The sequence below is a fragment of the Perca fluviatilis genome, chromosome 6, assembly GCF_010015445.1.
Source record: "Perca fluviatilis chromosome 6, GENO_Pfluv_1.0, whole genome shotgun sequence".
Lineage (NCBI taxonomy): Eukaryota > Metazoa > Chordata > Actinopteri > Perciformes > Percidae > Perca > Perca fluviatilis.
In genome coordinates this window covers 43,459,244-43,561,743 of record NC_053117.1, presented here as the reverse complement: position 1 = coordinate 43,561,743, position 102,500 = coordinate 43,459,244, and the positions used below count along the sequence as shown (strand labels likewise).

The 102,500-nt window shown below is 42.2% G+C and overlaps 3 protein-coding genes and 2 long non-coding RNA genes across 26 annotated transcripts in view; all 5 read left to right on the top strand.

Annotated features, from left to right (window-relative positions):
* Positions 1 to 3,366, top strand: part of LOC120560250 — a 4,222-nt gene extending 856 nt beyond the window's left edge. The window contains exons 2-5 of one of the 17 annotated variants that reach the window (XR_005639455.1): positions 1,032 to 2,496; positions 2,739 to 2,769; positions 2,826 to 2,884; positions 2,941 to 3,366. This is a non-coding gene — a long non-coding RNA (uncharacterized LOC120560250). Of the gene's footprint in view, positions 1 to 1,031 lie in introns of all 17 variants that reach the window. The other 16 variants (XR_005639451.1, XR_005639454.1, XR_005639450.1 and 13 more) reach the window with 16 other exon arrangements.
* fibcd1a (fibrinogen C domain containing 1a) overlaps positions 1 to 4,027 on the top strand; it is a 24,596-nt gene extending 20,569 nt beyond the window's left edge. For 2 of the 3 annotated variants that reach the window (XM_039802483.1, XM_039802481.1), the window contains exon 9: positions 3,373 to 4,027. In XM_039802483.1, coding sequence (XP_039658417.1) covers positions 3,373 to 3,629 — 257 coding nt within the window. In that variant the 3' untranslated portion in view covers positions 3,630 to 4,027. The remainder of the gene's footprint in view (positions 1 to 3,372) is intronic. The other variant, XM_039802482.1, reaches the window with a different exon arrangement.
* A 5,728-nt stretch (positions 4,028 to 9,755) lies between these two features.
* phf19 (PHD finger protein 19) lies at positions 9,756 to 30,511 on the top strand. Its single transcript, XM_039802526.1, has 15 exons — positions 9,756 to 10,080; positions 15,070 to 15,289; positions 15,534 to 15,615; positions 18,364 to 18,477; positions 18,641 to 18,735; positions 19,116 to 19,264; positions 20,404 to 20,499; positions 21,134 to 21,187; positions 22,084 to 22,231; positions 22,403 to 22,470; positions 24,139 to 24,285; positions 27,268 to 27,328; positions 27,830 to 27,915; positions 28,283 to 28,372; positions 29,848 to 30,511. Exons 2-15 carry the CDS (start codon positions 15,071 to 15,073, stop codon positions 30,128 to 30,130), a joined length of 1,692 nt encoding a protein of 563 aa, XP_039658460.1. The 5' UTR covers positions 9,756 to 10,080; position 15,070; the 3' UTR covers positions 30,131 to 30,511.
* Positions 30,512 to 31,666: 1,155 nt separating this feature from the next.
* Positions 31,667 to 33,439, top strand: LOC120560252. Its single transcript, XR_005639457.1, has 2 exons — positions 31,667 to 32,321; positions 32,442 to 33,439. It is a non-coding gene; the product is annotated as an uncharacterized LOC120560252 (long non-coding RNA).
* A 186-nt stretch (positions 33,440 to 33,625) lies between these two features.
* LOC120560199 (disabled homolog 2-interacting protein-like) lies at positions 33,626 to 80,783 on the top strand. 4 transcript variants are annotated; one of them, XM_039802458.1, is made up of 23 exons: positions 33,626 to 33,870; positions 34,182 to 34,254; positions 34,592 to 34,710; positions 35,170 to 35,272; positions 43,358 to 43,440; positions 44,394 to 44,503; positions 55,909 to 56,053; positions 56,131 to 56,303; positions 56,551 to 56,822; positions 59,886 to 60,094; positions 60,173 to 60,317; positions 62,984 to 63,128; positions 63,443 to 63,679; positions 64,537 to 64,726; positions 68,788 to 69,041; positions 69,733 to 69,824; positions 71,083 to 71,514; positions 72,906 to 73,174; positions 74,605 to 74,718; positions 75,275 to 75,397; positions 75,833 to 75,912; positions 79,765 to 79,852; positions 80,569 to 80,783. In XM_039802458.1, the coding sequence occupies exons 2-23, from the start codon at positions 34,194 to 34,196 to the stop codon at positions 80,740 to 80,742; spliced, it is 3,618 nt and encodes a 1,205-aa protein (XP_039658392.1). In that variant the 5' UTR covers positions 33,626 to 33,870; positions 34,182 to 34,193; the 3' UTR covers positions 80,743 to 80,783. The 4 variants fall into 4 exon arrangements, with proteins under 4 accessions (XP_039658392.1, XP_039658394.1, XP_039658393.1 ...); XM_039802460.1 differs by lacking the exon at positions 33,626 to 33,870 and having other exon boundaries at positions 34,536 to 34,710; XM_039802459.1 differs by lacking the exon at positions 33,626 to 33,870 and having other exon boundaries at positions 34,182 to 34,279.
* The last annotated feature ends 21,717 nt before the right edge of the window (positions 80,784 to 102,500 follow it).

Sequence of the window (102,500 nt, the reverse complement as noted above, 5' to 3'; positions counted from 1 at the left end):
CAGCACTGGAGAATATACAGCATTGGCTGCTTGAATCGGGCCTGTTATTGAACAAAAAGAAAACTGTTGCTATGATGTTCACAAAAAAAACCATAAAACTGGAGCGGTCAAATGTGTTCCTGGGGGGAATGGAACTTGACATTGTTGAGGAGTTCTCGCTACTCGCCACATGGGACCCAACACTTTCATTTAAAAAACACATCAAACTTACAGCGAACAGAATAAAATTCAATTTACAAAACTTTAAACAAATAAGACCATCAATGACAATTACTTCTGCTAAAATGTTCCTACATTCAATGATATTTTCACATATAGATTACTGCATCACAACCTGGTCACTCGCTAGAAATACAATTTTAAAACCCATAGAAATGTTATTCAAACAATCTATAAAAAATACTGGATCAAAAACCTCTGTCATACCATCAGTGTAATATTTTTGGAAAATACAATATGCTCAATTTTGGAAATTTTATTCATTTTAAAAACTGTTGTCTAATTTATAAAGTTTTTCATGGACTTGCTCCACCTTCGCTTTCTACATTCATTAAACCTAGGTCTGACAGAGGATATTGTACCAGAGCCTCATTTAGAGGAGATTTAGAGATCCCGCTTAGAAAAACTAACTTTGGACAAACTGTTCTGTCTATCAGAGGAGGTCACTTTTGGAACAGCATCCCAACAAACATTAGAGAATGTCCAACTTATTGCACATTTAAAAAGCACTTTAAACTATTTCTTAAGAGTTCCCAGTTATGTCATCACTTTGACTAATTTTATGGATGTAATGTAATCTGTCTGAATTTGTGCTAATGTGTTCCTTGTTTGATATTGTATATTGTCATATTCTCACCTATGTATTATCTGCATGTTGTTGTTTTCCTGCCTCGGGACTACAGGTGAAAATTAGCATTTATGCTATAACCTGGCTCATTTACAGTCTTTACAGAAATGTTAGATTGTTCATTAATGTGCATTGTCCCGAATAAATAAATAAAAAAAATAAATAAATAAATAAATAAAGATAGGTACCAGAACCACCCTAACAACAGAAAGGTACCAGAACCACCCTAACAACAGAAAGGTACCAGAACCACCCTAACAACAGAAAGGTACCAGCAGAACCACCCTAACAACAGACAGGTACCAGAACCACCCTAACAACAGAAAGGTACCAGCAGAACCACTCTAACAACAGACAGGTACCAGAACCACCCTAACAACAGAAAGGTACCATCAGAACCACACTAACAACAGACAGGTACCAGAACCACTCTAACAACAGACAGGTACCACCAGAACCACACTAACAACAGACAGGTACCAGCAGAACCACCCTAACAACAAAAGGTACCAGAACAACCCTAACAACAGATAGGTACCAGAACCACCCTAACAACAGAAAGGTACCAGCAGAACCACCCTAACAACAGACAGGTACCAGAACCACCCTAACAACAGACAGGTACCATCAGAACCACCCTAACAACAGAAAGGTACCAGAACCACTCTAACAACAGACAGGTACCATCAGAACCACCCTAACAACAGAGAGGTACCATCAGAACCACCCTATCAACAGACAGGCACCAACAGAACCACCCTAACAACAGAAAGGTACCAGAACCACCCTAACAACAGATAGGTACCAGAACCACCCTAACAACAGACAGGTACCAGCAGAACCACACTAACAACAGACAGGTACCAGAACCACCCTAACAACAGACAGGTACCAGCAGAACCACCCTAACAACAGACAGGTACCAGAACCACCCTAACAACAGAAAGGTACCATCAGAACCACACTAACAACAGACAGGTACCAGAACCACTCTAACAACAGACAGGTACCATCAGAACCACCCTAACAACAGGAAAGTACCAGAACCACCCTAACAACAGAAAGGTACCAGAACCACCCTAACAACAGAAAGGTACCATCAGAACCACTCTAACAACAGACAGGTACCAGAACCACCCTAACAACAGATAGGTACCAGAACCACCCTAACAACAGAAAGGTACCAGAACCACCCTAACAACAGAAAGGTACCAGCAGAACCACCCTAACAACAGACAGGTACCAGAACCACCCTAACAACAGAAAGGTACCAGCAGAACCACTCTAACAACAGACAGGTACCAGAACCACCCTAACAAGAGAAAGGTACCATCAGAACCACACTAACAACAGACAGGTACCATAACCACTCTAACAACAGACAGGTACCACCAGAACCACACTAACAACAGACAGGTACCAGCAGAACCACCCTAACAACAGAAAGGTACCAGAACCACCCTAACAACAGATAGGTACCAGAACCACCCTAACAACAGACAGGTACCAGAACCACCATAACAACAGAAAGGTAACAGAACCACCCTAACAACAGACAGGTACCATCAGAACCACTCTAACAACAGACAGGTACCATCAGAACCACCCTAACAACAGGAAGGTACCAGAACCACCCTAACAACACAAAGGTACCATCAGAACCACTCTAACAACAGACAGGTACCATCAGAACCACCCTAACAACAGACAGGTACCATCAGAACCACTCTAACAACAGACAGGTACCATCAGAACCACCCTAACAACAGGAAGGTACCATAACCACCCTAACAACACAAAGGTACCATCAGAACCACCCTAACAACAGGAAGGTACCAGAACCACCCTAACAACAGACAGGTACCATCAGAACCACCCTAACAACAGACAGGTACCATCAGAACCACTCTAACAACAGACAGGTACCAGAACCACCCTAACAACAGACAGGTACCAGAACCACTCTAACAACAGACAGGTACCATCAGAACCACCCTAACAACAGAAAGGTACCAGAACCACCCTAACAACAGACAGGTACCAGAACCACTCTAACAACAGACAGGTACCAGAACCACTCTAACAACAGACAGGTACCATCAGAACCACCCTAACAACAGACAGGTACCAGCAGAACCACCCTAACAACAGACAGGTACCAGAACCACTCTAACAACAGACAGGTACCATCAGAACCTCCCTAACAACAGACAGGTACCAGCAGAACCACCCTAACAACAGAAAGGTACCAGAACCACTCTAACAACAGACAGGTACCAGAACCACCCTAACAACAGACAGTTACCATCAGAACCACCCTAACAACAGAAAGGTACCAGAACCACCCTAACAACAGACAGTTACCATCAGAACCACCCTAACAACAGAAAGGTACCAGAACCACCCTAACAACAGACAGGTACCAGAACCACTCTAACAACAGACCAGAACCTCCCTAACAACAGAAAGGTACCATCAGAACCTCCCTAACAACAGATATAGTTTAACATGTCTCTGTCCTTTAGGCGACTCCCTCCTGAAGCATTCTGGGATGCAGTTCACCACCAAAGACCGAGACCAGGACCAGTCGGAGAACAACTGCGCGGCGTACTACCAGGGCGCCTGGTGGTACCGGAACTGCCACACCTCTAACCTGAACGGGCAGTACCTGAAGGGAGGCCACGCCTCCTACGCTGATGGGGTGGAGTGGTCCAGTTGGACCGGCTGGCAGTACTCGCTGCGCTTCACCGAGATGAAGATACGACCCAAACAAGGCTCCTGATTGGCTGAGAGGAAGATACGACCCAAACAAGGCTCCTGATTGGCTGAGAGGAAGATACGACCCAGACAAGACTCCTGATTGGCTGAGAGGAAGATACAACCCAAACAAGGCTCCTGATTGGGTGAGAGGAAGATACGACCCAGACAAGACTCGTGATTGGCTGAGAAGAAAATACGACCCAAACAAGGCTCTTGATTGGCTGACAGGAAGATACGACCCAGACAAGACTCCTGATTGGCTGAGAGGAAGATACGACCCAGACAAGACTCCTGATTGGCTGAGAGAAAGATACGACCCAAACAAGACTCCTGATTGACTGAGAGTAATGGTGCGTTCTTTTTGTCCACCGAAGTCGTTTTACGAGTTGTTTTCCGGAGTTACGACCCGGAAGTTGCAAAAAGAACGCCCCCGAGGTCGTATTTACAACTCGTCAAGTCGTCTGAACTCAGAGGACCCCGAGCTCACTTTCAAAGATGGCTACGTCGTGCATCACACGTAGTAAACATTGTGGTTTTCTACAGTTTTAAGCACTTTTGTCTTTGTTGTAACCAAATGAAGAAGTCGTACACACAGCTGTATACTGCTACCTATAGGCATGTCGCTACAGTCTTATTAGGAGTTAAATACCGCCTGATTAGTTATTTTGTAGCTTGTGCAGCTGAGACGCCGCGTTGCTATATGACAACAACGGCTTTAAGCCGAGCCTTGAGCAGAAAGCAGAGCAGTAGCCTAACGTTAACGTTAATCAAAACGTAATTTTCATGTATCAAACTGTGAAATATAGTTGTGTAATATGTCAATAACTGGGTGAATAGAATCCTAAATGTTACTAAAAATGTTACAAAAATCCATCTTTTCTCCAACTCGTAGTATTGTGTGACAAAAAGAATGCAACAACCCACGGTAACTCGTTTTCCGACATGGATGTGACGTCACACTCGAGCTACTAGTTGCGATTACAAGACAAAAAGAACGCACCATAAGATATGACCCAAACAACACTTGTGATTGGCTGAGAGGAAGATACGACAAAAACAAGACTCGTGATTGGCTGAGAGGAAGATACGACCAAAACAAGACTCCTGATTGGCTGAGAGGAAGATACGACCCGACACTAACCCTAAACTCTGACTCTTTTATCCTCTTTTTCTCTATCAGCTGTTAATTTAATTTGTTGTTTTCCGTTGTTTAAATCTTCTATATGTTCTGTATTTATGTGTGTTTGTGCTTTTGTCTCTTCTGTTAAAGCACTTTGTAAACTATTGATTTAAAAGGTGCTAAACTAATAAGGTTACCAGCTGGTAGCGCTGGAGATTTAACTTTAATCAGCAGTTACAGCTGTTAGAGACAGCCTACCTGCCAACACTCCTGTTTTCACGGGTTTCTCCCGTTTTTTAGCCCCATCTCCCGGTTTGTTATTTCACCCATGAAGCTGCCGTAATGTGCAGCATGGTCCAAACTCCTTTATCAATAATCAGACCAATATATATATATATATATATATATATATATATATATATATATATATATATATATATATATATATAATGTATGTATATATACAGATTACAATAATGTTTGTAATGGAGTGGAATGGACATTTCTAAGTGACCCCAAACTTTTGACCGGTAGTGTAAATATTAAAGAAATCTCTTATTGTGTTCTTTTTCCAGCTTGTTGTGTGTTGTCTGATCCATAACATTTAATATTAAAGATGTCACGGTTGATTTATTAACGAGTCCCTCTGCTGCTGCTGTAACAATCAGATCAATAATCTCTGATTGGATGATATCTGATGATTAAAGGGAAATGTTGGACTGAAGAGAACAGATAAAAGTAAAATTCCCTCACACAGTTTAACAGAGCTAACAAGGCAAGGCAGCTCCCCACCAGACTCCATGTAAATAAACAGGGATTTTATCAGGGTAAAACATACGACAAAAATGCCAAAAACTTAGAAAAATATATATTATATATAGGGCTGTCAATTGATTAAAAAAAATTAACTAATTAATCGCACAATTTGCTGTGATTAATCGCGATTAATCGCTTTTTTAAATTAAGACTGAAGCTTGTAATAATGGATATTTAAATGCTAAATCACTTAACTTTGCAAATATGAAGAAGAAAAAAAAACAAGGAAAGATTCTGCTAAGTTCAGAATGTTTAATATCTTTCAGAACAACAGCAGCAACAATTTGGCTTAGTCCTGCTTAGTACAGACTAATCTGGCAGAACATGCAACCATCTTCCAGGAACCCCAACCAGCAATTTCAAACACAGAATATACTTCACTCCCCACACATTGCATGAAAGAAAACTTTACCATCACGCCTTATGCACTCAAAATGTGTTGGGCACATTTTTTACTATGGTGGAAGTGCTTGAGGGTTACAGAGAGTTTCAGAAATCTTATCAAACCTACTGTCCAACACAATTCCTTACTTGCCAGAAGTCCTGTCTCATTCTGTCTCTCTATTTTCTAAATGAAAGACTCAATAACATTATCAGCTAAACACAACAACTACAATGTTTACATATGTAGTAAAAACTGCAACTCAATGGCATTTTTTAAAGTCTCTTTTGAACTACAAAGGACAGTATGAGTAAGATTTGCCACACATTTTCTGACTGTAAGACTGCAGACTTGAAGTATAAATGGTTAAGAAAGCTTCAAAATAGTAATATGTAGCCTTATGAAGTGCTTGAACCCCAAATTTGAATGTTGAAAAAAAAAAAAATCTTGCTTTTCTTAAACTACTAAGAGGACATTGTGAGTAAGATATTCCATAACAGTGCCAAGTGTAAAATGTTACAAACAACGGCAATAACTGGCTTAGTCCTGCTTTACTTCAGCCAGTTACTGAGACAGACCAGTCGGTTTACATTATCAGGGGACAAAGCTGCTCTCTTCTTTTGGATGATGTGGCCTGAGAGTGAGAACTACCTCTCACAAGGCACTGTGGTTGCAGGGGTTGACAGGTACTTGCGTGCAATGCGTGCCAGCCTGGCATGTGCTCCTTCTCTCTTTGACCACCACTGTAGTGGACACCCCTCCATGTCCATTTTGGGCTCTGCTTTGTAGCGGTCCACACATTGTTCTGTGGACTCTTCCTCTTCATCTGTATCCGTATCTGAAGAACCCATCAAGAAGACGGACATCCTTCTCTTCTTTGGTGGCTGTTTCTCGGTTGTCTCTGAAGGTGGTTGTTGTCTAGGCCTCTCTCCCACCACCAGGTTGCTTATTGAAGCCCACACCTCACTCCTTTCAGCTTTGGGAAGACACTTAAGGTCCTTGAACCTGGGGTCAAGTGCAGTAGCGATCTTTAGCCATGTGAGGTTTGTGCTGTCCTTGCGTTTAGCTAGGTCTGTGGTAAAGAATGTCTTAAACCTCACTACATAGACTGGATCATTGTCTGAGGGCTCCATAACTCTGAATAAGTGGCACAGGGCTGGCAACACCACAGAACAGGAGACATACAGCTCTCCCCCCAGCAGTTCAGTCACATATCTGCAATGGAAATCACAGGATGTTTTAAACACCTCAGTAAATTGTTATTTATTACACAGAGAAAGACACTCACTACCTTCCTGTCAATATGCTACACATGCAGGCACACGAGAGAGAGAGAGAGAGAGACACACACAGACACACACAGACACACACAGACACACACACAGACAGACACACAGACAGACACACACACACACAGACACACACACAGACACACACACAGACACACACAGACACACACACAGATACACACACAGACACACAGACAGACAGACACACACACCGACAGACACAGACACACACACCGACAGACACAGACACACACACAGACAGACACAGACACACAGACAGACAGACACACAGACAGACAGACAGACAGACACACACAAAAAAAGAAAAGATAAACGTACCTGCAAGGTTCAAGTAGTTCCTCCAGCAGTTGCAGTTTGGCAAGCTCCTGTGCAGTCAACATGGCAATATTGCTGTTTTGCTGAGCCAGCGTAGTGGTCAGCGGAGATTGGTTTCGCTGGATTCGCTTGACCATCTCTATGATAGAATTCCATCTTGTTGGAACGTCCTGAACGAGTGATTCTTCCATCTGTCCAAGTGCAACTTGCTGTTCTCTTAATTCCTGAGCGTTTGATGGACTATGCTTAAAGTGCCCGACAATCTTGCGACATTTGGCCAGAACACTTTGGAATCCACTGTCGTGAAGGGAAACCGTGACCGTTCTTTGCAGACTGTGAGCCGTGCAGGGCAGGTGTTCAAATGGAAGTTGTCTTGCGGCTGCAACCATGTTACGAGCAACGTCAGTGCCAAGTGTGGTTAACTTTTCCTTGATTTTCCATTCTTTTACGACATCCAGAAAATGATCAGCACATGCATCAGCATAGTGTCGCTCTTCTGTTTTACTTACAGTTAGTGCGAACGATTGAAGATTCCATTCATTATTAATGAAGTGCGCTGTGACGCCTAAGTAGTTGTCATTGTTTACAGAGGTCCAATGGTCACCTGTAAGAGCGACATTTTTTGCTTGCTCAAGCATGTTCATCTTCCGTGCCCTCTCGCTTTCATACAAAGTGTGTATTCTTGACACGATGGTTCCTCTCGAGGGGAGATTATAAGAGGCGTCTCCCGATGCAATTTGAATGACTTCTCTCAGTCCATCGTCTTCTACTATGCTAATTGGGCGGCAGTTTTTAGCTATCCAGTTAGCCAAAACATTAGTTAGCTTCTCACTTACAGGCTTCGTTATTCGGCCGCGAGTACCACACTCCTGTAATGTAGATTCCCGAAACCCTGTAGATTTAGTTAGGGTAGGGTGTTTTGCTTTGAGGTGATATTTCAAAGACGAAGTACTTCTGTGGTAATTAAATTTGGCCTTGCAAACTGCGCAGATTACTTTTGTTCTATCCAAAGATCCGTCGGGTAACTTTTTAAAGTGAAATTGTCCATCCAAAAATCCCTCCCTATCCATCTTGATCCAGGATGGCTAGCTAACGTTTTAGCGCCACACGTCGTCTACGGTTTGGTGGGTGGCACCATGTCATACGTCAGGTCATAGGTCAGCCGTCACATGAAGTAAACAAACACAGCTTCGTTAATTCCGTTAATTTTTTTTAACGAGTTAAATATTTAAAAGTTAACGCAAAAATTAACGCGTTAATTTTGACAGCCCTAATTATATATTATTGTTGCATATCAAATATTATTCGAATATCATTGAATGTCATTTTTAGAAATTGACATTTAAGGATCACATGAGATTCTGTTGTTTCAGTCACTTTCAAAAGAAAAGCTAAAACCGGTAAACAAGTGAATGAAGTTCTGAATGGAGAGATTTAGTTTGTCTGTATTGTACAAACGTTTGTAAGATAACATAAGATCAAGAGACTTTATCGTCATTATATCACAACAAATATACAGAAATAGTGAGTGCCCCCCGCCCCCTCCCCCCCCAACGGTGCTTACAGTAAAAATCTAAACATTCGCTCAAAATGAATCTTAAAACATTGTCCACATGATCCTGCAGTTAGGTCACTTTCAAAATAAAAACTTAAATCGGTGAAAAAGTGAATGGAGTTCTGAATGGGGCGATTTTTTTTTCTCTTTTTTGTACAAAAGTTCACTTACAGATGAACAAACAAACACATAGACAACAGAATATAGGAACAATACCAGACAAAAATACATTTACATGTTATAAATATGTAATATAAAATGTTTATTAATTCTACAGAAATTACACATACAATCAATATCCAGTTTGAATCTTTGTTCCACAAGTTTAACCTTAAATTCTATGTAATATCTTTAAAAATACAATTTATTAAGCTTGTAATTGATACAATTATGTTATTAACAACAACAACAAATAATGTAAAAAATAATATAAAATATACAATAAATACATGATTCTCCTAAAAGTTCCCCGTGCAGTACGACAGCTTTGTTACTTTGTGTCTATACGTTTGAGAGACTAAATAAATTCCTTAAATTCAAATTAAAAAAACAAGCAGTGAAACTATCTTTAAATCTGATTAGTTCCCGGTGGGTCGACGTGATGACGTCACCGACGACGGCGTGCTGAAGACGCTTATGTAAATGACAGGAAACCTCCTCCTCCTCCTGTGATTCGCGGGAAAAGTGAAAAATGGCGGCGGTTGAAGTTTGAAGTTTAGCGCCACGAAAACAGACAGGAGACAGAGAGAGAGAGAGACTGGCAGAGAGAGAGACAGACAGAGAGATAGAGAGACGGAGACAACGGGGCAGAGGCCCGGAGAGAGAGAGACAGTTAAAAGACGCTACAGCCCCGGACTGTGTGTCCCGGTGGAGTCCAACCTGTCGGTCGGAGCAGCACCAGCCTGTCTGTGGCTCAGAGGACCAGAGCACCGGAGACAGGTGGACACAGAGCGAACCGGAGGACGTGCCGTTGAGGTAAGACGTGTGTTTTCTGTGTTTGAGGCCGTTTGTGGTGATAAAGTGCTCGGTATGAGAGCGGGTCGTTGGCCGTTTCTCTGCCCGGTGTTGTGCTGAGTTTGGGCATCTCACCCCCCCCTCACAAGCTACTACTGAGTCTCATTCAACATTAATAACCCTAAACTTTACAGTTATAGACTACAGATCATTTAACATCCGTATGGAGCCTGAGCAAGAAGATTATATGGGTTATAAAGACTGCGCTACTTTCTCTTAAAAGTCATATTCATTTCCGTTATGGATGCAAAACTCTGCACAACACCGGACCGAAACACGTTATTACAGCCGAGTTACCCCGCAGGTGTGTGTGTGTGCTTGTGTGTGTGTGTGTGTGCGCTTGTGTGTGTGTGTGTGTGTGTGTGCGTGTGTGCGCGCGCGTGTGTGTGTGTCTCTGTCTGTGTGTGGTTCTGATGAGAGGATGAACTGCGCATGCTCTGACATGTCAAAATCCCCCTGACAGTTCAGGAATGAATCACAGACACAACCTGTGTAACTGACAACCTGTCTGTCTGCCTGCCTGTCTGTTTGTGTAACTATCTCTGGTAGTAGTAGTAGTGAGAGAGAGATTCAGTTTTTCTCTCTAACTGTCTTTCTGCCTGTCTGTCTTTCTCTCTGTCTGCCTGCCTTTCTGCCTGTCTGCCTGTCTGTCTCGAGCGTAGGTATATGTAAGGAGATAACATAGGCACAGGCTAATTACTGATCACTAACATGCTAGTTAACATTAGTCATTAAACCTAAACAGATAATGGAAGTCCAAACTGCCTGTGAGCTTCTCCTGTACTATACGGTAATTCCTCTACTGTGTGACAGTAAGTCTCGTGGTTATGACCCAATCGTTAGCCTATTGTTATAAAAGCGTCTGCTACGGAGCCATAACGTGAGGTACAAGGTAATGGAGCCTTTTATACATTGTCGTGTTTCTTTAGAAATAAACAACGGACAAATAGAGTCTTTAAACGCTTCAGATGTAAAGTTATTCTCTGTCAGAGTGGCGTCAGAATGAATGGGAGTCAATGGGATGCTAACGGGAGGTGATGTCTCGGTAGCATCAGAAATAACTCTGTTACACAGAGACTCTCACACAGTCGCAGCTGGGACATTAACACTTAGATTAGTGCTGTAATGTCATTTCTTTTTGATAAAATGGATGTAGTGATTGTGTGAGTGAAGTAACCACAGACAGTTGTCCTACCGTAGCAGTAGGGCTGTCAAAATTACTCAAAAATGACGTTTGAATATTCCCTCTAAACAAACACCGAATATTCGAACATCTGGTTGCGCATGCATGCCCATTTTGTCAATGAGCGCATTACGTCAATAACAGAACAAATGAATACAGAGAGACATAAATACTTGTATAGGTAGTCTATTTAAGTTCAAACATATTTGACAAAGTATTACCTACACAAAAACAAGACGGTGCAAGATGCCTGTTGTCCTCCAGCAACGCTGGAAGAGGACCCGATGCGGACAGCGGCACTTTACGCGTTACCGGTTAGTTGAGCGGCAGCAGCAGCGTGAAGGCGCTCTCAAGCAGCCCTCAGCCCGCTACAGCGCTAGCCAGCCGGAGCTTCAACAGTTCGCAAAAGGGCCGACGAAACCTCTCAGGAACTATATGTTGTGTTTAATGTCGTTCAAGAGGATGGCAACGTAGCACGCAAACCCGATCAGATGAAAGGTAGACAGCCTTTAGAGTGCTCTAACGTTACAGCCAGTCCCCGCGGCTCAGTGGAGGAGGCTAACAGCTGGAAGCTAATCACAGCTTCACAGCATATTCATCTGGATACAAGCGTTACATTATGGAAGATAGAAGGGATTCTGAACAGCGATGCCCACACACACACACTCACACACACACCCGCACACACGCACACAGAGACACACACACATGCACACCGCGCACGCACACTCACACTCCACACACACTCACACACAACACACACACCCGCACACACACACATTCACTCACACACACTACACACACCACGCTTTACGCACACTTACACACACACACACACACACAACATACGCGCTACACACACACACACACCATACTTACACGCTTATACACACACACACACACACACACACACACCTGCAGCATAACGCACACACACACACTCACACACACCACACACACACCCGCACCACACACACACACACACACACACACACCCGCACGCGTACCCGCAACACACACACTCACACACACACACCCGCCACACAACACACACACGCTTACACACGCCACGCGCACGCACGCACACACACGCACAAAGCACACACACGCAACACACACTCACACACACACGCACCGCAAACGCACTCACACACACACGCACTACACACACACACACACTCACACACACACACGCACTCACACACACTCACACACATGCACACACACTCACATGCACACACACACACAACTACACACACACACACACACATGACACACACACACATGCACACACACACAATACACTAACACACACACACATGCACACTCTCACACTCTCACACACTCTCTCACACCCACACACACACACACGCACAGAGACACACACACACTCTCTCACACACACACACACACACACATGCACACACACAATACAGTACATACTCACATGCACACACACACACACACTCACACACACATGCACTCTCACACACTCACACACCTGCACACACACACACACACACACACACGCCACAGCGAAACAAGCGCCGATGTTATTGTCGTTACTACCGCCGCAGCACATGTAACTAATTAGAAACGATTACAGTACAATTATAATTACCGCTGGCGAAGAAAAACTAACGCTACCCTCGTTACTGTAGGTAGCCTACAATACACCCTCCATGATGAGCTAACTAGTTAATAAACGCTCCATGATGAGCTAACTAGTTAATAAACCCTCCATGATGAGCTAACTAGTTAATAAACCCTCCATGATGAGCTAACTAGTCAATACACCCTCCATGATGAGCTAACTAGTTAATACACCCTCCATGATGAGCTAACTAGTCAATACACCTCCATGATGAGCTAACTAGTTAATAAACGCCCATGATGAGCTAACTAGTCAATACACCTCCATGATGAGCTAACTAGTCAATACACCCTCCATGATGAGCTAACTAGTCAATACACCCTCCATGATGAGCTAACTAGTTAATAAACGCTCCATGATGAGCTAACTAGTCAATACACCCTCCATGATGAGCTAACTAGTTAATACACCCTCCATGATGAGCTAACTAGTCAATACACCCTCCATGATGAGCTAACTAGTCAATACACCCTCCATGATGAGCTAACTAGTTAATACACCCTCCATGATGAGCTAACTAGTCAATACACCCTCCATGATGAGCTAACTAGTTAATACACCCTCCATGATGAGCTAACTAGTCAATACACCCTCCATGATGGCTATAGTAATACACCTCCATGATGAGCTAACTAGTCAATACACCCTCCATGATGAGCTAACTAGTCAATACACCCTCCATGATGAGCTAACTAGTCAATACACCCTCCATGATGAGCTAACTAGTCAATACACCCTCCATGATGAGCTAACTAGTTAATAAACGCTCCATGATGAGCTAACTAGTCAATACACCCTCCATGATGAGCTAACTAGTCAATACACCCTCCATGATGAGCTAACTAGTCAATACACCCTCCATGATGAGCTAACTAGTCAATACACCCTCCATGATGAGCTAACTAGTTAATACACCCTCCATGATGAGCTAACTAGTTAATAAACCCTCCATGATGAGCTAACTAGTTAATACACCCTCCATGATGGGCTAACTAGTTAATACACCCTCCATGATGAGCTAACTAGTTAATAAACCCTCCATGATGAGCTAACTAGTCAATACTGATCAGTATACCCACCTACCTGTTGTACAGGCAGAAACATGTAGAAATCCAGATTTCAGTCTGCTCTGTCCACTCGCAAAGCAGACAGCCCGACAGACAGACTGCCCGACAGACAGACTGCCAGACAGACAGACTGCCCGACAGACAGACTGCCAGACAGACAGACAGCCCGACAGACAGACAGACAGACAGACAGACAGACAGACAGACAGCCCGACAGACAGCCCGACAGACAGCCCGACAGACAGACAGACAGACAGCCAGACAGACAGACAGCCCGACAGACAGACAGCCCGACAGACAGACAGCCCGACAGACAGACAGCCCGACAGACAGACAGACAGACAGCCTGAGCTACCGCGAGCATTTTTTTCCACTTTTTTTTTTTTATTCGAATATTAATTTTCACCTTCGAAATTCGTTTTTTAAAAACTATTCGAATATATATTCAAATTTAGACTATTCGTTGACAGCCCTACGTAGCAGTGATCAGTAATTAGCCTGTGCCTATGTTATCTCCTTACATATACCTACGCTCTCCGTCTCTGTAAGATTGGGAATGATTGAGATTTCTCTCGGCACAGCTACCAGAAGACTTCACACTTTCAGACAGGTTGCTCACGTCACATCTACGTCTTCAAGCTCAGTTGGAGGCTGCTCAGTAACGCTCAGCCAGCACCGGGAAAGAGACTTCTGACATCCTTCACTGGTCTCAGACCAGAGACACGGGGTCTGGGGGTCCAGTGTGTGTGTGTGTGTGTATATATATATATACTGTCTCTGGTTGTAATGTCAGACAGCCAATCACAGACATGATTAGATCTTGGTAGAAGCATGCTGCGTGCTGATTGGCTCACTGAAGCAGATTCCGTGTTGTTATAACACAGATCGTGATGCTGTCCTGCCCTCGTTGTTCTCCGTGAAGTTAACAGGAAGTGATGTCATGTAGCGTTTTATAACATTGCGTCACTCTGTTTAAAGAACCAGCTGTTTCAACGCTCCGCTGCTTGTCAGGAAGTACGGACACTGACGTGATCGTCTCTCTGCAGGATGTTCGAGGATCTGAGAAGCTTCTGTAGTCTGGAGCCACCGGTGTCTCCGGGGGGCGCAGCCTGTCGCAGGGGGCGGAGCCTGTCTCCTGGAGGCGGAGCCTGTCACAGGGGGCGGGGCTTGGATGATGGAGAGGGGGCGGAGTCCAGTCTAAGTGTTGGACAGTTCGTCCTCTGTCATTGGTCGGATGGACTCTACTACCTGGGCAAGATACAGAGGGTAACACACACACACACACACAGAGATACACACACACATACACACACACACACACACACACACACACACACACAGAGATACACATACACATAAACACACACATACACACAGACAGACAGACAGACAGACAGACAGACAGATATATATACACAGACACACACACACACACATACATACACATAGACTAAAATAGTGTCTCTTGTGATTGGTGGGTGTAAATCTCTGTGCTGTGATTGGTGGACAGGTGAGCCCTCCCAGGCAGAGCTGCTTCGTTACGTTTGAGGACAACTCCAAGTTCTGGGTCCTCTGGAAGGACATCCAACACGGTGAGAGACAGACAGGCAGAGAGACAGACAGACCGAGAGAGAGAGACAGGCAGGCAGACAGAGAGACAGGCAGGCAGACAGAGAGACAGGCAGGCAGAGAGACAGACCGAGAGACAGGCAGGCAGAGATTAGATTAGATTGAACTTTATTGTCCAGTGTAGACAGGACCAGAGATGTAGTACAGTGTAGACAGTAGAATACAGGTGGTTAACAGGAGGTGGTTCAGAGCACAGGTGTCAAACTCAAGGCTCGTGGGCCAAATCCGGCCCATTGCAGATTTATATCCGGCCCGTATATCAATTTGGGTTCATAATACATTTTGCCCCTCCTAGTTGTGCTCCAAACCAAAAACACAGGAAAGTGTTTTTTAAACTACAATATCTTGAAATTCAAAACAGACATCTGACAGATTTGCTGAATCTGAGACTCAGACATTCTCCCAGAAGCAGAGAGAGAGTTTAATATTCAGGCTGAGAAACTGGTTGTTGTTAAAAAAAAATTATAATTGTTTTTGCTTGATTTGTTAAATTCTGTGATGGGAGGAACTCTTTAGATGACTTCTGTAGGGCTTCATGTCAACAAAAATGACGGAAAAAGCAACAAATTTACAAAACGGTGACAAATGTCTGAGAAGGCCACAAAAACGTTGGAACAAAAATGAGGAAAAAAGTTACAAAATGTTAAAAAAAGAAGAAGTGACATGCAGTAACAAACGCACATCAAACTCTCCATGTCTGTCCCTCGGTGTGATTCTCTTCTTCCAGTGAAGAGGAGTTTGACTCCCTGGTTTAGAGTCATATCAATTACATGTTAATGTGTGCAGTGTATTAGAAGTTACCTTATGAGAGCTGAGTAAATATGTAGTATGAACAACATGTACAGATATGTGCTATGTAGCATCAGGGACATTATAATAGTAGTAAGAATAATATAGATATATGCAGTGTGACAAAGAGACAGACAGGCAGAGAGACAGACAGGCTGTTGAGGGTAGATGTCGAAGAGTAGTCTTGAGCAGATGTAAACACTCAGGATGAGTCAAAGATGATGTTGAAATGATGGGCTTTTATTATTATCACAATTAAGGCCCACAGGCAAAATCGTGAAATAAAAATTAACAAAACAATTAAGGAAAACAGAAAAATATATACTTTCAAGGAAATAAAATAACTTGACTTGAGAGTCAAAACAATCAGATAATATACATAAACAGCTGTTCACAAATTGGACCTTAAATCAAGTCACCACACTGAGGAAATCTACCAGACTTACATCCTACTCCTTCAGGTTTTCCTCACGCTCTGTTCCCTACAAGTACTACTGCTAGGCTATATAGCCTGAAGCCCCGCCCCTCTAATTGGACCATACCAACACAACACAATGCAGGGGTGGCTCAGGTGAATAGACCGTAACGGCTCCATACAGCCAACATTAATAAGTCGAGGATGCTAGACAGTAACAGCATATCATTTATATAATTGACATTCCAATTAGCCACAGCCACAAGACATCTTGTTGGCTGTAAAATGTAATTCTTAAAATGCCGGTTAACTTCCTGTTACCCCGTAAGTCATTGACCCATTTAAACTCAAGGATCGCGGCAAACTTTCCCTTATAACAAAGAGAGCCCATGCTGGTAGGACAAAAGATCATGTTGCCCTCCTCTAGCTTTTAAACTCAATAAAACAAACATTAGTTAAGAAAGACACAAGTGTTGCGTGATTAATATAACTGGTGATGTCTGTGACAGTCTGTACGGTTTTAAACAATAGACAATGATGTAGCTACAGCATATAAATCACCGTAGTATAAGATAAGTTAAATGTGTACACAAGAAAGCTACGGGATTATGTGATGAATGACTATGTTAACAGATGGTTTGACCACCGTGTGTGGAAATTAACAGAACATATTAACAGCTGAACAAACCCATACAGGCAACGTTGACACTCAGTGCTGGAGATACACAATAGGTAGGTCACTCAGGCAAAGAGACAGACAAAGAGACAGACAGGCAGACAGACGGGCAGACGGGCAGAGAGACAGACCCCAACAACAACAAATACTCAGACTTTTTCTGAACTATATGTAATAACTTTTTTGTAAATATTGGACTTTTTTTCTCTGTAAATATTGAGACTTTCTCACATCCAGGCAGAGATCTAAATGAGCATTAAGGTGTCAGACAGACAGACAGACAGACAGGCAGGCAGGCAGGCAGGCAGGCAGACAGGCAGGCAGGCAGGCAGACAGACAGGCAGAGATCTAAATGAGCATTAAGGTATCAGGCAGGCAGAGACAGACAGACAGACAGACAGAGAGACAGACAGACAGAGATCTAAATGAGCATTAAGGTGTCAGGCAGGCACAGACAGACAGACAGACAGACAGACAGACAGACAGACAGACAGAGATCTAAATGAGCATTAAGGTGTCAGGCAGGCACAGACAGACAGACAGACAGACAGACAAAGATCTAAATGAGCATTAAGGTGTCAGGCAGGCACAGACAGACAGACAGACAGACAGACAGACAGACAGACAGAGATCTAAATGAGCATTAAGGTGTCAGGCAGGCAGAGACAGACAGACAGACAGACAGAGATCTAAATGAGCATTAAGGTATCAGGAGGCAGAGACAGACAGACAGACAGACAGACAGACAGACAGACAGACAGACAGAGATCTAAATGAGCATTAAGGTGTCCTTCTCACTGCTTCTGTCTCAATCATCCAATCACATTGCAGCTGGTGTGCCGGGGGAGGAGCCTCGCTGCTCTGTCTGCCGGGAGGCGGAGCCAGACTCTGACAGCCAATCAAACCACAACAACCAGATCCTCATCTGCGGCAAGTGTGGCATCGGTAAGTGAGACAGGCAGACAGACAGGCAATTTTAAATATTATTCTAACATTTTACAGATTGTAAAAGCAACTGTCTGTCTGTCTGTCTGTCTCTCTGCCTGTCTCTCTCTCTCTCTCTCTCTCTCTCTCTCTCTGCCTGTCTCTCTACCTGTCTGTCCTGCAGGTTTTCACCAGCAGTGCCATGTTCCTGCTGTAGAGGGCAGCGTCAGTCTCAGTCCCTGGTTCTGTAGACGTTGTGTCTTTGCTCTAGCTGTCCGGGTACACACACACACACACACACACACACACACACACACACACTGACACAGACACACACACACACACACACACACACTGACACAGACACACACACACACAGACACACACACACACACAGACACACACACACACACACACACACACACACACACACACACACACACACACAGACACAGACAGACACACACAGACACACACACACTGACATCCCAGAGGATGGGAGGTCCTCAGCTCCGTATAACCACTCTCTCTCTCTCTCTCTGTCTCTCTCCCTGTCTGTCTGTCTCCCTCTCTCTCTCCCTGTCTCTCTCTCTCTCCCTGTCTGTCTGTCTTTCTCTCTCCCTGTCTGTCTCCCTGTCTGTCTGTCTCTCTCCTGACAGAAAGGCGGTGCTCTGAAGAAAGGTCTGATAGCCAAAGCTCTGACCTCCATGAAGCAGGTCCTGCTCTACGATCTGGACTCTCTGGACTGGGACTCTCAGCACCGGACCAATCAGCAGCAGTGTTACTGTTACTGTGGCGGCCCCGGAGAGTAAGCCCCGCCCCCCATTAGATAGATAGATAGATAGATAGATAGATAGATAGATAGATAGATAGATAGATAGATAGATTGATTTTTATTGATCCCAAAAAAATGGGAAATAACGGTGTTGCAGCAGCAAAATATCAGACACACAGCACACATACAGAGTATACATTAAATAATAGGAAACTATATACATGAAATAATAATTGAATACTACACGAGCAATATTTAAAATATATACAATTTGGAAATAAAATGTTAAACTGTTTCAATAGATATAGATAAACTTAATGTACAAGTTGGGGAGTAAACATGTACAACTGTTTCCCTAGTAATGATAGGATGTAGATAAGGTGCATTCAGTGCAGTTGTGATGTATATGAGTCTTATCTCCCACTCAGTGATGAAGTGTTAAAAAGTTTGATTGCCTGTGGTAGGAATGATTTCCTGTAGCGGTCCGTGTGACATCGAAGCTGTCGGAGCCTCTTAGAGAAGCTGCTCCTCTGTTGAGCCAGTGTGGGGGGGGGAGAGGGTGGTCGGGGTTATCCATGATAGATAACAGTTTGTTCAGTGACCTCCTCTCCACCACAGCTTCAGATGTGTCCTGTTTGCAGCCAATAATAGTTACTGTTACTGTGGTGACCCTGGAGAGTAAGCCCCGCCCCCTTATTACTGTTACTGTGGTGACCCTGGAGAGTAAGACCCCCCCCTTATTACTGTTACTGTGGTGACCCTGGAGAGTAAGAGTAGTGTATAATAGTTTAGTGATGTAATATATACGATCGACAGTCGGACTGACCAGATGTTGTAGCCGTTCCACTTCCTGCCCGGCTCCGTCAGACAGGGACCTGGAGCGTGGACCTAGCCTGGTGGGATCTAGGCCCGACCAATCAGAGACAGACCTGGAGCGTAGACCTAGCCTGGTGGGATCTAGGCCCGACCAATCAGAGACAGCCACACTGTGGCTCCCTGCTCCCTGCTCTGTCAGACATGCTGTGTCTAACGTGTAATAACGTGTAATAACGTGTAATAATGTGTAATAACATGTAATAATGTGTAATAACATGTAATAACATGTAATAATGTGTAATAACATGTAATAATGTGTTATTACGTGTAATAATGTGTAATAACATGTGTTGTAGGTGGTACCTGAAGATGCTGCAGTGTTTCCGGTGTCAGCAGTGGTTCCATGAAGCCTGCACGCAGTGTCTGCAGGAGGCCATGCTGTTCGGAGACAGGTGGGACTCAAATACCTCTTACAATACTCTTAAATACCTCTTACAATACTCTTTAAAAATACTCTCAAATACCTCTTACAATACTGTCAAATACCTCTTACAATACTGTCAAATACCTCTTACAATACTCTCAAATACTCTCAAAATATTCTCTAGTTTTCTCTGAAGGTATCTGACGTGTTTCACCGAGCAACGTTAAATTCTTACCTTTCATAGACACTCTCGTCTGGTTTACATATGAAGGAGGTGACCAGAGTTGCTTTTTTCCATCTTAGAAACCTCTCCAGGATCAGATCACTACTGTCGTTTAAGGACTCTGAGGTCCTCATTCATGCCTTTGTGTCCTCCAGGCTAGATTATTGTAGTGTTCTTCTGTCGGGTCTTTGAGTCTGCAGATGGTTCAGGATGCTGCAGCTCGTGTTCTGACCTCCAGATATGAACACATTACACCAGACCCTCTCTCCTCTGGCTCCCTGGTCATGCCACCGCAGACTTTAAGGTGTTGCTGCTAACCTCTAGCAGCATCGCTAACCTTCTCTCTCTCTCTCTCTCTCTCTCTCTCTCTCTCTCTTTCTTCAGGTTCTATCTCTTCCTGTGTGCAGCGTGTAATAAAGGTCTCTCTCTCTTTCTTCAGGTTCTATCTCTTCCTGTGTGCAGCGTGTAATAAAGGTCTCTCTCTCTTCTTCAGGTTCTATCTCTTCCTGTGTGCAGCGTGTAATAAGCTCGTCTCTCTCTCTTCTTCAGGTTCTATCTCTTCCTGTGTGCAGCGTGTAATAAAGGTCTCTCTCTCTCTCTCTTCAGGTTCTATCTCTTCCTGTGTGCAGCGTGTAATAAAGGTCTCTCTCTCTTTCTTCAGGTTCTATCTCTTCCTGTGTGCAGCGTGTAATAAAGGTCTCTCTCTCTTTCTTCAGGTTCTATCTCTTCCTGTGTGCAGCGTGTAATAAAGGTCTCTCTCTCTTTCTTCAGGTTCTATCTCTTCCTGTGTGCAGTGTGTAATAACGGTCTCTCTCTCTCTTTCTTCAGGTTCTATCTCTTCCTGTGTGCTGTGTGTAATAGTCTCTCTCTCTCTTTCTTCAGGTTCTATCTCTTCCTGTGTGCAGCGTGTAATAAAGGTCTCTCTCTCTCTTTCTTCAGGTTCTATCTCTTCCTGTGTGCGCGTGTAATAAAGGTCTCTCTCTCTTTCTTCAGGTTCTATCTCTTCCTGTGTGCGGCGTGTAATAAAGGCCTCTCTCTTTCTTCAGGTTCTATCTCTTCCTGTGTGCAGCGTGTAATAAAGGTCTCTCTCTCTTTCTTCAGGTTCTATCTCTTCCTGTGTGCAGCGTGTAATAAAGGTCTCTCTCTCTTTCTTCAGGTTCTATCTCTTCCTGTGTGCAGCGTGTAATAAAGGTCTCTCTCTCTCTTTCTTCAGGTTCTATCTCTTCCTGTGTGCAGCGTGTAATAAAGGTCTCTCTCTCTCTCTCTTCAGGTTCTATCTCTTCCTGTGTGCAGCGTGTAATAAACAGTGTGTCTCTTTTTTTTTTTTTTTTTTTTTTTTAAAAAAAAGTTGGATTTTTTTTTTTTTTTTTTTTTAAACTTTTAAAAAAGTAATGCGGCGGCGCTGTCTCTGCGCTGGGTGGACGTGGTTCATCTCGTTCTCTATAATCTGTCCGTCAGCAGCAAGAAGAAATACTTTGAGCTGGATGAGATCCTCGCCTTCGTCTCCGCTAACTGGGACCACCTGCAGCTCGGGAAGGTACTGGGCCAAACTGGGCCAGGTTAAACCAAACCCCATTTTCCTTTTTGGTTGTTTACAACTTTTCTCTCAAAATATTTGACTTTATTTCTTCAAATATTGGCCTTTTCTCTGAGGATATTGTGATGTTTGTGTGAGAGTTTTGAGCTCTGTTTTCTGTTTGTTGTCTAGCTGTCTAACACTCCTCCATCAGAGAGGGGGCAGCACCTGCTGGACGCTCTCAATAAATACAAGAGCAAGTACGAATCACACACACACACACACACACACACACACACACACACACACACACACACACACACACATACATACACATTATAAACTAACTCATTCTATTATTACACACTATAAACTAACTCATTCTATTATTATTACACACATTATAAACTAACTCATTCTATTATTACACACACTATAAACTAACTCATTCTATTATTACACACATTATAAACTAACTCATTCTATTATTACACATTATAAATAACTCATTCTATTATTACACAATTAAACTAATCTTTTTTATAACTAACTCATTCTATTATACACACTATAAACTAACTCATTCTATTATTACACACTATAAACTAACTCATTCTATTATTACACATTATAAACTAACTCATTCTATTATTACACACATTATAAACTAACTCATTCTATTATTACACATTATAAACTAACTCATTCTATTATTACACATTATAAACTAACTCATTCTATTATTACACACTATAAACTAACTCATTCTATTATTATTACACACACATTATAAACTAACTCATTCTATTATTATTACACACACATTATAAACTAACTCATTCTATTATTACACACACACATTATAAACTAACTCATTCTATTATTACACACTATAAACTAACTTAAAATTATAACTAACTATTCATTATTACACATTATAAACTAACTCATTCTATTTTATTACAACACATTATAAACTAACTCTCTATTATTATTACACACACATTATAAACTAACTCCATCTCATTCTATTATTACACACACATTATAAACTAACTCATTCTATTATTACACATTATAAACTAACTCATTCTATTATTACACATTATAAACTAACTCATTCTATTATTATTACACACACATTATAAACTAACTCATTCTATTATTATTACACACACATTATAAACTAACTCATTCTATTATTACACACTATAAACTAACTCATTCTATTATTATTACACACATTATAAACTAACTCATTCTATTATTACACACTATAAACTAACTCATTCTATTATTATTACACACACATTATAAACTAACTCATTCTATTATTATTACACACACATTATAAACTAACTCATTCTATTATTATTACACACACATTATAAACTAACTCATTCTATTATTACACACACATTATAAACTAACTCATTCTATTATTACACACTATAAACTAACTCATTCTATTATTATTACACACACATTATAAACTAACTCATTCTATTATTATTACACACACATTATAAACTAACTCATTCTATTATTACACATTATAAACTAACTCATTCTATTATTATTACACACACATTATAAACTAACTCATTCTATTATTATTACACACACATTATAAACTAACTCATTCTATTATTACACATTATAAACTAACTCATTCTATTATTATTACACACACATTATAAACTAACTCATTCTATTATTATTATTATTAGACACTATAAACTAACTCATTCTATTATTACACATTATAAACTAACTCATATTATTATTACACACGCATTGTAAACTAACTCATATTATTAGACTGGGTATATAACTCGTATCTGTGTGTGATCGTCTGTGTTAATGACTGTAATGTGTGTGTGTGTGTGTGTGTGTGTGTGTGTGTGTGTGTGTGTGTGTGTGTTCAGGTTTCTGTGTGGGAAGGAGATAAAGAAAAGGAAGTGCATCTTTCGTCTGCGGACCAGAGTCCCCCCCAACCCCCCCTCCAAACTCTTTCCTGAGCGCGCTCAGAGCGACGGAGGCCAGGGCCGCAAGACCCCCGCCGCCAGGAACAGGTGGGCTGCATCTGGAACCCACACTAACATGTTATTAAGTAGTTATAACTAAGGGTTATTAAGTAGTTATAACTAAGATGTTATTAAGTAGTTATAACTAACATGTTATTAAGTAGTTATAACTAAGGGTTATTAAGTAGTTATAACTAAGATGTTATTAAGTAGTTATAACTAAGATGTTATTAAGTAGTTATAACTAAGATGTTATTAAGTAGTTATAACTAAGGGTTATTAAGTAGTTATAACTAAGGGTTATTAAGTAGTTATAACTAAGATGTTATTAAGTAGTTATAACTAAGGGTTTATTAAGTAGTTATAACTAAGATGTTATTAAGTAGTTATAACTAAGGGTTATTAAGTAGTTATAACTAAGATGTTATTAAGTAGTTATAACTAAGGGTTATTAAGTAGTTATAACTAAGGGTTATTAAGTAGTTATAACTAAGATGTTATTAAGTAGTTATAACTAACATGTTATTAAGTAGTTATAACTAAGGGTTATTAAGTAGTTATAACTAAGATGTTATTAAGTAGTTATAACTAAGATGTTATTAAGTAGTTATAACTAAGATGTTATTAAGTAGTTATAACTAAGATGTTATTAAGTAGTTATAACTAAGATGTTATTAAGTAGTTATAACTAAGATGTTATTAAGTAGTTATAACTAAGGGTTATTAAGTAGTTATAACTAAGATGTTATTAAGTAGTTATAACTAAGGGTTATTAAGTAGTTATAACTAAGATGTTATTAAGTAGTTATAACTAAGGGTTATTAAGTAGTTATAACTAAGGGTTATTAAGTAGTTATAACTAAGGGTTATTAAGTAGTTATAACTAAGATGTTATTAAGTAGTTATAACTAACATGTTATTAAGTAGTTATAACTAAGATGTTATTAAGTAGTTATAACTAAGGGTTATTAAGTAGTTATAGCTAAGATGTTATTAAGTAGTTATAACTAACATGTTATCAAGTAGTTATAACTAAGATGTTATTAAGTAGTTATAACTAAGATGTTATTAAGTAGTTATAACTAAGAGTTATTAAGTAGTTATAACTAAGATGTTATTAAGTAGTTATAACTAAGATGTTATTAAGTAGTTATAACTAAGATGTTTATTAAGTAGTTATAACTAAGTGTTATTAAGTAGTTATACCTAAGATGTTATTAAGTAGTTATAACGGTTATTAAGTAGTTATAACTAAGGGTTATTAAATAGTTATAACTAAGATGTTATTAAGTAGTTATAACTAAGATGTTATTAAGTAGTTATAACTAAGATGTTATTAAGTAGTTATAACTAAGATGTTATTAAGTAGTTATACCTAAGATGTTATTAAGTAGTTATAAGGGTTATTAAGTAGTTATAACTAAGGGTTATTAAGTAGTTATAGCTAAGATGTTATTAAGTAGTTATAACTAACATGTTATCAAGTAGTTATAACTAAGATGTTATCAAGTAGTTATAACTAACATGTTATCAAGTAGTTATAACTAAGATGTTATCAAGTAGTTATAACTAAGATGTTATCAAGTAGTTATAACTAACATGTTATCAAGTAGTTATAACTAAGATGTTATCAAGTAGTTATAACTAAGATGTTATTAAGTAGTTATAACTAAGATGTTATTAAGTAGTTATAACTAAGATGTTATCAAGTAGTTATAACTAAGATGTTATTAAGTAGTTATAACTAAGATGTTATTAAGTAGTTATAACTAAGATGTTATTAAGTAGTTATAACTAAGATGTTATTAAGTAGTTATAACTAAAGGCGCTCACACACCATGCCGATAATCGGATGTCTGACAGTCTGGTGAGGTCGGTGACTCGAGTCTGTTCGGTGTGTTCTGTGCCGTCGTCAGTCTGAGGAGCCGTCGGCCTTCATTTGGGCCGATTTGACTTGTATAATCGGGGGGGGGGCGGGCACTGCCGGCAGTCAGACTCAATGACCAATCTGATTGGTGGAGAGCTAACCAGGAAACGGGGAGCGGGATGAGCGTGACTAGAGTCCCTCAAAATCTGATGAAAATCTTTTAAACTGACCTTTGTTGATCTGAAATGAAGACAGATTCAGCAACTATACACACACAGACACACACAGACACAGACACACGGCCCATTTCTCTCTTAAACTGTTTTCAGAAACACGTTTCAGTGAACTATTTTAGTACAATATGAGATCGGATTCTGAACGAGACGCCATGACGAGAAACCGGACCCACGTGACGTGTTCGTCCAATCAGCTGCCGGTTTTCATTTTTTGGGAACGACAGTACAGATTAGCTCCGCCTGCTGCCAATGGAGACGTATTGGGTCTCGTCTCTTCGGTGTGTTCTGAGGAACTTTCTGGACCAACTCGGGGAGGCTGATCAGTCCGACTGGCTCTACTGCCGACGGTCGGCCGTCTGTGTAAGCAGCTTAAGATGTTATCCATCCATCCATCTTCGTCCGCTTATCCGGTGTCGGATCGCGGGGGGAGCAGCTCCAGCAGGGGACCCCAAACTTCCCTTTCCCGAGCAACATTAACCAGCTCCGACTGGGGGATCCCGAGGCGTTCCCAGGCCAGGTTGGAGATATAATCCCTCCACCTAGTCCTGGGTCTTCCCCGAGTCCTCCTCCCAGCTTAAGATGTTATGAAGTAGTTATAACCAACATGTTAAGTTGTTATAACAAAGATGTTATTAAGTAGTTATAACTAACATGTTATGTGTGTGTTTGTGTGTCTCTGTGTGTCTCTGTGTGTGTGTGTGTGTGTGTGTGTGTGTGTGTGTGTGTGTGTGTGTGTCTCTGTGTGTCTGTGTGTGTCTCTGTGTGTGTATGTGTGTGTTGTTGTGTGTGTGTTTTTGTGTGTTTGTTCTGTGTGTGTGTGTGTGTGTGTGTGTGTGTGTGTGTGTGTGTGTCTGTGTGTCTGTGTGTCTGTGTGTGTCTCTGTGTGTCTGTGTGTGTCTCTGTGTGTGTATGTGTGTGTGTCAGCAGTGCTTCAGCTGAGAGGAGGAAGAGGAAGTCCAAGTGGCTGCTAGAAGACGCCATCCCTAATGTAAGTCTTCCTACTTCTATTCTGTGTATAGAAATGAACCCAAAACATCCCAAAACTTTTTTCTCTTGTAATAATTAGATTTAGTTTTTCTAAAAAATAGGAAACCGTCCGATCAGTAGTGCGGAGACTCTGGCTGCAGAGTTACCAGATGGCATCGGGAGGTTTTGGCTTCACTTTAGCTTCCTCATTCACTCACTCACTGTGTATATAGTGTTTATTAAATAGTGAACTATATAGGGAACGACCAGACCAGATTTCGGACACTCACTGATAACACATGTTTGCGTGACTTGCGTCAGGAGTCTTTGTGTCTTTTCACACAAAGACTAGGCGAGCGGCGCCCAGCGTCTTCTAATACGTCCCTGAAACAAACCGAGCTCTCAGGAGGTTTTATATTATATATGTTACATTGTCTGTGTGTGTGTGTGTGTGTGTGTGTGTGTGTGTGTGTGTGTGTGTGTGTGTGTGTGTGTGTGTGTGTGTGTGTGTGTGTGTGTGTAGAACGAGCTGTCCTGCAGTTGGACGTCCAACCACCACATGGCCAACATCTTTGACTTCACGCTGGACGAGCTGCAGAGCCTCAAGAGGTGAGACACTGATTCATTCAGCACAGCGATGCGTTTAAGGGACGTTAAATAAAAGAGATGCAAAGGAAACCCCTCAGGGAATAACCTGTGTGCAGATATACAGCCTTATGATATGCAGTAGATTAATAACCATGTGTGTGCAGATATACAGCCTTATGATATGCAGTAGATTAATAACCATGTGTGCAGATATACAGCCTTATGATATGCAGTAGATTAATAACCTGTGTGTGCAGATATACAGCCTTATGATATGCAGTAGATTAATAACCTGTGTGTGCAGATATACAGCCTTATGATATGTAGGAGATTAATCCTGGTGGCAGTGATAAGGTCAGGAGGATAACGTGCTGGTGGTGTTTTCCAGCAGCTCCAGTAGGACGGTCAGTATCGATCAGGACTCTACCGATGCTTCAACTTCAGGGTCTGCTACAACCAGTGCCTCCTATCACTTCAGGTAACCTGCAGCTAACTAGCATACAGCTAACTAGCATACATCTACCATACAGCTAACTAACATACAGCTACCATACAGCTAACTACCATACAGCACTACGCTAATCTTACCTACATACTACCATACACTACCTACATCCTACACTAACTACCATACAGCTACCATACAGCTAACTACCATACAGCTACCATACAGCTAACTACCATACAGCTACCATACAGCTAACTACCATACAGCTAACTACCATACAGCTAACTACCATACAGCTAACTACCATACAGCTAACTACCATACAGCTAACTACCATACAGCTACCATACAGCTAACTACCATACAGCTACCATACAGCTAACTACCATACAGCTACCATACAGCTACCATACAGCTACCTACCATACAGCTAACTACCATACAGCTAACTACCATACAGCTAACTACCATACAGCTACCATACAGCTAACTACCATACAGCTACCATACAGCTAACTACCATACAGCTAACTACCATACAGCTACCTACCATACAGCTAACTACCATACATCTAATACCATAACAGCTACCATACAGCTAACCAATACACTACCATACAGCTAACTACCATACAGCTACCATACAGCTAACTACCATACAGCTAACTACCATACATCTACATAACCATACAGCTACCTACCATACAGCTAACTACCATACATCTACCATACAGCTACCTACCATACAGCTAACTACCATACATACCATACAGCTAACTACCATACAGCTAACTACCATACAGCTAACTACCATACAGCTAACTACCATACATCTACCATACAGCTACCTACCATACAGCTAACTACCATACAGCTAACTACCATACATCTACCATACAGCTAACTACCATACATCTACCATACAGCTAACTACCATACAGCTAACTACCATACAGCTACCATACAGCTAACTACCATACAGCTACCATACAGCTAACTACCATACAGCTAACTACCATACAGCTACCATACAGCTAACTACCATACAGCTAACTACCATACATCTACCATACAGCTACCATACAGCTACCTACCATACAGCTAACTACCATACAGCTAACTACCATACATCTACCATACAGCTACTACCATACAAATACAGCTAACTACCATACAGCTAACTACCATACATCAACCATACAGCTAACTACCATACAGCTAACTACCATACAGCTAACTACCATACATCTACCATACAGCTACCTACCATACAGCTAACTACCATACAGCTAACTACCATACATCTACCATACAGCTAACTACCATACATCTACCATACAGCTAACTACCATACATCTACCATACAGCTAACTACCATACATCTACCATACAGCTAACTACCATACAGCTACCATACGTTTTCACGTGTAGTAGAGAACCCTTAATGTGGCGAGGTGTTGACAGGAAGTGTCTCTGACCCCTGACCTCTGTCTGTGTGTCGCCAGGAGGAGGGTGGGCAGCAGGAAGAGGAAGTTGCCTAGCAACAGCTACAGCCAGTGGGCCAATCGCAGCGAGGCTGGCTCCGAGCCTCCTGGGATGCTGGAGGACGCAGAAGAAGAAGCGTCAGACTCCTCCCACTTCCTGTCGGACCCCACCCAGATCCCGTCTGACTCCTCCCTCTCCTCCATCTTCGGCGTGGGCGAGCGGTACCAGGTGCTGGCGCGCCGCGTCACGCCGCAAGGCGCCGTGCAGTACCTGCTGGAGTGGGAGGGGCCAACGCCTTATTAGGAAGCGTTACATCACCGGTGTATTCCTCCGCTCTCTTGTCCAATCGGAGCTCAGCAACGTCAGGAAGGTTTTAGTCCACGTTAATGTTTTTAAATCATGTCCGTTACCTCCGTCAGACTGTCGCTAACCTCATGTAAAGTTTTTAAACTTTATTTTGTTACAAACATGACAACACACAATGTCTCCTGGTTCAACATGTTGGGACGTCTGCTGAGGAGAGGAGGAGGAGGAGTCACAGCTGGTCATCAGTCTGGAGACACAAGTTAACTTAATATAGCCAAAGACACGCACACAGATATATACACACACAGACACACACACACGTACATACATATACACACACACACACGCACACAGATATACACACACAGACACACACACAGATATACACACAGACACACACACACGTACATACATATACACACAGACATACACACACGTACATACATATACACACACACGCACAGATATACACACACAGACACACACACACAGACACACACACGTACATACATATACACGCACACAGATATACAGACACACACACACGTACATACATATACACACACACGACAGATATACACACACAGACACACACACACAGACACACACACGTACATACATATACACGCACACAGATATACAGACACACACACACGTACATACATATACACACACACAGACACACGTACATACATACACACGCACACAGATATACAGACACACACACACACGTACATACATATACACACACACAGACACACACACATACATACATATACACACACACACGGACATACATATACACGCACAGATATACACACACAGACACACACACACAGACACACACACACACACACACGCACATACATATACACACACACAGACAGACACACACACACACACACGCATATACATATACACACAGACAGACACACACACACGCATACATATACACACACACAGACAGACACACACACAGACACACACGCATACATATACACACACACAGACAGACACACACACACACACATACATATACACACACACAGACAGACACACACACAGACACACACGTACATACATATACACACACACAGACAGACACACACACACACACACGTACATACATATACACACACACAGACAGACACACACACAGACACACACGCACATACATATACACACACAGACAGACACACACACACACACACACGTACATACATATACACACACACACAGATATACACACACAGACACACACATACCCCAGCCAGTAGGTTTATATGAATGTGTAGTATTATGGTCTGTATTTTCTGTTCTGATGTGTTAAACAGTCAGAGCGCCCCCCAGCTGTCAAACAGCACGCTGCACCTGCAACATATAGAAACATATAGAAATATAAAGAAATATATAAATATTAGAGCTGCAACTATAGCAATTATTATCCCCTGGTTGAATGGATGACATCTCTAAATCCTTCTTCTGTGATTGGTGTTAAGTTAATGTGAGACTTCAGTCTGAGTATATCCCCCCATCCCAAACTAAGCCCCTCCCTGATGGTTTCTGTCCACTAGTCCAGACCTCGGAGCTTTATGTTTTTAAAATGTTTGCAGAAGAAGTTAGTTTTTAATTTTCTCCTGAACATAAACACAAAAAAATATATCCTGATTTTCAGAGGCAAGGCTTCTTTTATCATGTCAGTTGCCTAGCAACAATCCTCTCAGGATCATCGTGGGTGTTAAGGCTGTTTTATGCTTCTGCGTCAACTTCACGCCGTAGCTACGCCGTGGCTCCTACGGCATCGCGAGGCAGCGGGGTCTGAGGGGGGACCGTCGATTTGACACAGAAGCATATATCAGCCTTTAGACCCCAAACACAAAGGCCCAAACCTCCATACTTCATCCTTTATGATTCCTAATATTCAGAATCATTCATTCATAAACAGAATCATTCATCATTCATGAACAGAAAAGGCCAAAACTGGAAGATGTCAACAAATGCAGAAAGAAATGCCAAAAACGTGGAAAAAAGCCACAAACCTTTTCCTACCTGCTGTTGTTTCCGTCTGTCTGACAGTAACCTGGTAAACCGTGTCCAGGTAAACCGTGACCAGGTAAACCATGACCAGGTAAACCATGACCAGGTAAACCGTGACCAGGTAAACCATGTTCAGGTAAACCCTGACCAGGTAAACCCTGACCAGGTAAACCGTGGCCAGGTAAACCATGTTCAGGTAAACCCTGACCAGGTAAACCATGACCAGGTAAACCGTGGCCAGGTAAACCGTGGCCAGGTAAACCATGTTCAGGTAAACCCTGACCAGGTAAACCGTGGCCAGGTAAACCATGTTCAGGTAAACCCTGACCAGGTAAACCCTGACCAGGTAAACCGCGACTAGGTAAACCATGACCAGGTGAACCGTGACCAGGTGAACCGTGACCAGGTGAACCATGTTCAGGTAAACCCTGACCAGGTAAACCCTGACCAGGTAAACCGTGACCAGGTAAACCATGTTCAGGTAAACCCTGACCAGGTAAACCCTGACCAGGTAAACCGTGACTAGGTAAACCATGACCAGGTGAACCGTGACCAGGTAAACCGTGTCCAGGTAAACCGTGACTAGGTAAACTGTGACCAGGTAAACCCTGACCAGGTGAACTGTGTCCAGGTGATTTTCGTTAAACGGTTCTGTCTTCATTAGATCTCAGCCTGAAGCTTCACATTAACTTCCTCTGAGTTCACTGTTCTGTATTTTCTTTCTTGCACTATTGTCCCGTTCAGTATATCTATGCAAACATCAACGGCCAATCGGCACACAGAAACAAACATCAACAGCAAATTAGCACGCAGAAACAAACTGATAATCGGCAGAGTGACAGATGTTTTCATATTCTGCTTTTTAGTTTTGTTTTTGATTTAAAATTCTGGGCAAAATTCTTCTATTTTACTTTTATTTTGTGTAAATCTGCGTGTGCAGATTGCGTGTGTCCTCTGGTGATGAGGAGTTAACATGTTTAAAACTAAAATAATAAAATGTATAAATGTTCAAATGTTAATGACATCAGAGTTAGCTTGAAGCTAACCCAGCCCATTGGTTTGAATGAGGAATGAGTGCAAAAGGTCTCGGAGATGTTAAATTGTCACTCTGTCACTTTAAACCTCACTGCCATGGTAACCACGCTCCCCTCCCATTGGCCTGTTGCTGACGGTTGTTTTGATGATGTCACTGTTTGTTTGCCTTTTTTCTGTTTAGCTGAACCAATCAGCTGCCAGCTTTCTCTGGAATAAAAAAAAACTGTTGTTCAACCGTGTGTGTGTGTGTGTGTGTGTGTGTGTGTGTGTGTGTGTGTGTGTGTGTGTGTGTGTGTGTGTGTGTGTGTGTGTGTGTGTGTGTGTGTGTGTGTGTGTGTGTGTGTGTGTGAGTGTGTGTGTGTGTGAGTGAGTGTGTGTGTGTGAGAGAGAGTCAGTGAGAGTGCGACAGGTGATAATCTGTTAATTCAATTAAGGTGTTAAACAACACAGAAGAAACAGAACGAGCATTAAGAGTCAGACGGACGGTTCAGACCGGTCGTCCTGAAATAAGAGAAAGAAAGAAGCAAAGACAGACCTGTAGACAGACAGACAGACCTGTAGACAGACTGACAGACCTGTAGACAGACAGACAGAGAAATTAAGACGTTTGTTGTCATAATTTGTCTCAGCATGAGAAGTACCCGACCTACAACAGAAGTCTCCCTGTGAGTCTCCCTGTCTCGCTGTTTACCTGTCTGTCTCTATCTCTGTCTGTCTGTTTACCTGTCTATCTCTCTCTCTCTGTCAGTCTGTTTACCTGTCTATCTCTCTCTCTGTCTGTCTGTTTACCTGTCTGTCTCTCTCTCTGTCTGTCTGTGTCTCTTTTATGTCCCGATGGTAAAATCTTGAGTATTTGTATCAGTCAGTGTGTTTACATGCAGTTTAAAAAAAAAACGATTATATTCGGGTTAAGGCTTCTGTCTGTCTGTCTTCCTGTCTATCTCTCTGTCTGTCTGTCTCTCGTCTCTACCTGTAGTCTCTCTGTGTGATGGAAGAGCTGGTGAAACATCTGTCCAGATGTCAACACATGGGATGGATGAATGTGATTGGTGAGTTGATGGATGAGCGTGATTGGTGAGTTGAAGGATGCATGTGATTGGTGAGTTGATGGATGCATGTGATTGGTGAGTTGATGGATGCATGTGATTGGTGAGTTGATGGATGCATGTGATTGGTTAGTTGATAAGAAAGTGATTGGTGAGTTGAAGGATGAATGTGATTGGTTAATTGATGGATGCATGTGATTGGTGAGTTGATGGATGCATGTGATTGGTTAGTTGATATGACCGTGAACTGCAGTGTATTGTTGACTTCACGGTGAAATGTTCAGCCGTCTTTCCTCCTGAAACGTCTGTGGGATATGATGACGTTGTGATGATGTCACAGAGCTGAAGAGCAACTCCATCCATTGGCTGTCATGTGGTCGGAGGGCGGAGCCTGATGTCTGGACTCAAATGTTCTGCATCCTGTCTGATGCTAAGTTACTGATGCTCAACAACCTAGAGGTATGCACACACACACACAGACAGACACAAAAATACACAGACACACACACACAGACAGACACACAAAAACACAGACAGACAGAGACACACACACATACAGACAGAGAGACACACACACACACACAGACACACACACACAGACACACACATGCACACACAGACAGAGACACAGACACACACTCACAAACACATGCACACACACAGACACACACACACAGACACACCCACACCCCTCCACCCTTTAACTGGAGGTATTGGAGAACAACAGATGTGATTGTAACAGATAAACATCAGATGTTCCTGTCAGCCTGTTTGATCTTAAAGACCAAACAGTAATCAGAGGAACTCCATAAACAGAGAGGAATGTCTCCAGAGGAATGTCCTAAGAAGACGTGTCAGTAGACCTAAGGAGATTAAAACCATCTTCCAGATTATTACGTTACATTTCTTCTGCTTCAGGTTCATCCTCTGCTTCTGGCCGAGAGGGCGGAGACCTGTGCCGTCTGGTTGCTAAGATACAGCCTCCATGTGACCTCATCACTTCCTGGCCCCGCCCACAAAGGTAAGGAGGACGAGACGGCTTTAACAGCTGCAGAAGAAGAGCTGACAGGCAGACAGACAGACAGGCAGGCAGACAGACAGGCAGGCAGGCACACAGAAAAAAAGAAAGACAGACAGACAGGCAGGCACACAGACAGACAGATAGGCAGGCAGACAGACAGGCAGGCAGGCACAGAGACAGGCACACAGACAGACAGACAGACAGACGATGGACTTTGACGCTAAATTTGAAGACGGTAAGAAAAATATGTTTTCTGTTGAAGTCTGTGTGTGTGTGTGTGTGTGTGTGTGTGTGTGTGTGTGTGTGTTAGCTGTTCTGCTTAATCTTAAAAACAACATGTCACAATAATAATCTCATAATCTGATATCTGAGGTCGGTTACCGTGGCAATATGACTTACTGTTACAAACACACACAGACAGACAGACAGACAGACAGACACACTAACAGAAACACCGAATACACGTGGATCCACAAACGGAACATGGACGAGAGGTTGATTTGGGCCGTCAGCGATCTCCCAGAGCTGGACGACACAGCTCGAGGTCGTACAGAGACCTCGGTGGTGCATATTTCACCATAACAGGCATGCCAGATGTGTAGCGTATTGTAGCCTCCTAATTTAAATCATTCAGGTTGGTTTTAGCTCTGTGAAAACAACATGGACATGTCTCCACTGAAATACAATCATAACTATAGTAAATTTTTTCTCAGATACTTTGCTGCATTTGTTAAATAATAATTTGCATTTGCACAACAGTGAGTGCATTTCTTTAAACAATTGGTGTAAACTGCACCGCATAGTGACTGACCTGCAGAAGTGTGTATTTTGATTGAAATCTTTTGTTTACATGTCCGAAGCAAGTATTTCTACCAATGACCCAATCAAACTGACCAGTCCTTACGCCATCATTTATACCAAGATAGTCAATCTGCTTTGTGTTGTTGTCCATATTTAACAGTTCACTCTGGAAGTATAGTGTAATGAACACTGCACATGAAAGGGAGCACTAGTCCCTATGGGACACATTATTGTCATCTCTGATCTGAGAATAGGGCCAAAGCAACTGAGAAGAAGTGTAGCTACTGTTGTGAGCTGTGAAAACCAAATACCAAGTTGATATACAGCTCCATACAGGTATTTGTAGGATATATTTGTATTTGTATGTTTATATAAAGTAAAATATGTTTGGACTGATTGACACAAGTCATGTTCGTTTTCATTGAAGTTCATATATAGGTAGTTAGGTATGTGGCCGTGTGTAAGCTCCAGTTTTGGAGGAATTAATTGCACATATGCATTAAACAAAGTGTTTTACAGAGTATGAATGAATGGTGATGAATGTATGAATTCAGGCTCATAGCTTAGCTTTATTATACCCAACTGCAATAACTGCAGACATCTTACTTACGTATGTAAACATGCAATGACACATCGTGTTGAAATGCAACATTTTATTTAGAAATGAAAACCCATTCATAACCCATCCGCGAAATCGTAGGCCCGACTCTCATCAGCAGACTGTCTGCTCCCTGTTGAGCCCAAATTACCCCTGGAACCGGTCACAGTGAAAGCAGAGCTCCTGCAGCCGGAATTCCCCCAACTGCTCTCTGGACCTGAGGGTCTCGCGCACCCACACCTCTCTGGACCTGAGGGTCTCTTGCTCCCACACCTCTCTGGACCTGAGGGTCTCACGCACCCACACCTCTCTGGACCTGAGGGTCTCGCGCACCCACACCTCTCTGGACCTGAGGGTCTCTTGCTCCCACACCTTTCTTGCTGCTGCTGCGGGTGCCTTCCTCCGTCTTCTCCTCACAACCAGGGAGAGTGCCAAGGCTTTCTTTTGGTTCAAAGACAGAAACATCTTTGCCACCAAATCACTACTGTGTATCCTACATAATGAATATAATAAATATATATAATAAACACCGGACGCAGGCGTGATGTGCATTCAAATATTGGCGCATGTATGACGTAACTTTTCGCTGAGCCCGGCGGCGAGCACAACAAATATATTTGGGAATAGGACAACCTAGCGGCGAGCGCAGTGCATGCAGCGTACAATGTGAACCGGCCCTGAGTGTAAGTAAGTAAGTAAGTAAAATTTATTTGTATAGCACATTTCACAGATAAAAATCACAAAGTGCTTCACAACAAATGGAAGGATACACAACATTTATACATTACAGTACATAAACAAACTAAGCAGAAAACAACATAAAACCGGCATAACCACACTATAGTTTAATTAAACGCCTCTTTGAAAAGAAGAGTTTTCAACTCAGTTTTAAAATTTGTAACTGAGTCCAAACAACGTACAGAAGGAGGCAATGCGTTCCACAGCCTAGGTGCCACAGCTTGAAACGAACGGTCCCCTCTAGTTTTAAAATGTGTACGGGGGGCAACTAAAAATCTCTGACCTGTAGATCTCAGACTACGTGAGGACGTACGCAGCTGTATCAGGTCAGAGATGTATGGGGGTGCCTGACCTTGTAAGGCTCTAAATGTTAGAACCAAAATTTTGAAATGTATTCTAAATTTCACTGGTAACCAATGAAGTGAAGCTAAAACCGGAGTGATGTGTGCCCTTTTTCTAGTGTGGGTTAAGAGCCTAGCAGCGGAATTTTGGACCGTCTGGAGGCGACAAAGATCTTTCTTATCAAGACAAGTAAAAAGACTGTTACAATAGACTAAACGAGACAAAATAAATGCATGAATAATCATCTCCAATTCAGCCTTTGACACCAAGGCTCTTATCTTAGAAATGTTCCTTAATTGAAAGAAACAGTTTTTAATAAGTTGCTTTGAGTGTTTCTCCAGAGACATGGCAGCATCAAAAACAACGCCTAAGCTCCTGAGACTTGGCTGAACAGACGAGCCTAAGGTACCAAGATGCTTTTTTATCTGAGAAATGCTCTGCTCAGGCGCAATGATTAGTGTTTCCGTCTTAGCTGAGTTCAGCAGTAAAAAGTTATCGTTTAACCACTGCTTAATCCCACTCAGACAGTTGAGTAAGGATGACAGTTTATATAACTCAGTAGGCTTAAAAGAGCAGTATAACTGAATGTCATCTGCATTCAGGTGATAAGAAACATCCTTAAACTGGCCGATTATATGTCCTAGAGGGATTATATACAAAAGGAAAAGAATCGGTCCCAGGACAGAACCCTGAGGAACACCACTCGATAGACCTGCAGTGTCTGACATGATCTGATTTATAAAAACACAAAAACTTCTACCAGTAAGGTAAGACGAAAACCATTTTAAAGCTGATCCAGATATCCCTAATAGATCCTGAAGTCTATTAATCAAAATATTGTGATCAATAGTGTCGAAGGCAGATGTAAGGTCCAATAAAACTAACACTGTATGCTTTCCACAATCTGCTGACATCAAAATATCACTCGAAACTTTAACTAGTGCAGTTTCCGTAGAATGTTTTTTCTGGAAACCTGACTGATATTTATCAAAAATATTGTTTATCTCTAAGAAAGTAGTAAGCTGCTCTGCTACCACTTTCTCTAGAATCTTAGCCATAAAAGGGAGTTTTGATATAGGCCTATAATTCATAGGTTGCAATGGGTCTAAACTGGGTTTTTTAAGAACAGGTTCAACAATAGCATGTTTAAAAAAGTCAGGAACCACACCAGTTAAAAGTGAAGTATTGAACAGGGGCCAATACTGTCAAAAACCTGCTTAAACAACATAGTTGGGAGAACATCACTGTGACAGCAAGAGGGTTTCAACTTATCTAGCAGAGTGGCGACCTCATGTAATGTCACCAGTTCAAAGGAGAAACATGGATGAGAAAGCGCCAAAGTACAAGCTTTGATACAAGCAGGAGAAAGTAAAATACTAGATCTGATATCTTTAATCTTCTCAACAAAGAAGTTAAGGAATACATTACTGTTTGACAAAGAAAGCACCACAATTGGAGAGACAGATGGCGAAACAATTGAGTTAATGGTGTCAAACAAGAATTTGGGGTTTTTCTTATTTGAGGATATTAGCTGAGAGAAGTATTTAGTTCTAGCACTTTTCAGAAGTTCATTTAGGGAAGTAGTTAATTCTCTAAGATAAAGCCTGTGAACTTCAAGTTTAGTTGTTTTCCATAAGCGCTCTATTTTCCGACGTTTACTTCTACAGCTCTGAATAGATGTGTTTATCCAGGGGCAGGGCTTTTTAAGAGAGACCATGTTTTTCATAGGAGCCACTTCATCTAAAATTGCTAAACATTGGCTATTAAAAGACTCAGCATACACATTTGCATCACTGCAACCTTTTAGCCGGCATCGATCAAACAACATAGAAAAACTTCCCAGCAACATCCTGGTTAATAACTCTCCTTTGAGCCTTCATTCTCAGAGGCGGGGGGTCCCGAGGTAAGTTCAGGTTAAAGAAAACACAACTATGATCACTCACATGTACATCCTCCACACACACATTTACTATCTCCAGACCTAATGAGAAAACAAGGTCCAGGGTGTGCCCCTTTAAGTGTGTAGGTCCTGAGACATGTTGTGTAAAATTAAAAGAGTCAGTAATGGATATGAGATCTGTAGCTGCAATGCATGACGTATCGTCAATATGAAGATTAAAATCTCCAATAATTAAAACTTTCTCCAGCTTAATTATAGAGGTTAAAAAATCAGTAAAATCAGTAAGAAAGATGCCTGCAGGACCAGGAGGGCGGTAAATTAGCACACAATAAAAAAATGTTACCAGAACCGACCTTAATCATCTGTGATTCAAAAGAGGTGAAAGTTTCAGAGTGGATTACTCTGCATAAGAATCTGTCACGATACACAACAGCAAGGCCGCCGCCTCGGCGTGCCGTTCGAGGTGTCCCAATCACAGAGCAACCTGCAGGGCACAGCTCATTTAAATGTACAGCTTCCTTATCCCTCTGCCACGTTTCTGTGAGGAACATAAAATCCATCTTTTCCTTAATGAAAAGATTGTTGATGGCATGCGCCTTATTAGTGATGGAACGAGCATTAAGCAGCGCTAAACGGAGCAATGATAGCAGGCCGGTCTCCTTAATGGCAAGTTGTAGTGGCTGCAAATACCTGGTACAGTCACGAGGTTTCCAGCGGTGCCGTGCGGTCAATCGCTGGTCAGACAGGTCGGCCACAAACTGCAGTTTCCTAACAGCGTCTCCACCACCGTCCCACGATGAACAAAGGGGATCTTGTCGAATGGGCAGGGCGAACTGAGGGCGCCCACGCAAGGGAGCGCCCCCAGCACCTGCATCCCGGGGAAAAACCGGCAGCAACCACCGCGGCCGCCGGCCGCAAAGAAGCTTGGGCACACCCATCCACGATCACAGCCTCATCCCGACCTGAACGCCAGCTCTGCAACCCCTTCTCCTTCGTCTCTTCTTGGGATTTCCACGGCCCCGAAACAAAAATCGGTAATCAAATAGACTGGGTACACACACCAACGGGGGTGGAAAAGTTTGACTATAAGTCTCCCAGCTGTTACAGAGTCCTTCCATATACACTCCAATGTTCATCAGGGTGACACGATCGTATGTCTGCGCAGCGGTGACACAATAATTTAAAGGCAGGGTTAATGTGACCATAAAAGAGACAAAAACAAACAAATAAAAACGACACAAATGTGACGTAGCAGCGGCCATGCCGGACAAAGGCGCCATCTTGTAACCCTGATGTCTGAGTTGATTTACCCTGAGATGGAAACTCTGAGTTTTCGGTTCCAGAACAGCTGATTTGATTTGGTTCAATCAACTCGGAGTATGTTCACTCAGGGTTACGCGCATGCACAAAAGGCAGCATGAATGGAGCCATGATTCTACGATTCACCATGGTAACAACCACAAACAAACTGGTGGGAGGAAATACTCACGTATAGCGAGTTTGAACGTGCATTTCGTTAAAAAAGCAAGACAGCGGCTGCTGCTGCAACAGAGAGATAATTGGTGCGGGAGAAAATTGCTGCTCGAGTCAATGCGTACGCATTAACAGTATATTAATTTCATATTTAATCACAGTTAACTTATAATATTACTGGTGACAACTGGAATTGTATTACACCTATAATTTCATTTCGGTGCAATCCTGCGGGCGAAAAAGTAAGCTATACTAATCCCATTCTGAGGCTGCAGCACCATGATCATTACCAGAACTATAATTTATAATTAATTAGTTTGTGTCCAGGGAACACTACAAAAACGTTTAAAAAACGTTTCTGAGCGAGTCACACTTTTCTGACGGCTCTACATACAGTGGCTTTACTATTACAGTATGATCCGTATACACACCAATAAAGGAAACTGCCGTTTGCTAAAAACGTAATGCGACAGGCAGAATGTGCTGGGATGTTAAAGCCTGTCCACGAGACTCCCTGAGAGGTAATACAGCTTCTTCATCAGCGGGATGGTCGACACAAGGAGCCTTTAATCTACAACGTTACCTAACTGAGTTAATAAAATAAAACCATTTTATTCATGCCGATAACAAACCGGTCTAAAATACGCCTGGTCCAGACTGAATGACTGAATGAATGAATGAATGAATGAGGAGATGAGAGAGGGCTGTGTCAGAGGGAGGAGACAGAGAGAAGAAAACCTGCTCCTGACCAGGTTAGGTTCACAGGCTCAGTTACCATAGTAACTGACTCTGGGGTGAAGTTACCATAGTAACTGACACTACTAGTACTCTACTGGATGGTTTTATACCAGTCTGTAACATTACTACTAGTACTCTACTAGATGGTTTATACCAGTCTGTAACATTACTACTAGTACTCTACTGGATGGTTTATACCAGTCTGTAACATTACTACTAGTACTCTACTGGATGGTTTATACCAGTCTGTAACATTACTACTAGTACTCTACTGGATGGTTTATACCAGTCTGTAACATTACTACTAGTACTCTACTGGATGGTTTATACCAGTCTGTAACATTACTACTAGTACTCTACTGGATGGTTTATACCAGTCTGTAACATTACTACTAGTACTCTACTGGATGGTTTATACCAGCCCGTAACATTACTACTAGTACTCTACTGGATGGTTTATACCAGTCCGTAACATTACTACTAGTACTCTACTGAATGGTTTATACCAGTCTGTAACATTACTACTAGTACTCTACTGGATGGTTTATACAAGCCTGTAACATTACTACTAGTACTCTACTGGATGGTTTATACCAGCCTGTAACATTACTACTAGTACTCTACTGGATGCTTTATACCAGTCCGTAACATTACTACTAGTACTCTACTGGATGGTTTATACAAGCCTGTAACATTACTACTAGTACTCTACTGGATGCTTTATACCAGCCTGTAACATTACTACTAGTACTTTACTGGATGATGAAGAGGATGAAGATGATGAAGAGGCGTTGACCTAGAATCTGCTGCATTGACAGATAGAAATCTCTCTCTCTTTTATGAGACTATTGTCCATAGAATGGATACAGGATGGTATCCAGAGTTCAAAATGAATGTTTTCGTTGACCAGCCTAGTGAATGTTCAAATTTCAGCAGCTATTCAGTGCATTACCATTGGTTTTTACCATTGGTTTTTACCATTGGTTTTTACCATTGGTTTTTTGGCCGGTGAGTGAAGCTAATATACCAGCCACCTGCAGGTTTACAAGCATTTGGCTGGTAGATGGTGCTAAATTTGAACCCTGATGGTATCGTGATGAACTACTAATGTAATTACTTAGATTGTTGTGGTGACGTTAGCTGACCGGATAGCCGGCAAGCTAACGTTAGCCAGCAAGCTAACGGTAGCCAGCAGCTGAAACTGCAATATCACAATATTAGGCCATGTTTGGGGGGGAAACTGTTCTAATATATATCACATATATAATATATATTTTAGTCTTTTTTTAGACATTTTATTGCAGAAATGAAGTTTCCTCCTCATCATCTCCCCACATTTTTATATTTAATATTTAATGATCATGTTTGATTACAGGCTGCTGCTGGTCTCTATGGTAACCCCGTCAGTACCAGTCACCATGGCAACAGCTGTGGAGCCAACAGGGCTCACTACGACTACAAACTCTCCCATGATGCACTTTGTTTTTGTTTCCAGATGTTCCAGAGAGAGGGAGCCGCCGACAGAGCATGCCCAGTAGCTCCGCCGCCACTGTGGACACGCCCGGCACCAGAGTCACGGTATACACACACGCACACACACACACAGACACAGACACACACACACACACACATAATATATGATATAATAATAAATATACATACAGAATATATGATATATAATACTACATATACATACAAAATATATGATATATAATACTACATATACATACAGAATATATGATATATAATACTACATATACATACAAAATATGATATATAATACTACATATACATACAGAATATATGATATATAATACTACATATACATACAGAATATATGATATATAATACTACATATACATACAAAATATGATATATAATACTACATATACATACAGAATATATGATATATAATACTACATATACATACAGAATATATGATATATACAGGAAGTATTTAGAGTTGAGTGTGTGGTGGAATAATAACCAGCCTCGGCTTCGTTCCGCACATTTTCAGACATATTGGACATATTGTTTGTAACTCTATAAATATTGTTTTTCCTTTTGTTTGTTGCAACACACTTATTGTGTTTTTATATTTTACTTTATTGTTATATTTGTTCGTAAGAAAAGAAAGAAGAACTAAGCAAGTACCAGTTCAGTGCAAACTACTGCTAACCTCTGAACAAATAAAAATACAGTTAAATAAAATGAAAGGCTTATTAATGCGTTGTATTTTCTGTTCAGTTTGGTTGCTAATCTTTCTGCCTCTGTTGTCTTTTTGTCTTGTTTCTTTGTATTTTAAAATATCTTTTTAACACCGTGGTCAGGGGACTACCGATGGCTAACTCTGGCATGTTTAACCCGTGTTTAGTCATTACTTTTATTGTTCTGCACTGTCCCCTTCTTATATAGACTGAATGTGATTGGATATTAACATCTGATGATCCATAATCAATGAAGACTTTGACTGTAGAACCTCAGAAACCTTCAGAGGATAGAGAGATGTCTGACTTCCTGTTCCTCTTCAGGGTTTTCTCTCCCGGAGGTTGAAGCAGTCTCTTCGCCGGACTCGCTCTCAGCCCAAATTGTGTCGCCCGAGCAGCGTGAAGTCCGACCTGACCCACACCGCTGACAGCAGGTCAGAACCTTTACATTAGACGGGTCATAGAGTCCAATGGCAGAACCTTTACATTAGACGGGTGATAGAGTCCAATGGTAGAACCTTTACATTAGACGGGTCATAGAGTCCATTGGTAGAACCTTTACATTAGACGGACCATAGAGACCAATGACAGAACCTTTACATTAGACGGACCATAGAGTCCAATGGCAGAACCTTTACATTAGACGGACCATAGAGTCCAATGGTAGAACCTTTACATTAGACAGACCATAGAGTCCAATGGCAGAACCTTTACATTAGACGGACCATAGAGCCCAATGGCAGAACCTTTAAATTTGACGGACCATAGAGTCCAATGGCAGAACCTTTACATTAGACGGACCATAGAGTCCAATGGCAGAACCTTTACATTAGACGGACCATAGAGTCCAATGGTAGAACCTTTACATTAGACGGGTCATAGAGTCCAATGGCAGAACCTTTACATTAGACGGACCATAGAGTCCAATGGCAGAACCTTTACATTAGACGGACCATAGAGTCCAATGGTAGAACCTTTACATTAGACGGGTCATAGAGTCCAATGGCAGAACCTTTACATTAGACGGGTCATAGAGTCCAATGGCAGAACCTTTACATTAGACTGGTCATAGAGTCCAATGGCAGAACCTTTATATTAGACTGGTCATAGAGTCCAATGGCAGAACCTTTACATTAGACAGACCATAGAGTCCAATGGTAGAACCTTTACATTAGACGGGTCATAGAGTCCAATGGCAGAACCTTTACATTAGACGGACCATAGAGTCCAATGGTAGAACCTTTACATTAGACGGGTCATAGAGTCCAATGGCAGAACCTTTACATTAGACGGACCATAGATTCCAATGGTAGAACCTTTACATTAGACGGACCATAGAGTCCAATGGCAGAACCTTTACATTAGACGCGTCAGATAGTCCAATGGTAGAACCTTTACATTAGACGGGTCATAGAGTCCAATGGCAGAACCTTTACATTAGACGGACCATAGAGTCCAATGGCAGAACCTTTACATTAGACGGGTCATACAGTCCAATGGTAGAACCTTTACATTAGACGGACCATAGAGTCCAATGGCAGAACCTTTACATTAGACGGACCATAGAGTCCAATGGCAGAACCTTTACATTAGACGGACCATAGAGTCCAATGGCAGAACCTTTACATTAGACGGACCATAGAGTCCAATGGCAGAACCTTTACATTAGACGGGTCATAGAGTCCAATGGCAGAACCTTTACATTAGACGGACCATAGAGTCCAATGGCAGAACCTTTACATTAGGCGCGCATCATACAGTCCAATGGCAGAACCTTTACATTAGACGGACTATAGAGTCCAATGGCAGAACCTTTACATTAGACGACGTCATACAGTCCAATGGCAGAACCTTTACATTAGACGGACTATAGAGTCCAATTTCAGAACCTTTACATTAGATGGGTCATAGAGTCCAATGGCAGAACCTTTACATTAGACGGACTATAGAGTCCAATTTCAGAACCTTTACATTAGATGGGTCATAGAGTCCAATGGCAGAACCTTTACATTAGACGGGGTCATAGAGTCCATTGGTAGAACCTTTACATTGGCGGACGACATAGAGTCCAATGGCAGAACCTTTACATTAGACGGACTATAGAGTCCAATGGCAGAACCTTTACATTAGACGGGTCATAGAGTCCAATGGTAGAACCTTTACATTAGACGGGTCATAGAGTCCAATGGCAGAACCTTTACATTAGACAGGTCATAGAGTCCAATGGTAGAACCTTTACATTAGACGGGTCATAGAGTCCAATGGCAGAACCTTTACATTAGACGGACCATAGAGACCAATGGCAGAACCTTTACATTAGACGGACCATAAAGACCAATGACAGAACCTTTACATTAGACGGACCATAGAGTCCAATGGCAGAACCTTTACATTAGACGGACCATAGTGTCCAATGGCAGAACCTTTACATTAGACGGACCATAGTGTCCAATGGCAGAACCTTTACATTAGACGGGTTATACAGTCCAATGGCAGAACCTTTCCATTAGACGGACCATAGAGTCCAATGGTAGAACCTTTACATTAGACGGGTCATAGAGTCCAATGGCAGAACCTTTCCATTAGACGGACCATAGAGTCCAATGGCAGAACCTTTACATTAGACAGACCATAGATTCCAATGGTAGAACCTTTACATTAGACGGACCATAGAGTCCAATGGCAGAACCTTTACATTAGACGGGTCATAGAGTCCAATGGCAGAACCTTTACATTAGACGGGTCATAGAGTCCAATGGCAGAACCTTTACATTAGACGGACCATAGAGTCCAATGGCAGAACCTTTACATTAGACAGGGTCATACAGTCCAATGGCAGAACCTTTACATTAGACGGGTCATAGAGTCCAATGGCAGAACCTTTACATTAGACGGACCATAGAGTCCAATGGCAGAACCTTTACATTAGACGGGTCATACAGTCCAATGGTAGAACCTTTACATTAGACGGACCATAGTGTCCAATGGCAGAACCTTTACATTAGACAGACCATAGAGTCCAATGGCAGAACCTTTACATTAGACGGGTCATAGAGTCCAATGGCAGAACCTTTACATTAGACGGACCATAGAGTCCAATGGCAGAACCTTTACATTAGACGGGTCATACAGTCCAATGGCAGAACCTTTACATTAGACGGGTCATAGAGTCCAATGGCAGAACCTTTACATTAGACGGACCATAGAGTCCAATGGCAGAACCTTTACATTAGACGGGTCATACAGTCCAATGGTAGAACCTTTACATTAGACGGACCATAGTGTCCAATGGCAGAACCTTTACATTAGACAGACCATAGAGTCCAATGGCAGAACCTTTACATTAGACGGACCATAGAGCCCAATTGCAGAACCTTTAAATTTGACGGACCATAGAGTCCAATGGCAGAACCAGCACAGTACCGCCCATAGTGTCCAATGGCAGAACCTTTTACATTAGACGGACCATAGAGTCCAATGGTAGAACCTTTACATTAGACGGGTCATAGAGTCCAATGGCAGAACCTTTACATTAGACGGACCATAGAGTCCAATGGCAGAACCTTTACATTAGACGGACCATAGAGTCCAATGGTAGAACCTTTACATTAGACGGGTCATAGAGTCCAATGGCAGAACCTTTACATTAGACGGGTCATAGAGTCCAATGGCAGAACCTTTACATTAGACTGGTCATAGAGTCCAATGGCAGAACCTTTATATTAGACTGGTCATAGAGTCCAATGGCAGAACCTTTACATTAGACAGACCATAGAGTCCAATGGTAGAACCTTTACATTAGACGGGTCATAGAGTCCAATGGCAGAACCTTTACATTAGACGGACCATAGAGTCCAATGGTAGAACCTTTACATTAGACGGACCATAGAGTCCAATGGCAGAACCTTTACATTAGGCAGGACCACCATAGATTCCAATGGTAGAACCTTTACATTAGACGGACCATAGAGTCCAATGGCAGAACCTTTACATTAGACGCGTCAGATAGTCCAATGGTAGAACCTTTACATTAGACGGGTCATAGAGTCCAATGGCAGAACCTTTACATTAGACGGACCATAGAGTCCAATGGCAGAACCTTTACATTAGACGGGTCATACAGTCCAATGGTAGAACCTTTACATTAGACGGACCATAGAGTCCAATGGCAGAACCTTTACATTAGACTATAGAGTCCAATGGCAGAACCTTTACATTAGACGGACCATAGAGTCCAATGGCAGAACCTTTACATTAGACGGACTATAGAGTCCAATGGCAGAACCTTTACATTAGACGGGTCATAGAGTCCAATGGCAGAACCTTTACATTAGACGGACCATAGAGTCCAATGGCAGAACCTTTACATTAGACGGGTCATACAGTCCAATGGCAGAACCTTTACATTAGACGGACTATAGAGTCCAATGGCAGAACCTTTACATTAGACGGGTCATACAGTCCAATGGCAGAACCTTTACATTAGACGGACTATAGAGTCCAATTTCAGAACCTTTACATTAGATGGGTCATAGAGTCCAATGGCAGAACCTTTACATTAGATGGGTCATAGAGTCCAATGGCAGAACCTTTACATTAGACCATAGAGGTAAATGTAAAAGCTCTTTGAGTAAGAGTTAAGATTTTATTAAATTTTATTAAATTTACATTTAAAAAAAAATGTTTTGTGACAAAAGTGTTTGAGGCTTCGCTTTCGCTCCTAGTCTCTCTGGGTCCATCTCTCTCTGGGTCTGTCTCTCTCTGGGTCTGTCTCTCTCTGGGTCTGACTCTCTCTGGGTCTGTCTCTCTCTGGGTCTGTCTCTCTCTCTCTCTCTCTGGGTCTGTCTCTCTCTGGGTCTGACTCTCTCTGGGTCTGACTCTCTCTGGGTCTGTCTCTCTCCCTCTCTCTCTCTGGGTCTGTCTCTCTCTGGGTCTGTCTCTCTCTGGGTCTGACTCTCTCTGGGTCTGTCTCTCTCTGGGTCTGTCTCTCTCTGGGTCTGTCTCTCTCTGGGTCTGTCTCTCTCTGGGTCTGACTCTCTCTGGGTCTGACTCTCTCTGGGTCTGTCTCTCTCCCTCTCTCTCTCTGGGTCTGTCTCTTTCACACTCTCTCTCTCTGGGTCTGTCTCTCTCCCTCTCTCTCTCTGGGTCTGTCTCTTTCCCTCTCTCTCTCTCTGGGTCTGTCTCTCTCCCTCTCTCTCTCTGGGTCTGTCTCTTTCCCTCTCTCTCTCTCTGGGTCTGTCTCTCTCTCTCTCTCTCTGGGTCTCTCTCTCTCTCTCTCTCTCTCTGGGTCTGTCTCTCTCTCTCTCTCTCTCTCTGGGTCTGTCTCTCTCCCTCTCTCTCTCTCTGGGTCTGTCTCTCTCCCTCTCTCTCTCTGGGTCTGTCTCTTTCCCTCTCTCTCTCTCTGGGTCTGTCTCTCTACCTCTCTCTCTCTGGGTCTGTCTCTCTCTGTCTCTGTCTCTGGGTCTGTCTCTCTCTGGGGTCTGTCTCTCTACCTCTCTCTCTCTGGGTCTGTCTCTTTCCCTCTCTCTCTCTCTGGGTCTGTCTCTCTCCCTCTCTCTCTCTGGGTCTGTCTCTCTCTGTCTCTGTCTCTGGGTCTGTCTCTCTCTGGGTCTGTCTCTCTATAGGGCCCACGAGGGCCCCCAAAAGGGAAGGGTCCCAGCTGTCCACTGTTAAGGTACTGGGATTGTACAAATGTTCTTCCAGAGTTGTAAAGGGAGACCAAAGAGGAGATTAGAGTCTCACTGCAGGGGAGGGGTCGACAAAGCAACAACAATTGTGGAAAAAATCTCAAAGAAAATGCAAAAAAAGGTCAAAAACAGAGTGGTAAACAAACCACCCATATCCTCAGAGGTTTTGGAGGGGGTGGGGGGTTATTATGTGGTCCATGGTTTGATGATGTCACAGTGATGTCACTCTGAGAGGAGAAAGGAAAGGAAGTGCAGCCTCACTGCAGGGGAGGGGCCGCTGCTGACAGAGAGAGAGAGAGAGCTGGAGCCGTCTAGCATCGTTAGCAGCAAGCTAACAGACAGACAGACAGACAGAGGCTTCAGCTGTTCTCCCAAACAGCGTCAGGATCAGCAGGTTCTCCATCTTTCTTCCACTCTCTCTCCTGCTGAAGGAGAAGATGGATCCTTAGCCTCTCCTCCTTTTCCTCCTCCTCTCTTCCTCTCAGGATGCTCTGTGAGTATCTGCACCGATTCTCTGCATGCATTAACCAGCCTTTGTCCTCTGAAGAGATAGACGGGCTGCAGTGTGTGTGTGGGTGTGGGTGTGTGTGGGGGGGGGGATTGGCGTCTTCTTCTAACTGATTTGCATGACTATACATGCTGCGTCCCTGTCTCTGTGTGTGTGTGTGTGTGTGTGTGTGTGTGTGTGTGTGTGTGTGTGTGTGTGTGTGTGTGTGTGTGTGTTAGCCTGTCTTTAGTCTGCACACAGCTAGCCTGCTATGTTAGCATGTGGCTAGGCTAGACACACGCTGTTAGCCAACATGCTCAGCTAAACCATGTTCACAATGGCAGACACACACACACACACAGACCGAGACACATACAAAGACGCACTTTCAGCTGTAAGCTCCTTGGTAAGATAATGACAAGAGCTAACGGACAACAGATCATCCTTCATGTCAGGTGTCATGTGTGTGTGTCAGAGTCACAGCTGACTGGTTGTTGTGTTTTTATGATCAGCTGGTTTTATTTGACAGAAAAATATTTTTGATTGGTGATTAAATTAAACCTGGACCCTATTTTCCTTTGCATTTGTGTCTAAGTGACTGATGTCTACCATGAAAGACCCTGAAAAGACCAAAGTCTGACACCATCTCACATCGAAAGACACTCTCTCAGAATGTCTCTGAGGTTTCAGTCTCAGACTAGAAGATTATACCACGAAGACTTCAAACGTAGGATAATATCAAACACGTTTGATTTTGTCTGAACGTCCAGACATTGGAGATTCAATTCAATAACACGAGTTATCTCGAGACACTTTACAGATAAAGTAGGTCTAGACCACACTCTATAATTTACAAAGACACAACAATTCCAGTAATTCCCCCAAGAGCAAGCATTCAGTGTGACAGTGGCGAGGAAAAACTCCCTCTCAGGGAGAAACCTGGGACAGACCCAGGCTCTTGGTAGGAGGTGTCTGACGGGACAGACCCAGGCTCTTGGTAGGAGGTGTTTGACGGGACAGACCCAGGCTCTTGGTAGGAGGTGTCTGACGGGACAGACCCAGGCTCTTAGTAGGAGGTGTCTGACGGGACAGACCCAGGCTCTTGGTAGGAGGTGTCTGACGGGACAGACCCAGGCTCTTGGTAGGAGGAGTCTGACGGGACAGACCCAGGCTCTTGGTAGGAGGTGTCTGACGGGACAGACCCAGGCTCTTGGTAGGAGGTGTTTGACGGGACAGACCCAGGCTCTTGGTAGGAGGAGTCTGACGGGACAGACCCAGGCTCTTGGTAGGAGGGCGTAACAGTACTGCAGGGCATAAAAGGGCACTGTAGGGCGTAGCAGGGCATCAGGACATGTGTCTGCGACTTGGAATGTTGTCTGGTGGGCGTAATGTGAACAACAATCTCTGAAACTGGTCCAGTATTAAACCAGAACCAAGCTGTAATGTAACCCTACAGGACTAATGTTCAGCAGCAGTTAGAGTCCACTAAAAGTTCTGTTGTTGCTGCTGACAGACTCAGATTATTATTCTAAGTGTCTAAGTGTATATCTAAAAAAATAAAAAAAAAAATTTTTTTTTTCTTTTCTAGAAAATTGTAAGGCTGGGTTTTTTTTTTTTTTTTTTTTGCGGGTCGGGGGGCCAGCGGGGCACCCTTTAGCATACTTCCCAGAGAGAGAGAGAGAGGGGCTGAACTAGGCTTTAGTATCTGTGTTTAGATGACTGCAATATCTTTGTGTACCCTAAACATTCAGCTAAACGTAACGCCTCCAGCATGAGTTTAAATACACCTTCAGAGAGTTGGGACAGCACTGCACAATAACCCATCTTGGTTATACTGTACTTGTGTTCATTAAATCTCCTGCTCATGTGCAATTTATCCAGGTTTCCCAAACCTTCACATGTATGAAATGAGTTGTGCTGCTCATGAGTTGTTCCTTAAGAAAAAAAAGAGGAAATGATCTAACATACTCTTTATAAAACCTCCCAGTTAGAGAGGAGATGATCTAACATATTCTTTATAAAACCTCCCAGTTAGAGAGGAGATGATCTAACATATTCTTTATAAAACCTCCCAGTTAGAGAGGAAATGATCTAATATATTCTTTATAAACCTCCCAGTTAGAGAGGAAATGATCTAAACATATTCTTTATAAAACCTCCCAGTTAGAGAGGAAATGATCTAAACATATTCTTTATAAAACCTCCCCGTTAGAGAGGAGATGATCTAAACATATTCTTTATAACACCTCCCAGTTAGAGAGGAAATGATCTAATATATTCTTTATAAAACCTCCCAGTTAGAGAGGAAATGATCTAAACATATTCTTTATAAAACCTCCCAGTTAGAGAGGAGATGATCTAACATATTCTTTATAAAACCTCCCAGTTAGAGAGGAGATGATCTAACATATTCTTTATAAAACCTCCCGTTAGAGAGGAGAAATATCTAAACATATTCTTTATAAAACCTCCCAGTTAGAGAGGAAATGATCTAACCATATTCTTTTATAAAACCTCCCAGTTAGAGAGGAAATGATCTAAACATATTCTTGCTAAAAAACCTCCCCGTTAGAGAGGAAATGATCTAAACATATTCTTTATAAAACCTCCCGTTAAGAGAGGAGATGATCTAACATATTCTTTATAAAACCTCCCAGTTAGAGAGGAGATGATCTAACATATTTCTTTATAAAACCTCCCAGTTAGAGAGGAAATTATCTAAACATATTCTTTATAAAACCTCCCAGTTAGAGAGGAAATGATCTAACATATTCTTTATAAAACCTCGCTCGAGAGGAAATGATCTAAACATATTCTTTATAAAACCTCCCAGTTAGAAGAAGAGAAAAATGATCTAACATATTCTTTATAAAACCTCCCAGTTAGAGAGGAAATGATCTAAACATATTCTTTTAATACCTCCCCGTTAGAGAGGAAATGATCTAAACATATTCTTTATAAAACCTCCCAGTTAGAGAGGAAATGATCTAACATATTCTTTATAACACCTCCCAGTTAGAGAGGAAATGATCTAACATATTCTTTATAACACCTCCCAGTTAGAGAGGAGATGATCTAACATATTCTTTATAAACCCCCAGTTAGAGAGGAAATGATCTAAACATATTCTTTATAAAACCTCCCAGTTAGAGAGGAAATGATCTAAACATATTCTTTATAAAACCTCCCAGTTAGAGAGAGGAAATTATCTAAACATATTCTTTATAAAACCTCCCGTTAGAGAGGAAATGATCTAAACATATTCTTTATAAAACCTCCCGTTAGAGAGGAAATGATCTAAACATATTCTTTATAAAACCTCCCAGTTAGAGAGGAGATGATCTAACATATTCTTTATAAAACCTCCCAGTTAAAGAGGAAATGATCTAAACATATTCTTTATAAAACCTCCCAGTTAGAGAGGAAATGATCTAAACATATTCTTTATAAAACCTCCCGTTAGAGGGAAATTATCTAAACATATTCTTTATAAAACCTCCCAGTTAGAGAGGAAATGATCTAAACATATTCTTTATAAAACCTCCCAGTTAGAGAGAGGAAATTATCTAAACATATTCTTTATAAAACCTCCCGGCGAGAGAGGAAATGATCTAAACATATTCTTTATAAAACCTCCCAGTTAGAGAGGAAATGATCTAAACATATTCTTTATAAAACCTCCCAGTTAGAGAGGAAATTATCTAAACATATTCTTTATAAAACCTCCCAGTTAGAGAGGAAATGATCTAACATATTCTTTATAAAACCTCCCAGTTAAAGAGGAAATGATCTAACATATTCTTTATAAAACCTCCCAGTTAGAGAGGAAATGATCTAACATATTCTTTATAAAACCTCCCAGTTAGAGAGGAAATGATCTAAACATATTCTTTATAAAACCTCCCAGTTAGAGAGGAAATGATCTAACATATTCTTTATAAAACCTCCCAGTTAGAGAGGAAATGATCTAAACATATTCTTTATAAAACCTCCCCGTTAGAGGAAATGATCTAACATATTCTTTATAAATCCTCCCAGTTAGAGAGGAAATGATCTAAACATATTCTTTATAAAACCTCCCAGTTAGAGAGGAAATGATCTAAACATATTCTTTATAAAACCTCCCAGTTAGAGAGGAAATGATCTAAACATATTCTTTATAAAACCTCCCAGTTAGAGAGGAGATGATCTAACATATTCTTTATAAAACCTCCCAGTTAGAGAGGAGATGATCTAACATATTCTTTATAAAACCTCCCAGTTAGAGAGGAAATGATCTAAACATATTCTTTATAAAACCTCCCAGTTAGAGAGGAAATGATCTAAACATATTCTTTATAAAACCTCCCAGTTAGAGAGGAAATGATCTAAACATATTCTTTATAAAACCTCCCAGTTAGAGAGGAAATGATCTAACATATTCTTTATAAAACCTCCCAGTTAGAGAGGAAATGATCTAAACATATTCTTTATAAAACCTCCCAGTTAGAGAGGAAATAATCTAAACATATTCTTTATAAATCTTTACAATAATTCCCTGAAAGAACCAAGCAGGCCTGCCTTGTTGCACCGTCCACATCTTCTTCAGAACTTTACATGTTTAGCGTGTAGCTTGTTAGCTCAAACTTTGTTGTCAAGGCAAGGGACATCTGGCAGACTACGTCTGCTAAAACTATGCTTCTAAACAGGCAATTATCCTGGAAATGTTCTTCCGTTGATCCAGACCAGGTCATAGACAATAGTCTCTCTTCGTTCCTTGAATCTGTCTGATTATTTCTGGGTGTTTTACCGACAGAAGTTCCGCCTCTCCAGTTAGACATTTTCATTTGCATTTTGTGACTTCTTCTTCACCCTCGTGGTTTGTTTTCTTTGTTTGGCACCAGCCACACGATAAAACCGCCATGAACACCCCCGCTGTGAACTGTCTGGATGTCCCGGTTGGGGCTCAACAGGACATTACCCAGAGAGATGGATGTTTAGGGGGAACAGGCCAGGCGAGAAAAAACACGTGGATGTCATATTTGATTGTCTGTTTTTTTTATACAATTTTATCACATATTCAAATTTAGAATATCGGACATGAATTACTAACGATAGAGGTTTTGTAACAGCTAGGGGTTAAAAATCGATACTGCAGAGTATCGCAATATTTTCCGTGGCAATACTGTATCGATACACAGACGCCAAGTATGGATCGATTATTATATATGTGTTGGTCAGTCTGTCTGCTTGATAATCTAATTGTGCAGCAATAAAATTAAAGTGAGATGAACAAACAGAGACATGTATATCTTTTTAGGTAAAACAGATGTTGACAAAGTTTTCTTTTGGGGACATCATTTGAAATTGGGATAAATTTGTAGTTGGGAAAAAAGGATATTGCAATATCTTTAAAATCGCAATAATATCCTATCGTGACATAAGTATCGTGAGGCCTCTGGTGATTCCCACCCCTAGTAACAGCTTACGCTGATGTGAAGTTGGATGTTTGGGTCGTTACCGGAGCTGTTCTGGTCTGTTTCAGGTGTGTGATGTTTGGGTCGGTACCGGAGCTGTTCTGGTCTGTTTCAGGTGTGTGATGTTTGGGTCGGTACCGGAGCTGTTCTGGTCTGTTTCAGGTGTGTGATGTTTGGGTCGGTACCGGAGCTGTTCTGGTCTGTTTCAGGTGTGTGATGCGGCGGCTGCGTTGTGGTAGCCAGGAGTCGTTGCTGAGCGCCGGCTGTGTGTCGTCTCTGGAGCTCAGGATGGACCAATCGGTGGTCATCAAACCCGTCCACTCCTCCCTGCTGGGGCAGGACTACTGCTTTGAGGTGAAACACTCACACAATCACACTTCCAAACCCTCCAGTGTTTCCGTGGTGATAACCTCTGACCCTGCGTCTCCTAGGTAACGACCTCGACAGGAACAAAGTGTTTCTCTTGTCGTTCGGCGGCAGAAAGAGATAAATGGATGGAGAACCTGAGGAGAGCCGTTCACCCCAACAAAGACAACAGCCGGCGGCTGGAGAACGTGCTAACGCTGTGGGTGGTGGAGGCCAAAGACCTGCCGGCCAAGAAAAGGTAGGGGGGGCAACACCTGGGGGGGGCGCTACACCTAGAGAAGGTAAGGGAAGCTACACACACATACATTACATAATTGTGAAAGTTAATAGATTGTTTCCTAGAGGAAGCATATCTAAGGTAAACAGAATTGGTCCAATCACAGAGCCTTGTGGAACACTATGCCTAACATTTTGCTTACTGTTCATCATTACAATATGTAGAAGTAACTGTCGCTGTCAGAAGTAACAGAGTATTTTTACTTCAGGTACTTCTGCGAGCTGTGTCTGGACGACAGCCTTTACGCTCGGACGTCGTGTAAACTGAAGACTGACAACATATTCTGGGGAGAACGTTTCGACTTCAGCAGCCTGCCGTCCATCAGCGCCGTCACCCTGCACCTCTACAAAGACACCGACAGGAAGCGGAAGAAGGACAAGAGCAGCTATGTCGGTCTGGTCAACATCCCCGTCGCCATGGTGACCGGCAGACAGCTGGTGGAGAAGTGGTACTCAGTGAGCACGCCCAGCACCCTCCGAGGTTTTTAATTTATTTAACCTTTATTTAACCAGGAAATAGTCCCATTGAGATTCAGAATCTCTTTTACAAGGGAGTCCTGTCCAAGGCAGCAGGATCAGAATCTCAACATACAGTAACCAACAGTAACAGGACATGTGCATTCAGTGGTCAAGTCCTTTATCCTAGCCTGGGAAAATCCTGCCAAACTTCTGGCAAATTTGAGATTTGCTCTGCAAGTCCATCTGGCCAAGAGCCCATTTCCAATTTTTCCAAATCGAGGCACCAAACGTTGATGTCGTACATCATTTGTCTGTGTGAAGGGTGCAGCTACCGACAGCTTTAGGCGCCAGTAGAGAACATCAATAAGAAGGCAGCTTGTAAAGAGAAATATTCCAGTGCTCCAGTCTACAGTTGTATAAAGAAGACAAACCCACTTTCTCATAGAACTTGCACTGATGTGTGCAGAGGTACGTAGATCAGTTTGACACTGTCAGACAACAGGTTCACTGAGTTCAAACAAGTAGTTTGAGCTAGTAGTAGGGATGGATACGATACTTAGCAATACTCTTATTAAGGGCTGTCCCAAATAAAAAATTTTGTGCTTTGAAGCTTCAGGACTAATCAAGAGTGGCAGTGTGGGAGTGTAACTGAAACGGCCCATTTGTGTGACTTCCTGTGAGCATGGGTGCTTTAGCTTGTAGCTAACGTTGGGGCTAACCCCCTTCACTTTAATCAGCAGGAGGAATTTAGCTTGGGTCTTATGGAGTTGTTGCATTTATTAACCGACAAATGGCCCAAACTGTACACACACTGCACTGCTACATTCACAGCTAACTGCTACCTTCACAGCTAACTGCTACATTCACAGCTAACTGCTACCTTCACAGCTAACTGCTACGTTCACGGCTAAATGCTACGTTTACAGTTCACAGCTAACTGCTACGTTCACAGTTCACAGCTAACTGCTATGTTCACAGTTCACAGCTAACTGCTACTTTCACGGCTAAATGCTACGTTCACAGTTCACAGCTAACTGCTACGTTCACAGTTCACAGCTAACTGCTATGTTCACAGATAACTGCTACGTTCACAGATAACTGCTACGTTCGCAGCTAACTGCTACGTTCTCAGCTACAAACATGCTCTCTCTAATTTCTCTGCTCACTCTCACACATTGAGACACATGTGTGCTACATTATTCCTCACAGGAGTTCTTTACTCGTTGTGTAGCAGAGCACATTTTAGTTTAAACATCATTCCCAGATGCTTGGACCCGGCAGGTGCCGAGCAGTGTTGAATAGAAACCCAAACTTTGATATTCGGTACCAGTTTAGTACCGGTTCTCCGGACCCACCCCTAGCTACAAGCATCCAGGTCTGATGATGTTCACATTAGCTATGTTTCCATCGACCCGTTTTTATCCGAATTAAGTGATATCGAATGAAAAATGCCGTCATGGAAACAGTAAAATCCGATTGAATTTCATGAATACCGACTCAAAAAAATACGTTCGGTCTCATCGGATTTTCTCTTGATCGATATATATATATACGGCTTATGCGATAAACGCTGATGGAAACGTTATTTGCCGAATAAATAATGAATTGCGATTAAGTTTTAGGTCATTTTATGGTTGCAACCCGCAATAACACGAAGAAGTTTCAGTTCATTTCCGCCCAGTATTTCCGCTCTGTTTGCACACATGACAGGTGTCAACAAAAACAGATGTAAGTGGACAAACGAGGAGACGAGATACTTTTTTAAATTTAATTTACCAGAAAAATATAACAGCTATTTTAGATAGCAAAAATCTAAGAAACGCCATCATTTATCAGGAGCTAGCGAAGGAAATGACCAACAAAGGTTACGACAGGGACATTCTAAAATGCTTAACGTGAAAAAGCTTAACACGGTTTAATGTATCTTAACAACGATCAATCATCACCAGATGTATCATGGTCATATCTTGTCATGAACATCTTAGCCTTTCAAAAAAACTAAATCGAAATCCAACGATTACAGAAGTTATCTCACGTTAATGTTTTCTTCATCAGTGGCCGTATGGCGAGGAAAAAGCTTAACGTGGTTTAATGTACCTAAACAATGATCAATCATCACCAAATTTCTCTCTCATATTACCCATCATAACCACTGAAAACTGTCAAATAATCTAACCCAATGTCCAATTATTATGGACGTTATCTGACATAAAGCGTTTATGCTTCAGGGCAGCGGAGCGGCTGGGGGTTGACTCTCCACGGTTCTCATTGGCTTTATAGTCCTTTATGTGAAAAGCTAACGGTGGTTTAATGTACCTAAACAACGATCAATCATCACCAAAAAAATCCTCTTCTATATTGCTCATCATAACCACTTAAAACGGTCAAATCTAACCCAATGTCCAAATATTATGGACGTTATCTGACACATTAACGTGAGATAACTTTTAATCGTTGGATTTCGATTTAGTTTTTTTGACAGGCTTAAGTGTTCATGACAAGATATGACCATGATACATCTGGTGATGATTGATCGTTGTTAAGATACATTAAACCACGTAAAGCTTTTTCACGTTAAGCGTTTTAGAATGTCCCTTACGACCAGCCGTGGGACGTCCTGCGGAGTAAATGGAAGGCGCTCAAACAGCGATACACGGCTCAAAAAAGAGAGTTGTCTCGCAGCGGTGCCAGAGGGAAAATAAAAGGCAAGTTCCACCTTTTTGATGAGCTGGATCAGATCCTCAGCCAAAGGCCCATCGGAGCTTATAGCTTGGCTTCTAATATTAACAACAACCACTACTTCTGTCTAGCAAAACTTTGTTCGCAAAAGTTCGCTTGAATCTTGTGCGATTCAGTGCAAAAAATGAATGGAAACACCTTTAAAATGTCTCAAATCAATTTGATATACCAATTTAATCTCAAAACAGCACGTGACGTCATTACGCAGCAGGTTTTTATTCGCTTTAAAGCTGTTGGATGGAAACACACTTTCACACTCAGCTTTATTCGCATGAGTTTTTTTACCAAACTTCAGATAATTTGATTGACAAGTGGATGGAAACATAGCTATAGTTTCCTGTTTCAGGGAAGTCGTCGGTGCCGACAGTGCGTATCAAAGCTCGGTACCAGAGCATCGCCATCCTGCCGATGGAGCAGTACAAAGAGTTTGCCGAGTACATCAGCTCCAACTACCTGCTGCTCTGCAACACGCTGGAGGCCTCGCTCAGTCTGAGGGCTAAAGAGGAGCTCGCTGCTGCACTGGTCCACATCCTGCACAGCACCGGGAAGGCCAAGGTAACCACAACACCCTCTCTGCATAAATAAAGTTTTACCGGACTGAATGAGGGTGACCTTTGACCACCTTTTCTGCAGGACTTCCTGACGGACCTGATGATGTCGGAGGTGGACCGTTGCCGTGACAATGACCAGCTGATCTTCAGAGAGAACACGCTTGCGACGAAAAGCATCGAAGAATACCTGAAGTTGATTGGACAGAAGTACCTGCAGGATGCCCTCGGTACAATCACACACACACACACACACACACACACACACACACACACACACACACACACACACACACACACAGAGACATACACAGACACACACACAGACATAGACATACACAGACACACACACAGACATACACAGACCAGAAAGAATTGTAAAATCATTCAATATGTTAACAGGCTTATCAGATCACAATCTAACTCTTGTCCCTAGGAAACTAAAAATCTAACTTCTACAGCATCTGTTTTAACTATGTTAGCTTACCAAAAAACGTTTCCATTCCTGTGCTAGAGACAAAAAAATAAACTATTGCAATCCCCAAAAGTAAATTTCAAAACTTTGTAGCTGCAGCTAACCAAATTCAATGAAAACTAAAAATTCAAAAAAAACTACAAATCAAGCACAAACAACACAAAAACACTGTACCCTGGATAAACCCAGGAATCATAAAACTCATGAAAATGCGAGACCAAGCCCTAAAAATAGCAAATAAAACTAAACTCACTCATGACAGAGGACGTTTTACCATGTTGAGAAATAAAGTTGTAAGAACATTAAGAAAAGCAAAGGCAGATTTCTTTCTCACTATAATCGAAAAATCTAATGGAAATGCTAAAATAATATGAAAGAAAAATGACAGGTGATCGCCCCAAAGGACAAAATACTATAGAAATTAAAATAAATGAACAACTAACAAATAATACTGAGGTTGTAGCGGAGGCGTTCAATCACTATTTTATTGATTCTGTGGCTAACATAGCAAGCTGTTTTGCACCTGAGAACACATACACTCCTCCAATAGACACATGTCAATCAGTTTTCAGTTTAATAAACATCACAGTATCTGAGGTATCAAAGACCATTAAATCACTCAGATCATCAAGATTCAAAGATATTTATGGTATGGATACATTGATGCTCAAGGAGTTCAGTACATCAGTCACATGCCCCATTACCAAAATTATCAATCTCTCTATTTCACAAAATATGTTCCCAAGCATGTGGAAACCAGCTATTGTTGCTCGTATTTTCAAAAGTGGAGATCCTCATTCCATGTCAAACTACAGACCTATCAGTATATTGCCCACAGTGTCTAAGATTGCAGAGAAACTGATAGCAAAACAAATTATTAACCATCGAAATACCACACCCAATGCTCTCCACCCTATGCAGTTTGGCTTTAGAGCAAACTACTCCACAGAGACTGCGACTTGCTTCTTTACTGAAAACATCAGAGGTCTATTGGACCGAGGTGGGGTTGTTGGTGCCGTGTTCCTGGATCTCAAGATTCTCAAGAAGGCCTTTGACACCATCAATCATAAAATCTTGCTGACAAAATTACGCCGTTTCAGTTTCTCCTCAGATGCGCTTAAATGGATTGAGTCTTACCTCACTGACCGCTCCCAACATGTCTGAGTCCAGTCTTTTAAATCAGTCTGTCCATTGGTCTTCCTCAAGGATTAAATTTAGGACCTTTGTTGTTCTCACTTTATATTAATGACCTCGCGTCCATCTGTTCTGATGGTTCTGTGCAGATGTATGCTGATTACACCGTAATCTATGTTCATGGTAGTGATATCTCTCAGGTGGCTGAGAAGCTCACCAACACCATGGTTAATATTACAGCTTGGTTGAAACAATCCTGCCTGCAGTTGAACACAACACAAACAGTAACAATGTTTTTTCAAGACCCACAGAAACTTTAGTGTTGAGCCGGATGTTTTAGTGTTAGGGGAAAGGCTGCAGATCGTGTCTGAAAACCAATATCTGGGGGTTTTAATTGATTCAAAGTTGTCATTTACATCACATGTAAAAAGGGTCTGTAATCGAATCAAATTCAACCTCAGTAACTTTAGGTACATTCGCCATTGAATGTCCACACAGGCAGCAAATATGTACGTGCACTCTATGATCTTCTCACATATCACTTACTGTTTACCCATTTGGTCACAAGCTAGTGTAACATTTCTGAAACCGCTGCAATCACTTTATGAACAAACCAAGGCTTTTTTTATCATTGTCCAATATTACAAAAATACAGATTACTCAACTGGGAAAACATGGTAAAATATTCAAAACTATGTCTTGTCTATAAAATTATTCACGGTTTATTATGTCCTCCTCTCCACCAGTTGGTCATTATCCGAACAGCTGATCACAGCAGAACCAGAGGTGCAGCGAGGGGAGATTATATTATTCCATTTAGGAAAAGTGTATTTGGCCATAATTATTTCTCTGTTCGAGCTGCTACTGAGTGGAACCTCACCCCCATAACCATCAGAAATCTAAATACATATAGTACATTCAAGATCCAGTTAAAGAAATGGCTCATTGATAATCAGAGCTGTCAACATTACCATTAACTTCTTGACCTGCTCTCACACATGCATGCATGCAGACACAATATTTACATTTCATAATCTCACCCATCAACATCAAATACATCTGAAAACAAAAACATCTTGATCATTAAAAACTGGAAGATGGTTAACAGTAAAGCTGCTCTCAACTGTAACATTATCAAACTATTTTGATAATTGATGAATCGGTCTGAGTCATTTTTCAAACTTTTGTGTGTCTCTCTCTGTGTTTGTGTCTGTGTGTGTCTCTGTGTGTGTGTGTGTGTGTGTGTGTGTGTGTGTGTGTGTGTGTGAATGTGTGTGTGTGTGTCAGGTGAGTTCATTAAAGCTCTGTATGAGTCCGATGAGAACTGTGAAGTGGACCCGTCTCGCTGTGCAACCTCTAACCTCTCAGAGCATCAGGCCAACCTGAGGATGTGCTGCGAGCTCGCATTCTGCAAGATCCTCGACTCCTACAGGTGCACACACATACACACACATACACACTGTACACACACATATACACTGTACACACACATACACACTGTACACACTGTACACACACATACACACTGTACACACATACAGACTGTACACACTGTACACACACATACACACTATACACACCATACACACTGTACACACAAATACACTCACATACACACACATACACACTGTACACACACATACACACTGTACACACACACATACACATTGTACACACACACACACAAATACACACTGTACACACACACACACACACATATTTTATAACCTCCCCCTCCTCTCTCAGGGTTTTCCCCCGGGAGCTGAAGGAGGTGTTTGCGTCATGGCGACAGGAGTGCTGTAACCGGGGGCGACCGGACATCAGCGAGCGTCTCATCAGCGCCTCGCTGTTCCTGCGCTTCCTGTGTCCAGCAGTGATGTCGCCGTCGCTCTTCGACCTGATGCAGGAATACCCCGATGAACGCTCTGCCAGAACGTTGACGCTGATTGCCAAAGTTATCCAGAACCTCGCCAACTTCAGCAAGTAAGTCCAGGCTCTTATTCTGAAGGAGCTGCAGGGGTTTTACTGTGAAGGAGCTGCAGGGGTTTTATTGTGAAGGACCTGGAGGGCTTTTACTGTGAAAGAGATGCAGGGCTTTCATTGTGAAGGAACTGGAGGGCTTTTATTGTGAAGGAGCTGCAGGGTTTTTATTCTGAAGGAGCTGGAGGGCTTTTACTGTGAAGGAGCTGGAAGGCTTTTACTGTGAAGGAGCTGGAGGGCTTTTACTGTGAAGGAGCTGGAAGGCATTTACTGTGAAGGAGCTAGAGGGCTTTTACTGTGAAGGAACTGCAGGGCCTTTACTGTGAAGGAGCTGCAGGTTTTACTGTGAAGGAGCTGCAGGACTTTTATTGTGAAGGAGCTGGAGGGCTTTTACTGTGAAGGAGTTGGAGGGCTTTTACTGTGAAGGAGCTGCAGGGCTTTTACTGTGAAGAAGCTGGAGGGCTTTTACTGTGAAGGAGCTGCAGGGCTTTTATTGTGAAGGAGCTGCAGGGCTTTTATTGTGAAGGAGCTGGAAGTCTTTTATTCTGAAGGAGCTGCAGGTCTTTTACTGTGAAGGAGGGCTTTTACTGTGAAGGAGGGCTTTTACTGTGAAGGAGCTGGAGGGCTTTTACTGTGAAAGAGCTGCAGGGCTTTTACTGTGAATGAGCTGGAGGGCTTTTACTGTGAAGGAGCTGCAGGGTTTTTACTGTGAAGGAGCTGCAGGGCTTTTACTGTGAAGGAGCTCCAGGGCTTTTACTGTGAAGGAGCTCCAGGGCTTTTACTGTGAAGGAGCTCCAGGGCTTTTACTGTGATTTTTGTAAACCTGTTTCCTGTTCCCTGTCCTATTCCCTGTGTCTAAGGTTCGGGACTAAAGAGGAGTACATGTTGTTTATGAATGACTTTGTGGAGCGTCAGTGGAGCAGCATGCAGCGTTTCCTGCAGGAGATCTCCAACCCTGACGGACTTAACCACACTGCTGGCTTTGACGGCTACATAGACCTCGGCCGTGAACTGTCCAGCCTGCACACGCTGCTCGCCGAGATAGACCAGGTAACAGGCCGAGATGGACCAGGTAACAGGCCGAGATGGACCAGGTAACAGGCCGAGATAGACCAGGTAACACGCCAAGATAGACCAGGTAACAGGCCGAGATAGACCAGGTAACACGCCAAGATAGACCAGGTAACACGCTGCTTGCTGAGATAGACCAGGTAACACGCTGCTTGCTGAGATAGACCAGGTAACAAGCTGAGATAGACCAGGTAACACGCTGAGATAGACCAGGTAACACGCTGCTTGCTGAGATTGACCAGGTAACACGCTGAGATAGATCAGGTAACACACTGAGATAGACCAGGTAACACACCGAGATAGACCTGGTATCACACTGCTCGCTGAGATAGACCAGGTAACACACTGAGATAGACCAGGTAACACACTGCTCGCTGAGATAGACCAGGTAACACGCTGAGATAGACCAGGTAACACGCTGAGATAGACCAGGTAACACGCTGCTTGCCGAGATAGACCAGGTAACACGCCGAGATAGACCAGGTAACACGCTGCTCGCTGAGATAGACCAGGTAACACGCTGCTCGCTGAGATAGACCAGGTAACACACTGAGATAGACCAGGTAACACACTGAGATAGACCAGGTAACACGCCGAGATAGACCAGATAACACACTGAGATAGACCAGGTAACACGCCGTGATAGACCAGGTAACACGCTGCTCGTGGAGATAGACCAGGTAACACACTGATATAGACAGGTAACAGGCCGAGATAGACCAGGTAACACGCTGCTCGCTGAGAAAGACCAGGTAACACGCCAAGATAGACCCGGTAACAGGCCGAGGTAGACCAGGTAAAACACCAAGATAGACCAGGTAACACGCTGAGATAGACCAGGTAACACGCTGCTTGCTGAGATAGACCAGGTAACACGCTGCTCACCGAGATAGACCAGGTAACACGCTGAGATAGACCAGGTAACACGCTGCTTGCTGAGATAGACCAGGTAACACACTGAGATAGACCTGGTAACACACTGAGATAGACCTGGTAACACGCTGCTTGCTGAGATAGACCAGGTAACACACTGAGATAGACCTGGTAACACACTGTTCGCCGAGATAGACCTGGTAACACACTGCTCTCTGAGATAGACCAGGTAACACGCTGAGACAGACCAGGTAACACGCTGCTTGCTGAGATAGACCAGGTAACAGGCCTAGATAGACCAGGTAACACGCTGAGATAGACCAGGTAACACGCTGCTCACTGAGATAGACCAGGTAACACGCTGCTCGCTGAGATAGACCAGGTAACACGCCGAGATAGACCAGGTAACACACTGAGATAGACCAGGTAACACGCCGAGATAGACCAGATAACTGGCCGTGATAGACCAGGTAACTCGCTGCTCGCCGAGATAGACCAGGTAACACGCTGCTCGCTGAGATAGACCAGGTAACACACTGAGATAGACAGGTAACAGGCCGAGATAGACCAGGTAACAGGCCGAGATAGACCAGGTAACAGGCCGAGATAGACCAGGTAACAGGCCGAGATAGACCAGGTAACACGCTGCTTGCTGAGATAGACCAGGTAACACACTGAGATAGACCTGGTAACACGCTGCTTGCTGAGATAGACCAGGTAACACACTGAGATAGACCTGGTAACACACTGCTCGCTGAGATAGACCAGGTAACACGCTGAGACAGACCAGGTAACACGCTGCTTGCTGAGATAGACCAGGTAACAGGCCTAGATAGACCAGGTAACACGCCGAGATAGACCAGGTAACACGCTGCTCGCTGAGATAGACCAGGTAACACGCTGCTCACTGAGATAGACCAGGTAACGCCACCGCTGGAGATAGACCAGGTAACACCGAGATAGACCAGGTAACACACTGAGATAGACCAGGTAACACGCCGAGATAGACCAGATAACTGGCCGTGATAGACCAGGTAACTCGCTGCTCGCCGAGATAGACCAGGTAACACGCTGCTCGCTGAGATAGACCAGGTAACACACTGAGATAGACAGGTAACAGGCCGAGATAGACCAGGTAACAGGCCGAGATAGACCAGGTAACAGGCCGAGATAGACCAGGTAACAGGCCGAGATAGACCAGGTAACACGCTGCTTGCTGAGATAGACCAGGTAACACACTGAGATAGACCTGGTAACACACTGAGATAGACCTGGTAACACGCTGCTTGCTGAGATAGACCAGGTAACACACTGAGATAGACCTGGTAACACACTGCTCGCTGAGATAGACCAGGTAACACGCTGAGACAGACCAGGTAACACGCTGCTTGCTGAGATAGACCAGGTAACAGGCCTAGATAGACCAGGTAACACGCCGAGATAGACCAGGTAACACGCTGCTCGCTGAGATAGACCAGGTAACACGCTGCTCACTGAGATAGACCAGGTAACACGCTGCTCGCTGAGATAGACCAGGTAACACGCCGAGATAGACCAGGTAACACACTGAGATAGACCAGGTAACACGCCGAGATAGACCAGATAACTGGCCGTGATAGACCAGGTAACTCGCTTCTCGCCGAGATAGACCAGGTAACACGCTGCTCGCTGAGATAGACCAGGTAACACACTGAGATAGACAGGTAACAGGCCGAGATAGACCAGGTAACAGGCCGAGATAGACCAGGTAACAGGCCGAGATAGACCAGGTAACACGCCGAGATAGACCAGGTAACAGGCTGAGATAGACCAGGTAACACACCAAGATAGACCAGGTAACAGGCCGAGATAGACCAGGTAAAACGCCAAGATAGACCAGGTAACAGGCTGAGATAGACCAGGTAAAACGCCAAGATAGACCAGGTAACACGCTGAGATAGACCAGGTAACACGCTGCTTGCTGAGATAGACCAGGTAACACACTGAGATAGACCAGGTAACACACTGCTCACCGAGATAGACCAGGTAACACGCTGAGATAGACCAGGTAACACGCTGCTTGCTGAGATAGACCAGGTAACACACTGAGATAGACCAGGTAACAGGCCGAGATAGACCAGGTAACACGCCGAGATAGACCAGGTAACACGCTGCTCGCCGAGATAGACCAGGTAACACGCTGCTCGCTGAGATAGACCAGGTAACACGCTGCTTGCCGAGATAGACCAGGTAACACACTGAGATAGACCAGCTAAGACGCAGAGATAGACCAGGTAACACGCTTCTCGCCGTGATTGACCAGGTGTCACTGCCCGATGTGAGTCGAGTGCAGATGTGAGTCGTGCATGCGTCACTTTGCGACAAGTAGCCTACAAGAACCTGGTAACTGGTAACGAGAGACTTCTGAAATGTCAATACAGTAAAAATGGACCTACATAACCAAGTTGGATCACTGCTGGCAACAAGTTAGCAATCAGACACAGCAAAGGCTGTCACTGGAATGGTGTTCTGAGCTAATGTTAGCAATCAGACACAACAAAGGCTGTCACTGGAATGGTGTTCTGAGCTAACGTTAGCAATCACACAATCATAAATAGCTACAAAGTTTTTCAAAATGATTTCCATCTTCTGTTATTGTATGTAAAGAGAAACGTTTATTATTTTATGGATTTCACAAATTTCTCTGATACGTTATGCCGTAAACCATTTAAACCTGAGCATGCACGACTCACATCAGGTAGTGACACCAGGTAACTCTCTGATATACACCAGGTAACTCTCTCTGATATTTTTTGTTGTTTATTATGTTTCTATGGTAACTATGGTAAACTATCGTTCAACATATAAACAGTACTGTGGACCCTGAACTGTAACTTTAAAAACTCTCTTGTTTGTCTGTCTCCCTGTCTGTCTGTCTCTCTCTGTCTGTCTTCCTGTCTGTCTGTCTCTCTCTCTGTCTGTCTTTCTCCCTGTTTGTCTGTCTCTCTGTCTCCATGGCTGTCTTTCTCCCTGTCTGTCTGTCTTTCTGTCTTTCTCTGTCTCCCTGTCTGTCTGTCTGTCTGTGTGTCTCTCTGTCTGTCTGTCTCTCTGTCTGTCTCTTTGTCTCCCTGTCTCCCTGTCTCTGTCTCCCTGTCTGTCTTTCTCCCTGTCTGTCTGTCTCTCTCCAGTCCTACCTGTCGAAGCTCGGTCCACTTCCTCGGATCCTCAGAGAAGTGTCGGCGGCTCTGGCTAACCCAGGGGGCGTGGCCTACCCAGGGGGCGTGGTCTACCCAGAGGGCGTCTCTGTTTCCTCTCCGGAGCCTCAGCGGATGGTGTCTCCACCCCCCCTGTCCCCACCCCCTCTGTCTCCACCCCTCTCTCCTCCTCTGGCGGCGTGCAATCCTTCCCTCGGCCTTCAGGGCGGCGTGGGACTGGACGGAGGGTTAGCATCGTGTTTCCTGTTAGCATTAGCATCTGTGGGTGGGGGGGCGGGACTTAAAGCCTCTGCACACCATACGGGTGTTTTTAGTTCTTCTGGCTGATTGAACTCTGCTCAGGTTGGAAGCGGGCGGAGCTTTGATGGAAGTTTATTACATCACAAATCTTTTCTACCAATCAGAATGAAGAACTGTGATTGGTCCCGCCCTAACAGGAGACTCAGGAAGATGTCAATCAAACAGTCCAAACAAAGGCCCCCCAGTTTGGGGCCCCGGACCAAGACTGAATTGTGTATTTGCAGATCCATTTTATATTTTCAGATAATTTTTTTGTGAGTTTTTAAATCTTGATTTTGTATTTGTGGAATGTGTTCTATATTTACAGATTACACATTTACACACAACAACTCTTACTGAGACATATCTCATCCCATAATAAACGTTTCCCTGAGCAGAGGTGTCAGCCAGAAGAGCTGTCGTATCCAAGGCCAACACATTGATTAATATTCCTCTGAACACAGCAGCAGTTATTTATCATTTATTATATTAATCATTCAATATTCTATACAAAATGATTGATCTGTAATTATTTTAGTCAGTGATTCTGTGTGTGTGTGTCTGTTTGTGTGTGTGTGTGTGTGTATATATGTGTCTGTGTGTGTGTGTGTGTGTGTGTGTGTGTGTGTGTGTGTTTAGTTTGGTTGATTTCACCAGACTTCCGTCTCCAACTCCGGAGAACAAAGATTTGTTCTTTGTCACTAAAGGATCCAGTCTGCAGCCGGCCTCAGGTAACCTCTGACCTTTGACCTCTAATGTCTGACCTTTGGTAACCTCTGACCCCTAACGTCTGACCTTTCACCTCTGAACAACTTCCTATCTCTAAATATTGGGACATTTTCACAAACTCTTATGTCTCTTTTTTCCCTAAAATGTTCTATTTTTTTTCTCTAAATACATTAATAATATTAACTAGAAAATTCCGCATGAAATTTTGCCTACTACTTGGTATACATCCGAATAACACTGGCTAACAGTAAATCTGCTGTTTGACATGTCCTGTAAAGAGAGGACAAATTGGACTACTGTAAAGAGTCTCCATGATAGGAGGTGTGTGTGTAAGAATTTCTTTCTATGGTGATTTCCACAATGAGGGAGTAGAGGAGGGAGGGGCAGACAGTATCTTCCATGGGTCAAACATGTCCATTTAATGATAATTATACCTTTCAGCCCAATAAAGGCCAAAGTCTTGTCTTCGGTTTACACTTTTATTTATTTTTTTACATTAAAGTATGGTAATACAGTATAGCCCCAAGGAGGGGGTGTTTTGAGCGATTTCCCGAAGATTTCCCATTAAAGTCTATGGGAAATTTCGCTGCATTATTTTTGCCAATTTTGTAAAAACCGTGCGGCAAATCTCTTAGATAAGTCATAGCACACCATTCCCTATCATTACACACGTTTCTATGTATTTTGTGTGCATGTGTTGGTAACGCTCTTTGACTAGTAGCAGGACAAAAATGTGGCGGAACAAGTATGAGGGATAATAGTCATTCTGCTGATTGCTGTTATTGCAGCACATCGACACACTGAATAAATAACTTGTCTAACTCTCTCTCTCTCGAAATTAAAATGATATCTGAACCAAACGTTGATACAAAACACCAAATGTACCCCAAAATCTTTACAGAGTTATGTTGGTCCAACAACTCTGGTTACCCTGACCCTTCCTGATGCTTTGATGTCCCCTTGATGTCCCTTCTAGTCCCTTCTTGTCCCTTTGATGTCCCTTCCTTTCCCTTTGATGTCCCTTCTTGTCCCTTCTTGTCCCTTCCTTTCCCTTTGATGTCCCTTCTTGTCCCTTTGATGTCCCTTTGATGTCCCTTATTGTCCCTTTCTTGTCCCTTTGATGTCCCTTCCTGTCCCTTTGATGTCCCTTCTATTCCCTTTGATGTCCCTTCTAGTCCCTTTGATGTCCCTTCCTGTCCCTCTGATGTAACTTCCTGTCCTCTGATGTCACTTCCTGTCCTTTGATGTCACTTCCTGCAGGCCTGCAGGGTTCTCCGGTGGCGAGCTCTTCATATTCGGAGCCCACCGAGATGGAGGCGGGGCCAGATCTGACCGCCGAGAGCCGCAGTCTGTCTCTGGTCGACCTGCAGGACTCCTCCCCTAGTGAGGGCCTCGACGACGGCCAATGGCAGCGCAGGACGGGGCTCCTCCCCCTCTCCTTCCAGAACCCCGTGTACCACATGACCACCACGTCGCCGCGGCAACCGCAGACAGATGCCACGCCCTCGGATGGCTCGGCGGGGTCCCAGGGGAACGCGGACGACAGGGGCGCCATGGCAACCAAGCCGGCGTTTCTCACCCAGATGTCTGTTGGGCTGGGGGGGGCAGAGAGGGGGGAGAGGATGTCAGCCATGTCGAGCAGCAGCAGTGGTGAGGAATACTCACGGCGAGCGCTGACCGACACGCTCACAGGTAACAGCCTCAGGTTCATTATTATTTATAAAAGTTAATTATTATTATTATTAGGGTCAGACCTTCCTCCACAGCTCTGCGGAGGAGGGTCTGGCTAGTCCACATAGCATTCCTGGATGGGAGAATAACGTGCTCTGGATTATTGGCATTTCTTTAAACCAATCACAATCATCGTGGGCGGGGCTAAGTTCCGGACGGAGCCACAGTGCCTCTGCTAAATAGTCTCAGGAAGGAACTGGTTTTGGTGGAACGTGTGTATGTTCAAAAGTAGTTTTAGTCGTGCAACAGAAAACTCAGATTGGACAGATAGTCTAGCTAGCTGTCTGGATTTACCCTGCAGAGATCTGAGGAGCAGTTAACCATAGTCCTCACAAATCCACCGGAGGTTAGAACGCCAACACAGAGACAGAGGAAGTGAAAAGTGAAAGAGTCCCTCCCGCATTACCACCACTGAGGTGCCCTTGAGCAAGGCCCTGAACCTCCAACGGCTCCAGTGGAGCTGCTCAGTGGCCAGCAGATCAGACTGTGGTTGTACTGGGCAGCTTCCAGGTATGAATGTGTAACTGTGTGAATGTGATCAGATCAGACTGTGGTGGTACAGGGCAGCTTCCAGGTATGAATGTGATCAGATCAGACTGTGGTGGTACTGGGCAGCTTCCAGGTATGAATGTGATCAGATCAGACTGTGGTGGTACAGGGCAGCTTCCAGGTATGCATGTGATCAGATCAGACTGTGGTGGTACTGGGCAGCTTCCAGGTATGAATGTGGTCAGATCAGACTGTGGTGGTACTGGGCAGCTTCCAGGTATGAATGTGATCAGATCAGACTGTGGTGGTACTGGGCAGCTTCCAGGTATGAATGTGATCAGATCAGACTGTGGTGGTACTGGGCAGCTTCCAGTATGAATGTGATCAGATCAGACTGTGGTGGTACTGGGAAGCTTCCAGGTATGAATGTGATCAGATCAGACTGTGGTGGTACTGGGAGCTTCCAGTATGAATGTGATCAGATCAGACTGTGGTGGTACTGGGAAGCTTCCAGTATGAATGTGTAACTGTGTGAATGTGATCAGGGCGTTCCTGCAAAAGAGAGGCTTCCTCTCAGTGAACCTTCCCTGAATAAATAAAGGTTAAAAAAAGAAGGGGATGGACGTCTGTCGGCTCCGGAACAATGCCAGAAGTGGAATGTCGGGGATATAGACTCGGGCGTTGGTGAACGTTAGCTTCTCTGTGTCTCCAGATCTGGAGGGAGTTTGGTCCTGAGACAGAAACACGTCTCACACTAGTGTTCTAGTGTTAAATGAGGCACCGCCCCCTTTAGGAGACAGGAAGCTGTCGTTAGTAACGAGGATCTGTGTATACAGCGTCTCTAACAGGCTCCTCCCCCTCAGGTGGCCCCGCCCCCCCTCGCCAGTCCTCCACCGGTCCCCAGAGACGCATCGATCAGCCCCCCCCCTCCTCTGCTCCTCCAGGGCCTCCTCGGGGCCGCACGCCTCCCAGCATGCTCAGCGGCGGAGGCTCCGCCTACCCTCCCCGCCCGGCCTCCGGCAGCATGATGTCATCCAGCCCTGATTGGCCTAGCAGCGGCCAGTCACGGCTCAGACAGACGTCGTCCTCGTCTAAAGGAGACAGCCCCGAGAAACAGCGGCTCGCCGCCAAGGTAACCGTACGCACGGTAACCGTACACACGGTAACCGTATGCACCTCTTTATTGTTTATTTAATTTATTATTTATATAGCACTCTGAAATACAAAGGTAACCAAGGTAACCATATGCACGGTAACCACACGCACGGTAACCGTATGCACCTGTCTTTATTGTTTATTTAATTTATTATTAATACAGCAATATGAAACACAAAGGTAACCAAGGTAACCGTACGCACGGTAACCGTATGCACCTCTTTATTCAAACAGAGATATGAAACGCAAATTACTGAGCTGGCATTTGTTTCAAATTTCTTTATTAGGATAAACCCAACATATAACACAGTAATTACATAACAACAGTGAAGTATAAGATATAAAAAAAACACCACCTGCATATATTCATCAATACATTACAACCACCAAAAGGCCAAAATGGCCAATAAAAAGTAAATAAGTAAACAAGTAAGAAGTAAGGACAGAGAAATAAAGTTGAGTAGAGGGCCGAACTTCATAGTTTGATGTATAAGGTACAAGATGCTGTTTTAAATAAGGAGGATAATTGAAATAAATACATTTAAATATAAGTTGAAGCCAGTGCGTGTGTCTTCTACTAATTAGAGATGACCAATTGAGTGCATTATACATTATACAGTGATGAGTGAGATAAGGACATCCATGGACAAATCTGCAAAGTCTATTATACACTGTGTTAAGAGGAACAAGGTTTGAGTTAAATGCATTTTGATATACAACATTACAATAGTCAATAATTGGAAGTATAAGTTCACAGGCAAGTTTTATACGAACACTGCGCGTAAAGCAATTCCGAGCTCGATATAAAACGTTGATTCCAAAGTTCACTTTACGTAACACTTGCTCGATATGTAACTTGAATGAGAGTTCAGTATCAAGCCATATGCCAAGATATTTAATCTTATCAACTTTATGCAGAGAAGAGCCATCATTACAGGTTATGTTTTGTTTAGCAGTAATTTATTATGTAAAAGCCAATCTTGAAGGATAATGAAGTCAGACTGAAGAGAAGCTTGGATTTGTGGTAGATTATGTTTAGATATCTATATGACAGTGTCATCGGCATAAAGTTGAACAGAACAGTTATTAAACATTGATGGTAAATCATTTATATAAATAGAAAAAAGAAGTGGACTTTGAGCCCTGAGGCACTCCTCTATCTTGAATCAAAAAATCTGATTTACTTCCCTGTAGGACTACACATTGTTTTCTATTATGCAAGTATAAACCACAAAAATGCATTTTCAGAAGGGCCGATATCATAGAGCTTATCTAAAAGGAGATAACGATCAACAAAATCCAAAGCTTTAGTTAAATCAATAAATATGGCACCTCTGAGTTCACCATTATCTGAAGCACAAAATACATCATTAGTGAATTTAAGTGTGTGTGTCTCTCTGTGTGTAGGCTCCGTCTCCGTGTGCGTTGGACCGGACCGCTGCCTGGCTGCTCAACATGAACTCCGCCTCCTCGTACGGCGAGACGGAGGACGATCGCCATGACGACGCCCTTGTGGAGAAGGTACCAGCTGCTCTGGAGTCAGTGTGGCCATCGTTAGGATTTGAACGGTTCCTATTCTCGAGGGTCGGGGTGAAAACACATCTCATGCTTCATTAAATGTCATTTAGCTGATTCTTTGATCCAAAGAGACTTCCAGTTAAGAGCTTTCAACCCTGAAGGTGCAAACTCCAGACAACCAGTAGGAAGTGATAGTTAATTAGCTTTAGATAGGGAATGGTACAAAGAGACATGTGAAAGTGCAGCTTCAAGAAATATATATAATTTATTTTTATTTTTCTTCATGTGTGTCCGAGGTGTAGTCAGAAGAGATGTGTGTTTAGTCATCGGTGGAAGATGTGAAGGCTTTGGGCCGTCCTGATGTCCACAGGGAGCTCATCCACCATTTAGGAACCAGGACACGTTACTGACCAAAACACTTTTTTCAAGTAGTTTTTTTCTCATAGGTGAATTGTGTGTGTGTGTGTGTGTGTGTGTCTGTGTGTGTGTGTTTGTGTGTGTCTGCGCGTGTCTGTGTGTGTGTGTGTGTGTGTGTGTGTGTGTGTGTGTGTGTGTGTAGTACCAGCAGGAGATTGCTCTACTGCAGGAGAAGCTGAGAGTGGCGGCGATGCGGCAGGACGAGTGTGAAACCCGACTGCTGGTCCAAGATCAGCAGAATCAGCGCATGCTGCAAGAGTACCAGGTACACAGAGACACACACAGAGACACACACACAAACACACACAGAGACACACAGACACACACAGACACACAGTTCAGATGTTCAGTAACTCCGTGGTGTGTTCAGGTGTTCAGTAACTCTGTGGTGTGTTCAGTAACTCTGTGGTGTGTTCAGGTGTTCAGTAACTCTGTGGTGTGTTCAGTAACTCTGTGGTGTGTTCAGGGGTTCAGTAACTCTGTGGTGTGTTCAGGTGTTCAGTAACTCTGTGTTGTGTTCAGTAACTGTGTTGTGTTCAGGCTGTTCAGTAACTCTGTGTTGTGTTCAGGTGTTCAGTAACTCTGTGGTGTGTTCAGTAACTCTGTGGTGTGTTCAGGTGTTCAGTAACTCTGTGGTGTGTTAAGGTGTTCAGTAACCCGTGGTGTGTTCAGGTGTTCAGTAACTCCGTGGTGTGTTCAGGTGCGGCTGGAGGACACAGAGAGCAGACTGAGGAGGCTGCAGGATGATAAAGACCTCCAGATGAACAGCATCATCAGCAGGTACAACATCTACGGCAGCTCCTTACATCTTCTCCACTCCTTTAAATCAGGGAACTTTATTAAGGCGAGACACTACAGGTAAATAGGGTAACATTTGTAACTTACAGATATCACCATAAAACTTTGCCAGTTGATTACTCACATGAATAGGAGAAAAAAATGTATTGCAAATTTTCTGTAATTTTCTGTTTAAATATGCTAATCAGGCTATATCTAATTAAATATGCGCTAATTTGCATTTATTTTGACGTGACAAATCTGACCATTGAAAAAAAACAAGGTTCAAAATTATTTTTGCATTTTGTTGATATATTCAATGAAAAGACTAACCCAGAGGGAATTATGAATATCTCCTTTTGTTACCCAGTAAATCAGAAAATACTGCCAATAGCCTAAAAAATTGATTTCCGCCCTATTTTTAGGCATAAAATGTCACATAAATCAGGCCAAGAATGACATATCAACAAATCCCTCTGGAAAAACCTTCAGAATCTAGTTAGGAATACAACTGTAAAGTTTGGTGTATGTAGGTGCTACAGAAGTGAAAAAACGTCCCGCCGAGTGTGAGAAAAAACTCATTTTGAGAAAACGGCCTTTAAAGATTTTTATGGCAAAATTCCACTAATTTCTATTGAAAGCCATGAATTACAGACAAAATATACTTTAGGTCCAAGTAAAATCCATGTATCACACTGTTTAACATCCAAAACTCATTATTGCTTCATCCATCACTGATCATAACATCCAAAACAACACATCAACATGGCCTTCAACTGAAGACCATTACATCACAAACTTCAAACTGACACAACACAACCATTACACAGCCTAGTTCCCCCATTACACAGCCTAGTTCCCCCAAGTTAGTTTACAGTCTACATATCCATGCCAGTACCATATGTAGGGCCCTCCTCCATCTCCTGCTGGTGTCGTCTCACTATTTTGGCTGTGCTTACACTCTTAAGACTCCACTTTGCACTGGTGGAATGGACACTTTTGGCTTTTGAGATCCTAACCATGTTGTCATCCTTCATTGCACTGACAGTCTGTGCTCTGAAGCCACAATGTCTCCATCACAGCCAGCATGGCAGAGGCACCTTCAGTGAATGTAGAAATAGTCATACTGGCTACAGCCTCAACCCTGCTTTTCCCCACAAAGACTGTTTTTGGACACTGGGCCCATATGACCAAGTTGAGGCATGCGTTGGTATTCTGAGTGCCTCCATGCTGCACTGTCACTGGACATCTGGTGATACACAGGGATGAGCTTCTTATGGTGATCATTCAAAAGACCAATATTTAGAACATTGGAGAAAGCAAACAAGTAGACTAAATTGTTATACAGACAGAGTATCTTCACACTGTCAGAGATAAGAAGAAGAGACGGATCCTGAAATACAGGCTCAGTGACCACCAACTGGGTCAGACAGACAGGTCAGAGAGAGAGACAGGCTCAGTGACCACCAACTGGGTCAGACAGACAGGTCAGAGAGAGAGACAGGCTCAGTGACCACCAGCTGGGTCAGACAGACAGGTCAGAGAGAGAGACAGGCTCAGTGACCACCAACTGGGTCAGACAGACAGGTCAGAGAGAGAGAGAGACAGGCTCAGTGACCACCAACTGGGTCAGACAGACAGGTCAGAGAGAGAGACAGGCTCAGTGACCACCAACTGGGTCAGACAGACAGGTCAGAGAGAGAGACAGGCTCAGTGACCACCAACTGGGTCAGACAGAGATGCACTTCCTCCTCCACTGGGAAAAACTATCTTCACGAAGAGATTTACACCTTGGAAAAATAGCCCAAAAAAATAAAACTTCCCAAAGTTAACACCAGAAAAGAAGCTGGTAGTTCTCCTAGGAGAGGAGAAGCTGGTAGTTCTCCTAGGATAAGAGAAGCTGGTAGTCCTCCTAGGAGAAGAGAAGCTGGTAGTCCTCTTAGGAGAAGAGAAGCTGGTAGTCCTCCTAGGAGAAGAGAAGCTGGTAGTCCTCCTAGGAGAAGAGAAGCTGGTAGTCCTCCTAGGAGAAGAGAAGCTGGTAGTCCTCCTAGGAGAAGAGAAGCTGGTAGTTCTCCTAGGAGAAGAGAAGCAGGTAGTCCTCCTAGGAGAAGAGAAGCTGGTAGTCCTCCTAGTAGGAAAAAGAAAAGCTGGTAGTCCTCCTAGGAGAAGAGAAGCTGGTAGTCCTCCTAGTAGAAAAGAGAAGCTGGTAGTCCTCCTAGGAGAAGAGAAGTGCTAGTTCAATTTTTTTTTTTCCCTAGGAGAAGAGAAGCTGGTAGTCCTCCTTGGAGAGAAGAGAAAGCTGGTAGTCCTCCTAAGGAAAAGAGAAGCTGTTAGTTCTCCTAGTAGAGAAGAAAGCTGGTAGTCCTCCTAGGAGAAGAGAAAGCCTGGTAGTCCTCCTAAGAGAAGAAGAAGCTGTGTAGCGTCCTCATAGAAGAGAAGCTGGTAGTCCTCCTAGGAGAAGAGAAGCTGGTAGTGCTAGAAAAAAAAGAGAAGCTGGTAGTTCCCTCCTAGAAGAAGAGAAAAAGCTGGTAGTTCCTCCTAGGAGAAGAGAAGCTAGTAGTCCTCGCAGAAAGCTTTTCCTAGAGAAGAGCGAGTCCCGTTTGCAGAAAGAGAGGAAAGGACAGCAGCTCCACTGACAGCTAAATATGGATCTGCCTGCCACAGCCTGAGGGACTCACAACCACTTAGGATCCCAAAATTACAGATTTGTTTAGTATTTTATAGTAATTATATTAGAAAAGTATATATGTGACACCTACATATTTAATATATGACATGTAGGCTATGAATATCTGTAAACGAGAGTTTAGGAGAGAGTTGAGATGGCGCCGCATATGGCGACTCGGTGTGTTTGTGCATGTTGCTTTAATGCTTTAATGTGACTTGCACCTACGATACCAAGACACATCCCTTGTGTGTGTAAACATACTTGGCAATAAAGCTTTTCTGATTCTGATTCTGAAACTGCTGAGAGAGAGAGAGAGAGAGAGAGATAGAGAGTCTGATTACCTCCGCTGTCTGAAAACTCCTGTTTTCTGAACGACAGAAATTGGCATCAGCCAATGAGATTGCACATTTAGAGTTAAATCACCCCTTTTACTTTCACGATTGGTTGCTGATAAAAAGGAAATGACCATATTTGGATCTGACAGCATTGTAGAGGAGAGAGAGAGCTTTCCAACGGTATATGAGATGACAGGGTGCAGACAGCGATCACGGAGCAGCGGGATGATTTAGAACGCCAACTTTTGTTGAATTTAGGAGAAATCTACTGACGCAAACAGACAAAGTTTAGTAAAATAAAGACCTAAATGTATATTTCTGACTTTTTTCACCACAAGTCTGAAAGAACACATGTTAATGAAGACAAATAGCCAAAAATCTCAAAATTGACCAGTGAAAAAAAACGATGTTTTTGCCTGCCGTGTCTCGCCTTAAACAGAACACGGATTAACAATCCACAACAGATAGAGTCCTAACAGATAGAGTCCTAACAGAGTCCTAACAGAAAGAGTCCTAACAGATAGAGTCCTAACAGAAAGAGTCCTAACAGATAGAGTCCTAACAGAGTCCTAACAGAAAGAGTCCTAACAGATAGAGTCCTAACAGATAGAGTCCTAACAGAGTCCTAACAGAAAGAGTCCTAACAGATAGAGTCCTAACAGAATAAGTCATCACTGAGGTTGTCTGCAGTTTGAGTGTTATATCTTTCTTCCCTTAAGTTACCAGCTAAAGCTAGCGATAGCTACACCATTTTAGGCAAACAAAATGTTCCAATTAACGGAGGTTAAAGCTGCCTACTCACCTGTCTGTCTTTTTGTCTGTCTGTCTGTCTGCCTGTCTGTCTGTCTGCAGGTTGATGGCAGTAGAGGAAGAGCTGAAGAAAGATCACTCTGACATGCAGGCTGTGGTCGACTCCAAACAGAAGATCATTGAGACACAGGTACCTGTCTGTCTGTCTCTGTGTCTGTCTGTCTGTCTGTCTGTCTGTCTGAGACAAAGTCTGTATTTTAAGATAAGCGTCTCCACTTCCTGTACAAAGTGAAGCCAATCTCACTGCCTCCCTACCTGTCTACCTGTCTGTCTCTCTGTCTGTCTCCCTTCTTGTCTCCCTACCTGTCTCCCTCCTTGTCTCCCTGCATACCTGTCTCCCTCCCTGTCTCCCTCCCTGCCTCCATACCTGCCTCCCTACCTGTCTCCCTGCCTGTCTCCCTCCCTGTCTCCCTACCTGTCTCCCTACCTGTCCCCCTCCCTGTCTCCCTCCTTGTCTCCCTGCATACCTGTCTCCCTCCCTGTCTCCATACCTGCCTCCCTACCTGTCTCCCTGCCTGTCTCCCTACCTGTCTCCCTCCCTGTCTCCCTCCCTGTCTCCCTGCCTGTCTCCCTGCCTGTCTCCATACCTGTCTCCCTCCCTGTCTCCCTCCCTGTCTCCCTACCTGTCTCCCTCCCTGTCTCCCTCCTTGTCTCCCTGCATACCTATCTCCCTCCCTGTCTCCCTCCCTGTCTCCATACCTGCCTCCCTACCTGTCTCCCTACCTGTCTCCCTCCCTGTCTCCCTCCCTGCCTCCATACCTGTCTCCCTCCCTATCTCCCTACCTGCCTCCCTCCCTGTCTCCCTCCCTGTCTCCCTGCCTGTCTCCCTGCCTGTCTGTCTCTTAGGAGAAGAGGATAGCCAGTCTGGATGCAGCTAACAGCCGTCTGATGGCGGCTCTCTCTCAGCTGAAGGAGCGCTACGCTGTGACATCACAGAGGAACGGCCTGTCTCCTAGCAACTCCTCATCTCTGCAGATCACCGAGAACGGAGAGTTCCGTAACTCCGGCAACAACTGCTGAGCCGGGCCAACCAATCAGCGCTGGATCTGACTCCGACACACACACACTTCCTGTTTTAATTTTGCATGTTTCCTTTTTGAACATCTTACAAAGTCTGACATCATATCCTGTTTCCTTTTTGCTACTTCCTGCTGAGAGCCACAAACTTCCACCGGCCAACCTGCACGTGTTCATCATAGATCAGCTGGTCCTGCACACGGCTGCAGCTGATTGGACGAACACTTCTCTCGGTGGGGGTTAAAAACACACCAACATGAACCTCTCTCTGATGTCACTGAGCAGCGTCTGAACCTGACACGGGTCACTTCAGCAGATGGTTACCGCTTCTCCAGAGGCCGAGAGCCGAGCTGGACCGTCCTCATTTACATAAAGTCGCCTGGATTCAACGTCATGACAACGAGGAGCAGGAATGCATTGCCCGGCTGCTCACAGAGACAACAAACGGGAAGCGTGGAAATGACGCTAAAACAACTCTGGATTAACTGTTATTTAGTTAAATTTAGTTATATTTACACACTCACACACACACACACACACACACACACACACACACACACACACACACACACACACACACACACAGACATACAGACATACAGACACACACACAGACAGACACACACACACACACAGACATACAGACACACACACACACACACACACACACACACACACACACACACACACAGACATAGACACACACACACACACACAAATATACACACACATACACACACATACACAAACACACACCCCCACCTGGAACTCCTGTCCAATGGTTGAGTGTATGGTTCCATCTCTGATTGGACGAGCTGCTGTGTATTTGAAAGTGAAAGTTGTTTAAAGAGACAGTTTGAATATATTTGAGATGTGTTTACATCCTGGCATTAAAGGGACAGTACAACACGTTGACCCAGAGTCAGATCAGCTCTAGGTTAGCCTAGCTTAGCACAAAGACTGGAAGCAGAGGGAAACTGTTAGCCTAGCTCCATGTGTTGGTCACTCTGGGCTTCCGTACTTCAGAGTTTGACTTTAGTTTGTGTTTCAGAGAATTTACTGATTTTAATATAAATTTAGAAAGATTTTATTGTAAAACAGGAAAAAGTTTAAATTGTGATGAAAGTCTTTCTGCTGTGTTCACCGTGCTTCTGTCTCTGATATTTATCTTCAATATTTATAAACTATTACACCCCAAACTGTTGCTATGGTGATCACTGAGAAACACACACACACACACACACACACACACACACAGACACACCTGCGACCACTTTTCCATCACTTTTCCTAAAACTGCCCATATTCAGAACCTACAGTTTATTTCTTGCCTAAAAAAATCTCAGAAGTGGATTTAGTGATTAAACAGTGTGACTGTTCCAGCGCTTTGCATTGTGGGATACATTAGTACCATAGTATGCTAGGTAGACTGGTCCGATGTATATTGTAGATTTTCAAATCAGTACATGTGTGTATTTCTGGCATACAGCAGATTTGGCCTTTGTTTACATGCTACATGCTACATGTTGTCCATATCAGTCTGTACCGCTGGTATAGAGGGTGGTTACCAAAAATGAGGAAGATGGTGGCGCCCGTAGGGATGGGTACTGAAACCCGGTGCTAATATGGCCCCGGTTCCTAATCGACCAGTATCTACTGGACTCAAATGACAGCCCATTTCTTATTTTGGACCCTTTTAAATGCCTGCACCGCCCTCTGGTGCTCTGAAACAGACATTACAGGCAGCAGAACAGTCTAACGTGTGGCTGTATTTCACTGGAAAGGATTCAGACACCGGGACGTACAACAGTCTGCAGCTAAAGACACAGAGGAGCCTTTTGATTAAGGATCAGCTCAGGCACCATTTAGGCTACAGCATAGTTCTAAAAGTATCATTTTAGCTCCGGTATGTGAAAAGAACAAACGGTACCCAACCCTAGATAGCTAACAACCACATTATGTTGTGAAGAAAAACTTAAAGCCATTATAAAGAGTCCTTAAATCACCTGTTTAATGATCGGTAAAATTTAAGGTTAAGCAGCTAGGAAAATAAATACATTTTACTTTTCTTTTCCCCCATAAACCATGGTAGCTATACACTCAACTCCTAACACCATATTCTTTCAGTTACACAATCTTTAGCTCATATGTCTCATAAACTAAAAAGGATGAATTCAATGAAATCTCACATTACAGAAAGTGATAATACTACTGTAACGTTGGGCACTTGATGGTTTTAAATTTAATCACATCTTGATGGTTTTAAGTTTAATCACATCTTGATGGTTTTAAGTGGCCAAACCCTGAAGCCGAGGCAATCAACTGCTCTCCACAAATGCTGCGGTTAACATTTGCCAGCTAACGTTATTTAATTTAGCACACGTCTTTTTAAGCTAAAACAACTACCCAGATTATTTTTCCAGTTATCAGGCTCCTCTCCTGTGGAACCAGCTCCCAGTCTGGGTTTGGGGAGCAGACAACGTCACCACATTTAAGAATAAACTGAAAACCCTCCTCTTCGATAAAGCTTATAGTTAGGGAGTGAGGAGTTGCAGCGCACGCCTAGCCCGGCCCACCTGCTTCTCTTCATAGTCGTCAGATTCATCTACCATATAATCATTAATATAATAAAAGTAGAGGGAGGCAGGCCAGTACAGCCTGATCCGGTTGGGGAGAGTTCTAGCCCGACCAGGCACCTCTCTTTAACCTGCCTCTCTTAGTTACACTGTTATAGTTCTAGACTACCGGGGAAGTTCCTTCCTTCCTATGACACACTGAGCTGCTCTCTCCTCTCTCTTTTCATTTGTTTCCTTTTGTATGCATCCTGTCCCAGGAATGCTTGTTACTAACCTAGCTCTGGGGAGTTTACTCCCTGGAGTCGTTTCTTTTTTCGCCCAGAATATTTCCTTGGATTAGGGTGGCACCAAGACCTGGGTCCTGGTTGCAGCTGTCGCTGTGGTCCTGCTACACCCTGCTACATCCTGCTACACCCTGCTACATCCTGCTACACCCTGCTAAGTTCTGCGGTGCACTGCATGTCCTGCTGCGTCCTGCTGCGTCCTGCTGCGTCCACCCACGCTCTGCTGGGCCACGCTCCATCCTGTAACGCCCAGCTGTGCCCTACTATGACATGAACTACTACAACTACCATTTCTTGTCACTGATCCATTATCTTTATTATGACTATTATTGCCACTGTTCATCACATCCCCAACCTCGCCACTGTCACATTAGCCACTACTAATGCTTGCTCTTAGGGGAATTACTGTAATTGTTGGGGCTTTGTAAATTATAGAGTGTGGTCTAGACCTACTCTATCTGTGAAGTGTCTCAAGATAACTCTTGTTATGATTTGCTACTATAAATAAAAGTGAATTGAATTGAAATTTGCTAAAAAAAACAAAAACAAATGGTCATTTCTATGCTTCTATAACATTAACTAACAATGTTACTACAGTAACACTACTGCTGTTGTATAGTTCATCACTGTAAACCAAATGTTAATACCCATAAAAGAAAAGAAAATTATGGTATTTTAATGGGCATTAGTGGTAACTGTAGAAATTACAACAAAGTCTAACTGTGTATGCATGGCAACGGTGTTATACTTAGCAAAGGTGTGTTATCCTTAGCAACGGTGTGTTATCCTTAGCAACGGTGTGTTATACTTAGCAACGGTGTGTTATCTAGAAATAACAGACCACAGAATGCCTTAGAATTCAACCAAGCCATGTAATAAATTACATTATATATCTTATCTAGCCAAAGTGGAACTAAGTGAGACATCTCATAATGCACGTTTTTTTTTATTATCCTATTTATTTTATATGTTTAGTTTCATAGCATAAGAGCACCTTACAAAGCTATTGTGACCTAAATATGATTGTTGAGTATTATAATAAATGTTTTATTAAATCCAGGTGACATTACTTGGTAAATCAATCTTTTCTCAGGCCTAAAATCCCATTATATGGCCGTGAAGTTGGCATTAAATTTCATCCTAGGTGGTATTAAAAAGGTCTTAAAAAGCCTTAAATTTAACTAGAAGAATCCTGGGGGTACCCTGTGAACGTATTTGAGCCTAATGATGAAGTTAACACAGTCTCTAAAGTCTTAATGAGCCTATCAACATTACTAACTTTTCTACATGAGCATTTATTAATATGGAGATGTTTGTTGACATTTTTATATCTCTGACTTTGAGGATCTTTCCACAGAGAAAAATTTAGAGGAGAAGAAGGCGGGCTGTAGACATACGGAGGATAAGACAGTGTTTCTAAAACTTTATCAGACCAAGGACCACTTACCCAATAAAAGAACTACAAACCACCTAACTTCCAAATATCCCCAAAACTACAGACCTCCTACTTAAACAGTTTACTACAATAACAGAACTACAGACCTCCTACTTCAACAGTTTACTACAATAACAGAACTACAGACCTCCTACTTCAACAGTTTACTACAATAACAGAACTACAGGCCTCCTACTTCAACAGTTTACTACAATAACAGAACTACAGGCCTCCTACTTCAACAGTTTACTACAATAACAGAACTACAGGCCTCCTACTTCAACAGTTTACTACAATAACAGAACTACAGGCCTCCTACTTCAACAGTTTACTACAATAACAGAACTACAGACCTCCTACTTCAACAGTTTACTACAATAACAGAACTACAGGCCTCCTACTTCAACAGTTTACTACACTAACAGCTAAATAACGGAACAGTTTTTCCAACCAGCTGAGTCATGTATTGTCTATGTTGCTGTCTTAATGATGAAGAATGGTTCTGCTGACACTGAGACATCAGGGAAGAAATGTAGGTCTGAAGCCATCCATGCATCTCGTCAGTCAACACAAAACGTAAACTTTATTCCTCCGTATTTACTATTTATTATTTCTGATGTTAATTGGAGGCTTTGTCATAAAACACTCAGCTTCTTCTTAGCTGAAGTCTGACAACACAGAAAAAACAGCCGATTCAAATAATAATGTTTGGATTTATGGATGATTTTATTAATTTTTTTGGTGTCACTTATAATTCCACACATTTAGACATCAATACGAACAAATAAGACGTAGATGCATTAACAAGTACACTTACAAATAGAAACAATGAAATAAAGACCCTAAAAATAAGACAAGAATAAAGAGATGACTATAATTCTGGCATTATATCACTGAAAATACCAAAGTTACGCAATGCTGTTGGACAATCAAAATGATTAACTACAGAAATGAACAATCCTGATAACTAATAAAAGCACAATCTTTACAAAATATGAATATTAATTCATTACAAAAATAAGCAAAATCCATTGTTACAAATTAGTAAAAATCCTGTTACAAACAACAACAACAATTTGTAAATCCCATCTCTGACCAGAGTCTCGAGGAGACGACTTGAAACTAGCGATGCTCCACTCTGAAACATACCAGTTAAAAATGTCTAATAATAATAATAATCAGACCCAAACAGAATCTGAAGAATTTAGGAGTGTGTTTATTTTTTGTTGTTGTTGCTTCGAGCTTCGGAGGTCTGCTGAGATCCAAGACCAAGAGAAATGACCCGATCTCAGCGGACCTTTCACTGCTCTGCTCCGAGAGGATTTCTGTCCCGAAAGGAAGTCAAACAGTGTTCATCTGCACACACTGCCATGACACAGACCTAACTTAAAATCAACAAAATATCTCTTTAATTTATTACTTAATCAAAAATCTGACTACAACAGGAAGAAAGATGTCTCAGTCATTTCCCCTCTGAATCTGATCACTTGTTCTCACACTGTGTAACTTACAAAGAATACAAATGTTACACAATGTTGCTTTAAGCACATAATTAATCAAAATACCTAATTACTGAAATAATCAAAATCCTGATAACAAATATCAGCACAATTGTTATGAAATAATGAAATCCTTTATTAAAATAAAGAAGTAAAATCCATCATTACACAATAAGTAAATTCCTGAAATACAAAAAAAAACAATTGTAAAGTCCAGTTCAGACCAAAGATTGAGGACGAGAGGAGAGTAAACTTTAGTCTCCCTGAGAGTCTCCGGTCTGCAGCGTTCTGTAAGCTGCCAGTTTCCACCAATCAGATGAGACGGTGGATCATCTCCATAGAAACCACTCTCTGGACTTCTGCTCTAACTTCAGACTTTTCGGGCTTTTTGTAGCTGGATATCATTTGTAGCTTCTTAAAATATGAATGATGAGAGTGATAGTGAGATACTTGATACAGCTGCATTTCTAGTAGAGATGAAACAGAGAAAACTATGTTTTATTTCTCTGATTCTCTGCTTTGTTCTAACGCTGCTCTTCTCTCTTCAGTCTCTCTCTAGCTCGCTCCACCACATACCGTGCTCACGGCGCTCGTTGAGCCTCCGTCTAAAACTCTGACATTTCATCAGCTGACAGTTTGTAACACAGAAATAAAATGATTCAGGATCATTTGATTTCTACAGTTTGTAGCTGACTCCACCAGCTGACTTCTCTATTGGCTGTTGAAACAGGAGACGTCTCTTACGTTATAAACCAGCCTCTGGAGACTCCACCAGCTGAGTCACAGCGACACCATCAGCTGGTTTGAGTCGAACTGAGACGGGCCGGTTCAGACCGCTTCAACATTTCCTTCGATGTTCTTAAACAGTTTAATTTTGTCGCAAATCTTTGGGCTGAACTGGATTTAATGAAATAGGAAAAAGCATTAATTACAAAAGTAAGCAAAATTCATCATTACACAATGAGTAAATTCCTGAACTACAAAAACAAACAATTCTTATGAAATAAGTTGAAATTTGTGTGAAAACAGCCTCTGATTTTTAATATTGTACTGTGTGGGGGAGCTACATGACTTTGATTCCTTCATTGTATTTCTTTAATCCCAAACACCACAGATTGCCCAAATGGCACCAGATGTTGATCACCAACCTGGATCTACAAACAGCAGGGGGCTCCGAGGTTTCTGGTATTTCACAATAAAATCATAATCAAAGAATTTTGACTTTTTGTCAATGTTCTTTTCCATTTATTTTAATTAGGGATGTCAACATGAAAACATCTGATTATGATTAATCATATGATTGTCTATAGTTGACTTGTGATTTAATGCAAATGGCAAATTTTTTATCAGTTCTAAATGTACATTAAATGGGAGTTTCTTTCAAGTTTTTTAAGTGGTGTTTGTGACTTGACATAATCCGGTGGCAACTCAGATCACATCAACAGTACATGCAGATAACTTTAGTCTTGAGGAGAGAACCATCTGGAATGGCTGTGAAACTCAACACTGTCCCCTTTCAAATAAAGAAATCAAATCAAATCTTCCCAGTTGTACCTTAAAGGGTAACTACTGTTTTTCAGCTACTTTCTAGGATAAGTGTTTTTTCTTTGGCAATCTTTTAAACAAAACATGCTTTTTCTAACCTGTTTTGGGGTTAGGAGGGTTAATACCCGACCAATGTCAAAGATGGTTGTTCTCATCAGTCACTTAGACACAAAAACATAGTAAAATAGGGTCCAGGTTGAAGCGGTAGTTACCCTCTAATTGTGCTTGTGAATGGCAAAGCTCTTTAAAAATTTTGGGAATACCAGGGGTTTTCAGTAAAGATAAAAAAATTGAAAAATGATTTGGAACCTTTTCCAAATCAAGGAGTTCTGTAGAATATGTGACCCAATTCTGGTGGTCCTGGGTCCATCCTTAGGACCCCTACTGGGTCCCTAAAACAGGTTCTGGACATTTGGGTAGAAAAATGCTTGTACGTTTAAAATTCATATTTTGTCACAGATTGCCGTCAGAGACCACAGATTTTGTACACAAGTACCCAGCATGTGCCAATCAAAATGAATTTAAGTTTTGTGAGGGTAAATAAATGGGAGTTATTCCAAGTGGGGGTAAAAAGGTGCATAAATGTTTAACTTTCATAACCTCCTTGGAGGTGCTACTCTGCTCCCTGAGCTCCTTCCTCTTCAGTCGGCCCTCCTTCAGCTGCAGGGACACCCAGGTTATAATAATCCGGCTCAATGTTCTCCTGTCTGCATGGCAGCTGCTCCCTTCTGGCCTGGAGCTCAATGTTCTCCTGTCTGCGTGGCAGCTGCCCCCTGTTGGCCTGGAGAGACATAACAGAACACAGATGTGACTTCATGCATCACTCCTCTCTTCAGTTCAACAAACACAGTCAGTGGTGGAAACAACAGAGAGAGAGTGAGAGTGAGAGTGAGAGTGAGAGTGAGAGAGAGAAAGAGAAAGAGAAAGAGAAAGAGAGAGAGAGAGAGAGAGAGAGAGAGAGAGAGAGAGAGTCCGTACCCTACAGTAGAAGTAAAGGACAATGTTCACCACCAGCAGAATCAGTGGCAGGAGGATCGCTCTGATGATTAAAGGCGTCGGATCTGATGGAACACCTGGACAGTAAACACATCACACAACATCAAATCACTTCAACATGGACACGTAACTCTCACACTTAGTGCACTTCATATATACTATATATATCATACCATGGTAGCTTTGTGATTGGTCTTCAGAAGGTGATTCTCATAGTAAGGCAAGGCAAGCCAGGTTTATTTATATAGCACATTTCAGCAACAGGGCAATTTAAAGTGCTTTACATAAAACATGAAAGAGCAGTTAGAAAACAATTAAAAACAATTTAAAAGAATAAGAATATAATAAGAATAAATTTTACAGTGCAGTATAAGAATTTAGATAAAATACGCAAACAAAGAGCAGTTAAAACAGTTAAACATATAAAAGCAGATAAAATAGGTTATTTAAAGAAAGGCAACATCAAAAAGAAAGGTCTTCAGTCTTGATTTAAAAGAACTGAGAGTTGCAGCGGACCTGCAGTTTTCTGGGAGTTTGTTCCAGATATGTGGAGCATATAAACTGAACGCTGCTTCCCCCTGTTTAGTTCTGACTCTGGGGACAACAAGTAGACCTGTCCCAGACCACCTGAGAGGTCTGGGTGGCTCATAGTGTAGTAGCAGATCAGAAATGTATTTTGGCCCTAAACCGTTTAGTGAACCAGCAAAAGTATTTTGAAATCAATTATTTGAGGCACTGGAAGCCAAAGTAGTCTCTATTCTTTAAATAGGATTCAAACCACTTTAGTACTGAGCCAGAAAGTCCAACCAAGTTTTCCAATCGGTCAAGTAATATGTCATGGTCGACGGTATCAAATGCAGCACTGAGATCAAGTAATACTAAGACTGAAATTTAGCCACTATCTTTGTTTAAGTGGATGTCATTAAAGACTTTAACAAGAGCCGTCTCAGTGCTGTGGTGTGGTTGAAAACCTGACTGGAAGGCATCAAAACTGTTGTTTAGCGATAAGAAAAGGTTGAGTTGTTGAAAAACCGCTTTTTCTATGATTTTGCTTAAAAATGGAAGGTTTGATATTGGCCTATAGTTGCTCATTAGTGTCGTGTCTAGATTGTTCTTTTTTAGGAGTGGCTTGATGACTGCAGTTTTCAGGGCCTGTGGGAAGATACCTGAGAGCAGAGATGTGTTTACAATCTGTAGAAGATCAGAAGCCAAACAATTCGAAACATTTTTGAAAAGGCCCGTTGGTAGAATATCAAGGCAACAGGAGGAGGTTTTCAGATGTTGTATAATGTCCTCCAGGTTTTTAAGGTTGATCGCATCAAATTGTATCATATTGGAATTTGTTTTGCATGCACACTGTGACAACACATATCCTGTACTTGATATGGAAACACTGACTGTCTAATTTTCTGAATTTTGTCTGTGAAGAAGGAGGCAAAGTCATTGCAAGCCTTGGTAGACAACTGTTCAGATGCTACTGGTACTGGAGGGTTAGTTAATCTATCAACAGTAGCAAACAAAGCACGTGAATTATTATTGTTTCTGGCAATAATGTCAGAGAAAAAGGACCACCTTGCATTCCTTAGTTCCAGATTATAAATGTGAAGTCTCTCTTTATAAGTGTTATAATGGACCTGGAGATTAGTTTTTCGCCAACTATAAAATTTCTCCATGGAGATCTTTTCTTACCAGAGACAGCTTTGACCTTAGTGTGAGCAATAGCATCAATAACTTTTGTTATTTTACAGTTGAAATTATCTACCAGCTCAGTGACTGAGGCCCCAGTGAGGGCGGGTATAGAGGAGAAAAGCTGAATGAATGATTCACTGGTGTTTTCAGTGATATACCGTTTTCTGATTAACTTTGTTTGAACACTTTTGGGCACAGAGATAGTGCCGTTAAAGAAAACACAGGAATGATCAGAGAGAGCCACATCAGTCACCACAACCTTGGAAATGTTTAGACCCTTGGAGATAATCAAGTCCAGAGTGTGCCCCTTATTGTGAGTGGGCTGTGTCACATGCTGAGTCAGTCCATAGCTCTCAAAAACACAACACAGTTCTTTGGTCCCTCGGTCCTGGGGGTTGTCAACATGAATGTTAAAATCACCAGCAATAATTACACGGTCAAAGTTAATACAGATTATAGACAACAGTTCAGTAAAGTCATCAAAGAAGTTTGCACAGTATTTAGGTGGCCTGTAGATATTTAGAAGTAGAGCTTGAGGGGAGGATCTTAGCTGAAGAGCCACATATTCAAAAGAAGCAAAATTTCCGTAAGATATTTGCATACATTGGAATGAGTCATTAAACAAAATGGCGACTCAACCTCCTTTCTTATTCACTCTATTCTCACTCATAAAACTAAAGTTAGGGGGGGCTGACTCAATGAGAACAGCAGCACTGTTATTATGGTCCAACCAGGTTTCAGTTAAAAACATAAAATCAAGATTGTGCTTAATAATAAAATCATTGATTAAAAATGATTTTCCTGCCAAAGACCTAACGTTTAGTAGGGCTAGTGTTAATGTGTTTTAATTTTTTGGGACCGACTGTGGCTGACGAGGAATGGATGCTAAGTTTGCAAAGTTTGCCGTTAAGTGCTTATTCGCCATTCTTTTTCTATTACCTATCACAACATAAATTGTGGAAGAATCTAATACGCAGGGCCCAGGCTTGTCTTGGAAAGAGTCATGAGTGCTACTAGGCATGCAGCTTGGACCCGGCCCATATCAGTTAATGCTTACTGCATTTTGCACACAAGCATCCTTATCAGTTTGGGGAGAAGGAGTTAGCTGCCGTCCTTGAGGGGGCAGAGGTGCCTGGCGTTTTACTTTTGGCCGGGGGCGAACGATGGGAGAAGGAAGGGGGGCATACTTAGTTCCAGCATTCACCAGCTGCTTCATCTGGTCAGTGAACTCCAACATGGGGATGGGGGAAAGAGGGGAAAGCGACGCATCCTCCTAGGCGACCTCAAAGGCGTCGTGGTTGTCAAAGGTGTTTGAGGAGTGTTGGACGGGTGAGAAGGGGGGTTGATATTTCTAATCTCTGCTCTTTGGTCTCCAATGGTCAAATCTTTGCTCAGGTGGGGGCTGTGGTGGACTACTGCCGCACTTTGTTGTGTCTTCCTATTCCTAACCAAAAAGAAGTCCACTTCTCTACACGTCAGGATGTCATTGTCCTGGATAACTTTACAGTTCAGTCCAATGGAAACCACTGACTGTCACTGGGACAGAGGAAGGAGCACACACACAAGTATATGATGTAGGTCATTGTGAGCACACTAATGTATTATTCTTCAATTTTGTCTGCTATGTCACCCTTTGGGACAAATGTGCATCATCAATTTGGTCCACTAAAAGTTCTGTTTTCGCTGCTGACAGACTCAGATTATTATTCTAAGTGTCTGTCAACATTATGAAAGGATCCCTACAGAGATAGATCTTTAAAACCTCTTTAAGACCTTTCTGTTAAACCAGAAACAGCTCTGAGGTCGCTAACACTAAACCCACCAGACTCCATTTAGAAAAACAGGACTTTTAGCGTGTACAGAGCCAGACTATTTTCACACACATGTAAATCGATATACTATGTGTTTATTTCAACCGAAATTACAGTTGTGATGGTTGGAAAAGTGGAAAGACGACCCAAAACGGGTTTTCATAGTTTTATTTTGTTTCTCTCGACTTTAAAAGCAGTGGATTTTACGATGATAAAATTACTGTTTGTCTATTTACATGGAGTCTGGTATGTTTATAGAACACAATTTTGTGGATGTTTTTACGCGTAAAAAAATGATCTTACTCTTTAACATTAATCCTTTCCATAATGTTGTCAGACACTTGTCAGCGGTAAAAACAGAACTTTAGTGAAGGTAAATACAAGCTGAACAGTTGTCCTGTTAACTTACATTGTAGCTTGTTTCACTGCTGCTGACTGCAGAGATTACATTACATTACATTACATGTCATTCTATTAAGTAGCATTGTTGCTTGTTTCACCGCTGCTGACTGCAGAGATCTCTTTTAATGCTGGACCAATGTCAAAGATTGTTGTTCCCATCAGTCACTTAGACACTAAAACAGGGTTTCCCACACATAGACTAATTCACAGAGACTAATTCACATAGACTAATTCACACAGACTAATTCACATAGACTAATCCACACAGACTAATTCACACGAACTAATTCACATAGACTAATTCACATAGACTAATTCCCACAGACTAATTCCCACAGACTAATTCACACAGACTAATTCACATAGAGTAATTCACATAGACTAATTCACACAGACTAATTCACATAGACTAATTCACACAGACTAATCCACATAGACTAATTCACATAGACGAATTCACATAGACTAATTCACATAGACTAATTCACACAGACTAATTCACATAGACTAATTCACATAGACTAATACACATAGACTAATTCACACAGACTAATTCACATATACTAATTCTACGGTGGCCCTGAGAGGCCACAGCACGCAACAATAAGACAACACGTGCAAATAAGACAACACGTGCAAATAAACCACAGCACGCACTAATAAGACAACACGTGCAAATAAGAAAATACTGAGCACCCTACATGTACCAGACTACCAGTAGGCTACATTAATTTAAAATTAAACATAGCAGTTGGTGCTGAGTGGAGCATCTGTCATGGTGTGATTGGTTATGTTGGTGGAATTGATTCTTAATTTCCCACGAAGCTGATCGCGGTTACGTGCCAGTTTAACTACTCATCTCCAATCCTATCTGTAATTGTGAGAAGTGGCGCTGTCCTGAGTTGAAAGCCTATTTTACGGCTTTATTATCGAGTTAATAGGTGTGTGTGTTCCATTTCCTAACGTTCTGAAATGCAAACAATTTTTGACTCCTTTTTTTTTTCTTTGAAGGGCGTGCGCCCATGAGCACCCACTTTGGAAAACATAATCCGCCCGTATATGCAGACACACACACACACACACACACACACACACACACACACACACCACGCCAGCAAGCGCGGGCAGATGCGGGGGAACTTGTTTAAATTATGACATAGGCTATATACATTAGATTTGGTATTTAGCTCATACTTTTTGTTGGTGTATTTGTTTTTGGTTTTATTAGAAGTTGAGTTTCAGTCTTTTACGATAAATAAACAGTTGTACATAAAGTGGTAACATGCTATGACATGTTATGTAGACTAAAGGGGGACACACCAACCTTTATAATTTGAATTGCTAATTTTCATCTGTTGTCCCTAGGCATTTACAGTGCACTACAATAATATATAAATGATAATTCCACATAACACTAATAGGGACACCTAGGACACGCCAGTGCATAGGCCTACTTCTTTTATAATTTAAACTGACTTAAACTAATACACTAATACTAGTAGGGATCGCGTTCCACTCTTTTGAATAAGTTAGGGGTGTTAGAGCTAAACCATAAACAATAAAATTAAAGCTAATAATATATTAATTAATAATAAATAGGGTGCTCAGTATTTTATTATTATGTATCTGTGTGTGTGTGTGTGTGTGTGTGTGTGTGTGTGTGTGTGTGTGTGTGTGTGTGTGTGTTGACAGCCGGCCAGCGAGGTTGTTAAGCCTGCAAGCGCTTGTGGAGTTTAACTCGAAAATGCAGCTAACCACAGGTTACTCTTAAAATGGACATGTGTTGTGATACTTAAACAAATAATCTACCAACGGCGAAATAAAAGCCTCTTATTTACGGAGCGGGGTCTGAGAGACCTCCAGCTTAGAGCGGGGTCTCTGAGCAGGACTGTCTGAGCGACGAACTAGCAGCCCCGGCAGGCGCTAGCTGGCTGTCGCGTCACTTTATGGAGCTCCTCAATTCCGAAAACTTTGAAACAAATTGTCAATTCGGCAACGATTTTCGCAAGACTGCCTATATTCAAAATCTAAAGAGTTCATTTCTCGCCTAAAACGTATTCAGAAGTGAATTTAGTGATGAATAAAATGGCGAAAATTGTTAAAATTGTCCTGTTGTTGGTCTGTCTATGTACCGGAAAGCCAATGGTTGAGGCACGTGTGCATCACTTAAAAGAGTCGCCTGGAAACACTTCTGTTGTGGTGTGGGCTATTTGCATGTGTTGTCTTATTAGTGTGTGCTGTGGTTTATTTGCAGGTGTTGTCTTATTTGCACATGTTGTCTTATTAGTGCGTGTTGTCTTATTAGTGCGTGTTGTCTTATTTTTCACGTGTTGTCTTATTAGTGCGTGTTGTCTTATTAGTGCGTATTGTCTTATTTGCATGTGTTGTCTTATTAGTGCGTATTGTCTTATTTGCAGGTGTTGTCTTATTAGTGCGTGTTGTCTTATTAGTGCGTGTTGTCTTATTAGTGCGTTGTCTTATTTGTGTGTGTTGTCTTATTAGTGCGTATTGTCTTATTTGCATGTGTTGTCTTATTAGTGCGTATTGTCTTATTTGCAGGTGTTGTCTTATTTGCACATGTTGTCTTATTAGTGCGTGTTGTCTTATTAGTGCGTGTTGTCTTATTAGTGCGTGTTGTCTTATTAGTGCGTGTTGTCTTATTAGTGCGTGTTGTCTTATTAGTGCGTGTTGTCTTATTAGTGCGTGTTGTCTTATTTGCATGTGTTGTCTTATTAGTGCGTGTTGTCTTATTTGCAGATGTTGTCTTATTTGCACGTGTTGTCTTATTTGCACGTGTTGTCTTATTAGTGTGTGTTGTCTTATTAGTGCGTGTTGTCTTATTAGTGCATGTTGTCTTATTTGCCGTGTTGTCTTATTTGCACATGTTGTCTTATTAGTGCGGTTGTCTTATTAGTACGCGTTGTCTTATGCGCGTTGTTTATTTGTTGTTTCTTATTGCGTTGTCTTATGAGCGTGTTGTCTTTGTGCGTTGTTGTTCTTATTTTGTTGTGTTGTTATTGCGTGGTTTTTTATTCATGTTGTCTTATTAGCGTGTTGTTGTTTGTTGGTCTTATTGGCGTGTGTTATTTTGGTGCGTGTTGTCTTATTGTACGTGTTGTCTTATTAGTGCGTGTTGTCTTATTAGCGTGTGTTGTCTTATTAGTGTGTTGTCTTATTTAACGCGTTTGTCTTATTAGTGCGTGTTGTCTTATTTGCACGTTGTCTTATTAGTGCGTGTTGTCTTATTAGTGCGTTTGTCTTATTAGTGTGTGTTGTCTTATTGGTAACGTTGTTTATTAGCGCGTGTTGTCTTATTAGTGCGTGTTGTCTTATTAGTGTGTGTTTTTATTTTGCACGTGTGTTGTCTTATTTGCACGTTGTCTTATTAGTGCGTGTTGTCTTATTAGTGCTGTTGTCTTATTTGCACGCGTGTTGTCTTATTTGCACGTGTTGTCTTATTTGCGGTGTTGTCTTATTTGCATCGTGTGTTGTCTTATTTGTACGTGTTCTTATTAGTGCGTGTTGTCTTATTAGTGTGTGTTGTCTTATTAGTGCGTGTTGTCTTATTTGCGATGCGGTTCTATTTGCACGTGTGTTGTCTTATTAGTGCGTAGTTGTCTTATTAGTGCGTGTTGTCTTATTTGTACGGGTTGTCTTATTGCACGTGTTGTCTTATTAGTGTGTGTTGTCTTATTAGTGCGTGTGTGTTGTTTATTTGTACGTGTTGTCTTATTAGTGCGTGTTGTCTTATTAGTGTGTGTTGTCTTATTAGTGCGTGTTGTCTTATTAGTGTGTTTGTCTTATTAGTGCGTGTTTGTCTTTGTTATTTTGCACGTGTTGTCTTATTAGTGCGTGTTGTTCTGCGTTTATTGTGTGTTGTCTTATTTGCACGTGTTGTCTTATTTGCACGTGTTTGTCTTATTTGCACATGTTGTCTTATTAGTGCGTGTTGTCTTATTAGTGCGTGTGGTCTTATTTTTCACGTGTTGTCTTATTAGTGCGTGTTGTCTTATTAGTGCGTGTTGTCTTATTTTTCACGTGTTGTCTTATTAGTGCGTGTTTTTTATTAGTGCGTGTTGTCTTATTTTTCACGTGTTGTCTTATTAGTGCGTGTTGTCTTATTAGTGCGTGTTGTCTTATTAGTGCGTATTGTCTTATTTGCACGGTTGTCTTATTAGTGCGTGTTGTCTTATTAGTGCGTGTTTGTCTTATTAGTGCGTGTTGTCTTATTAGTGCGCGTTGTCTTATTAGTGCGTGTTGTCTTATTTGCCCGTGTTGTCTTATTTGCACGTGTTGTTCTTATTTGCACGTGTTGTCTTATTAGTGCGTGTTGTCTTATTAGTGCGTGTTGTCTTATTAGTGCGCGTGTGTCTTATTTGGCGCGTTGTTGTCTTATTTGCCCGTGTTGTCTTATTTGCACGTGTTTGTCTTATTTTTCACGGTTGTCTTATTAGTGCGTGTTGTCTTATTAGTGCGTGTTGTCTTATTTTCGTGTTGTTTCTTATTAGTGCGTGTTGTCTTATTAGTGCGTATTGTTTTTATTTGCACGTGTTGTCTTATTAGTGCGTGTGTTGTCTTATTAGTGCGTGTTGTCTTATTAGTGCGTGTTGTCTTATTTGCATGTGTTGTCTTATTAGTGCGTGTTGTCTTATTTGCACGTGTTGTCTTATTTGCACGTGTGTTGTCTTATTAGTGCGTGTTGTCTTATTTGCATGTGTTGTCTTATTAGTGCGTGTTGTCTTATTTGCACGTGTTGTCTTATTAGTGCGTGTTGTCTTATTAGTGCGTGTTGTCTTATTAGTGCGTGTTGTCTTATTAGTGCGTGTTGTCTTATTAGTGCGTGTTGTCTTATTGTGCGGTGTCTTATTTGCACGTTGTCTTATTTGCACGTGTTGTCTTATCAGTGCGTGTTGTCTTATTAGTGCGTGTTGTCTTATTTGCACGTGTTGTCTTATTTGCAGGTGTTGTCTTATTAGTGTGTGTTGTCTTATTTGCACGTGTTGTCTTATTTGCACGTGTTGTCTTATTTGCACGTGTTGTCTTATTAGTGCGTGTTGTCTTATTAGTGCGTGTTGTCTTATTAGTGCGTGTTGTCTTATTTGCATGTGTTGTCTTATTAGTGCGTGTTGTCTTATTTGCACGTGTTGTCTTATTTGCACGTGTTGTCTTATTTGCACGTGTTGTCTTATTAGTGCGTGTTGTCTTATTAGTGCGTGTTGTCTTATTAGTGCATGTTTATGGAACGCCAAAAAGCTCACATTACGTCACTTTCCTACCTGTTTTGAACGGTCAGGACGTCGTCTTTTACGTCGTTTAATGACAAAACGCCGTAAAAACCGCCGTGGAATGCTCATCTAACGCCGCTTTTTACGTGGCTCAGTACGCGTAACATAACGCGTCAGAAGACATGTAGTATATGATAATGAGTTCCAACCTGTCTTTTCCAAAGCCAATACATTTGTACTGTTATCAACCAATCAGTAAAGAACAACAACAGACCACATTAATCCAACCCAGCACAAGTATGAACAAAGCTTGGTGGATTTGGGAGAGATTTTCTTTTTTGTACAGTTTATTTTTCTATTAGTTTGGCAATCGGTAAACTAAAATTGTAGGCAGATAAACTGTATTGTGTTATCTTTGAATAGGTTATCGTTTGTGAAAGGTTTGCTGCAGATATAATTATATAAAGGGGACTGATATTGTCCTAACTTGCTCTTGGTAAAATAAGTGCACCAACCTCCAATAATTAAAACCACGGACTTTCACCTAGCAAAATGAATGAGCTAGTTTTGATTGATATCCCTGTATTGTAGCTACATATTAAGTAAATAACGTCTGTGTTTCCCCCTACTTTTATTAATAGAACCAATACAACCATCCAGTTGATTTGAAGAGCCACAATCCAAACATATTGCAAGATATCCACTAGGGGGCACTCACACTATAGAAATTCGTTTTTAACAGGCTTTAAAGACTTGAAGTGTATACATCCATACCAACTATTGATGTAACAAGTCCACCAACATGCTTAGGCCTACTTCCTACATTATTAGGTAAAAGGAGATGTAGGTAACAGTACAAGTAAGTGGCCTAATGATAATAACGTAAATAGTGAAATTGTAGGCTTTCAACTGGGAGTAGCCTACATTGGTGTGTGCAACTGACTGTTCAGCAAATGCACAACTTGTGTGTAAGCTTTCATTCAGCAGGTCTTGGTTTGGATGCAGCAGCACAGACGATTGGACCACTGGAGGCAGAACAGCAAGTCTGTTCCTACACGATGCACCTTGAAACCTGGTCTGGTAGAACTTCTCCACAAAGAGCAAATCTGATTAGGTTTTCAGCCACCTTCATGACATTGTGGATGGACTTCCTGGACTGTGGAAAGCTGGATTTCCATCCACTTTCATCATTTTAAGCAAATATTTTAACATTTTACTAAAAGAAATGTTAGTCTGTGCTTATTCCCATCTGCTCTCACTCTCCTAATCAAGTTGTGAACAGTTCTTTAGCCACCTAAAATGTCAAGGACTCTGGTGCATCTCATAAAATTATAATATAGTGGAAAAATTTATTTATCTTTTATTTTTTTTCAAAAAGTGAAACTTTCATATAGGCCTATTCTAAATTCATTACACATAAAAGGAAATATTTCAGGCCTTTTTTTGTTTTAGTCTTGATGATTACGAATACAGCTCATGGAAATAAAAAATCCGTATCTCAAAATATTATAATATTACACTACCGGTCAAAAGTTTTAGAACACTCCAATTTTTTTAGTTTTTTATTGAAATTTTAGCAGTTCAAGTCCAATGAATAGCTTGAAATGGTACAAAGGTAAGTGGGGAACTGCCTGAGGTGAAAAAAAGTAAGGTTACCCAAAACTGAAAAATAATGTAGGCTACATTTCAGTATTTTACAAAAAGGCTTTTTTCAGGGAACAAGAAATGGTTAAATAACGTAAAGCTGTTCTACAGCAATGGAGGTTGATCAAGCTTTGAGAGTTGGTGCTACCAATTCCCACAGGTGTTCCAACATGTCTGGATTACTTACAACCCTCTCTGTTTGTATAAAAGTATTGTTGGAACACACTGTGGTACCGTACCCTCGTGAGCATTATTTGAACAGTATTGTACTGCAGAAAGTAGTGTGTTGCCATAAAAATGGCGGGAAAAAGGCAATTAACAATGGAAGAGAGACAGACCATTATGTTGGTCTTTCCTACAGAAAAATTGCGAAGAAAGTCAAGGTGTCAGTGAGTACAGTATTCTTCACCATCAAAAGGCACTTAGAAACTGGGGGAAACTCTGACAGGAAGAGGTCTGGCAGACCCAAAGCCACAACAGAATCAGAAGACAAGTTTCTGAGAGTCAACAGCTTGCGTGATAGGCGGCTCACAGGACAACAGCTTCAAGCACAGCTTAATAGTGGTCGTAATAAGAAGTCTCAGTTTCAACTGTAAAGAGAAGACTTGGAGCTGCAGGTTTGATGGGTCGAGTTGCAGCAAGAAAGCCATTGCTAAGACGTCAGAATATGAAAAAGAGGCTTGACTGGGCCAAGAAACATCGTCAATGGACTACTGAAGACTGGAAGAAGGTGCTATGGACTGATGAATCAAAATTTGAAATCTTCGGTTCATCACGCAGGATTTTTGTTCACCATCAAGTAGGCGAAAGGATGGTTCCTCAGTGTGTGACATCAACTGTCAAACATGGAGGAGGAAGCGTGATGGTCTGGGGCTGTTTTGCTGGATCCTGGGTCGGTGATTTTTACAGAGTGAAAGGCAGCCTGAACCAAAACGGCTACCACAGCATTTTGCAGCGCCATGCAGTACCCTCTGGTATGCGCCTAGTTGGTCAGGGGTTCATCCTACAGCAAGATAATGACCCAAAACATAAGTCCAAGCCATGCCAGAACTACCTTAGCAAAAAAGAACAAGATGGTAAGCTTAAAAACATGGTGGCCAGCACAGTCACCAGACTTAAACCCCATTGAGCTGGTTTGGGATGAACTGGACAGAAAAGTGAAAGCAAAGCAACCTACAAGTGCCACACATTTATGGGAACTTCTGCAACAGAGTTGGGAAGAACTTTCTGAAGAATATTTGATTTCCATTGTAGAAAGAATGCCACGAGTGTGTTCAGCTGTTGTATCTGCCAAAGGGGGCTACTTTGATGAGTCAAAATTTAGAATACATTTTGGTTTATAAATTGATTCCATGATTTCTTTTTTAACTTTCAATTTTTCATCTTTCATTTCAGAGTACAATAACACATTGAACTGCATGAATTTCAATAAAAACCTGGAAAAATTGGGGTGTTCTAAAACTTTTGACTGGTAGTGTATAACAAAGAATGTATAATACAGAAATGTCGACGTGAGAAGAATCAATCAAGATTTAAAAAAAAGAAGCCTGAAATGATAAACTTTATGTGATGAATCTAGAATATAAAGTTTCACTTTTTGAATAAAGTTACAGAAATAAACTTTTCCACGATACTATAATTTTATAAAATGCACCTGTATCGCTACACAATGGCTTCATTTAAAAGCTCAAGTAAAGTTGTTGGTTTAAAATTGCCTGTAAGCTGCTGTCATTTTTGACTTTTGAAGAGTTGAGACTGGGTGTAGGCAATTGTCAGGCTATAGCATTAAACAATTAAAGGAAGTGAAACACTTATTCTTTGAAATTCATTTAGGTGGTTTTCTGTTAATTAATTCCCATAACTCAAGCAGGTTGTTAGAGAATGTTTAAATATGATATGTAGGCTGGTGAAATCACCTTTCTAAATATATATATATATATCTTTAAATAAGGCTTTTTGGAAAATGTATGGGAAATTTAATTCCGGAACCTGAACCGCTAAATAAGGGGGCGGTCACTTCTGAGCTCTATTTAAGGATAGGCCTACAATCTGTTTTTAATCAAAAGAGGAGAGAAGAACGACGGCGGCGACGACGACGACGACGACGACGACGACTACTACGACGACTACTACTACTACTAGCTACTACTTCATCCCGCTTTTTTTAAAAGATAGGATAAACTTTATTTCACAGTGCAGGACATTGGACGACTGCATCTTCGCTTCATGACCGGAAGGATGTCGGCCTCTGCTGGAATCCACATTAACAAGGTGAGTTTGAGCTGAGAAACGTAGCGCTCTTTGTTTGCTGGGCCATTGCTAGTGAATGTCAAAGAACTAGAAGTGTCTGTTGTTTGTTAACGCGAGCCATGTCAAAAAGCACCTTAACTTAGTAAGAGGATGACTACAGTGATTTCTGTAGCTATTAGGATTAACTTCAATGTAACGTAACGCCAACCTGGCTCATTCATGCTTTTCATTCAAACCTTATTTGTTCAGAAAAACTTGAGATTACAAATCTCTTTACAAAGAGTGGTCCCGGCAAGTGGCAGCAGCTTGGTTTCTCCAATAAACGTACACACAACGGTAAATAAAAACCATACACTTTCACTCATCATATTCATACACCAATGTCATCATAAAGAAAATCTAACC

Bases quoted from the DNA above. Each gene is read 5' to 3' on its own strand.
- phf19 (XM_039802526.1), top strand. From the start codon at position 15,071: ATGTTCGAGGATCTGAGAAGCTTCTGTAGTCTGGAGCCACCGGTGTCT. The intron at 15,616-18,363 runs GTGAGAGACAGA...ATCACATTGCAG, and splicing joins CTGGAAGGACATCCAACACG to CTGGTGTGCCGGGGGAGGAG. The intron at 24,286-27,267 runs GTGGGCTGCATC...GTGTGTCAGCAG, and splicing joins ACCCCCGCCGCCAGGAACAG to TGCTTCAGCTGAGAGGAGGA.
- LOC120560199 (XM_039802458.1), top strand. From the start codon at position 34,194: ATGGAAGAGCTGGTGAAACATCTGTCCAGATGTCAACACATGGGATGG. The intron at 63,129-63,442 runs GTGCACACACAT...CTCCTCTCTCAG, and splicing joins AAGATCCTCGACTCCTACAG to GGTTTTCCCCCGGGAGCTGA. The intron at 69,042-69,732 runs GTTAGCATCGTG...GTGTGTGTTTAG, and splicing joins GGCGTGGGACTGGACGGAGG to TTTGGTTGATTTCACCAGAC.